The sequence below is a fragment of the Mya arenaria genome, chromosome 11 (genome assembly GCF_026914265.1).
Source record: "Mya arenaria isolate MELC-2E11 chromosome 11, ASM2691426v1".
NCBI lineage: Eukaryota > Metazoa > Mollusca > Bivalvia > Myida > Myidae > Mya > Mya arenaria.
This window is the reverse complement of record NC_069132.1, coordinates 63,584,260-63,690,711: the sequence shown is the minus strand read 5'-3', so window position 1 is coordinate 63,690,711 and position 106,452 is coordinate 63,584,260. Positions and strand designations below refer to the sequence as shown.

General features: G+C 35.4%; 3 protein-coding genes and 1 long non-coding RNA gene across 4 annotated transcripts; 2 read left to right on the top strand and 2 right to left on the bottom strand.

The window, feature by feature from the left end:
• Nucleotides 1-648: 648 nt before the first annotated feature.
• Nucleotides 649-23,203, bottom strand: LOC128209470 (endoplasmic reticulum membrane-associated RNA degradation protein-like). Its single transcript, XM_052913513.1, has 19 exons — nucleotides 22,978-23,203; nucleotides 22,620-22,825; nucleotides 22,070-22,224; nucleotides 21,379-21,480; nucleotides 21,034-21,126; nucleotides 20,682-20,779; nucleotides 20,203-20,324; nucleotides 7,930-8,044; nucleotides 7,004-7,106; nucleotides 6,726-6,755; nucleotides 6,074-6,142; nucleotides 5,748-5,915; nucleotides 5,101-5,181; nucleotides 4,789-4,859; nucleotides 4,018-4,128; nucleotides 3,762-3,849; nucleotides 3,105-3,277; nucleotides 2,515-2,631; nucleotides 649-1,567 (listed from the first exon to the last, which is right to left on the bottom strand). Exons 2-19 carry the CDS (start codon nucleotides 22,774-22,776, stop codon nucleotides 1,429-1,431), a joined length of 1,992 nt encoding a protein of 663 aa, XP_052769473.1. The 5' UTR covers nucleotides 22,777-22,825; nucleotides 22,978-23,203; the 3' UTR covers nucleotides 649-1,428.
• A 3,116-nt stretch (nucleotides 23,204-26,319) lies between these two features.
• Nucleotides 26,320-87,616, top strand: LOC128208682 (kinesin-like protein KIF16B). Its single transcript, XM_052912230.1, has 25 exons — nucleotides 26,320-26,441; nucleotides 28,257-28,326; nucleotides 30,930-31,043; nucleotides 37,719-37,835; nucleotides 41,195-41,227; nucleotides 53,492-53,672; nucleotides 54,251-54,320; nucleotides 54,799-54,871; nucleotides 55,968-56,035; nucleotides 60,679-60,785; nucleotides 66,282-66,488; nucleotides 66,800-66,897; nucleotides 67,383-67,460; nucleotides 69,776-69,850; nucleotides 71,011-71,070; nucleotides 72,800-72,934; nucleotides 74,250-74,301; nucleotides 74,562-74,699; nucleotides 75,087-75,169; nucleotides 75,452-75,591; nucleotides 79,006-79,059; nucleotides 84,262-84,482; nucleotides 85,475-85,720; nucleotides 86,324-86,556; nucleotides 87,575-87,616. Exons 1-25 carry the CDS (start codon nucleotides 26,395-26,397, stop codon nucleotides 87,614-87,616), a joined length of 2,742 nt encoding a protein of 913 aa, XP_052768190.1. The 5' UTR covers nucleotides 26,320-26,394.
• Nucleotides 74,610-75,480, top strand: LOC128209352 (uncharacterized). The gene is made up of 3 exons (XR_008256978.1): nucleotides 74,610-74,699; nucleotides 75,087-75,169; nucleotides 75,452-75,480. It is a non-coding gene; the product is annotated as an uncharacterized LOC128209352 (long non-coding RNA).
• A 2,056-nt stretch (nucleotides 87,617-89,672) lies between the features above and the next one.
• Nucleotides 89,673-91,210, bottom strand: LOC128209351 (uncharacterized). The gene is made up of 2 exons (XM_052913360.1): nucleotides 91,083-91,210; nucleotides 89,673-90,873 (listed from the first exon to the last, which is right to left on the bottom strand). The coding sequence occupies exons 1-2, from the start codon at nucleotides 91,088-91,090 to the stop codon at nucleotides 90,153-90,155; spliced, it is 729 nt and encodes a 242-aa protein (XP_052769320.1). The 5' UTR covers nucleotides 91,091-91,210; the 3' UTR covers nucleotides 89,673-90,152.
• Nucleotides 91,211-106,452: the final 15,242 nt, after the last annotated feature.

The window sequence follows — 106,452 nt, the reverse complement described above, 5'->3', positions numbered from 1 at the left end:
GTTATGTTTTGGTTATAGTTTGTAATAAGTTGTTTTTAAGAAGTTCATACATGTTATACTGTTTGCTGGGTAATAGCTGGATGGATACTTAGCCAGATTTGTATTTTTAAATTGTATGATCGGGGCTCGTGTATTGTATTGTATTATTTTATATTGCACCATCAATTTTTTTGTGTACATGTCTGTCTGATGTTTATTATTTTATGTAACTTTTCCATATACAGGATAATAATACAGTATTCTGATTAGCGTTGGGTATTATCAAACCCCCTGCTACAAATTGGCTTCCCGACAAAGATTTCGAGACTGTCGTTTATCCCAGACCCGTTAAGTGGGAATGCCCTAGGCCGTCAACCGTAACACGCAGCCAGCCGTCCTCCAGACTCCGTGCGGCACTCCACCACTATTGTAGCGGTATATACCCCTATCAAATTGCCTACCCGGCCCTAACTTTACAGTAAGCTGAAGAGCATCATCTGAGCATCTATCGCTAAATTGAAAACAATATTCCCCGTCATCCCCTTTTCTTATTTCTTTTTAATAAAATGAAATAAGAAAAGGGGATGACGGGGAATATTGTTTTCATATATGCTTTTTATATATTTTAACACTCGAGTTGTTTGATATGCATTCGGAACTCCTCTGCCTTTTTAGTGAAAACAACCTCTGATGTATATGGACGGTGTACATTCTTAGAAATCGGTATGTTTAAGTCCGCTGCAAGTAGATCGCGTAGTAATTTAATTCAGCAGATAAACTTTTAATGACTTAACTCTCGGGAATCTAAATCATGTTTGCAATAATACACTTCACTGGCAATTAAACAAGCTATAACACTACATTAAATTCATGAAATAATTAAAATAAATACGAACTACTTCTACTGATGTACTGGCATACAGCCGAGGTTGTTGTCGATAAAAATGGCCGAGGAGTTCTTAATACTGGGAAACATTCGGCCGACTGAAAAAATTGTTCCGGCTGGGCTGAAAATAGAATTACTAAAACTTTATAGAGCAAAAGAATTATGATGTATTAATGTTGTTGTACCTACTAATTAGAGCTAAACAATGCAGTAAACTGTACATTATATGCAATTGCGCAAGCTACAAAAATGATTCTGTTTTCGGAAAAAAAAAGTGTTTTGATTTATTATTGGTGAGTGGGTATCGTTACTAAGAGTTATCAATATCCGTTATAAGGTCCCGTAGGCCGAAATAAGGTCATTGATATAGTCCTTTTAACAACAAACCCTCCTGGTGTAAGAGAAACGGTAGCATCATGGGTGTATATGTTACTCTCGGTGAAATAGTCCTTAATAACGACTTGTGCCATTAACCATGCTATGAAAATCATTCTAAAGATGTTTTAACATAGCTTTACCAGTAATTTTAAGACACATATTTGCATAATGCACAAACATATCAATCAATGAAAGGTTTTAAAATTAGATTCTACAAAAGGTGTCAAGTGTGAAACTAACTCCTCCCCTTCTGTCCATTTGTTCTTATCATGGTGCGTAAGTGTTCGTAAATTCTCACATAACTTCAGCACAGACTTCCAGAATCTGAAAGGAAATGAAATTTTAAATCTTAACAAAAAGTTCCATATCATCTTAACAAAGGTTTATCTTTATTCATTACCAATTAACGGTACCCTGTACGCCATATTCAGGGTTTCTAACACTTGTCAATTGTCAATCCTGAAAAATAGCCGGGTCTGTTTGATGAATATAAGAGATGAATGCCCAAAGCAGGTTAAGGGTGAGAAGACCCCTTTTGAAATAGTTTCAAAAGTCATTAATATTCATTTTAAGGAAATTCGTATATTTTTTTGCAAAAGTCTGAACAAAAATTATTCTTACAATTGTACAAGAGTCTGATGTAAAAAGCTCTAAATCCTGATTTCAGAATTAATCCTGAACATAAGAACCCCTTTGTATACGATTTTGACTTTGATTAAGTGAAAATGCCAGTAATACCGCAACATATGGAATTGCAAATCTTTAAATACATGAATGAACAATACACCTGTTATAAATAGAGCATGGTTGATGAACTAATTGTATATTGACTTTCATTCCACTAAGAAAACAGTCTAGATATATAAAGTTAGTTGCAAAGTAACTGTCCATGTGGAGATATATGACAAAGCAAACAATGGGGGATCTAGGAACAAGCCCAGCAACAAAACCCTAAATATAACGATCCTGTTTAGAGGCACAAGTTTAAATCCTGATAGACAATAAATGAGAGACACACACTACATACATCTTAATAATTGTTTGAACAGTCAACAAGTTCACTGGGGTTTTAACAAGTTAATTCTCAACTTAATACTTGTCAACAAAAATCACTTTATATCTTTATAAGATCGCTTTCAATGCTTGTGTTCCAGGTAACATGGCCAACGAGCATGTTCTGGTATTTATGGTCATGACAGATATTGTAGGCAAGTGACAGGAACGATACATTGTTATACTATTTTTCATGATGGATACCCCTACATTCTTACTTGATTAATTTGCTGTTTAATTGAGGTCCTTCCCTCGCCTTTATTCCATCAAGTTGATATAGTTGCCAACAACACATGTATACACATGTACATGGCCCCACCAGCAATGATGGTACACTGGAATAGAAATGCATTTAAACCTTATGTTAATTCACAATTTGTCATTTATTGTATTAATGGGGATTGAAGATGACACCATTATAAATCGTGGCTTCGTTTTTACCTAGATTATATACCAATCATAAATCTGCGAGAAACACATATCGTAAACATGCTTCATTGTCAGTATTCAAGCTAGTGTAATATTTGGATTCTTGATATCTGTGAGAATTTGATATCACTCGGTTAGCATCAGCAAATCAATATGCACATTGCTAGTATTATTTAAGATTTATGTTTGCAACTGAAGGAGTAAAATATTGCTGATTGGCTGGCTCAATCAGTTGTGCTCCATGCTAGTGTTCCAGCAATCGTGGGTTCAAACCCCTGTTGTAAAAATGTTTTCTCACAGTTTAAATTTGTGTACTATGATACTAACTTGAGTGGCAACGACAGCTCTCAGACATAAAAAACTTATCTAATTGAGCTACCTTGCTAGGAACTTCTTGAAGTTCTCTCTCTGCCGTGACCTGAGCTGTTTTAGCGTCATCTGCTGTTGCCTGTTTGTTGCAAACTGTTGCATCTGAGTGATGACTTGCAAACACTCATCTACTATATGGTCCAGCAGTGTTAGCACCTCATTTTCAATATCACAGTTGGAACCCTGTCAAGGAATATAATAATTATGCCACTCATAAATATAACGGCAATACGTATCCCAAAATATACTTGTTTGTATTCCATCATATAAACGTTGTATCGTAAAAAGTTTCATTGCACGAAGTTTAAATGGCGTCATAAAATAAAATAATGAAAATCAAAATGTAGTGCAACATTCAAGAACATATCTTCTAAATAAGTTTAACCAGAAAGGTTTTAAAAATAACGTGTTTGTACTTTGTTTAGATTCGGGAGTTTGACTTTTGTGTATTCTTAAAAGTTCTGAATACAATTACAGTTGGAATAACCCTTTTCTACATTAATAATATTTTCCTGAGTTAGCACCTTGTCGAAGAAATGATTCAATTTGCATGTTTATTATATGCACTTACCACATTTTAGTCCATGTGGACACAGGTTCTTAAACAAATCCTAAGACATTTGTCAAATGTAAATTTTCAAACCAGAAATACACATATATAACTTACCTTCGAGTTTCTGTACAGGGTATGTATCTTTTGTTGCAAAATTTCATCAACTGTTGATTTCAAATGATGGAGGTCACAATATTGAAAACTGAAAAAAATATGTGATAGCCATTGTATTTTTTGTATCTATAAATCGATTTTAACGTAAAATTACTACTCACCCTGAAAACTGAACTGAAAGACGTAAAATTATCATAGTATTGAAAGAAGTGAAATATCTTTAAATTAAAGACATGATAGTCAAAAAGTTCCCTACCATTTTGAGCCCAGATATGCCCAATGTCCATCAAAAACAGCAACGATGTCCTTTAGCTTTGCTTCAAGTGAAGATACTTCATCTGTAGACTGGAAAGGATCGTCTGGCTTTCTGAAAATTGCCAAATTAATTATTATATGATAAAAATGAACGAAAGGACAGACGCACGCACACAAATGGACGCCTTGAGAGTGATATTTAAATATTCGCTCCGTCAGGGGCATTGGACCATAATAATGTCTTTTTTAAATATTTGTTTTCATCTTTGTGTAAAGCACTTCTGTTTGAAGATGGTAAATGCAACTATCTGGGCAACATTTCAATTGCAGTCGAAATAACATAGAATTGTTTCTTGGTAGATTTTATCAGAATAAATACCAGCCTTTGATGAAACAAAGGCAAGATATTAGCATGGTTAAGGAACAAATCAAAAACAAGTTCTCAGCATAGTTAAGTTACCTGTCAGCTAGACCTTAGCATAAATAAGGAAACCAGTCAGCTACTATACCTCGGCTTCATCAAGTAACCAGTCAGCTACTAGACCTCAGCACAATTCAATTTTCAGTCAGCTACAGTCAGCTACTTCACCTTAGCATATTTAAGTAACCAACCAGAAACAAAACCTTAGCATAATTAATTAACCAGTAAGCTAAAATACCTCAGCATGATTAAGTAACCAGCCAGCTACCTTCTATGGGTAAGTAACATATCACATTATTTAAAAATTAGTTTCATGTTCTAATATAATAATAGCATAATAAATATACAAACCTTTCACTAAGGTCAGGCTGCAGTAAAATCATGGAATCTGTCTCAGATGCTTTCTTAAAGAAGGTAGATATCTAAAAAGAAGATTATTTACAGCCCATAGTGAAATAATGAAATATTTAAAGCAATTTAAAACAGTTTCATTTGGTATTATTATTATTGTTTGTTTTATCAATTTTTATTACTTTACTATTGAAACATACACATAATATTTATACATGTCTTCAATTTATGCAAACTGCTTCTATGTTAAAATTACAATGTATTATCAATGCATGCCTTTCTTATATGAATGAAGATTAAAAACAAACACACCTCCTTCTTTAACAGGCTTATTCTATGAAACTGGACACTGTATGACTTAATATCCTCATGAAGTATGGTTACACCTTTGTTCTGAAAACAAAACATTGTGTTATAAATACAATATTCTAACATGCACTACACATTGAGCCCTTAATTGTAAAATTCATGTTGTTGTGTGATTATGAACAATTCTATTTTGCAGCAAGATTTACAATAGGACTTGACATGTATTATTTTATGTAATAATAATAGTTTGAGGTTCGGTTTGTATCACTACAGGTCAGCTAGATACATGTTATTTTCATGAGAACTTTGAAACAAAAACTTCACCTCCTGTCAGGACTGTTACCATTCATTAGTAAATTTTTGACAATTAAAGGGTAATAACTCTTAGAGTGCCTACAATGATCTGATTGGTAATCAAACTCAGTCGAGATATTCTATGCCAATAATTAGTATTGCTGCTTAGATTGTATTATTATTAAAGTTGAAGAAGAAAAGTTTAGGTAAGAGATTGTAATGAATGTTTGACTCCGTGGATGATGCTGCAGGTAACAATGACAACATAAGCACTCTGAGTCTGCCTGCTACGCAGGGTACATTAAGACAATAAAGGGAAAACAACAAACTTAACTTAATAACAGATTGTTACTCACATGAATATGTTTCCCATCCTTTACAAACATGGCTGACAGTGCCACACAGATAGTTGCCAGGTTACGTGTGAGTTGCCATGGAAACCTTTCCCAGCATGCTTCACCGTGACTCAAACGGTCCCTCACCCTAGGGCCGCCCGGGTAGGTCAGGTGGTCAAGGATTATTTCCTGTTTGGAGAAAAGAAGAAAAAAATCATCACATGCACATCAAGTAAGGGAAAGTGTGTTTTTTTATATTTTGTAACTTAAACTAGAGGATGATCAGCCAACCTAAATCCACAAAGCTTAAAACAAGTTTCCGAACACTGCAATCATGTGTTTCTTACCAATATCTCTTCTCCTATAACCATCCTCAGTCGGTTTTCAGACCCATCAGGGAGAAAAGGATCTAACATCTAAACAAAATAAGAAAAAGAAACATAAAATTTATTCATTAATTTTTGTTCAAACGTAGACAGATTATTGTAATAAACTATGTTAAAGTTAACAACATTGTTAACGTAATCGTTTTTAACTTCCAAAGTTTTACTGCTCTTAAGGTTTAATGTAAACACTTGTGATCTGCTGTATTTTTAAACAATATTTATAACAACTTTTTCATTTTCAGCTGTAGTTGTTTGTATTCAATGATATGAGAACGTCATTTAATATTTCACTTTTTTCAAGTGACCAATGATGTCATAAATATGGTTGTTAACTTTAACAAAATTCTAAACAATCGGCCCAATGTTATAACACTTGCCAGAATCACACAGTGCCTCAATAGGGCGCATATGCACATGCTTAGAAATAATTATAATACGGAAGTTGTTCACAAGTATGAATATTAAGAGGAACTAGTAAATTTAAAGTATGACTGTATGCACATGTAGGAGTTACTGCCTTCTTCCAAATGCAGTTTACAAATTACCAGTACACGGTTTCGAGTTACAATACAAGTAAGTACTCACAATACGTTCAGATGTTATTCTCTATTACCTCATCAAATGTAGTGTATAATGTCGTTGCCTGGAAAAAGATGAATAGTTTAAAAAAAATGTATGTTAAATATATAAAAGAATTGGTCATATGTTTCAAACAGTCTGCATGCAACAATAACTACAACAAGTTTTAATGCATCCAGGCAATCATGCCTATAACCTCTTAATAAATTGAAATTTATTTCAACAATAAACAAGATAATAATGGGAAAAGAATCTACTTAACTTTACCATATATTTAGGCCTACCAATAAATGCAACTAAGTTTGTTAATACCTCAGCAGTCAAAATTCTGTTCTCGCAGTTGTTGGCAGTAGCAAACACAAGCCGTAGACCTTGCTCTAGGTAGTAGAGTAGAAGAGCGGTACATTCACCATACCTAAGATGAACATGACGTTAATCATTAACTTAAGTATTGATCAAAGTCAATAATACTTATAGATAAAGAACCAACATACAATAATGGTATTAAATTATTTTAGCCATTTTAAGGATTCTTCATTCATACAGTTTTATCTTATAAGTATCTATCATGTGTTTGGTACAGATAGAAAAATTGGTAACGAGGCTTGCAGAGTTACCGGCCACGCAGCGTGCATGAGGGTCGGATTTGTCGATACGGACCGGAAAAACATGATTGATATTTTTTCTTGCATACCTAAATTTATCAATTTGTGGAATAAATGACGTAGAAAACAAACTTTTGTACAATTACACCAAAAAGCGCGTGCGACGTTGTTCACTTACGTCATAGAGCGCAGTAATTTTAAATAACTAAAATAGCGTTTTTTACGATTATTTATTTTCAATTTTAATAAAAAGTCTTGCTAACATATATATTTGAATGCGCTTTATTGAAATGGCATAATATACTTTTCATAAATCATACAATACAAGAAAAAAGAAGTGAGGTATGTAAGATGGGTTTTTCCAGCACTGGTCACATGACCGTAACATACGTCCGGTATGCAAGAATAAACCTTCCATATCCCATTCCAGTCAAAATTGCTTGATTATTGGTTTAAAATACAAATAAAAAAGTATATCATTACTTTAACTCAAACAATACCAGGTATACATTGCACAGTACATATTGATGTTATTTTGGAAGAGTAACTATTGACTTGATAATTATTATGAAGAAGGTTCAGCACCAAGCGCTCATAATAAAATACAAGGAGATCAATTCCCATTCCTTTTACCTTTCTTGCGTATATAAACTGGTGATATTTGTCCAAAACATTCTTGTGTCCCAGGATGAAAATTTGGTGTCTTTTACAGCCTCAATGAGGTCCTTGCTAGACAAAATATCAACCTCTGAAATACACCATTAACATGTCTCAAATACAAAGGAGTTATTGTCTTTGTATATTATTAGTCAAAACCAGAACGATTTTAAAACAAGTAATTACAGCATTATAGCATTCACGCCTATTTGCACGATGTAACGCGTGTGATCTAGTGTTGTAGGGAAAACCAGAGTATCCGGTGGAATCCCACTTGACCAGTGAATATAAACCTTGAAACTCTTGGTGAAAAACAAGTGTTCTAACCACTGCACGTACTTGAGAATTGGACAAGAGAAGTATTAAATTACTGAAATTCATTTAAAGCTGCACACTTACTCACTAAAAATATTTTCAACAATAAAAACAATTGCTAGTATTTCACAGTAAATCTTTTAGCACTCACTAATCATTTAATATATTGCATTTTCATCTAAAGAATCTACGGTTACAATCTTGTTATCAGTAATTAATAATTTCCAAAAATGCATTATTTAGTAAGTACTTTCAGGTTTACTCAAAATCTTTGTTTGTTATACATGTGTAAGTATTGATTTTGAATAAGAGTGTCACTTTAAAAGAAATAGCTTGATACAGAATGGCAGATAATAAAACAATAATTAAAACTAAAAACTCATTTACATCCAAAATCCATTCGGAAGGGTGTAATGGCAGACAGGTCAAATCATAATCACTAAATCATAACAGCTGCCATCACATCACGAGTACCCCTCCACTTGACCTACATGTACAACTGAGACAGTTTTATGTTACAAAGTCCCCTAAACTTGCTATGCATGTAAACCCAAGATGAGTTTTGAGTTACAAAGTCCACTGAACTTGCTATGCATGTAAACCCAAGATGAGTTTTGAGTTACAAAGTCCACTGAACTTGCTCTACATGTATACCCAAGATGAGTTTTATGTTATAAATACCCCTCAACCCGACTTACATGTATAGCCAAGATGAGTTTTGAGTTACAAAGTCCACTAAACTTGCTATGCATGTAAGCCCAAGATGAGTTTTGAGTTACAAAGTCCCCTAAACTTGCTCTACATGTATACCCAAGATGAGTTTTGAGTTACAAAGTCCCCTAAACTTGCTATGCATGTAAGCCCAAGATGAGTTTTGAGTTACAAAGTCCACTAAACTTGCTGTACATGTATACCCAAGATGAGTTTTGAGTTACAAAGTCCACTAAACTTGCTATGCATGTATACCCAAGATGAGTTTTGAGTTACAAAGTCCACTAAACTTGCTATGCATGTAAGCCCAAGAAGAGTTTTGAGTTACAAAGTCCAATAAACTTGCTATGCATGTAAGCCCAAGATGAGTTTTGAGTTACAAAGTCCCCTAAACTTGCTATGCATGTAAGCCCAAGAAGAGTTTTGAGTTACAAAGTCCCCTAAACTTGCTCTACATGTATACCCAAGATGAGTTTTGAGTTACAAAGTCCCCTAAACTTGCTATGCATGTAAGCCCAAGATGAGTTTTGAGTTACAAAGTCACCTAAACTTGCTATGCATGTAAGCCCAAGAAGAGTTTTAAGTTACAAAGTCCCCTAAACTTGCTCTACATGTATACCCAAGATGAGTTTTGAGTTACAAAGTCCCCTAAACTTGCTATGCATGTAAGCCCAAGATGAGTTTTGAGTTACAAAGTCCCCTAAACTTGCTATGCATGTAAGCCCAAGAAGAGTTTTGAGTTACAAAGTCCACTAAACTTGCTCTACATGTATACCCAAGATGAGTTTTGAGTTACAAAGTCCCCTAAACTTGCTATGCATGTAAGCCCAAGATGAGTTTTGAGTTACAAAGTCCCCTAAACTTGCTCTACATGTATACCCAAGATGAGTTTTGAGTTACAAAGTCCACTAAACTTGCTATGCATGTAAGCCCAAGATGAGTTTTGAGTTACAAAGTCCCCTAAACTTGCTATGCATGTAAGCCCAAGATGAGTTTTGAGTTACAAAGTCCCCTAAACTTGCTATGCATGTAAGCCCAAGAAGAGTTTTGAGTTACAAAGTCCCCTAAACTTGCTCTACATGTATACCCAAGATGAGTTTTGAGTTAAAAAGTCCCCTAAACTTGCTATGCATGTAAGCCCAAGATGAGTTTTGAGTTACAAAGTCCACTAAACTTGCTATGCATGTATACCCAAGATGAGTTTTGAGTTACAAAGTCCCCTAAACTTGCTATGCATGTAAGCCCAAGAAGAGTTTTGAGTTACAAAGTCCACTAAACTTGCTATGCATGTAAGCCCAAGATGAGTTTTGAGTTACAAAGTCCACTGAACTTGCTCTACATGTAAGCCCAAGATGAGTTTTGAGTTACAAAGTCCACTGAACTTGCTATGCATGTAAGCCCAAGATGAGTTTTGAGTTACAAAGTCCACTAAACTTGCTATGCATGTAAGCCCAAGATGAGTTTTGAGTTACAAAGTCCACTAAACTTGCTATGCATGTAAGCCCAAGATGAGTTTTGAGTTACAAAGTCCCCTAAACTTGCTATGCATGTATACCCAAGATGAGTTTTGAGTTACAAAGTCCACTAAACTTGCTATGCATGTAAGCCCAAGATGAGTTTTGAGTTACAAAGTCCACTAAACTTGCTATGCATGTAAGCCCAAGATGAGTTTTGAGTTACAAAGTCCACTAAACTTGCTATGCATGTAAGCCCAAGATGAGTTTTGAGTTACAAAGTCCCCTAAACTTGCTATGCATGTAAGCCCAAGATGAGTTTTGAGTTACAAAGTCCACTAAACTTGCTATGCATGTAAGCCCAAGATGAGTTTTGAGTTACAAAGTCCACTGAACTTGCTCTACATGTATACCCAAGATGAGTTTTGAGTTACAAAGTCCCCTAAACTTGCTCTACATGTAGACCCAAGAAGAGTTTTGAGTTACAAAGTCCCCTAAACTTGCTCTACATGTATACCCAAGATGAGTTTTGAGTTACAAAGTCCCCTAAACTTGCTATGCATGTAAGCCCAAGATGAGTTTTGAGTTACAAAGTCCCCTAAACTTGCTCTACATGTATACCCAAGATGAGTTTTGAGTTACAAAGTCCACTAAACTTGCTATGCATGTATACCCAAGATGAGTTTTGAGTTACAAAGTCCACTAAACTTGCTATGCATGTAAGCCCAAGAAGAGTTTTGAGTTACAAAGTCCCCTAAACTTGCTCTACATGTATACCCAAGATGAGTTTTGAGTTACAAAGTCCACTAAACTTGCTATGCATGTAAGCCCAAGATGAGTTTTGAGTTACAAAGTCCCCTAAACTTGCTCTACATGTATACCCAAGATGAGTTTTGAGTTACAAAGTCCACTAAACTTGCTATGCATGTATACCCAAGATGAGTTTTGAGTTACAAAGTCCACTAAACTTGCTATGCATGTAAGCCCAAGATGAGTTTTGAGTTACAAAGTCCCCTAAACTTGCTATGCATGTAAGCCCAAGAAGAGTTTTGAGTTACAAAGTCCCCTGAACTTGCTATGCATGTATACCCAAGATGAGTTTTGAGTTACAAAGTCCCCTAAACTTGCTATGCATGTAAGCCCAAGAAGAGTTTTGAGTTACAAAGTCCCCTAAACTTGCTATGCATGTAAGCCCAAGATGAGTTTTGAGTTACAAAGTCCACTAAACTTGCTATGCATGTAAGCCCAAGATGAGTTTTGAGTTACAAAGTCCACTGAACTTGCTCTACATGTATACCCAAGATGAGTTTTGAGTTACAAAGTCCCCTAAACTTGCTCTACATGTATACCCAAGATGAGTTTTGAGTTACAAAGTCCCCTAAACTTGCTATGCATGTAAACCCAAGATGAGTTTTGAGTTACAAAGTCCACTGAACTTGCTATGCATGTAAACCCAAGATGAGTTTTGAGTTACAAGGTCCACTGAACTTGCTCTACATGTATACGCAAGATGAGTTTTGAGTTACAAAGTCCACTGAACTTGCTCTACATGTATACCCAAGATGAGTTTTGAGTTACGAAGTCAACTAACCTTGCTATGCATGTAAACCCAAGATGAGTTTTGAGTTACAAAGTCCACTGAACTTGCTATGCATGTAAACCCAAGATGAGTTTTGAGCTACAAAGTCCACTAAACCTGCTATGCATGTAAGCCCAAGATGAGTTTTGAGTTACAAAGTCCACTGAACTTGCTCTACATGTATACCCAAGATGAGTTTTGAGTTACAAAGTCCCCTAAACTTGCTATGCATGTAAGCCCAAGATGAGTTTTGAGTTACAAAGTCCCCTAAACTTGCTATGCATGTAAGCCCAAGAAGAGTTTTGAGTTACAAAGTCCCCTAAACTTGCTCTACATGTATACCCAAGATGAGTTTTGAGTTAAAAAGTCCCCTAAACTTGCTATGCATGTATACCCAAGAAGAGTTTTGAGTTACAAAGTCCCCTAAACTTGCTATGCATGTAAGCCCAAGATGAGTTTTGAGTTACAAAGTCCACTGAACTTGCTATGCATGTATACCCAAGAAGAGTTTTGAGTTACAAAGTCCCCTAAACTTGCTCTACATGTATACCCAAGATGAGTTTTGAGTTACAAAGTCCACTGAACTTGCTATACATGTAAGCCCAAGAAGAGTTTTGAGTTACAAAGTCCCCTAAACTTGCTCTACATGTATACCCAAGATGAGTTTTGAGTTACAAAGTCCCCTAAACTTGCTATGCATGTATACCCAAGATGAATTTTGAGTTACAAAGTCCCCTAAACTTGCTATGCATGTAAGCCCAAGAAGAGTTTTGAGTTACAAAGTCCACTAAACTTGCTATGCATGTAAGCCCAATATGAGTTTTGAGTTACAAAGTCCCCTAAACTTGCTATGCATGTAAGCCCAAGATGAGTTTTGAGTTACAAAGTCCACTGAACTTGCTATACATGTAAGCCCAAGAAGAGTTTTGAGTTACAAAGTCCCCTAAACTTGCTCTACATGTATACCCAAGATGAGTTTTGAGTTACAAAGTCCCCTAAACTTGCTATGCATGTATACCCAAGATGAGTTTTGAGTTACAAAGTCCCCTAAACTTGCTATGCATGTAAGCCCAAGAAGAGTTTTGAGTTACAAAGTCCACTAAACTTGCTATGCATGTAAGCCCAATATGAGTTTTGAGTTACAAAGTCCCCTAAACTTGCTATGCATGTAAGCCCAAGATGAGTTTTGAGTTACAAAGTCCCCTAAACTTGCTATGCATGTAAGCCCAAGATGAGTTTTGAGTTACAAAGTCCACTAAACTTCCTCTACATGTATACCCAAGATGAATTTTGAGTTACAAAGTCCCCTAAACTTGCTATGCATGTAAGCCCAAGATGAGTTTTGAGTTACAAAGTCCACTAAACTTGCTATGCATGTAAGCCCAAGATGAGTTTTGAGTTACAAAGTCCACTAAACTTGCTATGCATGTATACCCAAGATGAGTTTTGAGTTACAAAGTCCCCTAAACTTGCTATGCATGTAAGCCCAAGAAGAGTTTTGAGTTACAAAGTCCACTAAACTTGCTATGCATGTAAGCCCAAGATGAGTTTTGAGTTACAAAGTCCACTGAACTTGCTCTACATGTAAGCCCAAGATGAGTTTTGAGTTACAAAGTCCACTGAACTTGCTATGCATGTAAGCCCAAGATGAGTTTTGAGTTACAAAGTCCACTAAACTTGCTATGCATGTAAGCCCAAGATGAGTTTTGAGTTACAAAGTCCACTAAACTTGCTATGCATGTAAGCCCAAGATGAGTTTTGAGTTACAAAGTCCCCTAAACTTGCTATGCATGTATACCCAAGATGAGTTTTGAGTTACAAAGTCCACTAAACTTGCTATGCATGTAAGCCCAAGATGAGTTTTGAGTTACAAAGTCCACTAAACTTGCTATGCATGTAAGCCCAAGATGAGTTTTGAGTTACAAAGTCCACTAAACTTGCTATGCATGTAAGCCCAAGATGAGTTTTGAGTTACAAAGTCCCCTAAACTTGCTATGCATGTAAGCCCAAGATGAGTTTTGAGTTACAAAGTCCACTAAACTTGCTATGCATGTAAGCCCAAGATGAGTTTTGAGTTACAAAGTCCACTGAACTTGCTCTACATGTATACCCAAGATGAGTTTTGAGTTACAAAGTCCCCTAAACTTGCTCTACATGTAAGCCCAAGATGAGTTTTGAGTTACAAAGTCCCCTAAACTTGCTCTACATGTATACCCAAGATGAGTTTTGAGTTACAAAGTCCCCTAAACTTGCTATGCATGTAAGCCCAAGATGAGTTTTGAGTTACAAAGTCCCCTAAACTTGCTCTACATGTATACCCAAGATGAGTTTTGAGTTACAAAGTCCACTAAACTTGCTATGCATGTATACCCAAGATGAGTTTTGAGTTACAAAGTCCACTAAACTTGCTATGCATGTAAGCCCAAGAAGAGTTTTGAGTTACAAAGTCCCCTAAACTTGCTCTACATGTATACCCAAGATGAGTTTTGAGTTACAAAGTCCACTAAACTTGCTATGCATGTAAGCCCAAGATGAGTTTTGAGTTACAAAGTCCCCTAAACTTGCTCTACATGTATACCCAAGATGAGTTTTGAGTTACAAAGTCCCCTAAACTTGCTATGCATGTAAGCCCAAGAAGAGTTTTGAGTTACAAAGTCCCCTAAACTTGCTATGCATGTAAGCCCAAGATGAGTTTTGAGTTACAAAGTCCACTAAACTTGCTATGCATGTAAGCCCAAGAAGAGTTTTGAGTTACAAAGTCCCCTAAACTTGCTCTACATGTATACCCAAGATGAGTTTTGAGTTACAAAGTCCACTAAACTTGCTATGCATGTAAGCCCAAGATGAGTTTTGAGTTACAAAGTCCCCTAAACTTGCTCTACATGTATACCCAAGATGAGTTTTGAGTTACAAAGTCCCCTAAACTTGCTATGCATGTAAGCCCAAGAAGAGTTTTGAGTTACAAAGTCCCCTAAACTTGCTATGCATGTAAGCCCAAGATGAGTTTTGAGTTACAAAGTCCCCTAAACTTGCTATGCATGTAAGCCCAAGATGAGTTTTATGTTACAAAGTCCCCTAATCTTGCTATGCATGTAAGCCCAAGATGAGTTTTATGTTACAAAGTCCCCTAAACTTGCTCTACATGTATACCCAAGATGAGTTTTGAGTTACAAAGTCCACTGAACTTGCTATACATGTAAGCCCAAGATGAGTTTTGAGTTACAAAGTCCCCTAAACTTGCTATGCATGTAAGCCCAAGAAGAGTTTTGAGTTACAAAGTCCCCTGAACTTGCTATGCATGTATACCCAAGATGAGTTTTGAGTTACAAAGTCCCCTGAACTTGCTATGCATGTAAGCCCAAGATGAGTTTTGAGTTACAAAGTCCCCTAAACTTGCTATGCATGTAAGCCCAAGATGAGTTTTATGTTACAAAGTCCCCTAAACTTGCTATGCATGTAAGCCCAAGATGAGTTTTATGTTACAAAGTCCCCTAAACTTGCTATGCATGTAAGCCCAAGATGAGTTTTATGTTACAAAGTCCCCTAAACTTGCTCTACATGTATACCCAAGATGAGTTTTGAGTTACAAAGTCCCCTAAACTTGCTCTACATGTATACCCAAGATGAGTTTTGAGTTACAAAGTCCCCTAAACTTGCTATGCATGTAAGCCCAAGATGAGTTTTGAGTTACAAAGTCCACTAAACTTGCTCTACATGTATACCCAAGATGAGTTTTGAGTTACAAAGTCCACTAAACTTGCTATGCATGTATACCCAAGATGAGTTTTGAGTTACAAAGTCCACTAAACTTGCTATGCATGTAAGCCCAAGAAGAGTTTTGAGTTACAAAGTCCCCTAAACTTGCTCTACATGTATACCCAAGATGAGTTTTGAGTTACAAAGTCCACTAAACTTGCTATGCATGTAAGCCCAAGATGAGTTTTGAGTTACAAAGTCCCCTAAACTTGCTCTACATGTATACCCAAGATGAGTTTTGAGTTACAAAGTCCCCTAAACTTGCTATGCATGTAAGCCCAAGAAGAGTTTTGAGTTACAAAGTCCCCTAAACTTGCTATGCATGTAAGCCCAAGATGAGTTTTGAGTTACAAAGTCCCCTAAACTTGCTATGCATGTAAGCCCAAGATGAGTTTTATGTTACAAAGTCCCCTAATCTTGCTATGCATGTAAGCCCAAGATGAGTTTTATGTTACAAAGTCCCCTAAACTTGCTCTACATGTATACCCAAGATGAGTTTTGAGTTACAAAGTCCACTGAACTTGCTATACATGTAAGCCCAAGATGAGTTTTGAGTTACAAAGTCCCCTAAACTTGCTAGGCATGTAAGCCCAAGAAGAGTTTTGAGTTACAAAGTCCCCTGAACTTGCTATGCATGTATACCCAAGATGAGTTTTGAGTTACAAAGTCCCCTGAACTTGCTATGCATGTAAGCCCAAGATGAGTTTTGAGTTACAAAGTCCCCTAAACTTGCTATGCATGTAAGCCCAAGATGAGTTTTATGTTACAAAGTCCCCTAAACTTGCTATGCATGTAAGCCCAAGATGAGTTTTATGTTACAAAGTCCCCTAAACTTGCTATGCATGTAAGCCCAAGATGAGTTTTATGTTACAAAGTCCCCTAAACTTGCTCTACATGTATACCCAAGATGAGTTTTGAGTTACAAAGTCCCCTAAACTTGCTCTACATGTATACCCAAGATGAGTTTTGAGTTACAAAGTACCCTAAACTTGCTATGCATGTAAGCCCAAGATGAGTTTTGAGTTACAAAGTCCACTAAACTTGCTCTACATGTATACCCAAGATGAGTTTTGAGTTACAAAGTCCACTAAACTTGCTATGCATGTATACCCAAGATGAGTTTTGAGTTACAAAGTCCACTAAACTTGCTATGCATGTAAGCCCAAGAAGAGTTTTGAGTTACAAAGTCCCCTAAACTTGCTCTACATGTATACCCAAGATGAGTTTTGAGTTACAAAGTCCACTAAACTTGCTATGCATGTAAGCCCAAGATGAGTTTTGAGTTACAAAGTCCCCTAAACTTGCTCTACATGTATACCCAAGATGAGTTTTGAGTTACAAAGTCCCCTAAACTTGCTATGCATGTAAGCCCAAGAAGAGTTTTGAGTTACAAAGTCCCCTAAACTTGCTATGCATGTAAGCCCAAGATGAGTTTTGAGTTACAAAGTCCACTAAACTTGCTATGCATGTAAGCCCAAGATGAGTTTTGAGTTACAAAGTCCCCTAAACTTGCTCTACATGTATACCCAAGATGAGTTTTGAGTTACAAAGTCCACTAAACTTGCTATACATGTAAGCCCAAGATGAGTTTTGAGTTACAAAGTCCCCTAAACTTGCTCTACATGTATACCCAAGATGAGTTTTGAGTTACAAAGTCCCCTAAACTTGCTATGCATGTAAGCCCAAGAAGAGTTTTGAGTTACAAAGTCCCCTAAACTTGCTATGCATGTAAGCCCAAGATGAGTTTTGAGTTACAAAGTCCCCTAAACTTGATATGCATGTAAGCCCAAGATGAGTTTTATGTTACAAAGTCCCCTAAACTTGCTATGCATGTAAGCCCAAGATGAGTTTTATGTTACAAAGTCCCCTAAACTTGCTCTACATGTATACCCAAGATGAGTTTTGAGTTACAAAGTCCACTGAACTTGCTATACATGTAAGCCCAAGATGAGTTTTGAGTTACAAAGTCCCCTAAACTTGCTATGCATGTAAGCCCAAGAAGAGTTTTGAGTTACAAAGTCCCCTGAACTTGCTATGCATGTATACCCAAGATGAGTTTTGAGTTACAAAGTCCCCTGAACTTGCTATGCATGTAAGCCCAAGATGAGTTTTGAGTTACAAAGTCCCCTAAACTTGCTATGCATGTAAGCCCAAGATGAGTTTTATGTTACAAAGTCCCCTAAACTTGCTATGCATGTAAGCCCAAGATGAGTTTTATGTTACAAAGTCCCCTAAACTTGCTCTACATGTATACCCAAGATGAGTTTTGAGTTACAAAGTCCACTGAACTTGCTATACATGTAAGCCCAAGATGAGTTTTGAGTTACAAAGTCCCCTAAACTTGCTATGCATGTAAGCCCAAGATGAGTTTTGAGTTACAAAGTCCACTAAACTTGCTATGCATGTAAGCCCAAGATGAGTTTTGAGTTACAAAGTCCACTGAACTTGCTCTACAAGTATACCCAAGATGAGTTTTGAGTTACAAAGTCCCCTAAACTTGCTCTACATGTATACCCAAGATGAGTTTTGAGTTACAAAGTCCCCTAAACTTGCTATGCATGTAAACCCAAGATGAGTTTTGAGTTACAAAGTCCACTGAACTTGCTATGCATGTAAACCCAAGATGAGTTTTGAGTTACAAAGTCCACTGAACTTGCTCTACATGTATACCCAAGATGAGTTTTGAGTTACAAAGTCCCCTAAACTTGCTCTACATGTATACCCAAGATGAGTTTTGAGTTACAAAGTCCCCTAAACTTGCTATGCATGTAAGCCCAAGATGAGTTTTGAGTTACAAAGTCCACTAAACTTGCTATGCATGTAAACCCAAGATGAGTTTTGAGTTACAAAGTCCACTGAACTTGCTATGCATGTAAACCCAAGATGAGTTTTGAGTTACAAAGTCCACTAAACTTGCTATGCATGTAAGCCCAAGATGAGTTTTGAGTTACAAAGTCCACTGAACTTGCTCTACATGTATACCCAAGATGAGTTTTGAGTTACAAAGTCCACTGAACTTGCTATACATGTATACCCAAGATGAGTTTTATGTTATAAATACCCCTCAACCCGACTTACATGTATAGCCAAGAAGAGTTTTGAGTTACAAAGTCCCCTAAACTTGCTATGCATGTAAGCCCAAGATGAGTTTTGAGTTACAAAGTCCACTGAACTTGCTCTACATGTATACCCAAGATGAGTTTTGAGTTACAAAGTCCACTGAACTTGCTATGCATGTAAACCCAAGATGAGTTTTGAGTTACAAAGTCCACTGAACTTGCTATGCATGTAAGCCCAAGATGAGTTTTGAGTTACAAAGTCCACTGAACTTGCTCTACATGTATACCCAAGATGAGTTTTATGTTATAAATACCCCTCAACCCGACTTACATGTATAGCCAAGAAGAGTTTTGAGTTACAAAGTCCCCTAAACTTGCTATGCATGTAAGCCCAAGATGAGTTTTATGTTATAAATACCCCTCAACCCGACTTACATGTATAGCCAAGAAGAGTTTTGAGTTACAAAGTCCACTAAACTTGCTATGCATGTAAGCCCAAGATGAGTTTTGAGTTACAAAGTCCACTGAACTTGCTCTACATGTATACCCAAGATGAGTTTTATGATTTTAAGACCCCTCAACTTGATTTACATGTATACCCAAGATGAGTTTTATGATTTTAAGACCTCTCAACCTGATTTACATGTATACCAAAAATGATTTTTGTGTTTCAAAGCCCTCTCAAGTTGCTCTACATGTTTACCCATGGTGAGATTTGTGTTATAAAGACCCCTTAATTTACTTAACATTTATGATGAATTTTATGTTTTTAAGACCCCTCACCTTGAGTTACATGTATACCGATGATGAGGTTTTGTTATAAAGAACCCTCAACTTGTTATATATTTATACTGAAGAAAGGTTTATGTTATAAAGACCTGTCAGCTTGATTTACATGTGTACGCAAAATGAGTTCTGTGTTACAAAATCCCCTCAACTTACTCAACATGCAAACCTACGATGAGTTTTTTGTTACAAAATCCCCTCAACTTGCTCTACATGTATACCCGAGATGAGTTTTGTGTTACAAAGTAACCCCAACTTGCACTACATGATTCCTGAGTTGTTGTTTTTTACTAATTCCGCTATATGAGCTGTTTACATGTATACCCAAGATGAGCTCTGTGTAACAAAGTCCACACAACATGGTTTTCATGTATGTCTGAGTTGAGTTTTAGGTCACATACTTCCCTATGCTCTCTTTATATGTATACCTGAGATAAGTTTTGAGTTGAAAAGTCCCCTCAACTTGCTCTACATGTTTATCCAAGATGTTTATTTGTGTTACAAAATCCTCTAAACTCGCATTACAAGTGTATGCCCAAAATGAATTTTGTGCTACAATTAAAAAATGTCCCTTAAACTTGTTAGATACCTGTAATAAGTTTGGTGCGAGGACAGACCATAGGTTCCCGGTGTAACATAAGCACTGGGACCAGCCTCTCTTCCAACACTCGACCTATGCTGGGTACCAGTAGTATCAGGAACCAAATACACCTGGAGGCATACAAGTGTGTTGAAGCATTTGAGTTTTCTTTCTTTTCATTTATCTTGTACAATAATTCAATTCATACGCATAATACACTTATCTTTATTAGAGGGCAGACAAGCTTAAATGACAACTTATAATGTCTCTATTCGTATAATATTTCACAATGAAAGCACCCACATTAATCTTTTTTATACTAACCTTTTACTGCTGGAACTCACATGGTAAAATAGTATGACCGGTTAATATAGCGAAAGAGCACTTGGTCTATTATGTGACCAAACTGCAATAGATTACCAAAATAACTGTATTCATCATGGTAAAATTGAGAGAACTTTATATTCAGATGTTACATTTTCACAAACCTTGCTGGTATTTCTCCCGGAAAGGGAAAACCATGCCATGCAACATTTCGGAGGTTAAGAGAGGTTGGAGGACCCATTACCAGCCGGAGTATGCACATCTGGAAATAAGAACACATTTACTTACAGTTAATCTAGGCGCATTGCCTACTCAAAACTTTGAACACTTAGATTATGTAAAAACACCATTTGTTTATTGGCTACTCGAAACTTTGAATATTTGGGTTACGTTAAAACAACAATGCGTTTATTGGCAATTCCCAGGAGGTTTGACAATAGGTTATATTACTATGTGGTGACATTTAATGGTATTTCTTATAGTATGATTTGTAATTGATTAAGTAAAAAAAATTACCACGTGTTCTCCAAGAATTTCCTTAAGCTGCTCTGTTACAAGCAGATCTTTCAGCATGGACGGACACGGGGCTGGCCCTTTCAACATATACACCTGAAAGTAAACATATGAACAAATAGTCAAAATATACTTTGGACATCAAACAATAAACATGATGATTATGGATACAAAATGAATTATAATGCAGCATTTTTTTCCCGTTTAAAGTTAACAACTATGCTTTTAATCACTTTGTAACTTTAACAAAGCCTTGAATAAACAGCCCATTGTTTAGTACATCTCATCTTATAATTGTATTGTTAAATAATACTCAGAACGAAAATTAAGTTAACTAATCAGTCTTACATCCCCGAGAGCTCTCTCAAGAACAGCTGAGGAGACCAGCAGGGCAGTGACTTCATCCACAGGGTTGTGAGTAAACATGTCGCGCCATATTTCCGCCAGTACCTGACATGGCATTGTTTAATACAGATTTTGATTCGATAGGATAAAAATACATTTTAAAATCATACAATTCTGATAAGTATAAATTGTTTTTGGTTTTTGCAACATCTTAAATGATACAATTCATCCAGATATGATTATAACCTGGTACCATAAATTAAACCTTTATATTTTCTCCCTCAAAAATAACTTCTTTTTATGAGTTGAACATAATGGTGATGCACTTTGAATTTTAAGTACCAGGGATCTGCTAAAATAAATAAGAAGATCTAAATTGTAAATTGAAATGATCTTTGTGTTACCTTTTGGTTAATTTTTCATGGTAGAAGTATGTAATGAACTTCGACCCATAGTATGTCGTTTGTATATGTTTATAGTATGCATGACACATGGACTATGTGTGTTATAGTATAGGCTTTTATATGCCAATTATGCCACAAGAGATTGAACATGAACATAATTAAAATAAGTTTAGGAAATCATGAATAATATACTGTTGCCATCTGTGACATTTATACGAATTTAAGGAAATTAAAGTTCAGATCTAGACTACATGTAAGACCCTTAAATGAAACTGGCTCAGCGATCTTACCTGTTGTTTTCCAGTCCAGGATACATATGGAAGGTAAGTATCAAGGAAGTTCTGCAGGCCAATATTTCCCACAAGATTTTCTACTGATGTAAGAATTGGAGCTAAACTGGTCACACAGGCTGGAAAGTATACACTTGGCTCATCCTCTGCGTTACCTGTGTGTACAATTCAGTGTATTAGTTTGTTACACAATGAAATATTGCAAAAGTTTACAACGTTTAAAATGCTTTAATGATTTTTCACCTTAAATGGTTCAAGAAGATTACTTATACTGATTATAGCCTACAGCAGCCATTTGTAAAAAGAAAATGGTTGAGTTTTTGGTTTGGTCAAAGTCATCCAAAATATGTATTAATTGGTCAATTTTTAACCAATCATATCATGTTTAAGAGCTTTAATATAACCTGTGGACAACTTCTCAAAGTTTTATAAGATTCCCTTCTGGTACATAAAAAGTACACTTAGTTTCTTTAGCCCATTCAAACCGATTATGCTTCAAGTCTTATTTCCAATGTTTTTAATAATTGAATTTAGAATAACTATTTTTTACCTGAAAGCATACTACAGATATACTTGAAGTCTAGAAATCCTTCAATCAGTGCATTATCATCGCATTCTTCAGTGACAGCTAACTGTGTGATCAGATTGATAACATAACTGGACAAGCAGGTCTCCACAACCGGCAATGTCAGAGAGATTCCATCCATGAGATGTCCTTCAACATCCAATCTGAGTAAAGTACTCCATCTTCAGTGCCTGCATGAGTGTAATTAGGATATGATTTTAATCAGACTGTTCATCTTATATTCTAAATAAATAATAAACATAGTATCATACCTTTTAACCATAGTTAATATTCCATAAGCCATTTGTAGCTAAAGAACTTCAGCGAACACGTTATATATTACCTTTTTGGACGTGTTCAAATTGAATCAATGTGTTGTAAACATAAAAAAATATCATTATTAAAGTTATGGAAGCCACAACTCAGACTTTTGTATTTTTACATAGCGACAAGTGAATAACTACATAAATAGGATTTGAAATAAACATCCTTGCCAAATTACAAACATTCCATAAAAATAAAGGAACAATATAATAAAACAAATATTGAATATGTTCCACTTAAAGAGTGGTTTGTTTACTAATATCAATGTCAGTTTTGTAATTACGGGAGGTAACTACTCGTAGTACGATTAGAGTCCACTATTTTTTATTGGTGACGTAGTAACATCCCCTTGACATTACAGCTAAATAAATGACATTTATTATTTTGTCTGAAAACAAGGGTAGAGGGAGGGAGAGGAGGGGGGAATTAAAAAGTAAGAAATAATAAAAAGTATGTTCAGTGATCAACACCAGTGTGTAAAGACGTGGGTCAGGGGTCAGTCTTGCTGTTACCTTTGGTTGAACATACAATGTTTTTTTTATTAGTATCAATGTTGGAAAGATTTAAAATAAAAGCATGCGCTTGCGTTAATGTATATACTGGCTGTTATAAAGGCTAATTAAAATCGAAAATGTCGAACTAAAATGGATGTGATGTAGAGCTTCAACTCTTTTCTTCTGACGGTATTTAATTTTTATAAATACATGCAAATCAACGAAAATGGCTCTTGCTGTTTTAATTAATTTTGCTGATTCTACGATTACAAACCGTGAAGCAGTCTGGCCAGAAGTGATGAACCAATTTAGATGATTCTACTGGTCTCTCCGTCTGGTTTAACTTGGGACGTGCAACCCCTTCTACATGTGACAGAAATAGGCTCTATTTAAATTGGGAAAGGTGTTTTATGGGTCCTCTTATTTTACCATTTTGGCATGAACAGTTCACTTGAAAAAAAAAACTGAAGGGTGTAGGTGTCCCAAACTCCCATTTGCCCCACTCCCCCTGAACCAGATAGTGAATTCAAAGTTTAAAACGTTGTATGTCCTAAACTGGAGAAATTGTGGCCACGTAGCTATTAATTCCTATTTTTGATTTGTATGACGGCGCATCCCAGCCTTAGCGTACCGAATACTTCTTCATACCTACCTTAATGTGAAACAAATAATTTTAAACGAGCTTGTTTTATTATAAGTAGTAACGGATTAAATTTAAACGTGTGTGTGCAGGGGGGGGGGGGGGGGGGTACGCACCCGGTATTTCAATGTTATTATCGCACGGAGAAAAAATGCCGAGAAAAACAGTCAATATCCTCTGCTGGACTTAACCCCAAAACATATATAATTCGTTTCTTGGCAATGTGATGTATATCAAATAGAGCGCCCTGAAGCTGGGCCCCCTCTAACACCAATTCATAGAACATTCCCGAATAATGGCAATCTTGAGTGTATGCGTACCGCTTACTCACGTACGTCATTCGTTCCGAGACGGAGTACTCCTTAAAATGCCATTGAATACCGTGTAACCGCGTACTTCCATCGTTCCGAGACGGAGTACCCCTTAAAAGGCCATTGAATACCGTGTAACCGCGTACTTCCATCGTCCCGGGACGGAGTACCCCTTAAAAGGCCATTGAAAACTGTGTACCCGCGTACTTCCATCGTCCCGGGACGGAGTACCCCTTAAAAGGCCATTGAATACCGTGTACCCGCGTACTTCCATCGTCCCGGGACGGAGTACCCCTTAAAAGGCCATTGAATACCGTGTACCCGCGTACTTCCATCGTCCCGGGACGGAGTAAGTTCCTAAAAAGGCCATTGAATACCGTGTACCCGCGTACTTCCATCGTCCCGGGACGGAGTGCCCCTTAAAAGGCCATTGAATACCGTGTACTCGCGTACTTCCATCGTCCCGAGACGTTCCCGAGTACTTCCATCGTCCCGAGACGGAGTACCCCTTAAAAGGACATTGAATACCGTGTTCCCGCGTACTTCCACCGTCCCGGGACGGAGTACCCCTTAAAAGGCCATTGAATACCGTGTACCCGCGTACTTCCATCGTCCCGGGACGGAGTACCCCTTAAAAGGACATTGAATACCGTGTTCCCGCGTACTTCCGTCGTCCCGGGACGGAGTACTCATTAAAAGGCCATTGAATACCGTGTTCCCGCGTGCTTCCATCGTCCCGGGACGGAGTACCCCTTAAAAGGCCATTGAATACCGTGTACCCGCGTACTTCCATCGTCCCGGGACGGAGTACTCCTTAAAGAGTCATTGATTACCGTGTTCCCGCGTACTTCCATCGTCCCGGGACGGTGTACCTCTTTAAGGCCATTGAATACCGTGTACCCGCGTACTTCCATCGTCCCGGGACGGAGTACCCCTTAAAAGGCCATTGAATACCGTGTTCCCGCGTACTTCGATCGTCCCGGGACGGAGTACCCCTTAAAAGGCCATTGAATACCGCGTACTTATGGCGAAGAGTAACAGCCTCATCCCGGACATATGGTTAATATGGCCGTGGCCTTATGCATAACATTCCGGACATTAAAGGGACTAGACACCTGATGGTCCAAAAGTCGTCTAATACATTCCCATCCGTATTTCCCCGTTTAAAAAGCGCAAAACGGTTCCCCAGTTTAAATTATATATGTTCATGTGTTCAGATAAATATAATGACGCTATTTTAAAACTTACTTTGATTTACGTGGTAGACAACCGTAGTAAATTTCGAAATGGAAAATGCGCAAAAACGTCGAAAGATGAATGTGTTGTAAACGATGTGATACATCAGTGAGTAAAATTGAATGCGTTGAAAACAACAATGTCGATTTTATGTAAGTTTTTGACAATTTTCAATTTCTCTTGCAAACGTATCATCTGGTGTCTAGTCCCTTTAAACTTATAGTTTGGGTTTGAACAATGGCTTTTCTTATTAAATTATTATTTTTACCAGCAATAATTATTGTTCGGCGGAATAATTCGTTGAAATATTATTTATTCTGGACATCCTTAACATGAAATGCACGTGGTGATTTGCTTTTCCCGCCATTTACAAAGCACAGTCCAAAACACATGTAGGAATAATAATGGGTTATACCACCTAAGGGTTAATTCATAAATTACATATCGGAGTTTTAACTCCGTTAAGTTTTCGTTCATTAATCGCAAAAACGATATAATTTTATTGGAAATATAATTTCTTAGCTGTTTATTGCTTTATGTTGGCATTTGTTTATCACATTTCTGTATCGGATAACCCTATAAAATAAATGTGTTTATCCCAGCCGCGCGTGCAGCCTAAATACTACACCGTACTATAGCGTATATTGACAGTTGTGTGTTGTGAATCAGAGTGTAAACTTAGGCATACTTGAATGATGGATATTTTAGTGTATTCGCAAGGATTTTAGCTACAAAATGTATGATACTGGATAGCAATGTCAAATATTCGTGTTGCAGTCAGAGTTCGACCACTAAGTAACAAGTAAGTTTAAAGTTAAATACTGGGTTTATTCAGCAAGTCTCAAAAACAGCATGCTAAATCTGTATAAGATATTTACATCAAAGTATACATGTACATGGCTGAATAAATATACATGTTTGTTGTGATTCTTTATGAGATAAATAAACACAAGTACTTAGCTCATTTGCAGAAAAAGTACAGTTCTGTAAGTACATGTATGTACGTACTTGGCTCCATTTATTACAAAATATTCTGTTTACATGCCTATGTATTTTACAGTGTGTGCAAATCATTTAAAGATGCTGGTTGCATGCTTTGAGTTTATACTAAATTTTAACTATTTTTTAACATTATTATTATTATTATCATTATTATTATAGAACAATATTTAAAAAAAAATGTGTGTTAAAAGGTATGATATTTTTAAAATTAAGTAATTTAGCCTTAAATTATTATTTTTGAAATATAGAAGAGATATATATTTGTATGAAATTATCAAATTCATTCGCTTAAGATGTTTTTTAATTATAAATTTGACTGTTTCAAGTTCATTGATTGTTTTATTAATAGATCCGTTAGAAATTTAATAGTTTGTACATGTGTGCTATGTTTCAACGCTTCAAACAATTCAAATATTTAAATGGACAGGATTGTCAATATCGCTTTTCAATTAGTCATTTTGCTATTCTTTGGACTCTGTAATTTAAACGCCGTAATTGTGAAAAGAACTGTCTCTGATATTCTAGTACAGTTGTATTGGCTGGTCATAGTGAGAATTCAAATATTGAAAGTCAAGTTATACCACTGAAATATTAAATGTCAAGTATTAAGTATAGCTTAAAAATTGAGTCAAATAATAATTATAAGTGAAATATTGAAATCTTGCCGTTAAAGCTGCACTCTGACTGATATACCGTTTTTACAACTTATTTTTTGTCTTGGAAAGTGCATTTATTGCGTAATTAAATATCTGCAAACCAATGACAAAAGATTGCTGACAAAAGATCAGATCGCAGATTTTCATATTTCCGTTCGAAAATTAATGTTTTATGGTTTAAAACGTTACTAACGATTTAAGAAAATGCATAAAACATCAATTTCTGAACTAAAATATAAAAATCTGCTATCTAATATTTTGTCAGCAGTCTTATATAACTGGTTTTCATAGATTTTCGCAAAAATTGGCTTGTTCCAAGACAAAAAATAAAAAAGTTGTCAAAACATGAATCTGTGAGAGTGCAGCTTTTAATTAGGGACCATTCTTAATTATAGTCGTTTGTTTATGTTTTTATATTTTATTCATTTTTAGTACTGCATTCCGGTAAAGCAGATAAAGGGGTTAAGTTGACAGTCAGCACACTATAAGACTCATTTCTGGGGCATATCCAGGATTTGACATTAGTGGGGGCTGCATAACTTAGGGTCGTAACCATTTGACATCCTTTTGACATGCTCGTCTCCTCCATGAGAACTAAAGTTTATTTGAATTTATTTGGTTTACAAAGCTGGCAGCGGGGGGGGGGGGGGGGGGGGGGTGATGGTTACTCCCTGAAGAAAATGAAGAAAATTTGATCAATTTTTAGTCCAAAGTGATGCATTTGGATCATATTTAATATATATTTCTTCTCCTAAGTATTGATTTCATGCATGTATTGAATTAAAAGGTTAACTTGGATGATTTTTGGGGGCGGGGATGCTCCCCCAGCCCTAACCTCAGCTAGCGCATCTTAAGTCTCAAAACTCATTATTGCTCACAATCTAGTTCGAAACAATTGTTTGTAATCAGATGTGCGCAACTTATAATATAATTATATTTCTTCATTTGTTTTGTTTCAGAGAACAAGAGGATGGCAGCCAAGAAATAGTTCAGGTCAAGGAAAATGTAGTCCGGATCGAAAATATTAAGGTATTTTAATAATTTCATGAGAAAAAAACTGGTGTCAACTTTGCATAACTTCTTTAACGCCATTTGAAAGTGTTTTTCTAATGATTTCATGCTTTACAAACTCTGGTAATAGACCTATATAGGATCGGGGTAAATATTGAATTAAAAACTTGAGATAGCTCAGAATGATAAAATTGAGCTATGCCTTAAGTGGGAGGTCAGTTTTATACAGATGAAGTACCATAAAATAGTTTATCATGTGAAAATGTTTGTTTTAAGGAGGATTTGTTATTTGATAAAATGGCCTTAAACCATCTTTTTAAGCATTAAAAGGTACCTGCGGATTTTCATGTTTGTTTTGTTTTCACATATTGGGCAATATGTCAAAAGTATATGACAAAATTAATATGGGGCGGGAAGAACATGGATGTGCTTTAAATTTCCCACGTAATAGAGTCAATAAATATTTGTGCATATACATCACATGCCTTGATTAAACTTGAAAATTACAGTTTGGTTTATAAAAACCTCTTTTGGTGTTTGGTGTTCTTGTTTATTGACACTGACAGAAACCCCAGTTTTTGGTTATCAGTATTAAAGAGTCTTTTACAGAGTACTCGAAACTGATAAATCACCTGTGTATATATATAATATATATATTAGGATTGAAACTTTTTTTTTGGGTAAGCTGAGTATTCATGGGTCTTTTATGGAGTACTCAGAACTGATAAATCACTTGTTTATTGACATTGAAACGCCCTATTTGGTATGCAGTAACTAAGGGTCCTTTACAGAGTACTCGATAAGACCCGGCTGCTGGTCAAAATGGGCGGCTCAAATTGCGATTTGGCTGGTTAATATTTTGTGAATTATTTATAATTAGATTAAGTAGTAGCGTTACGGTTATTTTACCATTTGAGACAGTTCAACCTAAACTTATTGAGAACTCTAAGAAAAAGGAGTATTTAGGTACTCAAGGCGGTTACACCCTCGATAGCTTGTCCATGAAGGAGTATTTAGTACTGAAGGCGGTAAACATCTCGATAGCTTGTCCATGACTTAATTAGCCCACAATAGCTTGTCAATGAAGGAGTAGATGGTATTCAAGGCAGTTACAACCTTGATAGCTTAAATTGTCCATGACTTAGCCCCTGATAGATTGTCCATGACTAAAATAGCCCTCGATAGCTTGTCCATAAAATAGTAATTGGTACTCAAGGCAGTTACAACCTCGATATTTTGTCCATGACTTAGCCCTCTATAGATTGTCCATGACTAAAATAGCCCACGATAGCTTGTCCATGAAGGAGTATTTGTTACGGAAGGCGGTTACACCCTCGATAACTTGTCCATGACTTAGCCCTCGATAGATTGTCCATGACTAAAATAGCCCACGATAGCTTGTTCATGAAGGAGTATTTGGTACTCAAGGCGGTTACACCCGCGATAGCTAATGTCCAAGACTTATCCCTAAATAGATTGTCCATGACTAAAATAGCCCTCGATAGCTAGTCCATGAAGGAGTATTTGGTACTCAAGGCAGTTACACCCTCGATAGCTTGTCCATGAAGGAGTATTTGGTACTCAAGGCGGTTACACCCTCGATAGCTTGTCCATGACTTAATTAGCCCTCGATAGATTGTCCATGAAGGAGTGTTTGGTACTCAATGGGGTTACACCCTCAATAGCTTGTCCTTGTCACTTAGCCCTCGATAGATTGTCCATGACTAAAATAGCCCTCGATAGCTTGTCCATGAAGGAGTGTTTGGTACTCAATGGGGTTACACCCTTAATAGCTTGTCCTTGTCACTTAGCCCTCGATAGATTGTCCATGACTAAAATAGCCCTTGATAGCTTGTCCACGAAGGAGTATTTGAAACTCATAGATATAGCTGTAATTTCTAAATGTGAGTACATTGCAAGTGGTTAAAATACTTTTAAAAGGAACTACATGTGAGTGACAGTCTGAGAAGGTTTTTGAAATATTACTTCAAACCCAAGTGATTGGAATTAAAAACTCGAAAAATAATAGGTGGCATTTGGCCCACGCCTTTTTTTCAAAGGGTATTCTTTACAAATTGTGACCTCATAATTAAGGAAACTTGACACCTTTAGAGAATATTGAATTAAATGTTTAAATGGCCTTACCTTTTAAAGTACAGATATGATAAATCAATTTGTTTACAAACTATTTAAGTCACTTGACAAATAAACCATGCCTCCGTAAATGATCTGTGAAATTTGACCCATTATCATAATCCATGTAGTCACCAACTATTGGGCGAAATCCCAAATTTCAGGCATCATCTTTACCCTTTGAATTTACAAATAAAAAAAAAATGTCCCTTAAATGCTCCATCTGCGGAAAATTTTGCCATTCAGATTTTTCTGCAATTGATATATATATAGCAGACAATGTGAAAAGTACACAACTTCTCAAAATAATTTTTCGAAAGTGTAACAATTGTTTTCAATTCGAAGTAAATATTTAATATGGTAGATATTTCATCCCAATGATACTCCGTAAGTGAATGTAATTCCTAGTATTTTTTTATATCCGTTTTGGTAGGGGTTGGGTTGGGTAGGGTTTCATTCGCTTATGAAATATTTTTTCCTCTTTTCAGGTCCGTGGAGTTCCAGAGTTTGGTGATACAGCTCGTGCACGTGCCCGCGACTTCACATTCGACCATGTGTACGACAGTGTACAAGGCAACGCTCCATGCGCATCGCAGGCTCAGGTGAGTGTTACAAGTAAGAGTAGCATAAAAACCTACGCAAGGAACTGTAGCAATAAGGGTTGCGAAATGGGCTATACAAACTTCTATAAGCATAGATCTATTGAATGAATTTATTGTGGTAAATTTTAATGCAGTCTAGCCTTGTATATCGCAGTTGAAAACAACAACATTTGTCGTAAAAACCTAATTTTGGTGACACAATGAGTCATTTTCTTAAAACAAACGTTTTTATGGTTCCATTGAAGAAAATCTAAGGTTTTTAAATGAGAATGATCTTTAAACATTGAATTTTGTGTGACTTTCTTTCGTGAAGCAAATTCAGAAAACCATTTCGAATGACCTCCATCCTGATCACGGTTCAACCCCGATCCCAGCCATTCCATATCCCACAAGAACAATTTAGTATAACCGTGAAACAGGGTTAAACATTGAAAACTATCATCAAGACATTTTTTAATGTTTATGAAGCAAATATGTGACATTTCATACAGAAATTCCCCCCATCCCCACCCCTGCCACAGTTCACATACATTAAGAAACTATACATAAAATTTGAAATGTCAGGCCATTTAAATGTATTTTATTAGTTTTAATCTGATTAATTTATTTATTTAGATTATTATTAAGACATTTATCCAGATATCATTGATGCTATTAATATCTGGTGTGAGAAACCTGCTATGGGTTGCACTTCAAAGACTGTTGAGGTGTCTTATTCCATTGAATTCTTTATTCTTAGATTATCTTCTTATTAAAAATCTTATTGGGAAAGTATAATAATATTGTATTTCATAATGATCACACATTTTCAAGCAGTTTCCAATACATCTACTGCCTTGAAACTCTCAGTTTAATATTGATAGCAGGTTTTTGAAATCAAAACAATAAATCTAACTTGGAGGTTAAAATTGAACTTAAGGTTGAAATTTTATTAGAGCGACAGAAATATTGCTCTTTTTTAGGTTAGTGGAACAGATCCATATGACATGTTCAATATATTAGTTTTCAGTCAAAAAAATTATAGACTTATAATACTGATATAATTTTTTTTTTTAAACTGACATTAAAAATTGAAAGAAATCTTTGAACCATATTTGATTGCAGAGGATATTTTTTCCACATAATTTTTAATCTCAAAGAGAGATTTTCACAAAAATTGGACCTGGCGCCCTCCCCCCCTCGCCCCCCCCCACCCAAGCTCGTTCATGATTACTATAAGTAATAACATATATAACATACACCTACAATGCACCATTTCGGACTAGATATTGTTCCTGAACCCCCAACCCCCCTGAGAATTAACACTTTAAATGTTCATTCTCACTGATATAACATTTTACAACTTTTTTTACTATTTTGTCTTGGAAAGATCAAATTTTTGCGTAAATATCTGCAAACCAATGGTTCAAGACTGCTGACAAAAAATCAGATTGTAGATTTTCATATTTCTGTTCGAAAATTAAGATTTTAGGCCTAAACCGTTAATTACCTGTCAATTAGACAACTTACGTAATATCTGAACAAGTTCTATGTGAAAATCCCCGTCAACCTTTGATAGAAGCATTAAATGGAACAGAAAAAGAATGTAAAACAGCTGCACTTAAAAACTATTTCTAGACTAGTAGACTATCCTAAGATTGGCTGTTGATGTTTTAAAGCTGGTTACTTATTGGTTCTTAACCAACCATAGTTTTGAACTCTTAAAAAAAGACAAATTTATTGATTTTTTTATATCATATACCCCATTTATATGGCCAACATTTGCCCCGGGGGCAACCATACCCACAAGGGCAAATCTTTCAGTGGTCATTTGTTTGTATATGCACATGTTGACCTTGGGGCACCCACACCCTCAAGGGCAAATCTGTCAGTGAGTATTTGTGTATATGCACATGTTGCCCCTGGGGCAACCTTACCAACCAGGGCAAATCTGCCAGTTGATATTTGTCTGTATGTGTGCAAGGGCAACCATACCCAACAGGGCAAATCTGCTAGTTGGTATTTTCTGTGTATGTGCACATGTTGCCCCTGGGACAACCATACCCTCAAGAGTTAATCTGCCAATGGGTATATGTGTGTATGTGCACCTTTTTGCCCCTGGGGCAACCATACCTACAAGGGCAAATCAGCCAGTGGGTATTTGCCCCTGGGGTACATCTTCTCATATAAATGGGGTAATATGAATGTTTTATCTTACAAATAGACTTCTTCCACTTGAAATACTTAAGAAACATGGTTATTTTTTCCGTCAAACATAAAGATTACTCATAAAACTTCCTGGGAGTTGATTTTATAACAAGGAGATTAACTTTATTCTTTCCTTATAAACGAAAACCTTATTTTATCTTTTTTTTCCAAAGTGCTCAGACATTAAGTGGTGATACAAATGGACTATTAGCACTAGGCTTCTAATGTTTATACACACAGGAACATTTTAGTTCCCTTTCAAAGGGCATGCATATATATGTACTGAACAGGATTATTTTATTCTGATCTTGTATAATGAAATTAATCAAGATGAAAAAAATCATATCATTTTTTGGAAACAAGAACATAATTATACTCACAATTGAGGCTAGAGTTTACCCCCTCCCCTCCCTCAAAAAAATAAATAAATAATATAAATGAAATAAAAATATATATATAATTAAAATAGTCCCAAATCATTGTCTGCAGGGCTATAAGAAAAAAACCCAGAAATAATGCCAGTTTTTTTCAGTTGTTATTTTAAAATGTCAATTGGATGGCTTAGTGCTTATAATTAGTGTTAAAGCGTTCTTCAAGTTATATATTAAAGTTGGATTACTTTGTTATATGTTTTTTTTTTATTAACCCCAATTTTATACTCAATTTTTTAAAGTTTTAATATATATATATAAACAACAAGAAAATGTGAAGAGTTGAATCATTGAAAACTGAGATTCTGGACCATGGCTTATCTGAGTGGTATTTAAGTTATGTTCCAATATAAGAAAATCAAATACTTAAAAAGGCTTCAAGCCTTTCTCTTTGACATTGCCTTTAAATTCCTGCAGTTTCAGTGTTCGCCGTCTGATAAGCTTTTATATTGAAATCTTATCCAAAGTCAAACAAATAAAACAAATATTAAAGATTTGATAATAAAACCACCATTTCATTTTTTATTCATTTTTACCGATGATATGGCATTTTGGTACGAACCTGTTCAAAATTATATCTTATATCGGAAACTGATGTGAGCTGTGCAAATAAAACCACCCTTACAAACAAGTGTACTACCTGTAAAACGCTTTTCAATTGATTAAACAACTTGTGATGGAATTTATGTTTGATTGACATTTGATGAATGCCCTTTCCAGTATAATCGATGCTGCAGTGACCATAGAGTTTCAAGCAAAAACTCTCATTTCACTACCCCCACAAACCATCCCGGCCAACCATTTATTGTTATTGTTCTTGAAGTGAAACTGGTCCTTTCCCTCATTCCCCCCTCCTCACCTCTGGCTCTGAATCACTTGGAGTTTTTAAAGGGCAGTTTAGTCAACTGCTGTTAATATGCTACTAGGTTGAGAAAAACAATATAGTGTTTATTTAAATACCGGTTGAAAGTGATCATTAAGTTAATGAGGCATTTCCGGGCTGATAAGCACTAAATTGTTTTATGATTGACCTGTCAATACTTTTTTCATAATCGGAAAACCACAATGAGGCGGAAATGTCACTCATGTACAAATATAAGGGTCAATTAAGGTAAACTATAATGGTATTTTCAGCTAGTCAGTTTTATTGGAGAACATGTTGAGATTATTGTCAATTATAGCCTTCGTGTCGTTTTCCACTTCATTGTGCTAAAGCTTTAAGGTCATAATTTGACAAACACTGTTCAAGATATTTAAACTATAATGGCACACATATTGCCAGAGACAATACACACGTATAGAAAGGCCCATAACTCTTGTTTGTATAGTTGTTTAGTTACGGCCCTTATTTAACTTTAAGAAACAACACGGTTCGAGCATTGTCATACACTTAACGGGGCAGAATAAGACTGGTATTGTGTTTTCCTATTAGCGCTTCATAAGGTCTACAGAAAATTGCAAGTTTAAAATGTCTTTTTCCACATGTTTTAAATATCGTTTATAACTACAACAATTACATATTTGAAAGGGTTTTACATGTTTTTATTATCATATATATGGTGATTTTAATTTACCACACCCAAAACCAAAGATACTTACTCGTCAATAATTGAGGTCTTAATTTTAAACTTGACGTCATTAAAATATCTGGTCTCATTCTCAATCAATAAATATTTTCATGTGATTGAAAATTGATTGTATTACATAATGGAACATGACAATCCTAGTATGATTCATAATTCTCAGTTGGAACAGAAATGTATTATTAAGGCCATCAATAAAAAAATGTTGGTTTGCGGTGCTCCTACCCACAATTTTTGGGGTGGGTAGGTAGGGAGGGATTTTTTTTTCTTTTTTACAGACGACAAAGGCAAATCTATATGACCCTAAGTCTGATGTAAGGGGCATGCATATTTTAGATAACAGCACTGAGAATTCAACCAGAGAACCATTGCAGGGTTTGCAGATTGGCAGTACAACACGGTTGTAGTCTGTAGAGCATCAAAGGACCAAACGCGAAATTGGCCCAAAGAAACGAAATGAGACAACAACAAAAAAATAATAAAAAAATAAAAATGTAAAAACAAAACAAACAAAAAACGGCAGCGGTAGCGATAAAAAAGATTGGGTCGGGGTTAATTTCGATGAGTCGGTCGGAGCACAGCAAACCAACAATTTTTTAATGATGGCCTAAACAGTTTAATATTCTATTCAGTATAGTCATTACAAAGCCTTTAAAATGAGACTTCTGTAATTTTTAGATATTCTTTTTTGAAATTTTATTCTTTTCCATGTGAAGGTTTTCATGATATACTGTGTTTAGAGATCACGCTTACCAGTTGTAATTTAATTGATCAGTGGTGATTATTGATGAATTATTAACCAATTTGTTGTCAGTTGAATGTAGCTTTTGTTCTGAAGGGATACCTATTTGTATATCATTGTTCTACACTTAAAGCCCCAGTCACATTGACCTCCCGTACTGTTAAGGATCATCCCCAACTTAAATTTGGCCAATCCTAAGGGTCAGTTTAGTGTGTAAGATCCGCATTGGATCTGGGCTTGTCTGACACTGGTCCTGGATGGTCTGGGACACCGCCCTGGTAATATTAAAATTACAAGTAAATGCTATTCAGACGTCAGGGACTGTCCAGGAGGAGTTTTCAATTTGGGGTAGTCCAGGACAGTCCATGTAGCAACCCTGTTGGAACAGGGTGGGTCCGTAGTGACAAAGTGTTGATCCTTGGCGATCTGGCATGTCATGTTGGACAAGGATCCTGGAGCACCCCGGACCATACACAGTTAATAATGGGCAAAAGACAGATGAACACGGATGGATGCTGTGGTGGTACAGCAGTGTTGGCTCCATGTTGCTCCATGTTGCTCCAACGATTATTCATCCGTTGACTGGTGCCTAAAAATGTTGGGTCTGTGACTATGTTTTGCAACTGTTAGACTTAAATTCACCTATGATCATCCCAGATTGAGATATCTTTTGATCCAGGATGTGAGTGTAGCTTAAAATTAAGGCTTTACTTGAAATTCTTTTTGTAGAGATCGGAATTATTTTGTATGGAAATAAGCCTATTTTATGAAATAAAACAGTGTCATGCACAATTACTTCAGCAATAATAATGTATATAATTGTTTGCCCTTACATTTTGCAAATTTTGTCGTTTTAATCTGCATTGAATGGATACTGTCCTCGGTAAATATATTTTTAGTAAAAAAAAATATGAAAAAGAGACTTGTCCACATATTTTATACTGACGATAATTAATTTTATTTTCAAACATTGATAAAATTGATGAAGTTGACTTGCTATAATTGCTGAACAAAAACCCAAACTGTAACTGTCAGATACTTATTTAAACAGAATTTTGTAATTTTAAGCCTAAAATCATTCCATTTTCAAATGCATTACTATAGAACGACACGGTACGCCTCTCGGCAGAATAGAGCATTTCATCTTTAAGTTACATTTTACTATAAATGTAAACGGCGCAGCTTTTATTTGGACATGTGATGACGTTTTATCATTGTTACAACTATTTTGTTCACATTTGACAAAATTAATTTTTATTCACTGTCTTAGCCTATGGTAGGCATGACTGAGTCCTGTAAAGGACGGGTAAACAAAAGTGCCAAAATGGATTGTATCACGCTAATGTGTAAAAAAACAATAACATTTAATCAACTCTACTAGTTGATTTAGAGGGGGGCTCACCAGGCGCGCAACCCCTCTAAAATAGTCCAAGTTTACTTTTTATGTCAATATCGGAGAAAAAAAAAGTAATACGCTCATTATCATTTCCGACTACAAATTGTTCAAATTTTCTTGATGGAGTAATCCCAAATCCCTATGCAAACAGTTTATACCATATACTTTCGGTTCTGAGAGAGGGGCGCATGTCAAAATGTTGCGCCCCTAAGTTATGCCCCCTCTAACATCAATTCCTGAATCCGCCCATGTACTCATATAAAATTCCAAAAGTATTGTTTAATTTCTCTTTAAAATATTCAACCCTCAGCAACGTGTGATTACAAACTATTTCAGGTCTTCAATGATCTTGGTGCAGAGGTTCTCCACAATGCGTTCGGCGGGTTTAACGCCTGCGTGTTCGCGTACGGGCAGACGGGCTCTGGCAAGACACACACAATGATGGGATATCCGGTAAGTCAGCTTACAGCATAAATAACAGAATGTTTTGTTTAGGTATAATAATGTCAGCTTACAATATAACTGGAAAAAAAAAAATCATGGAATTGCAAAAAAGTAAAACATCGATTATCCAAACCAACTTGTGGCCCAGTCTTTAGAGTCGGTATAATGTATCTCATAGTACTAATAAAGTGACTTTTACTTGCGAAATAAATTACACATTATAATCTGGGAAACCATTATGCTCTTATTTTAAAACGGGCTGAGAGACAGCAACAAAGTTAATTCATTTTATCGTGAAAAATGATATATTATCGGCCTCATACTAGCTCCTGTTGACAATTTTGGCTCCTTTTGTGGAAATAATGTATTTGCCGTTTCTAGTCCCTTTAATTACGTTCTGTTGGAAAATAATCTGTTTTCAAGGTTACGTAATATCAGAAATTTACCAGCAACATGCCAAAATTTTCTTAAAATGTGCTTTTGTGTGTCAGCCCGGGTTCAAAAAATGAGCAATTATCTCCAATACCTGCAGAAAACAATATGTGCCATGTAAAATTCACATGGAACCAATTATTGGCTCAGAGTAACTCAGTTTACACTGATTGGAGTTTTTAATGGAGGAACTGGCATGAGTGATTTTGACAACAAACATGCAGAATGGAGCATAATATTGTTAAAGGTACAAGAGCGTGAGATATAATCCCCCAACCCCCCTCAATTTAAGGATTTCGATACCCAAAGCGTTTGTGAATGGAAGATTTGGTTTATTCTTCAAGAATCAAACTTTATAACATTCTTTGATCTTTGCTGTATAATTTTCAAAGCATTCATGCTCATTTCTAGGCAAAATTGAAATTCTAAATTTTAATCAAAATGCCAATCAGAAAGACCCTGGCCCCCAACAACAACAACAACAACAACATCAATAACAAGAAAACGTTACTTTTGAGCAATTGAAATTAAATGACTTTAACAAACATTCTAGACAGCAATAGCCACATTCACAGCCATTGACCTTTAGTAACACTTCTAAGCGTAAACTCCCAAATTTCGATGAATTTTTTACCTGTAGCTGGAGTATCATCATTCTCTTGTTAGTGCTTCCACTGCTTTAAGTATTTTTGTTGCTCCTCGGAGCATCTGGCTACTCACAAATAACTCCGCAGCTGTTCCTGTTCATACTCTCTGAGTAAAAAGGGTATTAATGTCCAGACTCTTATTATGTTCAGTGCTCAGTTCATACTCTCTGTGTAAAAAGGGTATTAATGTCCAGACTCTTATTATGTTCAGTGCTCAGTTCATACTCTCTGTGTAAAAAGGGTATTAATGTCCAGACTCTTATTATGTTCAGTGCTCAGTTCATACTCTCTGTGTAAAAAGGGTATTAATGTCCAGACTCTTATTATGTTCAGTGCTCAGTTCATACTCTCTGTGTAAAGGGTATTAATGTCCAGACTCTTATTATGTTCAGTGCTCAGTTCATACTCTCTGTGTAAAAAGGGTATTAATGTCCAGACTCTTATTATGTTCAGTGCTCAAAATATGTGCCTGTTTTGCTTAATTGCAGAAGAACAATTATTACATGTTACAGTTAATTTTATGGAGTATAAAACCTCAGGAGGGGGAGGGGGGTTTCCCCCAGAATATCACTGGGCTCTGAAACCCTTTATCCATGCAACATTATTTGATCAGCTAATGGAAAGTGTTTTAGAGGATAATTTGTTTGTTTCAGTGTAAGATCGTTATGTATTTCACCGAGTGAGCACCAAATGATAATATTTCACGAGTGGCCGAAATATTGACTTTTGGAGTTCACGAGATTAAATATATTACAATCTTTCATTGAAACAGACAATTCTTTTATTAAATGCCTAAAATTTGAGTAAAAAGTCATTTAATTACACTTGTAAGTATAACATGCCAATTGTTTTCCCTGGGCGTGCTGATGTTTGATTTTGAACTATTAAGTTACTGGTCAAAAGTTCATGAACTAATAAATTATCACAATAACAGTTCATGAACTTTAATACTTGGTTCATGAACTTCATAAAAATTCTTTCACAGTTCATAAACTTATTTAAAAATTTTGGAAAAGTTTCATGAACATTTTTCGCAGGAGAATAAGGCTAAAATTTCAAAACAGTGAAAAAAATCAATTTGATATTTTCACTGTAACAAAATTTCATTTCACTGATAAATCTCTATAAACCACTGGAATACAATTTATAGTAAATTGGTATACATTTAGAACAGTCGTTAATTTTGGAAGTTACAATTTTTAAAAAATATTGGCATTATAATGTAATTTTATAATCTTGTTAAAATGATATACAAACTAATTATATTTCGGTTTTTAAGTTATTCTATGGGGTCTTTAATATGCATTGAAACGATGAAAAAAACAGCGAAACTTTTTGCAAAGGTTTTGATATATTTGCATATTTACGCGAATTAATAACCATATTTTGGCAAGCATGTTTGCCTTAAGCACTTAACATTCATTGACTATGTTTTAAGAATGTCGGAAAAGGATGTTAATTAGTTGTAATATAAGTGTATATCAAAAACATCAGTGTGAAAAGTCAAGATTTTATAATATAAATCTGCAGGAGACGTTGTAATTCATTCCCAGGGTGTATTAAGCTTGCGCAAATACAAACACTCATATTTGGCTGAATCGAACCCTTTCATATTGGACTTAAAACAGTTATGTAAGGTTTAATTTCATCTTCTGAATGGCGATTTAATCATGCGGTGTCTGTTTGCAATAATCGATTGTCAGTTATACAAATCACCAAGTCTATTTTTGCGTAAAAGTAATTAGACGTTTTTCCTTATAATTTTCTGTAGTTAATACAGGAAGTTATTTATTTTGCAAATTAAATGAAGTCATGATTGCTTTTATAATAATCAATCGAGTCAAGGGTTCTTTTAATGACAATTATTCAATTTACAGATTGGAGCATTAATTTTGTCGTAAGCAAAATATTAATTTAATCAACACTTTTCTTAATAGTGAGTGTTACATTTCTGGTCTTACGAACAATAAAGAAGGCACTGACACTGCCCAGGCCAGATGCAGACCTGTTGTCTTAGTGGACCCTATAGAATGCTCACTTTTAATCTAATCCTTTAGCAGAACATGTCTATTTACTCACACACTGAACATTAAATTACCAACTTAATATAAAACCAATTAATGACATAATCCAGGAACCTTAATTTCTAAACAATTAAATTATCTTCCATCTTGTAATTACAGACACAAATTTTAAGCTTAAAACAATAAATTAGTTAATAAATTGATATTAGTTTGATATTTTACATTGATCTTTTATTACATTTGTGTATTTTTCTTCTGATTTCAGGGTGACGTAGGGCTCATTCCAAGAATTTGTGAGGTTTGTATTTTACAATTCTACCATCGAACATAACATGGGTAGTGTATACTTTAATATCCATGTAGTCACGCGGGTGCATGCCCTCAAAGATTTGATGAAAAAATTGTCTGCAGTATACCACTGGAATAACAGTGGTATGCCAGTGGTAAACCAATGGTATTTCAGTGGTATACCAACGGCAAATTTTGGTGAAATAAAAGTTTACCGCTGGTATTTCAGTGGAATTCCAGTGTATTTATAATTACCACTTGAATACAGTGGTATTCCACTAGTATTCCAATGACATTTTTACTGGGGTTATAATATTGCCTGTCTCTTAGGCCTGGATATTCTACTGTCTCTTAGGCCTGGATATTCTACTGGTATTCCACTGACATTTTTACTGGGGTTATAATATTGCCTCTCTCTTAGGCCTGGATATTCTACTGGTATTCCACTGACATTTTTACTGGGGTTATAATATTGCCTCTCTCTTAGGCCTGGATATTCTACTGGTATTCCAATGACATTTTTACTGGGGTTATAATAATGCCTGTCTCTTAGGCCTGGATATTCTACTGGTATTCCACTGACATTTTTACTGGGGTTATAATATTGCCTCTCTCTTAGGCCTGGATATTCTACTGGTATTCCACTGACATTTTTACTGGGGTTATAATATTGCCTCTCTCTTAGGCCTGGATATTCTACTGGTATTCCAATAACATTTTTACTGGGGTTATAATATTGCCTCTCTCTTAGGCCTGGATATTCTACTGGTATTCCAATGACAATTTTACTGGGGTTATAATATTGCCTGTCTCTTAGGCCTGGATATTCTACTGTCTCTTAGGCCTGGATATTCTACTGGTATTCCACTGACATTTTTACTGGGGTTATAATATTGCCTCTCTCTTAGGCCTGGATATTCCACTGGTATTCCACTGACATTTTTACTGGGGTTATAATAATGCCTGTCTCTAAGGCCTGGATATTCTACTGGTATTCCAATGACATTTTTACTGGGGTTATAATAATGCCTGTCTCTTAGGCCTGGATATTCTACTGGTATTCCACTGACATTTTTACTGGGGTTATAATATTGCCTGTCTCTTAGGCCTGGATATTCTACTGGTATTCCACTGACATTTTTACTGGGGTTATAATATTGCCTCTCTCTTAGGCCTGGATATTCTACTGGTATTCCACTGACATTTTTACTGGGGTTATAATATTGCCTGTCTCTTAGGCCTGGATATTCTACTGGTATTCCAATGACATTTTTACTGGGGTTATAATATTGCCTGTCTCTTAGGCCTGGATATTCTACTGGTATTCCACTGACATTTTTACTGGGGTTATAATAATGCCTGTCTCTTAGGCCTGGATATTCTACTGGTATTCCAATGACATTTTTACTGGGGTTATAATATTGCCTGTCTCTTAGGCCTGGATATTCTACTGGTATTCCACTGACATTTTTACTGGGGTTATAATATTGCCTGTCTCTTAGTCCTGGATATTCTACTGGTATTCCAATGACATTTTTACTGGGGTTATAATATTGCCTGTCTCTTAGGCCTGGATATTCTACTGGTATTCGATCCACTGACATTTTTACTGGGGTTATGATAATGCCTGTCTCTTAGTCCTGGATATTCCACTAGTATTCCAATGACATTTTTACTGGGGTTATAATATTGCCTGTCTCTTAGGCCTGGATATTCTACTGGTATTCGATCCACTGACATTTTTACTGGGGTTATAATAATGCCTGTCTCTTAGTCCTGGATATTCCACTAGTATTCCAATGACATTTTTACTGGGGTTATAATATTGCCTGTCTCTTAGGCCTGGATATTCTACTGGTATTCCACTGACATTTTTACTGGGGTTATAATAATGCCTGTCTCTTAGGCCTGGATATTCTACTGGTATTCCAATGACATTTTTACTGGGGTTATAATATTGCCTGTCTCTTAGGCCTGGATATTCTACTGGTATTCCACTGACATTTTTACTGGGGTTATAATAATGCCTGTCTCTTAGTCCTGGATATTCTACTGGTATTCCAATGACATTTTTACTGGGGTTATAATATTGCCTGTCTCTTAGGCCTGGATATTCTACTGGTATTCGATCCACTGACATTTTTACTGGGGTTATGATAATGCCTGTCTCTTAGTCCTGGATATTCCACTAGTATTCCAATGACATTTTTACTGGGGTTATAATATTGCCTGTCTCTTAGGCCTGGATATTCTACTGGTATTCGATCCACTGACATTTTTACTGGGGTTATAATAATGCCTGTCTCTTAGTCCTGGATATTCCACTAGTATTCCAATGACATTTTTACTGGGGTTATAATATTGCCTGTCTCTTAGGCCTGGATATTCTACTGTCTCTTAGGCCTGGATATTCTACTGGTATTCCACTGACATTTTTACTGGGGTTATAATATTGCCTCTCCCTTAGGCCTGGATATTCTACTGGTATTCCACTGACATTTTTACTGGGGTTATAATATTGCCTCTCTCTTAGGCCTGGATATTCTACTGGTATTCCAATGACATTTTTACTGGGGTTATAATATTGCCTGTCTCTTAGGCCTGGATATTCTACTGGTATTCCACTGACATTTTTACTGGGGTTATAATAATGCCTGTCTCTTAGGCCTGGATATTCTACTGGTATTCCAATGACATTTTTACTGGGGTTATAATAATGCCTGTCTCTTAGGCCTGGATATTCTACTGGTATTCCACTGACATTTTTACTGGGGTTATAATATTGCCTGTCTCTTAGGCCTGGATATTCTACTGGTATTCCACTGACATTTTTACTGGGGTTATAATATTGCCTGTCTCTTAGGCCTGGATATTCTACTGGTATTCCACTGACATTTTTACTGGGGTTATAATATTGCCTGTCTCTTAGGCCTGGATATTCTACTGGTATTCCAATGACATTTTTACTGGGGTTATAATATTGCCTGTCTCTTAGGCCTGGATATTCTACTGGTATTCCACTGACATTTTTACTGGGGTTATAATATTGCCTGTCTCTTAGGCCTGGATATTCTACTGGTATTCCACTGACATTTTTACTGGGGTTATAATATTGCCTGTCTCTTAGGCCTGGATATTCCACTGGTATTCCAATGACATTTTTACTGGGGTTATAATATTGCCTGTCTCTTAGGCCTGGATATTCTACTGGTATTCCACTGACATTTTTACTGGGGTTATAATATTGCCTGTCTCTTAGGCCTGGATATTCTACTGGTATTCCAATGACATTTTTACTGGGGTTATAATATTGCCTGTCTCTTAGGCCTGGATATTCCACTGGTATTCCAATGACATTTTTACTGGGGTTATAATATTGCCTGTCTCTTAGGCCTGGATATTCTACTGGTATTCCACTGACATTTTTACTGGGGTTATAATAATGCCTGTCTCTTAGGCCTGGATATTCTACTGGTATTCCAATGACATTTTTACTGGGGTTATAATATTGCCTGTCTCTTAGGCCTGGATATTCTACTGGTATTCCACTGACATTTTTACTGGGGTTATAATATTGCCTGTCTCTTAGGCCTGGATATTCTACTGGTATTCGATCCACTGACATTTTTACTGGGGTTATAATATTGCCTGTCTCTTAGGCCTGGATATTCTACTGGTATTCCACTGACATTTTTACTGGAGTTATAATAATGCCTGTCTCTTAGGCCTGGATATTCCACTGGTATTCCACTGACATTTTTACTGGGGTTATAATATTGCCTGTCTCTTAGGCCTGGATATTCTACTGGTATTCCAATGACATTTTTACTGGGGTTATAATATTGCCTGTCTCTTAGGCCTGGATATTCTACTGGTATTCCACTGACATTTTTACTGGGGTTATAATATTGCCTGTCTCTTAGGCCTGGATATTCTACTGGTATTCCACTGACATTTTTACTGGGGTTATAATAATGCCTGTCTCTTAGGCCTGGATATTCTACTGGTATTCCAATGACATTTTTACTGTTGTTATAATATTGCCTGTCTCTTAGGCCTGGATATTCTACTGTTTTTCCACTGACATTTTTACTGGGGTTATAATATTGCCTGTCTCTTAGGCCTGGATATTCTACTGGTATTCCACTGACATTTTTACTGGGGTTATAATATTGCCTGTCTCTTAGGCCTGGATATTTCACTGGTATTCCACTGACATTTTTACTGGGGTTATAATATTGCCTGTCTCTTAGGCCTGGATATTCTACTGGTATTCCAATGACATTTTTACTGCGGTTATAATATTGCCTGTCTCTTAGGCCTGGATATTCTACTGGTATTCCAATGACATTTTTACTGTTGTTATAATATTGCCTGTCTTTTAGGGCTGGATATTCTACTGTTTTTCCACTGACATTTTTACTGGGGTTATAATATTGCCTGTCTCTTAGGCCTGGATATTCTACTGGTATTCCACTGACATTTTTACTGGGGTTATAATATTGCCTGTCTCTTAGGCCTGGATATTCCACTGGTATTCCAATGACATTTTTACTGGGGTTATAATAATGCCTGTCTCTTAGGCCTGGATATTCCACTGTTTTTCCACTGACATTTTTACTGGGGTTATAATATTGCCTCTCTCTTAGGCTTGGTTTTTCAGATATGATACTTTTAAAGAAATTGCTGGTTCTTTTAATATTTTATTGAAAAGAATATGTATTATATATCAGAGACTTAACCCTCCGTTTTCATTAAAAGGAGAATACAAATGACCTGTGCTAATACCATTCCTGTCAATAAGATGCGCTTTGAAAAGTCTTAAGTAATATATTTTGTAATAAATTACACACATAACCATTGATTGAAGCTTTTATATCTTACCAAGGGCTTGAACATTTCTATGTTGGCGTTGGCGAAGGTCAAGTACCTTTGATTAATTTTACGTAGAAGGTATAGCAAAAATCCTAAATATATAAACTTACAATTACCATTTGTCGAGAAAAAAGATAGATTGAGCCTAAAAAACATTTAGATTTGTTTCTGGAAACAGCCTGCAAACAATTGGGCCGGTAGGGGGATAGGGATTTTTATTATGAGGTGGGATGGAAAACTGATTTTTTTTTTCGCATTTCACATCAACATTTACGGCTGGCTTATCTACAGTTACTCAGTATTACACTTTGGACTCTTTTGCAGAGCCATTATTTTTTAAATAAACAAAAAATCATTTTTATATGTTAATTTATTTATTCACAGCGATAAAGTAAGTTCAGTCTGGTAATCTGAAACAAACATTTTTTTAGGCCTTGTAGAAAAAAATGCCGTCCTAGAGTTTTATGTTTTGGAAAAGTGGTTTGAAAAGGCGTATTTATATTTTTCTTGTACAATTTTTATCAAAATTTACAAGTTACCAAACAAATCAAAATTGGATGACCTTTGATCTAAATTTATCAAATGAATAAGTTGAATTTGATTATAGCATTTCAACCATTCAAAGTTGGCTATCAGGGCAATATTTGTATACAAAGTTTTCTCGATTAGCAGCGTTGGTATAATTTTGAACTAGTGCCCTATGAAGCATATTCAATGAGATTGATTTAACTCATTTTATCACCAAACTGCAAAGTGGGAATATTAGACAAATATGGAAACAATACAGCTGTCAAGCGAAATGTTTCAAGATTAGAGCAATAATTTTCACCTAAGGGGGTCCCTTGGTTTTAAAATTCGGTGAGGGTTGCAAGTCAGGACGTTTAAATGTTTAAACAATGGTCAGTTTGAATTACGTCTGTAAATAAAACCTGGTAAAATTTTGACTGATTTAGGTCTCATGTTTTCAATAATTTAGTATTAGGGTTCATTTGATTAAAATCAACCCAAATTACAGGCTTCATAATGTATAAAATTACTCTGATTATGCATTTTCCTATATTTTTAAGCTGGAAGTCTGTTAAATCATTTAAAAAAAAACTTTAGTGTAGCTATTTTTTATCTATTATTAACATGAATGTTTTTATTTATGAAGTTTATAAATCTTACCACAGCTGTATTTATACAAAGTTGCTTAAAGCGCAAACAAATCTTTGAAGTTTTTTTTACTTTAATGTTTGAATAATTTTCAATCTGTCTTTGATTTCTGAAAATTTGAGCTCTGTAAACTACAAAAATATATAGATGTTGTAAATACCTTTGATTTGTGGAGAACTTTAACTTAAATCTAAATATTTGTTTAAATTATTTACAAACATTCAAGAGTGGTAATACACTGTGGGGTTGAAAGGAGATTTTTGTTCCATACCTTATATGTGTTTAATGGAGGTCAAAATATATTCTCTTTTTTAAAAAAACACATTAATACTTGGAAGTTTTCAATCATGTTGTCAAAAATGCGTCTTGAACATTTTTGAATGTATTTATTAAATCTACAACACTTTAAGTGAATATGTTATTCTTGCAAAAAATGTTTATATACAAACATAATAGTAATGAAATGAATATTAGGTCCATTCCAAAGTTCTCACCAACAACAATTTATACTTCTTGTACTCGTTACCTAATTCTACTGGAGGTAATACGGAGTTATTCCCCCTGAATATGATTATAGTTCTTGCATTTATACTTTAGGTCGTAAGTTTAAAATAATGCTTCAGAAAATCTTCATTAAGGGGTTTGGAGCAGTTAATGAAGCCATCAATTGCCCATTCTTAGTCATAAAGATTTTACACAATGATCGATGTTCTAACTGGCTTTGAAACGATCAAGCCCATTCTTAGTCATTATGATTTTACACTATGATGTTCTAACTTGCTTAGAAGTGATCAAGCCCATTGTTAGTCATTATGATTTTACACTATGATGTTCTAACTTGCTTAGAAGCGATCAAGCCCATTCTTAGTCATTATGATTTTACACTATGATGTTCTAACTTGCTCAGAAGTGACCAAGCCCATTCCTATATTTATTATGATTTTACACTATGATGTTCTAACTTGCTCAGAAGTGACCAATCCCATTCTTAGTCATTATGATTTTACACTATGATGTTCTAACTTGCTTAGAAGTGACCAAGCCCATTCTTAGTCATTATGATTTTACACTATGATGTTCTAACTTGCTTAGAAGTGATCAAGCCCATTGTTAGTCATTATGATTTTACACTATGATGTTCTAACTTGCTTAGAAGTGATCAAGCCCATTCTTAGTCATTATGATTTTACACTATGATGTTCTAACTTGCTTAGAAGCGATCAAGCCCATTCTTAGTCATTATGATTTTACACTATGATGTTCTAACTTGCTTAGAAGCGATCAAGCCCATTCTTAGTCATTATGATTTTACACTATGATGTTCTTACTTGCTCAGAAGTGACCAATCCCATTCTTAGTCATTATGATTTTACACTATGATGTTCTAACTTGCTTAGAAGTGACCAAGCCCATTCTTAGTCATTATGATTTTACACTATGATGTTCTAACTTGCTTAGAAGTGATCAAGCCCATTGTTAGTCATTATGATTTTACACTATGATGTTCTAACTTGCTTAGAAGCGATCAAGCCAATTCTTAGTCATTATGATTTTACACTATGATGTTCTAACTTGCTTAGAAGTGACCAATCCCATTCCTATAGTCATTATGATTTTACACTATGATGTTCTAACTTGCTTAGAAGCGATCAAGCCCATTCTTAGTCATTATGATTTTACACTATGATGTTCTAACTTGCTTAGAAGCGATCAAGCCCATTCTTAGTCATTATGATTTTACATTATGATGTTCTAACTTGCTTAGAAGTGACCTATCCCATTCCTATAGTCATTATGATTTTACACTATGATGTTCTAACTTGCTTAGAAGCGATCAAGCCCATTCTTAGTCATTATGATTTTACACTATGATGTTCTAACTTGCTTAGAAGCGATCAAGCCCATTTTTAGTCATTATGATTTTACACTATGATGTTCTAACTTGCTTAGAAGCGATCAAGCCCATTCTTAGTCATTATGATTTTACACTATGATGTTCTAACTTGCTTAGAAGTGACCAAGCCCATTCCTATAGTCATTATGATTTTACACTATGATGTTCTAACTTGCTTAGAAGCGATCAAGCCCATTCTTAGTCATTATGATTTTACACTATGATGTTCTAACTTGCTTAGAAGCGATCAAGCCCATTCTTAGTCATTATGATTTTACACTATGATGTTCTAACTTGCTTAGAAGTGACCAAGCCCATTCTTAGTCATTATGATTTTACACTATGATGTTCTAACTTGCTTAGAAGCGATCAAGCCCATTCTTAGTCATTATGATTTTACACTATGATGTTCTAACTTGCCTAGAAGTGACCAAGCCCATTCCTATAGTCATTATGATTTTACACTATGATGTTCTAACTTGCTTAGAAGCGATCAAGCCCATTCTTAGTCTGTATGATTTTACACTATGATGTTCTAACTTGCTTAGAAGCGATCAAGCCCATTCTTAGTCATTTTGATTTTACACTATGATGTTCTGACTTTCTTAGAAGCGATCAAGCCCATTCTTAGTCATTATGATTTTACACTATGATGTTCTAACTTGCTTAGAAGTGATCAAGCCCATTCTTAGTCATTATGATTTTACACTATGATGTTCTAACTTGCTTAGAAGTGACCAAGCCCATTCTTAGTCATTATGATTTTACACTATGATGTTCTAACTTGCTTAGAAGCGATCAAGCCCATTCTTAGTCATTATGATTTTACACTATGATGTTCTAACTTGCTTAGAAGCGATCAAGCCCATTCTTAGTCATTATGATTTACACTATGATGTTCTAACTTGCTCAGAAGTGACCAAGCCCATTCCTATAGTCATTATGATTTTACACTATGATGTTCTAACTTGCTTAGAAGTGACCAAGCCCATTGTTAGTCATTATGATTTTACACTATGATGTTCTAACTTGCTCAGAAGTGACCAAGCGCATTCCTATAGTCATTATGATTTTACACTATGATGTTCTAACTTGCTTAGAAGCGATCAAGCCCATTCTTAGTCATTATGATTTTACACTATGATGTTCTAACTTGCTTAGAAGCGATCAAGCCCATTCTTAGTCATTATGATTTTACACTATGATGTTCTAACTTGCTTAGAAGTGACCAATCCCATTCCTATAGTCATTATGATTTTACACTATGATATTCTAACTTGCTTAGAAGCGATCAAGCCCATTCTTAGTCATTATGATTTTACATTATGATGTTCTAACTTGCTTAGAAGTGACCAAGCCCATTCCTATAGTCATTATGATTTTACACTATGATGTTCTAACTGGCTTAGAAGCGATCAAGCCCATTCTTAGTCATTATGATTTTACACTATGATGTTCTAACTTGCTTAGAAGCGATCAAGCCCATTCTTAGTCATTATGATTTTACACTATGATGTTCTAACTTGCTTAGAAGCGATCAAGCCCATTCTTAGTCATTATGATTTTACACTATGATGTTCTAACTTGCTTAGAAGTGATCAAGCCCATTCTTAGTCATTATGATTTTACACTATGATGTTCTAACTTGCTTAGAAGCGATCAAGCCCATTCTTAGTCATTATGATTTTACACTATGATGTTCTAACTTGCCTAGAAGCGATCAAGCCCATTCTTAGTCATTATGATTTTACACTATGATGTTCTAACTTGCTTAGAAGTGACCAAGCCCATTCTTAGTCATTATGATTTTACACTATGATGTTCTAACTTGCTTAGAAGCGATCAAGCCCATTCTTAGTCAATATGATTTTACACTATGATGTTCTAACTTGCTTAGAAGTGACCAAGCCCATTCTTAGTCATTATGATTTTACACTATGATGTTCTAACTTGCTTAGAAGCGATCAAGCCCATTCTTAGTCATTATGATTTTACACTATGATGTTCTAACTTGCTTAGAAGCGATCAAGCCCATTCTTAGTCATTATGATTTTACACTATGATGTTCTAACTTGCTTAGAAGTGACCAAGCCCATTCTTAGTCATTATGATTTTACACTATGATGTTCTAACTTGCTTAGAAGTGACCAAGCCCATTCCTATAGTCATTATGATTTTACACTATGATGTTCTTACTTGCTTAGAAGTGATCAAGCCCATTGTTAGTCATTATGATTTTACACTATGATGTTCTAACTTGCTTAGAAGCGATCAAGCCCATTCTTAGTCATTATGATTTTACACTATGATGTTCTAACTTGCTTAGAAGTGACCAAGCCCATTCTTAGTCATTATGATTTTACACTATGATGTTCTAACTTGCTTAGAAGCGATCAAGCCCATTCTTAGTCATTATGATTTTACACTATGATGTTCTAACTTGCTTAGAAGCGATCAAGCCCATTCTTAGTCATTATGATTTTACACTATGATGTTCTAACTTGCTTAGAAGTGACCAAGCCCATTCTTAGTCATTATGATTTTACACTATGATGTTCTAACTGGCTTAGATTAGTACATGTTTTCAGCGGGTGGGGAGCCAAACTAAATTATGATGTCATGTCTGTAAAGTTGTAAAACGGCAATGATTGAGCATGGTACTTATTTGGGGCCAATAGGCAAGCCCATTGGCTGTAGATATTTAAAATAATATTTAATTTGATGGACTTGGAATAATTGATTCAGTTTTGTTTTTGTTTGTACTTAATATAAAAATTACGGCTTTACCCAATTTTCTTATTATTTTCTCCCACATCTTATACTTGCTAGCCTATTATCTATGGTCACATTTTGTGTTTGGCTGTCAGTGAAATTAGTCAGCAATTTTTAGTCAATATTAAAGTTCTAATCTGTGATAGGCCCTAAGGTCACCAAATCTTGTTAAAATTTGGTCAAAAGTCACCTCAACACTCCGTAAGAGCTTAATTAAGCCCGGGTCTTAACTGTCGCGAAAGACCCACCTATTTGTCACAACTTACCGATTATGTTCTAAATCGTATCAGTTCGAGACGGTATTAAAAGAGAAAATTGATTTGACTTGTTTGTTTACCAAACCTTCCTACGCTAAATCACTCTTGCTCTCGCGTATTCAATTTTTCACAGATATCTAATTGGCGATTACTATTTCAATAAATCTTTCAATACATAGTTTTTATCTGCCATTTTCGTTATTTAGCACCTTTCAATTTATTCGGGCTAAATTTGGATCAGTTTCCTACCTACAGCAATTGCCTTATAGTGAAATTCCAGTTTTTACTTATCGTTAACCAAGTTTAGATCTGTTTTCTATCTACAGCAATATTTTGCCTAAGGGTGAAATGAACAGAACTATATTCTGGTCAAATTGAAGCAATTAACCTGATCTGTATCGAACAAATTACATTATTTATTAAAAGGAATTTTGCCATCTTATTTCTAGCTTCAATTTTAAAGTAACACTCTTATTTCAAAATAAATACATACACATGTATAACAATCATTAATTTTGACTGATAAACCTTTAACTATACTAACTAAATAATGCATTTATGGAAAATATTTCTTACTTATAACAAGATTATAACCGTGTTTAATAGCAGAAAGCGCAAACATATTAAATGATTGGTGAATGCTAAAAGATTTACTTTGATTTACTATAGTCTCATAAGGTAGAAATACTGTGTTTTATGCTCATTTCTTTCAAATTAAACTCACTTTCCTTCATAAGAACCATTGTTGTCGACATTCATTCATCCTTATTGGAATATTAAAACAATATTATTAATTGTGGTAAATCTTATTTGGGAGTAAGAGTGCATCTTTAAGCTAATTGCATATTATTAATGGTCTTATATATATTTTCCAAAATTTGCTGAAAAAGTTTTGAACTAAATAAATAATGAGTCAATTGATCAGCACTTTGTTAAAATTAACAGCGTTGTTAATGGGATCTTTGTTAACTTTGAAATGTTAACTTGTAGATGATGTGATCATATGTTCATACAAAGCAAGTACAGCTGAAACAATTGAGTCAAATCTTGTTTAGAATACTGCAGATCACACGTGTATCCATGAAACTCCAAAAGCATTAAATATCGCACGGTTAACAATTATGATGTTAACAACGTCATTAATATTAACAAAGCTCTGAACAATTGGTTCAATGTTTAAAACACATTCATATTGTTCACTAATGGTTCTTAAGATAAGTGTGGATGACATTTGAAATATTTACATAAAGCAGTGGTTTATAAAAATAAAATAAAACTTATAATGATTTTCAAAAACTTTTAATTATTTTGTGTGTTCCAGGGTTTATTTGAGCATATCCAAGACAGCGGAGATGACCATGTCACTAGTCGTATCGACATCAGCTACTTTGAGATTTACAACGAGCGTGTACGGGACCTTCTCCAGCCCGATCTGCTACGACAGAATGAAAACTACTCGCTTAAAGTCAGGGAACATCCGAAGGAAGGACCATATGTCAAAGGTTGTATTTTGAGAAAAAACTCTCCAACAAACACACCATAGAATTCGCTTTTTTCTCGAGGAAAAGAGGAATAGTTGTGGCAAAATTATTTCAAAATCTTTGCAGACTAATGTTTCTTTTCATTTTTGCCTTAAAATTGTATTTGTTGCAAACAAATCTTTCCTAAAATAAATACTTGAAATGTAATAAGAATTCTGTAATGGTGAGAGTGGTCTAGTGGTTTTGGTGGCCAACACTCACCCAAGAGGTTGTGGGTTCCCAACCATTAACACCAGCACTCGTCCCTCGTTCCTACCTAGGAAACAGACTTGAGCGTGAATCTATAAGCTGTCAGCTATTGTCACAATCAAGTTTAATGAAATTAGTTCAAACTATTACCTAAGTTATCTGTTATTCAATTTTAAGAAACTCCTTAACCTGTTTCATAAATTAAGGCTTACCATGTATAATTTTTGCTTGGTTTCTGATATAAACAAGTATTAAAATGAATTTTAATGCTATAGAGTATGAAAACCTGTCATGGAATTAAGTTTCTTATTTGTGTAAATTAATTTATAAATCTTGTTTTGCCTTTTCAGGGTTGTCATGGCATCGTGTGAAGAACAACGAAGAAATCCAGGCATTACTGGAGAAGGGAAATGAACACAGGTGACGAAAAGTTTGCGATAATTGTGCGCTTTATAAATCTGTGAAAATGAGTCCAGTGGAAATATTCACTGTAACAACAAACATCGAAATTTAACCAATTGTTCTGAATAACAATATGATGAATTGAGTTAGAGAAATGTTTGAAAGATATTTAAAAATAGCTTTGACTGTTTATGAGGCAGCATACCTTTTAAACACTGGAAAAGTCACTCAGCCCTCCACTGTGGACTCATTTTTGCCGACAATGTCACTTAAAGGGACTAGACACCAGATGAAACCATGAAAATGATCCAAGCATTTAATGAAGTTGATAAAAGAATCACAAATTCATGTTAAATTTTACATTTAGTGGTTAACCTGAGTGCCTTATTTCTGTTTCTTTCAAATGAATCATTTTAATTCAATCACATACCAAATATGATTTTGGATGAAACAAAACTTTGATTTTATAAACCGTTATTTATTTTTTCACCTTCAGAGTCACAGCAGAGACGTACATGCATGACCAGAGTTCCCGAAGCCACGCGATTGTTACCATCAACTTTACACAGGTTCTTTATGATTTCAATTACAAGGAATATCACCATTTGTAGCTCTTTAATCCTGCCAAGGATGTGAAGATATCCTTATTGCTTTGGTGTCATTACCATCTTTAGCACTTCAAAAAAAAATCTCGTATATTTGCCGCTGCATAAAACTTCAAATTGATCATTTGTTCATCGGATTTGCCGCACCGCACCTATTAACTGATAAAAAAAACAAAAAAACAATTTGCGCTCGGTCATATTTAATTTGGTTGCATTGATTTTATATTACTTCTGTATTTACCCTATTTTCTGAATTTCTTTTACCAAAATTTTAACCTGGAAATTCGACTTTGTATTTTTATTGAAAGTATTTTCATGCTATACATTCTTCTTGAGCAAACTGTCCTTGTGTATAGACAAAATCTGGTTCGAGTAACTGCAAAATAGCTAACATTTGTTTTCAACATTTTTTTTGTCGAGAATATTTAGCAGGACGCACCGTTGTTATTCTTTTATGGTATTAATTTGCAGTTTATTTTCAGTTTTTCGTAATGTAAAACACATGTTTTATAGCTAAATTATTGTCATAGACAATGGATTATAGTGATATTCAGTATGCAACATCATTCTCACAGCATTGAAGGAAATACTTATGTATAAGTGTTTTAAGTAATTTTTTTGTTTTGTACTGAGAGCAAAACTTATCTTCAAACACCCAGACACACAGTAACAACCATTTTACATGATTTTGTGAGTATCTTTTTAACTCTTAAATGCATGCTCTTCCTAATCGACTGTAATTTACTTATTCAATTTTATTCAAATTTCAATACAACTTCATATTACTGTACAGCATATCGGAAATTTTATCACCCTTAGCTTAATAATTGTTCCCTCAACGGTCAAGGTTACGCTAATCTTACAGATTAATTGATTTTTAGTCTGACAAAGTCTGATAGGGGCATTTGCCATGATCCTGTGACAGCTTATGCTTATAGCAAAGAAAGGGTTCTGGGGGAAGGTATCATAGTTGCGAAATAAAAATGACTTAGATAAATGAAATATATTAATTTAAATTATAAAATGTTGTATCGTTAAAATGGTAAGTTGTTCATTTCAGGCTCGCCTGGAGGAAAACCGTCCCAGTGAGATTGTCAGCAAAATCAACCTTGTCGATCTGGCTGGAAGGTACCCGAGTTTTCACGTCTAAACAATATAGTGTCTGTTCTTCAAAATGAATGTAGGTGTAGATTCATGTGGATATCAAACTCAACCCTTCCTCTGCAGGTTGACTTTTCACTGTCCTAGCTATAAAAGATAGCTAATGGCTGAGTGCATCTGGTGGGAATCAAACTCACAACCCTTCCTCTGCAGGTTGACTTTCCACTGTCCTAGCTATAAAAGAAAGCTAATCAGGTGGGAATCAAACTCTGCACAACCCTTCCTCTGCAGGTTGACTTTCCACTGTCCTAGCTATAAAAGATAGCTAATGTCTGAGTGCATCTGGTGGGAATCAAACTCACAACCCTTCCTCTGCAGGTTGACTTTCCACTGTCCTAGCTATAAAAGATAGCTAATGTTTGAGTGCATCTGGTGGGAATCAAACTCACAACCCTTCCTCAGCAGGTTGACATTCCGCTGTCCTAGCTATAAAAGATAGCTAATGGCTGAGTGCATCTGGTGGGAATCAAACTCACAACCCTTCCTCTGCAGGTTGACTTCACTGTCCTAGCTATAAAAGATAGCTAATGTTTGAGTGCATCTGGTGGGAATCAAACTCAGAACCCTTCCTCAGCAGGTTGACTTCACTGTCCTAGCTATAAAAGATAGCTAATGTTTGAGTGCATCTGGTGGGAATCAAACTCACAACCCTTCCTCTGCAGGTTGACTTCACTGTCCTAGCTATAAAAGATAGCTAATGTTTGAGTGCATCTGATGGGAATAAAACTCAGAACCCTTCCTCAGCAGGTTGACATTCCGCTGTCCTACCTATAAAAGATGGCTTTGTATCGAGACAGTTTAAGTGCTGCTTTATGCCTTTAGAAGGCAGTAAATTGCACCAAAAATCACTGTATACACTACATGCAGTACTATTTTTTAATGAATTTATGGCCTACATTTTATTAACTATAAGGGAAAATATTTGTACTAAGCATTTTATCTCAGTTTTGCATTATTAAAAGTTGAAGTTTGCAGACTGAGTTTTAAATCTGACCTGAATTTTATCAATATGGTACACGGGTATATATATATTAAAAGATAAGAAAGTATTTTAAGTGCTTGAAAGAAAACATAAATTTTAAATTTAAAGTTAGGCTAAATAACTCTTTGACATGACAGCCATGTTTTCAATAAAATAGATTTTATGTAGATGATATATTTTATGTAATATGGTCTTAGGAGTTAACTTATTGGGGCTCTTGAAAATGCAAATACTTAAATATTTGTTTTACCATCTGCGAATCCTACATTGAATATGGATTAGAGTCAAGTCCTGAATGATGCATGATAGTTATATTTTACATGTTAAAAGATAGCTAAATATTCAAGTGAAAAAAGTATTTGAGTACTCGAAAATATCTTCCATTCGGTGATTTTTTTGTTCAGCGATTTTGTGGGCCGAAGTCTTCTTAAACATTTGAATAAGACGTTTCATGCTTATTTTCCTAAGCTGTGTGTTAGAAAACAATTTTTTTGAAAGGCACAACTCAAAAATGTAAACACTCTTTAAATGAAAAAGTTGAATCAAAAATGCTGATACTGAATTAGTCTCAAGAAGTTGGAGCTTTTTCTTTCAATACTTGGCCTTATTTATTTTGATAGGGTATACTCACCCCAATAAATGATGTCAATATTTGTGAAATCAGGTTATTGAACTAAGTTCAAACATGTGTTTTCTACTTTTTTGAAATCTAATATTCTGATGCTTTTAAGAATTAAATACTATATTTTTCTCAGTGTGAGGGGAATTTATTTTATATTCCATTTGAGGACTGCATGGGGGTTGGGGGTTAGTATTGTATCCCAGTTAAGGACTGGGGATGGGGTTGGGGGTTAATATTGTATCCCAGTTGAGGACTGGGGATGGGGTTGGGGTTAGTATTGTATCCCAGTTGGGGACTGGGGATGGGGTTGGGGGTTAGTATTGTATCCCAGTTGAGGACTGGGGATGGGGTTGGGGTTAGTATTGTTTCCCAGTTGGGGACTGGGGATGGGGTTGGGGTAAGTGTATCCATGTCATATCCCAGTTGAGGAGTGGGGATGGGGGTAATTATTGTACCCCAGTTGAGGACTGGGGGTTGTGGGTTAGTATTGTATCCCAGTTGAGGACTGGGGGTGGGGGGTTAGTGTATCAGTGTTGTATCCCAGATGAGGACTGGGGATGGGGTGGGGGTTAGTGTATGAGTGTTGTATCCCAGTTGAGGACTGGGGATGGGGCTGGGGGTTAGTGTATGAGTGTTGTATCCCAGTTGAGGACTGTGGATGGGGCTGGGGTAAGTGTATGAGTGTTGTATTCAAGTTGAGGAATGGGGATGGGGCTGGGGGTTAGTGTATGAGTGTTGTATCCCAGTTGAGGACTGGGGATGGGGCTGGGGTAAGTGTATGAGTGTTGTATTCAAGTTGAGGAATGGGGATGGGGCTGGGGGTAAGTGTATGAGTGTTGTATTCAAGTTGAGGAATGGGGATGGGGCTGGGGGTTAGTGTATGAGTGTTGTATTCAAGTTGAGGACTGGAGATGGGGCTGGGGGTTTGTGTATGAGTGTTGTATCCCAGTTGAGGACTGGGGATGGGGCTGGGGGTTAGTGTATGAGTGTTGTATTCAAGTTGAGGACTGGAGATGGGGCTGGGGGTTTGTGTATGAGTGTTGTATCCCAGTTGAGGACTGGGGATGGGGCTGGGGGTTAGTGTATGAGTGTTGTATCCCAGTTGAGGACTGGAGATGGGGCTGGGGGTTAGTGTATGAGTGTTGTATTCAAGTTGAGGACTGGAGATGGGGCTGGGGGTTAGTGTATGAGTGTTGTATCCCAGATGAGGACTGGGGATGCGGCTGGGGGTTAGTGTATGAGTGTTGTATCCCAGTTGAGGACTGGAGATGGGGCTGGGGGTTAGTGTATGAGTGTTGTATCCCAGATGAGGACTGGGGATGGGGCTGGGGGTTAGTGTATGAGTGTTGTATCCCAGTTGAGGACTGGGGATGCGGCTGGGGGTTAGTGTATCAGTGTTGTATCCCAGATGAGAATTGGGGATGGGGCTGGGGGTAAGTGTATGAGTGTTGTATCCCAGTTGAGGACTGGGGATGGGGCTGGGGGTTAGTGTATGAGTGTTGTATCCCAGTTGAGGACTGGGGATGGGGCTGGGGGTAAGTGTATGAGTGTTGTATCCCAGTTGAGGACTGGGGATTGGGCTGGGGGTAAGTGTATGAGTGTTGTTTCCCAGTTGAGGACAGTGGATGGGGCTGGGGTAAGTGTATGAGTGTTGTATTCAAGTTGAGGACTGGGGATGGGGCTGGGGGTTAGTGTATGAGTGTTGTATCCCAATTGAGGAAGGGGACTGGGGGTTTGTGTATGAGTGCTGTATCCCATTTTAGGACTGGTGATGAGGGTGGGGGTTAGTGTATGAGTGTTGTATCCCAGTTGAGGAATGTGACTGGTTGTTTGTGTATCAGTGTTGAACCCAGTTGAGGAGTGGGAATGGGGATGGGGGGTGGGGGTAAGATTATCAGTGTTCTATACCAGTTGAGGAATGGGGATGGGGTTGGGGGAGGGGGTAGGATTTTCAGTGTTGTATACCAGTTGAGGACTGGGAATGGGATGGGGGAGGGGGTAAGTTTATCAGTGTTGTATCCAGTTGAGGAATGGGAATGGGGTGGGGGAGGGGGTAAGTTTATAAGTGTTTCATACCAGTTGAGGAATGGGAATGGGGATGGGGGAGGGGGTAAGATTGTCAGTGTTGTATACCAGTTGAGGAATGGGATTGGGGATGGGGGAGGGGGTAAGTTTATCATTGTTGTATCCAGTTGAGGAATGGGGATGGGGTTGGGGCTAGTGTACTTTGTATAGCAATGGCAACAGTGCATCTGTTACCTGTTTTTAACCTCCTTCAAAAACATCATTTATTACTTTGTGGTTGGGGGAGGAGGGTATAGGGAGATAGTCATGTGACTTACCACTTGCTTTCATAACCCATAAGCCCATTTACTTTATTGACTTGTTTTAAAACACTTTGAGTTGTCAAAATTTTCACATTATTTAAAGTACCTTCTCTGATTTTCAACAATGCAACTTCATCCAAGTTTCTGCTCTCTGATATGCCTGTCATTGCCACAGATTAGGATCAAGGGTGAAATATTAAATAGCATGGTGTGGCTTGGTAACACAGAAACAGATAAATACAATCTACTTAGCTACAAAAGTGAAATTGGCAGCATATTTAAAATGGCCAGCACTTGTCAAAGAAATGTTGCGATATCTCTGTACCCTTTAACACCTGTGTAAGTAGGGGTTCTAGGTAACAAAGGGCCAGTTTGGTATGTGGTAAAGGTACACGAATGCTTAAATATGAATGTGAAATTGCTTTGATTGAGTTTTTGTTCAAACATTTGCATTTCAATTACTTAAGATATTTAACCCATATTAGAAAGAAAAAATGTTGGTTTTATTTTTTGAAAGCATGTCGTCTTTTCACAATGTATGCGAATTAAACGTCATTGTGACAGGTGGAATATCTTTAATGTAAAAAGTATATTTAAAGGGACATATATTGAAGCATTTTCTCAAAATTTCATGCAAAAGACAAACCTAGTTGTTATATTGTAATGGTGTATTTTTCAGTGAGCGTGCAGATCCAAGCTCAAAACCCGACTTCAGGAAGCGACTCACAGAAGGGGCCAACATCAACAAGTCACTTGTCACTCTCGGATATGTCATCAAAACTCTAGGTTAGTAATTTATAAGAGGGGGTATTCTTACTTCAAGTACTACTTACAATGCTCTTGAGTTCTGAATATGACTGGCAATCATTAAGAAAGAATAGTTCATGAAATAATGAGAGTTAACAGAAGGGAGAAGAAGATGGTGTTCTAAGCTTTTAATGTCAACTTTTGAAATACAGAGATAAGTCAAGATATCAGTTGCTCTGTCCGTTAAGAGCTGTTAGTTGGTTGTTTAGCCTTTCTGTCAGTTGCTCTGCAAATTCAGCTGCCATTTGTTCTGTCAGGTTGAGTTGTCAGTTGTTCTGTCATTGAGTTGTCAGTTGTTCTGTCATTGAGCCCTCTGTTCTTTTGTCATTAAGATGGGTGTTGTCTGTCATTGAGCTGTCAGTTGTTTTGTCATTGAGTTGTCAGAAGTTCTGTCACTGAGTTGTCAGAAGTTCTGTCATTGAGCCATCTGTTCTTTTGTCATTAAGATGGGTGTTACTCTGTCATAGAGATGGCAGTTTTCTGTCATTGAGGTGTCAGCTGTCAGTAGTTCTGTCATTGAGCTGTCAGTTGTTTTCTCATTGAGTTTTTATATGTTCTGTCTGTCCTTAGGTCTGGTAGTTTGTAGACATTGGCCTGTTTGCACAGCAACAGAGAGATTGGCTTGTCACTTAAGACGGTAAAACTTCAGGAGTAGGGTGCCCTATGATGAACAGTAGATGATGGTTAAGATAAACTGTGATGCTGAGCTGAGTCTTAACAAAATTTGTTCACAGATTAAAACCCGAAATGTTTCTCTCCACCTTGATGTTCATGAAAACTTATTTATTATTCACCTATTTATAACAAAAATCCATTTAGTGGGCATATTTTGTCTAACAAACATCTCTCAGACTCGATATTTGTTCAATATATGTTTTTAAGAGCCCAAGTTATTTCGTAATATTGAATAGATTATTAACTAAAAATGATAATTAGTGTCTGATCTCTAAGTTTAGTAGAATCTGGTAGGTCAGAATGATATACAAAAGCTGAAGAAATAATCACCTCCTTGGAGACATTTGGAGCCCATTCCCTCCATAAATAATTATCGTTCAGAAGGCTATACAAAAATGATTAATGTTCTAATTAATTCTTCATTAACATACTCTTTTTATATGGTATGAAATAAGTATATATATAAAAAAGTTAGGACAATATGTATTTTTATACCATAGGAGGTTTTTCATGAAGCTAATAAAGGCTAGCAGTCTGTAAAAAAGTGGGCTGGATTCTTTTAAAGGCTCAATGGAAAAATGAGCTTTAGAAACCTAGAGATATATTATAAACCATGAAATGTCTTCATAACTTGTAATAAATGATAATAATTCCATTCCAAACTGCTAATATCATGCCTGGGTGTAAAGGGCTTATGAATGGATATTGAGTACCCCGTATATTTTAACACAATATCGGAATGAGAAGTGACATCAAACATGATAAATCACTTTCTTTATTGCCTGTTATATATTTATCTGATAGCGAATATGAAAAATGAAATCTTGTTGAAACTTTGTATTGACAAAAAGCATACAGTTATTTCTTTGTAAAATGTTAAGCAGGCGTTTATTTATGAGAGAGTTGTATATATATATACATTTTTAATGGTAGTGAATAACCTTATTTTGTATAATTGTCACTCCGAGTATTGTTTTGTTAAAGAATGAATTTGTATGAGGGCTTTTAAGCATATATATAAGGGCTTGAAATAAGCATTATAAGTTTGATCATTAAGGGAATGACTCAAGTGAAACTTTTATACAGATCCTGTTGTTATTGTTATTATTATCAGGTTCTTGTGATTAAGTAGAAAGTATTAGCATTTAAAAAAAGACTGAATTTCTTCACTTCCGCTTTTTAGGCTTAAGAATTAGTATTTGAAATATAAATATTTTTAGAATAGATCAAAAGTATATACCTTAAAGCTAATAACCATTTTCATAAGGAAATAATTGGCGCAGAAGTTTTATTTTCATTCGAGTTCATTTTTGGAGTAGGAGGGTAGGGGTGGGGGATGGGATATAGGAGGAGAGGGCGTACATGTAATTGGGGTGGGGTTGGGTGGAGGAAGTTTGGAGAGGGATTGTCTTTGTCTTTTGGAACCTGTTGATTTAAAAGTCCCTGATATATATATCAGCTCATCTGATATGTGAAGAAATGAAGTTGAGGTATTGTCATACTCTTGGTGTTGTTGAATTCTTCAGAATAGTGCATTTTTTTTAACCTTGGCTGTAACTTAAAGCTGCACTCTCACATGCTGACAGTTTTAACCTTGGCTGTAACTTAAAGCTGAACTCTCACATGCTCACAGTTTTAACCTTGGCTGTAACTTAAAGCTGCACTCTCACATGCTCACAGTTTTAACCTTGGCTGTAACTTAAAGCTGAACTCTCACATGCTGACAGTTTTAACCTTGGCTGTAACTTAAAGCTGCACTCTCACATGCTCACAGTTTTAACCTTGGCTGTAACTTAAAGCTGCACTCTCACATGCTCACAGTTTTAACCTTTTTTATTTTTTGGTCTCAGAATCAGCTCATTTTGGCATCAGTGCCTTCAATTTATTCCTATAAGATAACTCACAACTCAACAGATCTGCTAACATTTCATTTTTCTTAAAGTGTTTTTACCATAAAACATCAGTTTTCAAAATTAGATATGAAAAACTATGATCTGCTCTTTTGTCAGCAGTCTTATATCACTGGTTTCCAGACATTTACACAAAATATCTATTCCATTTCAAATTGTCATTCCAAGAAAAAGTTGTCAAAACAACCAGTCTATGAGACTCAGTTTTAAATTAAATTCAGTATTCATTTTGCCCAAAAATACTGACATGTGAATCAAGGTCTGTAACTCTAATTTGAATGATTTTTTATGTATGCCCTTTTATTGAAAACACAACAATTAAATGCAAAAACTTAACCTTGACCATGACTTAGAAACTGTTGAAGATATTCAAGTGAAACTTGGTACATATGTTGCTGGAGAAAATTCTACACAATATTTTGTACCTTTTTAAAAAAAATACCACTCACACAATAAAATGCAAAACCTTAACATAATTGACCTTAACTTAGAAACTGTTCAAGACATTCAAACGGAACCTGGCACATATGTTGCAAGAGAAAATAGTGCACATGTAAAGCAAGTCCCATAACTCTGGTTTTAATAACTTGCTTGTAATGCCCCTTTCACAAAAAATATCAAGCAAACTGGCAAGTTAAAGTGTTCATTTAATGGCTTTCTTGTTGTAGTTGAACAATAATTTAACATGGTGAAAAATCATGCAGAGGATAAAAGTCAATGTACTGTTAAAAGCCCCTCGATATATAGCGTACTAATAAAAGCAATTTAATGCGGTAATGTACAATATTGGGTGAGAAACAGTCCAATTATTTCTCATTGTATCAACTTTTTAAGTGAACACTTCATGTTTGCTAAATTTCACTTACAAATTGATAAGCAATTGGCATACATTCCTGTCCCTATATAGATCCAAGCCCACAAACCCATGTACTTTGTCAATATTGGCACAGATTTATGTAACTTTTTAAACAAAACGTTGTAATAAACTCAAGGGGATAGATCCGGCATGTATAAAAAGGTCATGGTTTAACAACAGGGAGTTGGAACGAGGACCTGTAGGGGGCATAAGTAAAACATTTATGAAAGGGAGTAAAAGATGTTAAATATAACATTACAGTTATCCCACAGAAATGGAGAAAAAAATCTTTTAGTCTTAATATGACCACTTTGTATTTAACTAATGCTTTAAAGCTGCACTCTCACAGATTGATAGTTTTCACTTTTTTTGTACATTTTGTCTCAGAATCAGCTGTTTTTGTTACCAATGCCTTCAATTTATTTATATAAGATATCTCACAATAGAAGAGATCTCAATCGTTTGGGAAAAGTGCTGAAATTCCATTTCCACCAAATTTCCGTTCACAGAAATTGATAAAAATTGGAATGACTTCATATTTTCAGTCCATGTCTGTAACCTTTTAGTGTTAAAATCCTTAATGAAAATATGTAGGATTTACTGGTAGTCAAAATATCTACAGATTTTCAAGGATATATTTACAATGCTAAAATGTCTAACATACTTTGCAGTTCACATACATTTCGACATAAGTCAAAATCTCTTGAAGTATTTATTCCATTGTCACTGAGACAGGAAAACTGCCAGAATATTTCACTTGTTTACTTTTGAAAGATTTTAAACAGACAGTGAATGGGCTTTATTTTACAACACTGTCATTTTCACATGGGTTTAATGGTTTGTGTCATATTCAAAGTGTTCAACTCCCAAGTGTGGGGTCCCATCAAAGAACAATAAATGGACGGTATTTTAAAAATGTACGAATAAAAATATTTGGAAATAAAAGTAAATAAAGGTGTTTTCTCATTTATGATGTCTTAAAGTGACAACAGTCACATTATAAGAGGTCAGAGACCCTCCTTTTAATGGTTGTATCCGGTGTTCACTGGTTTTTATCATAATCCCTGAGTAACAATGATGTTATATATTCTGAGAATTGATAAAGATATTTTACAAAGAAAAATTGACTTAACAAGTTAAAATTCCGATTAAATCTGTAAAAGTACCATAATATTGAAGTGAATTTTCTGATCTTTAAAAGCTGCACTCTCACAGATTGAACGTTTTGACAACTTTTTTAATTTCGATCATGGAACGAGCCAATTTTTGCGAAAAATCCATGGAAACCCGTTATATAAGACTGCTGACAAAAAAATTAGATCGCAAACTTTTATATTTAAGTTCAAAAATAGTGTTTTGTGCCTTTTTCTTAAACCATTTAAGCCATAAAACATTGATTTTCAAACGGAAATATGAAAATCTGCGATCACATCTTTTACCAGCAATCTTATATCACTAGTTTGTAGATATGAACACAAACATTTGCTCTTTCCAAGACAAAAAATAAAAAAGTTGTAAAAACGGTAAATCTGTGAGAGTTAAGCTTTAAAGTATTATGCTGTATGTTTGTTGACAACATGGCCAAATGGTATCCAGCATATTTGATGACCTTTGACAGACATCGGTATTATCATTGTTTTGTCCCATCTGTGAATGACTAATGGTCACTCAGTGTTAAGTTGCTTTTAGAATTGTTCAATCAGCTTTCATAAAAGTTCAGATCAGCAAGTCAGTACACCCAAACTGTAACATTATTTTGAATTTGGAATAATTTTGCCATTAAGTAGAACAAACTGTCCTGTTCTGGAGAATTTCAAGTGATTTTTCCCACAATTATACAGACCAAAGACCTCATTTGCTAACCTTAGGGTCAAGGCCACATTTTAAGATCAAAAGTCATATAATTGTGCATACATTCTAAAATCTATGCCTGAAACAATGTCATTGAAAGTTAATTTTGTACTGTGCCAAACTTTATCAAACTTACACAAAGCTAGATTATTTTATTTCTACTACCAGTACTCTCTATTCCAGCTGAGCGATCACTCCTGTCTTGGGAAACAGATGACATGGGCTCACTCCAGAGTTTTTCTGGCAGTGGGGGAGGGGAGTCCCAGGCTAGCTCCACCCCCGCAGGACCAAATAAACAACGCATGCCTTACATTCCATATAGAGACTCTGTCCTTACTTGGTTGCTTAAAGACAGCCTCGGGGGAAACGCTAAAACCATCATGATTGCCAGTAAGTGAGCTGTCTGTTTTTCATTACTGGTATATTAAAGGATATTTAGGGTAAGATGATATTCCTGGTAATAAAGTTGACACATTAACTTATTTAGTCTGAAACTTGTTTAACATTCTCTTAAAAAACACTTATTCTTAAATTTTATATATTGTTCCAGATCAAGATTGTTTAAAAGAACACATATACAATTATTTTGATGTTGGTAAAAATTATGATTTTATAGCCAGTTTCTAAATATCAAAAGGGAGGCAACCCATATAAGCTATAACTTGTATAGCCAGAAATTACCTCCCTTTCCTACTTTTTAGCCATTACTCCTGCCAGCCAGTATTACAGTGAAAGTATTAGCACACTTCGATACGCCCAGCGTGCCAAAAACATCATCAACAAACCACACATAAACGAGGTAATAATGATGATAATGTTTTTTATATATCTATCTATATATATATAAACTATTCGTGAGATAACATTTTAAAGTCTGGTTACACATGCTTTTTTATTTAAGATGAATCCTGTTGATATTTGTTTTAAAAATTTTGTTGGTAAAGAGCTTAGGAAATGTAGAGGATAAAAGAAACACTTTACTTAGCTTCTGTTTTAAATGTTACATGATATCCAACAATAAACAAATATTGACTCGACTTGATATAAGACAATATAATACGTTCTTTTAACAACAAATTTGGCTCTGAAATGATTATAACTTTTTCATAGCTCTTTTCTCATTAATGAATGTCTCAGCATTTACGGCATAGGTATTGTAGAACAACATTACTGTTGGCTATAACTCAGAAACAGTCTAAAATATCCATGTAGTTGTACTTATACTGACAGTGACTGTACAAATCAATCAATATTTCAATTCTTTTTAATAATTTTCTGTCCCAGGACAGCAATGTAGCGCTGATTCGAGAACTCAGGAAGGAAATTGGAAGACTCCATGGAATGTTGGCATCAGCTCAGAAGGTTAGTTTGTTTCAATGGTCACATATTTTTTGGAAAAAAAAAAGATCATGTTAATGTTGGTGTCCGTATAGTTGATCGTTGTGAACGTGCACAAAACTTTAACTTTGTAGGATATTTAATTGAAACTTGGTACATAGGTTGCCAGAAAATACAATACAGCAACAAAACAATGACAGACTGCATGCATTGTCACACATTTTTCATTCGTTGCTTGCTAATTGCAAGCTTAAAAGATGCATGAATCTATTAAGCTTTCACTTTGGAGCTTTTTGCATTTGTTGCTTGCTTATTGCAAGCTTGTAAGATGCATGAAAGACCATGCAATGAATCTGTTAAGCTTTCACACCTTGAAACAAGCATCACCATTTATGATTTTGTTCGTTATTCTTTTGTAAGTGAGAGCAGCTCAGTTTTATCCTCTGATTGTGTAAATATTTATAAGAGATACTTGAGTGTATTTGTTGATAAACCTTAATTAATGACAGAATTTTAACAGTGAATAATCATTATTAAAATAATCTAAAAGGGTCAGTATGATTTTCCTTTCTTAAAAAAAGAAGGCAGCATTTTAAGAAACTGAGGGGACTAAAACATATAATTATGAAATTTTTGTGCATAGTCTTAGGAAATATTTCATGCACAAAATAATATTAAACCTTTCAGCCAAGCAACTTTCAGCATGATGAAATAGGGGACATATTTTTGTATGTCCCAAGTTTATCAGAGGACCAAAACACAGAAAAGGTATTCCTGCGTAACCTGGGTGTATTATCAGATATTTGGAAACAACCACTTTGTAGCAATGTAGAACATAATATCATGTAGCCCTCACCCAGTAACTGTTTTTTGTGTGTTTGTTATAATGTATTATTTATATTATTTTTAGCTTGTCTAATTTCGATGACAACAAAATTGAGTTATTGACTAGCCTTTGTATTGTCACTAGGGTGTGCTAAAACTTTAACCTTGGCCTTTACTCGTAAACTGCTCAAGATGTTCATATAAGACTTGGTTCACAGCTTACCAGTGGCAATATGCACATCTGTGGCCAGACCCATAACTCTGGATTTATAAAGTGTTGAGTTATGCCCTTTGTTTGACAGTTATGCCCTTTGTTTGACTAAAATCAACAACAGACTACTGCTGGCTTTCACTCTGCACTCCTCTTAATTTTAAAAATCAAATGTATTGGTCATGTCACCATTGTTGTCATTTTTTACAACAACATTTTATTAGTTTATTCAATATTATTAACTTAAACCATTAAATTTTCACTTGAAACATTTCTATCAGTGCTCACACACACATGTAAGAAATTCCCTAGCTCTGACTTAAATAAGTGTCAACAATAAAAAAGTTCTAATAATTTACAAAAAACTTAGAAATGGAACAAATTGTTCACACAGTGGTTTAGCACAAGCCCGCCAGCCCTGCACTGGTAAAATGTCTTCCGGGCTTACTCAAATTCTGAATGTTATATAGCAGGGCTTGTTTAAAAATATGATTCCATGCAATAGTATAAGAATTCGGGCTTGTTCATCCAAAAGTCTAATTTCGATGACTGTTCACATTTTTGTATCAAGGCCCATAACTCTGACTTAAATGATTGTTGTTGGAGGTTATGCCTCTTGTCTGACTGTGATGAGTAGACAAGTGTTATATCAGATGAGATGCTACTGTTTACAAAAGTTATTGTACAATTGAAGAAAAAATGTATCTTTTTTCCAGTTAACCTTTTATTTTAGAAGAATGCTGTGAATATGCACAATTGTAGAGGTTTTCTTGTTAAAGTTTGTAGATGCAATTAGTATGCACTGTTTATCACTGATCTATTTATGTGCACTTGATTCTAAATGAGAATTATAATTCTGTTTGCACTCAATACTTATTGTCAATTATTCAAACAAAATATGATTGAAATGTGCCATTTTTCCTGCTTTAAAGGTCATTTAGTTTCATCCTTTGTGCGAAAACAATATTTCTATCTTTCAATTTTAGTTATGTAAAAATTGCGATAAAAATATTGCTGTTTCACATAATTCAGCAAAATTTCATCAATACATTACCAGAAAGTGTCATTGACAAGATTTGATTCAATTCTTGAAGGCAATGAAATACCCAAGCTTTCTTAAGTCGTCAATATTGGTTGATCAGCATTGTAATTCATAAACTGTGATACTCACTTACATGTAGCTTCAACAACAGCAGCAACAGTCAAAACCAAAACATTTGACCAATTATATTGTTGCAACTTGTTGTATAAAAATACTGACTGAAATTTCAAATTGATCAGTTTGTTATTGTATCTGTTGCAGGCCGGGACAATAGTCAGTCTTCCAGAAGCAGACAATGCTGATATAGCGGAGAAGCTCCATGAAAATGAGGAAATGGTGAGTGGCGTCTTTTACAATTGAATTACTTTGATGTAATCTAGTCAGATGGTAATACATTTGTCAGATTAGTAATTATTATATTGTATATACCTAAGAAAGCACAACAAGTTATTCATATATGATCTTATCTTAGGCTTTATTTGTACAAGACTTAGTGCTATACTAAAAGCTAGAATTAAAAAAAAATGTTCTGCAATTTTGAATTGGGAATGTTTTTGTCAAATTGCGATTCTGAAATATCCCAGGATCATTTGATCAAGGATTCCATGTTTGATTGTGTTATACAGGAGAGATTTTCAGAAGTGCAGTTAAAGTGTTTCAAATCTCTTCTAAGCACAAAATAGCTCCTAGGTTTTTTTTATGAAACCGCCTAGGTCAGTGATATAGTGTTAAAAGGTAGAACTTTACAGATTGATACCAATGCTGATATTGATTGCATCTTATCATTGACAATATAAGAATGGTATATGCAGTGGTATACTAAACTTTAATAATGCTTAAATGCTCTTTGAAAACTTAATTGAATTATGGGAACTTAATTGAATCATGGTAACTTCATTGAGCCGTGGGAACTAAATTGAATCATAGAAACTTAATTGATTCATGGAAACATGATTGAATCATGGAAACTTTATTGAATCATGGAAACTTTATTGAATTATGGAAACTTAATTGAATCATGGTAACTTCATTGAGCCATGGGAACTAAATTGAATCATAGAAACTTAATTGATTCATGGAAACATGATTGAATCATGGAAACTTTATTGAATTATGGAAACTTAATTGAATCATGGTTACTTCATTGAGCCATGGGAACTAAATTGAATCATAGAAACTTAATTGATTCATGGAAACATGATTGAATCATGGAAACTTTATTGAATTATGGAAACTTCATTGAGCCATGGGAACTAAATTGAATCATAGAAACTTAATTGATTCATGGAAACATGATTAAATCATGGAAACTTTATTGAATTATGGAAACTTAATTGAATCATGGAAATTTAATTGAATCTTAGAGTAAATCCATATACCATTTATCTAAATTGCAAGAACTAATATTTATTTATCGGTGCTTAGTTTTTTTACCAGTTTGTAATTTAATAACCCCATTTAGTGTGTATATCATATATCGCTTCTGGTTACTGTAGGCGGCGCAGCTAATCCAATCCTGGATGGGTAAATGGTCCTCTACACATGATATCATGAAGGTCAGTAAATTTGCACCAACTGGAAGCTAAAATATCCATTTGCTTTATATTCCACTTATTATGGTAGAAAATAAATACATGTAGCTGGACAGTAGATGACATCTGAAGTACGTTTGGTAATCAGTAGTTTTTGTGAAGCCTTTACTTTGTCAGATGTCGTCTGCTTTGCCGTTTGTGTCAGTGTCGGCTTTACATCAACTGAATGACTTTTTGTAGAGTCTTCAAACTTGGTATGCACATTGGTCATGGTCAGTGCATGGAGTGCATGATTCCTTTTAATCATGGGGCAAGGATGTCAAAGGTCACGGTGACCTTGACTAGAAAAATGAATGGTGAACTTCACTGGTGGCACGTCTGATTCCAAGAATTCTAGTAAACATTAATTCTTAGATATTGAGCACTGTACCTGTATTATTTGTTAATATTTATGCCCCCACAAAGTGGCGGCATATAGGGTTGCCCTTGTCCATACGTACGTCTGTCTGTCTGTACGTACGTACGTCCCGAAGATTGTTTCCGATCTAATTCTTGAAAACCATTTGTCCAATCCTCACCAAACTTTAAACACATGTTTGTGACCATAATATCTTGATCAAGTTCCTTAGCCATGGAAATCGCTTTTGTCATTTAGGAGTTACGGCCCTTTATTTGCAAAAAAAGACTTGAAAAATACGTCCCGAAGATTGTTTCCGATCTAATTCTTGAAAACTGTTTGTCCAATCCTCACCAAACTTTAAACACATGTTTGTGACCATAATATCTTGATCAAGTTCGATAGTCATGGAAATCGCTTTAGTCATTTAGGAGCTACGGCCCTTTTTTGCCAAAAATACTTCAAAAATATATGTTTCCAATCTAATTCTTGAAAAGTATGTGTCCAATCCTCACCAAACTTTACATACATGATTGTGACCATAATATCTTGATCAAGTTCGATAGCCATGGAAATCGCTTTAATCATTTAGGAGTTAGGGCCCTTTATTTCCCAACAATACTTAAAAAATATCTTATCCGATCTAATTTTCCAGCAGATATTAAGTTGTTGGATCCATACCCCATATTTTTATCTCGATGTAAATGAGATGTGGATCCAACAATTTTTTTCCTGCCTGAATGGCGCCATATAACCTATACAGTCTTGCGATGCCGTAAAACCCAACTCAACTCAACTTATCCTATATGTGCAGATTATCCTGAATAATCATTATGGCTTATTTTCTGTGACAAAAAATCGAAGTGGGGGCATCCGTGTCCTATGGACACATTTCTAGTTTTGCTAGCTATGCTCATGTTTTAAAGTTTTGAGGTCATTGAGTAGACAATGACTTAGATCTTAAAGGGACTAGACACCAGATGGTCCCAAAATCACCAAATTCAGTAATTCAAGATGTTGACATTCTTCTTCTTTTCTTGCAATGGTGTCGTCTGGTGTCTAGTCCCTTAAATGCTTCAATCAAGATAAATTCATTAATGTTTAAAAGGCTTATTATCATTTGGGCCTTGTGCCTGTAAACATTTTTTTTCGACCAGTGGGCTTGTCCCTGTAGTTGTTATTGTATTTAAAAATACAGGTAAGATGATAAAGATATTCTTTAAAACATACTGAGCATCAAGAACATGCCAACCTTTTTTTCTCCATCAAAAATGTATATCCCCTAAAATCTTATATCTTCACGTTGACAAACATGAACTTGTCTGTTGCTTACTGTAAAACTCTTCCCTCCTGAAGGAGTCTGACTTGAGCATCAGAGGACTACGCAATCGGTCGAGCTCGATGGGGGTGATGATCGACTCTCAACTCCCATACCTAGTCGGCATGGACGATGATGTTCTCAGCACTGGCATTGTTATCTTTCATCTCAAAGTATGTGAAATAGCCGGTATTTAGACTCCCATGTTTTTTAGAAAAAAAGCACAAGGGATTGTATAATCATTGTTTTACAACCGATCAGCTGAAATATATTTGGGTCACAAATCAATTGTATTAATAATCTTCTAGGACCTATTTCTTGAACAGTCCTAAAAGTCTTATAACTGAGGATCCGAAAATTCGGTACTATATTTTTGTTATAAATGGTATAAATAGTGTAATATTTTCCAGTCAAAGAGACTTTCAAAGAATGTTATGTTTAGGATTATCATGATAAACTGTTTATTGTTTTGTAAAATTTGCTGAATAAAATAAACATCTTAGGCATAAGATTTTCCAAGAAATTTGGACAATCATGTTCATGGTATTGTTGTTACATGTATCTTTATGAAATTTATCATTACATATGCCACAAAAAATGATCTGCCACCCCGGCGAAATAATGACCATGGTCGACCATGGTCCCCACGGTTTTTGACAGTTTTTGACGGTCAACCATGTTTTATCATGGTTAACCATCAAGTACCGTGGGAAAATCATTGCCTGGACCAAGAAATCTCATGAATCTGATTTGATAGATGAGAATATTGTCTGTCTACCAGCAGATTTTGATAGAAGTAAAGTACCTAGCTGTTTCTATATCGGGCAAAATTATGGAGAGATTCAGACAATTTGATTTGATTATTGTGTGTCTGCTCTTGTAGGGATGAAATCAACTTGCAATATGTCTATAAACTCTGTGGAATTGATTTTCTTTGAAAACGTTGCCTCATACAGAGTTTTTTATACAAATATAGCTATGAGTAGCTGAGTTTTACAATTATTATAATTGCATATATAACTTGACAACCTTCAACTGGTCTTAAATTTTGGTTGTAAGAATGTCAATTGGTATAAGTCTGAACAAACATGATTATTATTACTGCTGCCTTTTCGATTCGGGAGGACGTACGTATATGACTCCAATGCATGTTTTCAGAACCTGAAGATAATTACAATGAAAACTCATCCAGTCCATTACGAAATTTAAAACTTTAATCTTAACCATAACTCAAGAACTGTTATAGATATTCACATTTAACTTGGTACAAATGTTGCTAGAGACAAAACACACACACACCTAGGTGAGCTGATAACTCTAAATTAAATAATTGTTGGGTTATGCCCCTTGTTAGTCTGATAAAAACAGAGTTAATTCAGGGGGGCTCTTGTTCTCGTTCCATAATCTTAATAAAAAAAACACTGCAAAGAAAAGGATTTGGTTTAACGGTTATTTAATTCAGTTTAGCCAGTATGCAAATCTTTTCAGGAGGGAGAGACGTTGGTAGGTCGAGGGGATGCCGACGCAGAGAGGGACATAGGTCGGTGGTTTGGTTATTATATAAGGCAATCTTTATTTAAAGGATGGATATTAAGTGTTGAGTGTGTTAAGTGCTTAAAACCATATTGATTGTTCTGTGTTGTTGACATGATAGAACAGCCAAAATTCTTTGACTTTCTGCTAATAATACTTGATTGTGAATGTAATATAACTATATATGCAGGTTCTGACATATTACGATGGATAGGAATTCTTTGTTGTATTGTATAAAAGAGTTTAAACCCCACTGTTTAATTCCAGTTTTGGAGGGCCCTGGTATAGAGACTGAGCACTGTGTGATAGAGAATGCAACAGGGGAGGTAATACTGAGGCCCGGCCAGGGGGCCCTGTGTTCTGTCAATGGTCAGGAATGTACACAACCAACAAAACTCTCTCAGGGTAAGAAACACGCATAAGTTGGAAAGTAATTTCTAGCTTGTTGAGTAGAGAACAATTTGTTGTAAAATAAGTAATTTTCTTAGCATTTATCTTCAATGTTAAGTTGCAATCACCTCAATATTTTTTAAAAGATTACATACTACTTTACTTTAGCTTATTCTTTTGAACTATTGTAATAAAAATCACAAATCTTCACTTTATGTGATGTGAATTAAATCATGTTAATTTTCAATATTAGAATTAAAACCAACATATTTTCCCGACTATTAGGCAATCCGCTTACTAGATGACACCCTAGATCCCATGAGATCTGGTGTTTTTTTTAGACTCGTTTATAAGACGGGTATATAGTTTGAGCAAGATCACTGAATTTTACCCTGTTTCCAGGAGATTATGTGATACTTGGGGGAAATCAGGTCTTCCGTTTCAACAATCCTGCTGAGGCTGCCAAACTCAGGGAAAACAGACAAGTATGCAATTCTGCGCAAAACTATATATGGAAATTTTATTTCTTCTATTGTATTGTAAAAGAACAGTAAGAACAGCAAATATCTTTTTCCTCTTGTAACAACGCTCAGAGTCCTAATGTGTGTATGGATTGAGGCATTAAAAGAAGAGAAAACCTCTCATTCTTATATGCCTTTAGGTGAAATATCATGTTATATTTGCTGGTGTTATTTTCACTGTAGTGAAAGCAACTCAACTTCACTAATGTTTTACAAACAAGTAAAGTTGATTTGTATCTATTTCAGAGTCAAGGCAGCCTCAATACGCTTGGTGTTGGATACTCCTCCTACAGCGGGCTCTCTCGGGCGAGCAGCTACAGCTCCATTGGCGGAGATGACTCAAACTATCTAAGCCCGCAGTCTCAACTGGCACGGTCCTACCCAAAGTAATTATTCATACTAAAACAAATTGTGTAATTAAATAGTTTACAGTGGTCTGTATAAATTAGTTGTTTGAATGCAAGATAATTTCATTTCTACCTTAAAAGATTATAATACATTCTCAGGATTCATTCAAATAAGAAAACAGAAAGCAAAATAAGATCTGATAACTTTAAGAATTTTCTTGCATTTTAAAACTCATATATGATGCAGTTAATTAAAAAGAACTCTGCTAGATTAGAATATGCAGTCACTCAGTATCCATGTAAAAATTTACAGTGTGTTTTTTGTCTGTTAGCTAATGATTAACTCCCGCCAGTGTTTCACATTTAGGCTACACACATGTTAAAGGAAATATTGGTTTTCAGTCGGCGGCGCTATTCAGATGTTGTAATGTAAGACTTCATAGTTTTCAGTATATTTCCTTAGAATATGAAAGGAACAAAAAAACAATATTTTGTATTACAATTTTTTTGTCATTAATATGGATGCCTGTTTAGAGCATAATATTAATATTATAATATTTTTCACTCTGTATGAGTGTTTTGGGAATAATGACATTATATTTAATCATTTCCAAATGACTAAAATATTATACCCCCTTCCCCCCACCACAAAAAAAATAAAATAAAAAAAATGTTAAGGTGGTGACTTATAATAGTTTCAGTTGGGTAATCAGATCCCAATATTATTCATATTTGGCCTGAAAATAACATTTTTGTTCCTTTTATATTCATACAACCAGACTATTGCATGATGTCTTTATAGACCACAGGAATGCTCTCAAACCTATGTTTCTGTGTATCCAAGTTTTTCCCATGATATGTAAATCTTACCATTATTTTGTATCATATTCCAAAACTCTTTCCAAACATTAAATCATATCAATTATTTGTGTAGTAGTGAATTTATTGTTGAAGTATTTGTTAATTTAAAAAAATAAAATTATGGGATTTTTCTAAAAGAAATATCAATGAAGTAGAAACAGCCATTACTATTAATTTCATACCTGTTAAATTTCCGCCTTAGATATTGTAAAATTTAAGCATTTAATATGAAAACTCTGCAAATGGTTAGTAGTTGACCCGATATGGGATATACAGGGCTCAGGAAACCATATTTGAGTTTGAGCTGAAATGACCATGTTATGCTATCAAAAGAAGAAATTTGAAATTTAGGCTTCTTAGTAAATTATTAATGATGCATGGTCTTTATCCATGAGCTATTCTATTGTTCATTTTGAGTACATGAATGCTATCTTGGAAGTGAATGACCCTGTACTCTTGTTGTTTAACCTCAGTTATGCTGCCCAAGATTTGTGGTAAGTATTTACCCCACCCACTTTTTCTAACATGGGAGGCTTTCTTTGTACTCTGTAGATAATTTTGCTTTTATTAATATTTGGTGAAAGGTTTCTAAGCTGGGGCTGTATTGGATATAAAGTGTTGTTTGGTTTTGTATGCATCTCTTATAATATTTAGTGGAGTGTAACTTGTTTAATATTCTGTAGAACTATTCTTTTTTACTGAATATTTGCCATAATATTTATTATTGGTTATATCATTTACATGTGCATTTTTGAGAAGGTATATTATGATGGAACAGTTTTTCTATTTACTGTAAATATTGTACAGGAGCTCAATGCAGTTAAGGATTATCTAAATTATGTTTAGAATAGAAAAAGTTTTTGACAGGATATAACAATAAAGTACTATATCACGCTTCTAACATGAATGCTGCAATGCTATTGGTCCAGGACTGGTTATGCGGTGACCCCATATTTTTCCATATTGGGTTACCAAATTTATATTGAACCAAAATGGCGCCTATTTTCACATTCCAATGAATATTGTGATGAATAAATGAAACATTTAAACAAGTAAACAAGTTGTCAACGTGATATATATGTCAAGGGGTTAGTATGCGACCGGATATATGGTATATGGTCAGAGCAGGGAACCCTATATGGTTTCCTTTGCCCCGTATATCCCATATCGGGTCACCTACTAACTGAACCTTATAATATTAATTGCATCGAATCATTTTATAATTATATTTATCTGTTTATTATTATATATTATTATAGTTTCTGAAAATTGACTCCTGCATTGCATCGCTTACTCTGTCAGTCAAAAGATGCATGAGTAAAAAATAAACGGACATACCATGTGTGCTATCTCTGTTCGACAAAACATCGGATTCCATGAGTAACAGACATACCAATACATGCTCTTATTCTATTAGACAAAACTTGCTTGATTAATGTAATTAACACTAACTCTTTCAGTAATGTTTCAATATTTAAATTTATTTGATATATTTGTCTCCCTTACCATATATTTCTTAAGTCAACGTTATTATGTAGTTTGCATTTCATACATAGATGTGCATAAATATTGTTTATTTAATTAAGAGTAAAGCTTAATGCATGCTGATAGTGCAACTTTAAAAAGTAGTTCTGGCTTAATAGATCAACATATTGTACAGTGTAATAATTATTCAACATCATTTTGATTGAAAAAAATACACCAAAAATAGCTTAATTTTTATTGAAAATCCCCAAGAAGATTTTAATAATTTCTTGTTTGAAATGGTGCATTTTGAGTTTTTTTTATAACTATTTTTCTCAAATAATGACATTTAAAATAAAATTGGAAATCATTTGGTTCACCCCTTCATCCGCTAGTACATGTTATAACCCCAATCCTAATTATTTCTAATAATTTTTAACACTCTTTCTCTCTCCTTTTCTTTCTGTTTCTCTCTCTGTGCCTCTCCCCTGACTATTTTTCTCTCTCTCTCTCTCTCTCTCTCTCTCTCTCTCTCTCTCTCTCTCTCCTCTGTCTATTTCTCTCTCTCACTCTCTGTCTCTCCCTCTTTCCCCGCTCACTCTCTCCCCTGTCTCTCTCTCTCTCTCTCTCCCCAGCTCACCCTCTCCCCTGTCCCTCTCTTTCTCACTCACTCTCTCCCCTGTCTTTCTCTTTCTTGCTGAAAAACTTAACTTTATCTTTCTATCATTGAAAAATTGCAATATTGTACCGTCAAAAAGCATATGTTTTTAATTTAGGTTTAAAAAATATCCGTTTTTCTATGACATCACATCATGAAATTTGTTACTAACATACACATATGAACTGATAGAATACAAGAGTAGTCTGGTGGTTAAACATTTGTCTGCTTCTCACCAAAGACATCATGGGTATGAGTCCCACCAGCGGTACGTTTATATGGCAGCTGTCAAAAGGGACATCAGTACTGGTTTCTGTCCAGGAAACTGACCATATCAGCGTATAGCTATCTTAATAATCGAGCTTAAGAGTACAAGTACAATGTATAAGGAAATTGGTGAGCTAACATGAATTTGAATGAGATGTTTGTGTCCAGGTTTTATGTTAAGTTATTTTACTTTATGACTTCAGCCGAGACCTTGAACGACGTTACCAGAGTGAACAAGAGAGGATTGGACAAGCAAGGTACAGTAACTCCTGAACTATCATTGAATTGTCTACACTGTTTGTGGAAAATGTGTGGAAAGTTGATGTTTTTTCTCTGAAGTGTCATTACATCATAAGTGCTCATTTAAAAAGTTAAGGTGTTGTTGTACTAGCATTAATTTTATGTTGTTGTTGTTGTTGTTCTGGTTATTGTGGTTGTCATCATCTTTGTTGTTGTTGCCGCCATCATCATTGTGGTCATTGTTGTTGTTATGGTGTTTCTTGTGGGTTTTTTTGTTGTTGTTGTCATCATAGTTGTTCTTGTTCAGGAACTTTTAAAACATAGTACGCCTGGTTATATTCCTGATTAAATTGTTTGGTGACTGTATTGTTTATTCGTTTTAAAAAAAAATCCCAGTTTTTGAGTAAATGTTTTATTCATTCATTCCAATTTCCAATAACTTATAATAGTGTAAAAAAATCTAAGTGCATGTTTCATTGATAAATTAGGCAGTTGGCACCGGGTTCTTATAGTCTTGCAGTATTATCAATTCATATTGTTCTATTGATGGCAGACAATATTTCTGCCAAGTTAAGTGCAAAATCGGCAGTCTAACAGACTTCTACTATAAGCAGTGTTCACAGCTCAGAGATTATTCCTGATAGTGCCTTGTTCAGTTATCATACATAATGGGGGAACTATGTCATTTGTATTTGTTCATAATTTTGTAGATGGATTTGTTTTGAATCTTCCATGTAGCCTGTAGGGTCAGGAATCATATATCCACCAGCCCATTTATTGGTATTAAAGTGGATATTTAAGGTGTTTAAAGATAGGATGTTTGAGCTAAGGCCAATATTGTCTAGTGTTTACATGTAGATAACAGATTTTATTCATATTTGGACATTTTGGGGCAAAAAAGCAGGATTTATAACGATATTTTACACCACACTCTGAATATTTAAGGTATTAACTTTCAAGTTTTAGTGCTTTTTAGTTGTAATTGTATATGCTCCTGTATTTAAGGATGATATATAAATGTATATATATATATATATATATATATATATATATATATATATGTCCCTCGTCCCTTTGTGAGTGTTCGTTTTGCTTTTTTTCGGTGACAGATAATAATAGAATAGATGGCTTGATCCTTAATGGAATAACTCAAAGAAGATAATGTAATATATTTACAACATTTGATGCGATTTGCTCTTTTAAAATACACATACTCTTTCAAAAAGTGGATAGGCAAGAGTATGTGTCACATTCAGTGATAGTTATAGCATTAAAAGCCTATTACCATTGTCCTCAATATAATCATGATTTCTTCAGAACTGTTCTAGTGCAAAATGAATAACTATCATTTACTTTAATAGTGGTCAAAATTATATTTTGTCAAATGGGATGGCACTGTATTTCTCAAATATGCTGTATTATATAATTTATTTTGTATTGGCAGAAAGCTGTTAATAATTTTAATTAGTAGATTTAAACAGAGGCTGGACCAGTAGATGAAACATAATTTTGACCACTATGCAGGTTTAAGGGTTATACGGAGGGTTGTAAGCAGCATTTAGCAAAATAATAATGGTACATGACATTCATCGCAAATAACAACATATTTTGGTAAATTTACACTAATAAACTTTAACCAACTTCATTTTGTTATGCACATGTCAATTGTAACCACAGCCCCCCAGGTCCGGGGGTATACAGGGGATAGACGGGGAAATGGGCTGTTTTTGCAGTGGTTTTGTCTTTGTGCCAAAATAGCTGGGAATGGTCCTTACCTGCGGTGCGGGGGCATATGGTGGGGATTATACCCAGCAGTTCATCCCTGCAGGGTGGTTTTTTTACCTGGGCTTGGCTGGACAAAAAATCAAAGACCCTGCTATTCCCCAGACCAGGGGGGGAGGGGTGGCTGGTTACAATTGACTGGTGCATTATCAATTCAGTAAGTGTGATTCCTATACTCAAATGTTCTGAACTAAAACTGGAGTGGATAGTGCAGAACTGAAATGCTAATTGAATCAGTTTTATTTAATATATATTGATATCATATCTCTTTTAAAATTATCTTAAAATTACTCAAATGTTCTGAGCTGATAACCGTGAGGGTTGGTATTGCAGAAATGCAAATTGAATAATAAATTATGTGTTTATTTACTATATTGATCATATTTCTTTTGAAAATGTCTTAAGCATTAGATAACTTTCTCAATTTTGTTTAAAACACCTGGGTAAACTTTTGAAACAGAAATTAAAGTTTTATGCCCATTACTGAGTACAGAATGAATTAAGCTAACATCTCAAATATGGGTGAGACAAGGTTAGAAATTGACAAAAGATGTAATTGTTCTAAGTAAATATTTACACTCAAGCTGATAAGCCAAAAACTACAAAGCTGACAATAATGTTGGGACACTGTCACTGGTGTAGCTCCATTAGGCACTTACAATACACCAGGGCCAGCACATAATTGAATGATATTTATGAAAAAGGAATGCATTTTTTAGGGTTTTTTAGTGTATTTTTAACCAAGATATTGTAGAAAGCATCCCGCATTTAAAAATTTCATGTTGGAGCAAGACACTGAACGCCCCCCCCCCCCCTTCCCTCCCACTAGCCAGCCAACCCTTTACGTCAATTCTGGTCAAGCTACAACCCTGCTTGTATATCAGTCTATGGTACATGGGATATTTCTTTATTGATTTTGATTTAAAACATTATTGTTCATCTTTTGTCTTTTTTTAATTCAGTTAGATTTTTATTTGAAATGAGAAAAGAGAATGTATACAATTAGCTCTTCTTGTTTATGCAAACAGGATTCTATAATTGGCTCTTTGACAGAACGACTGTTATAACATTGTAAAAGATTGAAAGGTATCTGTTATTTCAAATTTATCAAACGCCTGTGAAAAGTTTTGTGATTGGTGTCGAAATAAAACCTTAATGAAACAGATTTTGATAAGATTAGAAATCCTATTGATGTGAAATACTTGCATGTGGACTAAAAAGTGATTTCCTGAAGTATTGTGACTTGATTTGACATGAATTTAGCTTATTTTATCAAGCAAGTCAATAATTGTTTACTTAGTGTCACCATCGGCTTTGTTGTTGTTGTTGTTGCGGCTGTACATTGCTGCAACAGCTTTTACTGAAAAATTGACAATGAGAAAAGTGTTTAGCATCTATATACATTGCAGTTATTTAAAAAGTCAATATAAAAATGTCATTTGTTGATATTTTTTATTGGATAAATATTCTATACAAGATGTCTTTTGCAACGTGTATTGTGATTCTATGTAATTGGACTGTCAATCTTGTTGGAAATAATAGAAAAAGCTTTCAGTACAGAGAGGCTATCATACCTTTAAAGAGTAAAGTATTGCCAGGAAAAACCAATCTTGGACATCGATTAAACCAGAGATCCAGGCATATTTTTCTGGTGTCTTAACGATCACTTGCTGTGGAAGGACCTATTTATCAGTAAAAATATATTTTTGTGGATGTTTTCTAAGCTGAATTCCAAATTGGAGGATACATTGGACGAATTCAATTCTTGTGTTAGTGTATTGGCTTGTTCCAGGAGCATAGACAAATTATGTATTTCATAATGAAAAAGAAATTATTGGCGTTCAAATGAAGCCAAGCTAGCATAAACATAAGCATGTCGCATAAATCAAAGATAGATGGTCACATGAAGACAAGCAAGACTGTCTCATAAATAAAAAGCAAAACTTTCACATAAATATAGGCAACGCTCCCTCACAGTCGCTTAAATTAAAGCAAGTCTATAGCATAAATATAAGCAAGGCTGTCACATCAATATAAGCAAGACTGTCACATGAATACAAACAAGACTGTCACATGAATATATGCAAGACTGTCACATGAATATAAGCAAGGCTGTCACATGAATATATGCAAGACTGTCACATGAATATAAGCAAGGCTGTCACATAAATAAAAGCAAGACTGGCACATGAATGAAAACAAGACTGTCACATAAATAAAAGCAAGACTGGCACATGAATGAAAGCAAGACTGTCACATGAATATAAGCAAGGCTGTCACATGACTATAAGTAAGACTGTCACATGAATATAAGCAAGACTGTCACATGAATAAAAACAAGACTGTCACATAAATAAAAGCAAGACTGGCACATGAATGAAAGCAAGGCTGTCACATGAATAAAAGCAAAACTGGCACATGAATGAAAACAAGACTGTCACATAAATAAAAGCAAAACTGGCACATGAATATAAGCAAGGCTGTCACATGAATATAAGCAAGGCTGTCACATAAATAAAAGCAAGACTGTCACATAAATAAAACAAGACTGTCACATAAATAAAAGCAAGACTGGCACATGAATGAAAGCAAGACTGTCACATAAATAAAAGCAAGACTGGCACATGAATGAAAACAAGACTGTCACATAAATAAAAGCAAAACTGGCACATGAATATAAGCAAGGCTGTCACATGAATATAAGCAAGGCTGTCACATAAATAAAAGCAAGACTGGCACATGAATGAAAACAAGACTGTCACATAAATAAAAGCAAGACTGGCACATGAATGAAAGCAAGACTGTCACATGACTATAAGTAAGACTGTCACATGAATATAAGCAAGACTGTCACATGAATAAAAACAAGACTGTCACATGAATAAAAACAAGACTGTCACATGAATATATGCAAGACTGTCACATGAATGAAAACAAGACTGTCACATGAATGAAAACAAGACTGTCACATAAATAAAAGCAAGACTGTCACATGAATAAATGTCAGACTGTGGCTTAAACATTAAACCATAAATATAAGCAATTAATATCATAGCATAAATCTAAGAAATTTTGACTCACAGTCGCATGAATATAAGCAAGACACTAGTATTGCATAAATATTATAGCATAAAAATAAGTAATTTTGACTCACAGTCGCATGAATATAAGCAAGACTTCACATGAATATAAGCAAGACTTCACATGAATATAAGCAAGACTTCACATGAATATAAGCAAGACTTCACATGAATATAAGCAAGACTTCACGTGAATATAAGCAAGACATTAGCATAAGTTGTTCTTTTTTCATGGATAAATCTATTTTAATCACTGAAAATCAAATAATAATCTCTTTTTTTTTATAACTATCGGAATATATATTAATTATTGTAAAAATGTCATTTGTTTTAAGTAAATATTAATTTCAATTTCAGGACGGAACTTGAACAACTTAAAAGTGAGCACGAGCGTGCAGAAGAGGCTCGTCAACTTCGGGAAGAGGAAATGTACGCAGCGCATGAGCAGCATCGTGCGGATATCGAGGACCAGAAACATCAGCTTTTACGACTTGTGGAGGAAAATGAGCGTGCACGTGAAAAAGCAAAGGAAGAGTTGCAGCTCGCACGGGAAAGTCTTGCAAAGGAGAGGGAGGCTTGTAAGTTAAAAATGTACTTGCATTATACATGTCATTTAGACCACTACCAGTTGATCAATTGTTTGATGGATGTGCCACACATAAAATTCGGTAAACGCTTTATTTATTAATTTCCCAATGTTCATTGGCTGCATGTTTACGTCTGAATCTCCCCTATTTTCATAGTTTCTTTACCTAGAATTTAATCCTGTGAAGTCTACTTCGAGGTTTTTTCATGATATACATTCCTAATCAGCAAACTTTTAGAGAATATATTTCCTTGTGTCCGGACAAAATCTGATCCGGCAACCGTAAACTATCTAATTTTGCTTATTGTGATAGTAGGCTGGACTTAAGATGGGCATAAATACAATAACTGTTCTTTTTGGTATTTAAATATATGCGTGTTACTCAGTTACTCACCTCGAATGCCGTCTTTACAATATATGTGTAATTAAGTTGCAGTGGCAATGAAACTTGATTGTGAAGCACTGGATCTGATTGCCATATTGAGAGCGATATTTATGTAATACAATCAAAACCTTTCATTTATAATTGAGAACCTTTTTTATATATGTTTGGTTAGAAATATATATTTTTTTATTATTTTTTTGCTTTGTGCTTTCGCCACTGATTTGCTGAAAATTAAAAAAAATGTTTTTGCTTGCTCACTCCTTATTTTTCTGGAAAAAAAGTAAAACAAATGATTAACTTGTTGTGGCCTCAATTTTGAAGATGAGATGTTTTGAATTTCATTACAAGGAAACCGAAACAAGCAGAAATACCCCTGTAGTAATTTTCAGATTTAAGAGAAACTTAAATCATCTTAAAAATCCCATGACCTGTAAAACATGTAATAAAGTAGACGTTGTCAGTATATTGTCGATCACAGAAGACTCAAATTTCCCATATGCTATTTAATAGTGTCGTAACAATAATAGTAATAGAACCTATTTCTGTTTTTGTACAGTCCAAATGCAATCTGTTTCTGAATGTTTGGCTCTGTCTTTCAGTTCAGAAACATTTAGATGGGGAGCGTCAGAAACTTCGTGAACAGCAAAAACTAGAACAACAACAACAACAACAGGGGTCCCAGGGGTCGATATCAATACAAACAGATCCCTTGTGCACAACGACGACCTGTGTGGGGTCAGATGATGGGCTAAGCAGTGGACACAAGGAAATGGGGGTGGGGCCTAACCCGGGGGTAGATGAAGAAGATGGGCTGATTTTGGCCAAAGATGTGACAGTATTCAGAGGTAATGTCTTCTATAATTTAAAGTGTATTTTTTATATTAGTCAAATTAATACTAGCAATATGAATGCCTATATGCAAGCCATCAAATCCAATATTGCAGAAATAAGTTCATGTCCTAGGTAAAAGTAACCAACTTTTCCTATTATTTAAAGCTGCACTCTCACAGCTGAACTGTGTTTTGACAACTTTTTTTTATTTTTTGTCTTGGAATGAGCAAACTTTTGCGTAAAAATCAGGAAAACAGTTTTTTAAACAACTGAGATCTGTTCTGTTTTGAGTTATCTTTTATGATTGAATTGAAGGCATTGATGCTTAATTAACAACTTAAAACATGTCAAAACTGTCAATTTGTGAGAGTGCAGCTTTAAACTCAAGAAAAATGTTTTTGACACTCCTCTGTATACACATACATCTCTGTATACACATACATATAATATGCTGCCAATTATTATTGCTTGATCCTATTTACTGCAATAATAATGTAAAAAGAATGGATAACACGTGATTAATTACAATATAACCTTTAAATCTAATACAATTTCTGATCTCGTTAATTAATTATAATACATGTATTTAGTTTGTTTCCATGTTATTTATTCTGCAGAGGGCAGAAAGATGTCAACTAAAGAACAGCTTGCTGAACTTGATCAGGAGGAATTTTCCCGCAGGATGTCGTATCGTGAGACGGAGGAAAGTCTCGCATTTCAACAGGAGGACATAGAAGACAGCTATGGTCAGACGCAGCAGCAAATCCAGGCTAGAATCAGGAAGATACAGGAAATGGAGGAAGAATACAAAGAACTTGACAAAGCACATCTGCAGGATATAACTACTCAGGTAAAATAGTTCCATAAGTAGGATAATGTATGTAGATATTTCCAGGTGTGCTGGTACTTTCTCGCATAGGTCAGGGAGTATGTGATTTATTGGGGCAAGTTGACTAAGTGGTTTGATCACTTGACTTGTAAGAAGGGGTTAAAGGTTCTAGACCTGGACTGACTGTTCCCTTTTCTGACCTGGTACTATGACAGCACTGCATGTTTGGCAATATCATAACATGCTCTCAGTGTTAAATTGTTCACTATTAGCACTAGTACTGGTGTCATGAAATTTAAGGGCAAACTTCCAGTTTGCAGAGAGAATGTAAACATACCGACTTGCACACTGGTCAGAGAGAATGTAAGGGGATAATCCAGACCTGTAAGTAGGGGGCCCCCGGTTTGGTCCCCAGACTGGCTGCTTTCTTTTCTGAGCCTGTGACAACGGTAATTGAAAGAAGTTTTCCCATAAGTATTCAAGTAGTGAAGTATTGCCTGGCATATATTTTGTGGTGTGCCACCATTTTGTCATAGAGTTGTGTGCCCTTGAATTCTTTTTTACCCTTGTCTATTTTGGCTACTCTCACAGTTTTAGACATAGAACGATGATTCTTGGTGCACATTTTGCATTAATGAATATTTTTCTTTAATTCATGGATGATAGCATTTTCGTTGACCCAATTCACTACGTATTATAGTTATTGGCCCTTGATAATCAGTTTAAAATGCTATATTGAAAATTTGAGATTAACCTTGTGAAAAATAAGAATTTGTTTTTCCGAAATCAAATTGTAAAATGTTATTTTTTTCATTATTTGCCTGTGTGAATGTATGTTTATGTGTGTGTGGACTGTTTGTGGTGTTTGTATGTTTGGGTATGGTATCTTTGTGATGTTTGTTTGTGCATGGTCTGTATGTAGCATTTGTGTGTGATTCATTTGTAGTGTTTGTAAGATTGTGTATGGTCTGTTTCTGGGGTTTGTATGTTTGTGTGTGGTATGTTTATGGGGTTTGTATGTTTGTGTGTGGGATTACAGGAACTGTCCACTGTCTTGATGCCACTGGACCAGTACTGTTAGATTGTCTGTATGTCATCTATTTATTGTGCATTTGGTGAATCTCATACTTCTTATTTTTGGAATTTTCGAGTAGTAAAAATAGTACCCGGGTACTCAAGACAGTTGATGTAGTACTCAGGTACTCATTGCCATTGACTACAGATCTTGTCCCTGTTGTTTTCATCATCACTCAGACACATTGCAGGTTGTTATATTTTATGTGCAGTTTTTGTGAAATGTAAATTTTGTATTCAATAGTTTAAGGATGTAAAAGTTAATATATGGTTTTGAAAGCCTTTGTTGTGTGTGAGATATTTTCCTGTCTGCATATCTATGAATGTAGGAAAATAATGTAAGTGGCTTTGTAGTGTGAATGCATTGAATACTGTAATGTAACATGAGAATACTGATTAGCTGGATTTTTCATAAAAAAATTATGTGTTATAGAATGGCGAAAACCGGGCCGGCGTTAACAATTTTGTGTTAAAGTTTTCATTTTATGTAATAAAATCAAGAGTTTTTATCCAATGGTAATCAAACTTCATACAATGGTAGAACATAATGAGAGGAAGTGCAGTGTACAATAACCATAACTCTATTCTTTCTTATTACTGAGTTATTGCCCCTTGTTACTTTTTTGTCCGGACTATAACTTGAAAAGTACTGGATGGAATTCATTGGAAATTCATACAATGGTAAAGCACAGTGAGAGGAAGTGCAGTATTCAAGAACCATAACTCTACCTAAACTAATTACTGAGTTATTTGTTTTTTTTGCTGTCAATTTTTTTTCCAGACATTAACTTGCAAACTACTAGATGGAATTTATTAAAACTTCATACAATGGTAAAGCACAATGAGAGGAATTGAAGTGCACAAGAACCATAACTCTATTTCAGCTTATTATAGAGTTACTACCCTTTGTTACTTTTTCTTGTCCAGAGCATAACCTGAAAACTATTAGATGGGATTTAATAAAACTTCATACAGTGATAGATCATAATGAGAGGAAGTGAAGTGCACAAGAACCATAACTCTAGTTCAGCTTATTACAGAGTTACTGCTCTTTGTTACTTTTTCTTGTCCGCAGCATAACTTAAAAACTATTGGATGGGATTTAATAAAGCTTCATACAGTGATAGATCATAATAAGAGGGAGTGCAGTGTAAAGGAACTGCAATTCTATTTCAGCTTATTACATAGTTAGTGCCCTTTGTTACTTTTTCTTGTCCAGAGCATAACTTGAAAACTATTAGATGGAATTTAATAAAACTTCATACAGTGATAGATCTTAATGAGAGGGAGTGCAGTGTACAGGAACCATAACTCTAGTTCAGCTTATTACAGAGTTACTGCTCTTTGTTACTTTTTCTTGTCCACAGCATAACTTAAAAACTATTGGATGGAATTTAATAAAACTTCATACAGTGATAGATCATAATGAGAGGAAGTGTAATGTACAGGAACCGCAATTCTTTTTCAGCCAATTACAGAGTTATTTCCCTTTTTTCCTTTTTTTTGTCCGGAGCATAACTTGAAAACTATTGGATGGAATTTAATAAAACTTCATACAGTGATAGATCATAATGAGATGGAGTGCAGTGTATAGTAATTGCAATTCTATTTCAGCTAATTACAGAGTTACTGCCTTAGGAGAAAGAATTCCACTGCCATAAAAAATCATTAATTTTGGTCAAATCTTTATGAAACTTGCTCAGAATATTTGTTTACTTGTTGTCTTAAACATTTGTGAATATGGGTCACCTCAGATCAAAAACTAAAAATACTAGGTCACTATCTCAAATCCTCGGTTTGCAAAATTTCATCGTCAAATAAAAATCGGTCTTAAATGCGGCGTTGCCACGTTGGCGTCTTGTTTTAATTTGAAGTTGCGCTAGAATTGGTAACACTATATAAACTATATGAACTCCTCACTCTATGGATGAAGATGGATTTAGAATTTTAACCCCATCTGCCTTCATGCATAAAGACCTACCCACAAGGAAGATAATTATTTCCAAGTCAGCATTCCTTTCCTTGGATTTAAGCAAACAATATTCAGCAAAGTTTTGTATCTTTCAATTTTTATTCTTCTTTCTTACATAAAATAAAAAACATAATTATATACACACTAAGATTTCCATATACATAATAAAAAACACATAATTATATACAAACTTCGATGTATATGTATGTGTGTGGTTAAAAGGAATATGAGACATCAAATTGAAAATAAGCATTTAAAGTATTTTAATACACTTAAAACTGATGTAGTATCCTCACTACTTCCCAGATGGAGACATTGACTCTGTCATGAATTCAAAATGATCTGTTGTAGCACATCCCAACCAGGTCCTGTCTGTTCTGAAGTTCACATCAGTGACCCATCATGTTTAGGCTGTTTCAATGTGGATATCAGCTTTGTAAGAACTGATGAAGTATCCTAGCTACATGCCAGATGGGATCTGTCATAAATTCAAAATGATCTGTTGTAGCACATACAAGCCAGGTCCCATCTGTTCGGAAGCTCAGATCAAAAACCTCAATCAATGTTTATATCAACTTTGTAAAAACTGATGAAGTATCCTGGCTGCATGCCAGATGGATACATTGTATGTATCGTAGATTTCCATTGATCTGTTGTAGCACATCCATGCCAGGTCCAGCCTGTTCTGAAGTTCATAACAGTGGCCTAGCATGTTGTGGGCTGTGTCAATGTGGCCGAAGTCCGTCCCCACTGTGTACTCATGTAGGTTATGTAGGGCTGCTTGTGCTCTCTGGGGTTGGTGTAGTTCCCAGTTGGTGAGATGCTGTAAGTAATAAAGGAATGGGACACAGTCAGTGACTACATGGTTCATCCACCTTTCATGTTCTGGTCTGTCTTCACCTTCTATACTTCTCAGCATTTCAAATGCAAGATGTTGTGGAATACAGTTCATTTCTTCCTTTGTGAAGGTTATACACATCATTGTGTATTTCTTCAGCATCTCTGTGTTTGAGTTGAATATCAACTTGTTTCCAAACTCAGTGCTTGATTTCAGGCATTTCCTTCCATCATGTCCACAGCACTGCCACACTTCTGGTCCCAGCAGCCCTTCACAGTAAGTCAGTACTTCTGCAGCTTCCTCATACTGCCTGCTGCAGTACAACATGGAGGCAAACTTCAACCTACTGGACATAAGGTCAGAGTCAAATGACAGCTGGTACCAGTTGAAGATATCCTGTGTAATTGGTTGTCCCAGATAGATGCACCTTGAAGCCAGCATGGAAGCAAGGGTGCTGCATAGGAATGGGATAATCAGAGAAACTACTTCCTGTTCAAGGTCACTTGAAGAATCAGACATACTATGTAGAATAAACAAGTGGATTTTAATGTCATCAACTGACTTATCAGTTATCAACACAGATAAATAAAATGTAAGAAGACATTCTTCAATTAACAGTAGTTCGTCTAGAACAACCCTGCAGATCTGGGTTCTTGTACTTACATTCTCATATGATATATTTTCAAGACCTGAGCTCTGTAGCAATCTCAAACCAATATTGTCCATACGAGTATAAAACAAACACTGCAGTTTTGTGTTGATGAGATGTGAAATGATGCTGCACAGTTTTGGAAGCTCCCACAAGTTCAACTTTCCCACAAACAGATTGACTCCAGAGATTGTAAAGTGAGGACAGTGTTTCTGTTTAACCCATCGTTTTAGTGTTTTCAAAAGTAGACACACACAATTCACAATATTGTCTTCCCTCCATATCTCAGCTGGATTGTTTTCGATTGTAAACATCATTGCAGTTTTAATATGAAAAGTGCTAAATCTGTCCCCAAACTCAGGCTTGAATAAAGTTTTTCTAATTATTTTGACCAGTGTGTATGTTTTTACTTGAATAGGACTAAAATCAAACATTAGAAATCGTTCCATCAATGAAGTTGAAATCCTCCACTGCCATTTTGAATAAGGGTAACTGGTTAACTTTGAAGGAACCATGAATGCTTTAGATCTACACATTGATTGTTTAGAAGGGCACTCAGTGTAGCCCTGTGGCACTAGGAAGACTCCAACCTCCCTGGCCCTGGCTAGTGTGTCAGGTCTTGGCCAGTGTCCAGGGCGTGGTCTGTGGAACATGAACTGGCATTCTTCAGGCAGCTGGCTACAATGATATGCATTGACATTGTCAAACATTTCAGAAAAAGACATTGATGGGCCATGTAGGATTAGTTCACCAGACTCACTTAAACTATGTATAATATCCTGATACTGAACCCTTGTATTAGCCAATAAAACTCGACCCTCTCTATCTAGCACATCATCAGGACCTTCTGCGTGAACTTCTGGTAGTGGGCAGTCATCTCTCAGTCTCTGTAAGTAGCAGTGTTGAGGAGGAGTGAGCTCATTCTTTAACACCAGCAGATTTGGCTTTCCATACTGCCAGGTTGCCAAGTTAAGAGCCACATGTTCTCTGTTATAACAAAGCAAGTTGTCAGTATCAGATTCCATCCCAGGTGTTGTGGTGCCTTCACTCTGACTGCCAAATATGTATGAAGTTATATCTATATCACTTAACGAGCCACCAACATTGAACATAGTCTCAATCCTCAAATATGTTCTTCTCCTCCTTCTTATAACCCATCTGTTGACCCCTATATCACCCATCACCCGGGACAGCCGCAGTGAAAACAGGCTCTCACTCTCCCTATCATTATCCATAGTTAAGCCATTTAAAATGAGCTTTATAAAAATCAAGTTGTTTGTGGTTACAACTTATTTAATTTGTATATTGTAATTATATCACTTCTAGTGAATGAATTTTTACTTTCGTATTCCAAGCGTTGATTTAACTTCCTTTCTGATTCAAAGTTATGAGCTGCTTGTGTTGAAATTCAAGATTGTCGAAAGATAAATGTTAGATGAGATCATATTTCAAATCTGCTATTCAAATTATTTAACGTTTAGAGGTATTATACTCCTCTGGTTTACAATGGGAATTCCCCCAATGAATTTTATGTATATATATATATATATATACATATTTGAACATTGTTTGTTATAAACTTGGCTTAATTCCAGGCCCTAGTCTCATGAAAAATACTTTTGTAGTTTAAGTAACTTATCAACTCATTTTACCCATTTACACCTCTAGAATTCCTTTAATTCTTGTTTACTCTGTTAGAATTATATTCTCATATAGATAATATTAAAATAGAATTTTGGTGTTAGAGCAGGAAATGTACTTTTAGATTACCAAAAAAGAAATAGTGCAACAACTTCACTTCTGACTGCATATTAAATGACCTGATAAAGATACTCAATACTATTAGGCACTATTTGCTTTGAATATAATAACCAGACTGTTGACACACCACCCCCTGCCCCCCATAAAAAAAAAATCTATAAAAAGGTATACCGGTTGTCTGGTTAACACAGTGGTAGTGCACTCACCAAGGCGACACAGTTTCGATTCCCGGCTTCTAGGTTTCTCTGATTTCCCCCACAACACAAGACAACACTTTCGCACAATATTGTGACAACGATGTTGCAATAGCTTGTTTCACAATGGTTGTAAAAATAAATATGTTTAGACTAATACATAATGTTTTGGTCTCAAAACGTGGGTCTTACACTATAACAAGTGTAATTTACAAGAGTAAAGGTTCCTGCAGATAAACAGTGGCAACTTTTAGGTTAATGGGAATGGATCTTTGCATCAAATTTTGACTTTTAATTGTTTACATGAGCAACAGATGGTCGATTTTGACATCTCTTTGATGTTATGAAAGGGAATGGAAGTTACCATGCCTTATTATGGCCCTCAAGTATGTCCCCTTGTATTGAAGATGTGGTATGACAAACACTATGTGTTACATTTTTTTACTGACTTGGCGTTTTAGACCGAAACTAATAAACGATTTCGGAATGAAATACTATTAAGCCAAAAATAAAATTTTATTAGCCCATTTTCGTATGAGGGATGTGCTATATGTAGTTTTTACTGAGCGATAATTTATTTTTTTCATTTGGAAAGTTTGGAAGCATTAGATTTATGATATTCTACATAACTTTTATACGGGGGGTTAAATCACTGGGACAATGCAATATCTTGTCATATGTAACTTCTTTAGCATCATATTTTTTGTAAGTGTGTCAGTCAAATCCAAATTCAATTCAAAAAGCATTTATTTTTCATATCACAGCAAGAGAAAAAGGTTAGAGGTTCTGATGGTTTTAGATGACATTGCGCTGTTGGGTGCATGCATGTATTAGTTTGTGTTTTGTCCTTGTATAGTGTCCACATAAAATGTCATAAAAGTCATTATGAATAATGAGGGTATAATTTATTAATGCAAAATCTTAATTTTGTCAGAACTCGTTTTTTATCAGATTTATTATGAAAGAAGAGATGAAAGACACTGTTGTGTATATGTTGATAAAGAGCTTCAATAAGATTAATCCAATTTTCAATAATCCCTGGCAATGCACTACCAGCATACTAACACTGATTTTGTTTAATAACTATAAAAGGACGGATTTTTTTTACAGCAGACATAGATATGACTTCAATCTACAGAACAAAGAATCTATTCTTTTTTGCCATAGGTTTAAGATATTACTTCCTACTCCATTCCAGTCGGAGCATGTCCTTGACCTTCACCACACAGAGGTTCAACTAGAGGTTTACATCCAGGAGAATGAGGAACTGATATCTGTACAGACTGACGTGCTCCATCCCCTCCGCTCCTCGACGAGCGAGATGACCCCCTCGACCCCAACATTCATCACCCGGTCCTGAGGCTCGCTCCACAGAAGACTTCCTGATATTACTTGTTCAGGCGGGATTCTTGTTTTTTTGTCAAGTAATAAAACTGCACCCACTACCAGTATGCACAATATTCAGGTAAGGTACTCATTTGTTTTATCTTTTAATAATTACTACAACCACTACCAGTACACATAATCTATCGGTGGGGTACTGGTTTGATTTAACTTGTTATTATTACTACGCCCACTACCAGTATACATGATATATAGGTTGGGTACATGTTTGTTCTACACCTAGGGATAAAGGTATGGCTTCAATGTCTCGAGACTCGTGGGTAAGAGCACTCCGACAAATACTCAGAAGCAGACGATTAAAATACAAATGTTATACTTGACAATCAAAATAAAAATAAAATAAAAAAAAAACAATAAATTAAAAAAAAACATGGAACATGGTAAAACATAGCAATAAAGGCAACTTTAACGTTAAATTTGTGCATTTATTGAATGCAATGAATGATTTTAGGTAAAAATTATTTATGTCGAAACTTTAAAATAAATCATTACTAAATAACATCGTTAATTTGTTATATCAAAAGTCTATAACTCAAAATTATGGGAACAAAACGTGTATTTATTTCCGTAACGAAAGTCAATAAAAGTTGATGTTTATATCAATTATTACAACTCGCTGGATTTTGCTCTTTTTCTTCCTTTCTCCATTAAGAATCAGATGTCCATACAAGTTAAATGATTTATAAGTATTGATATAACTACCTTAATGTTTGTCACAATGCATTAATATCAGTTTCGGTTTCAGTGTTTTATGCAATACCAGGAAATACATGCTTTTGGCCAAAATTAACATCAAATAAATGAAATGTAAAAAATGTTCTTACAAGCAACAATGAAATTCAATTAGAAATAAAAACAGTCATTATCACAAGTTTATACTTTTTATGTATACATATAAACTTTTGTGACCTTTAGTTATATGATATCACAGACTTATAAACGTCTGGGTCGGGATGATATTAGATCTTTCATCTAAGTTTTTAAAGATGTAACCCAAAACAATTGAGTTGTGTTTTCCCCTCAAAGTATGTCCAACCAAACTTAAAAGCGAAAGGGAGATAAATTTCTAAATAAAAATAAATTGCGTGATATCGTAAATATTATAGACTAATACTGATTACTCATTGTTATTTTGCCTATTTAAAAGCTTACAAAAAATAAACTATTATTTTGTATTGTCAAAACATTTGGAAGGTTGAAAAAGTCTACTTGTTGATAAAGGGTACTTTGTTATCAAACAATTACAATGAAATGCATAAATTGAGAGACATAATGGAAAAATGTCATTATTTCGGATTTCCTTAATTATGTCTCCCCCTCTCTGGGGGAGACATATTGTTTTTGCCCTGTCCGGTAGTCCGTCAGTCCGTCCGTACGTCACACTTCGTTTCCGATCGATAACTGGAAAACCGCATGACCTAGGATCACCAAACTTGGTAGGGAGGTTGGTCGTGAGGTGTAGAGGATCCTTATTGTTTTTGGGGTCACTAGGTCAAAGGTCAAGGTCGCGGCGACCCCCAATATAAAAAACATTTCTGCTCAAAATCTTGAGAACGGTTTGACCTAGGTTCACCAAACTTGGTAGGGAGGTTGGTCGTGAGGTGTAGAGGATCCCTATTGTTTTTGGGGTCACTAGGTCAAAGGTCAAGGTCGCGGCGACCCCCAATATAAAAAACATTTCTGCTCAAAATCTTGAGAACGGTTTGACCTAGGTTCGCCAAACTTGGTAGGGAGGTTGGTCATGAGGTGTAGAAGATCCCTATTGTTTTTGGGGTCACGAGGTCAAAGGTCAAGGTCGCGGCGACCCCCAATGTAAAAAACATTTCCGCTCAATATCTTGAGAATGGTTTGACCTAGGTTCACCAAACTTGGTAGGGAGGTTGATCATGAGGTTTAGAAAACTCCTATATTTTGGGGGGTCACAAGGTCAAAGGTCAACGTCGCTGTGACCTCTAATGTAAAAAAATATTTCCGTGCAATATCAGGAGAATGCTTTGATCTAGGTTCACCAAACTTTGAAGTGAGGTTGGTCATGATGTCTAGTTGATTTTGCGATCAGTTGGTCAAAGGTCAAGGTCACTGACCTTGAGGTGAAGAACCGGTTTCTGCTCAATAACTCAAGAACGTTTACACCCAGGAACTTCATACTTGGTATGCCAGTTAGTCATGACTAGTTGATGGCCCCTATTGATTTTGGGATCAGAAGGTCAAAGATGAAGGTCACAATACTGTGAGGTAAAAAATGGTTTCCGCTCAATAACTAAAGAATGCTTCCACCCAGGAACTTAATACCTGGTATGCCAGTTGATCATGACTAGTAGATGACCCGTATTGATTTTCAGGTCAGTAGGTCAAAGGTGAAGGTGACCTTGAGGTAAAATAACAGTTTCCGCTGATTTACTAAACACAACTTCGGCCCAGGAACTTCATACTTGGTTTGCTAGTTGGTCTTGATTATAAGATGACCACTATTGATTTTGAGGTCAGTAGGTCAAGGTCAATTTCTTTGTCACCAGTACGTACGTCACACTTCTTTTGGCTCAATAACTTATGAAACCTTGGACCCAGAAACTTCATACTTGGACCCAGGAACTTCATACTTTGTATGCAGGTTGGTCATGACCAGTAGATGACCCCTATGTTTGTTCGTCTCCAGTCCAAAAGTACAAATTTCATGTCCATCATTGATTATTTCTCACCTACGACCACACAATGGGGGAGACATGCGCTTTTTCAAAAAAGCAATCTCTAGTTGTTTTAACTATTTCTCAATTATGGGAAACATATCAGTATAGAAAAAAGCATAGTATACTACTGTTGATACCTGTGGATTTTTGAAGGTCATGGCGGATAGTAACGGACAACTGATAAGCTCCTCCTAATGCAGAAGCTGATTGGTCAGTCGTGTATCGACTAGTTGGTTTATCTGAAAAGCTGCGTCATGTTAATTAATCTATACCCACTACCAATATGCATGAATTCCAGGTGGGGTACTCGATTGTTTTGTCTTGTAATAATTACTAAACCCACTACCAGTATGCACAATATTCAGGTGAGGTACTTGTTTTTAGCTAACCTGAGCACGAAGTGCTCAAGGTGAGCTATTGTGATCGCCCTGTGTCCGTCACGTCGTCCGTCGTCAACAATTTGACTGTTAACACTATAGAGGTCACAATTTGAGCACTATCTTAATGAAACTTGGTCATAATGTTACCCTCAATAAAATCGTGGATGAGTTCGATATTGGGTTATCTAAAAACTAGATCACCCGGTCAAATTAAAGGAAAAGCTTGTTAACACTATAGAGGTCACATTTATGATTGTATCTTCAGGAATCTTGGTCAGAATGTTAATATTAATACTCCCTATGTCAAGTTCGATTCTGGGTCATGTGCAGTCAAAAACTTAGTCACCAGGTCAAATTGAAGGAAAAGCTTGTTAGCACTCTAGAGGTCACATTCATGACTGTATGTTCATGAAACTTAGTCAAAATGTTTATATATTTAGCTCTATGCCAAGTTCGAATCTGGGTCATGTGCAGTCAAAAACTAGGTCACCAGGTCAAATTAAAGGAAAAGTTTGTTTACACTCTAGAGGTCACATTTATAATGGTTTCTTCATAAAAGTTGGTCAGAATGTTTACATTATTTATCTTTAAGTCAAGTTTAAAACTGGGTCATGTGTGGTCAAAAACTGGGTCATAAGGTCAAATCATAGGAAAAGCTTGTTAGCACTCTAGAGGTTACATTTATGACTGTATCATCGGAAATTTTGGTCAGAATGTTTATATTGATTACCTCTAGGCCAAGTTTGAATCTGGGTCATGTGCAGTCAAAAACTAGGTCACCAGGTCAAATTAAAGGAAAAGTTTGTTTACACTCTAGAGGTCACATTTATAATGGTTTCTTCATAAAAGTTGGTCAGAATGTTTACATTATTTATCTTTAAGTCAAGTTTAAAACTGGGTCATGTGTGGTCAAAAACTGGGTCATAAGGTCAAATCATAGGAAAAGCTTGTTAGCACTCTAGAGGTCACATTTATGACTGTATCATCGGAAATTTCGGTCAGAATGTTTATATTGATTACCTCTAGGCCAAGTTTGAATCTGGGTCATGTGCAGTCAAAAACTAGGTCAAATTAAAGGAAAAGTTTGTTTACACTCTAGAGGTCACATTTATAACTGTATCTTAATGACATTTAGTCAGAATGTTTACATTATTTATCTTTAAGTCAAGTTTAAAACTGGGTCATGTGTGGTCAAAAACTGGGTCATAAGGTCAAATCATAGGAAAAGCTTGTTAGCACTCTAGAGGTTACATTTATGACTGTATCATCGGAAATTTTGGTCAGAATGTTTATATTGATTACCTCTAGGCCAAGTTTGAATCTGGGTCATGTGCAGTCAAAAACTAGGTCACCAGGTCAAATTAAAGGAAAAGTTTGTTTACACTCTAGAGGTCACATTTATAATGGTTTCTTCATAAAAGTTGGTCAGAATGTTTACATAATTTATCTTTAAGTCAAGTTTAAAACTGGGTCATGTGTGGTCAAAAACTGGGTCATAAGGTCAAATCATAGGAAAAGCTTGTTAGCACTCTAGAGGTTACATTTATGACTGTATCATCGGAAATTTTGGTCAGAATGTTTATATTGATTACCTCTAGGCCAAGTTTGAATCTGGGTCATGTGCAGTCAAAAACTAGGTCACCAGGTCAAATTAAAGGAAAAGTTTGTTTACACTCTAGAGGTCACATTTATAATGGTTTCTTCATAAAAGTTGGTCAGAATGTTTACATTATTTATCTTTAAGTCAAGTTTAAAACTGGGTCATGTGTGGTCAAAAACTGGGTCATAAGGTCAAATCATAGGAAAAGCTTGTTAGCACTCTAGAGGTCCCATTTATGACTGTATCATCGGAAATTTCGGTCAGAATGTTTATATTGATTACCTCTAGGCCAAGTTTGAATCTGGGTCATGTGCAGTCAAAAACTAGGTCACCAGGTCAAATTTAAGAAATAGCTTGTTCACACTCTAGAGGTCACATTTATAACTGTATCTTAATGACATTTAGTCAGAATGTTTATATTAGTTATCTCTAAGTCAAGTTTAAATCTAGGTCAAAAACTAGGTCATTAGGTCAAATCATAGGAAACGCTTGTTAACACTCTAGAGGTCACATTTATAATGGTTTCTTCATAAAAGTTGGTCAGAATGTTTACATTATTTATCTTTAAGTCAAGTTTAAAACTGGGTCATGTGTGGTCAAAAACTGGGTCATGAGGTCAAATCATAGGAAAAGCTTGTTAGCACTCTAGAGGTCACATTTATGACTGTATCATCGGAAATTTTGGTCAGAATGTTTATATTGATTACCTCTAGGCCAAGTTTGAATCTGGGTCATGTGCAGTCAAAAACTAGGTCACCAGGTCAAATTTAAGAAATAGCTTGTTAACACTCTAGAGGTCACATTTATAACTGTATCTTAATGACATTTAGTCAGAATGTTTATATTAGTTATCTCTAAGTCAAGTTTAAATCTAGGTCAATTGTGGTCAAAAACTAGGTCATTAGGTCAAATCATAGGAAAAGCTTGTTAGCACTCTATAGGTGACATTTATGACTGTATGTTTATGAAACTTAGTCAGAATGTTTATATTGATTAGCTCTAGGCCAAGTTCGAATCTAGATCATATGCGGTCAAAAGCTAGGTCAACAGGTCAAAATTAAGGAAAAGCTTGTAAACACTAAAGGTCACATTTATAAATGTTTCTTTATGAAAGTTGGCCAGAATGTTTATATTAGTAATTTCTAAGTCAAGTTTAAATCTGGGTCATGTGCGGTCAAAATCTAGGTCATGAGTATTTAACACTCTAGAGGCCACATTTATGACCATATGTTCATGGAACTTGATCAGAATGTTATTGTTGATGATCTTTATTGGAGCAGGTGAGCGATTCAGGGCCTACACCCACTACCAGTATGTACGTAATTCAGGTGGGGTACTCGAATGTTCTGTCTGGTAATAATTACTACAACCTCGACCAGAATGGTTGATATTAAGGTGAGTTTATTTGTTCTGTCTTGTAATACTTATCCCACCCACTACCAGTATGCACAATATTCAGGTTGGGTACTCGTTTGTTTTGTAATGTTATAATCACTCCACCCACTACCAGTATACACGATATTAAGGTTGGATACTATTTTGTTTTGTAAAGTAATAATTACTCCACCCACAACCAGAATGCACGATATTCAGGTGGGATACTCGTTTGTTTTGCCTTGTTATAATTATCTACCCACTACCAGTATGTATGATATTTAAGTGGGGTAACCGTTTGTTTTGTATTGTAATAATTAATCCACACATCACCAGTATGCATCATATTCAGATGTGGTACTTTGTTTTGTCTTGAAATAATTACTCCACCCACTACCAGTATGCTCGATATTCTGGTGGGGTACTTAGGTGTTCTGTCTTGTTATAATTACTACACACTCTACTATTTTGCATGATATTAAGTTGAGTTTGTTGTTTGAATTGTCTTGTAATAATAACTACACTCACTACCTGTTTGTACGATAATCAGGAGGGGTACTCGTTTGTTTAATGCTGTAATAATTACAACACCCACTACCAGTATGCATGATATTCAGGTGGGGTACTCGTTTGTTTTGTCTTGTATCAATAACTCCCCCACTACCAGTATGCACGGTATTCAAGTGGGGAACTTATTCGTTCTGTCTAGTAATACTTACTTTTCCCACTACCAGTATGCACAATATGCAGGTGGGTACTTGTTTGTTCTTTCTTGTAGTCATTACCTCATCCACTACCAGTATGCATGATATTCATGTGGGGTTCTTGTTTGTTCTTTCTTGTAGTCGTTACCTTACCCACTACCAGTATACATGACATTCAGGTGGGGTTCTTGATTATTCTGTCTTGTAGTCGTTACCTTACCCACTACCAGTATACATGACATTCAGGTGGGTTTCTTGATTATTCTGTCTTCTAGTCATTACCTCATCCACTACCAGTATACATGATATTCAGGTGGGGTTCTTGATTATTCTGTCTTGTAGTCATTACCTCATCCACTACCAGTATGCATGGTGTTAAGTTGGGGTACTTGTGGGTACTTGTGGTATTTGAGTTTGACTTGTCTGTATTCAAGAGAATAATCTAAATGCATGATCAGATATTCATTTTTCAATTTTACATATTTTTGTGATTTTTAAATTGTGAACGCTTCATTGTGTAACTCAACTCATTAAGCCTGTATTTAGTGTTGAAACTCAAAAATTCCGTTAAATTTTACTGTGAGTCATGTTTTGTGCATGAACTAAGTAAAATACATATAATAAAGGAAGTAATAACCAACAATCATACTATAAAGGCCGCTATAGCCTAAGATTAAGTTAAATGTACCTAAAGCTAAGGAAATTGGGGCTACATTGTTATTATATTCATTGGCCATTTTTAATGTCAAGGGAGTTAATGCATGTTGAAAGTTTGCTTGAATTGTATGAAGAGTACAGTCCCTTTAAACGAAAAACAATTATTGTTAAAATTCCTAATAAGAAAAAGGTGAAATTGTGACGAATGAATTTAAAGTATTTTAAGATTCTTAAATGTTTTTCTTAACTATAAGGGTTAAGATTAAGTCAGAGGAACACATGGTCAATTTAGTGAAATGGAGAAATTGGGCTTATCCCATTAAATAATTAGCTACAATAATGAGTGATCAGGCATACTTTTCATTATTTTTTACATTTCTTGTGTATTCCTTTAAATAATATGTTCAATGGTGTACTGTTTAGGTATTATTATGCCCCCCTTCGAAGAAGAGGGGTATATTGCTTTGCACATGTCGGTCGGTCGGTCCGTCGGTAGACCAAAGCTTGTCCGAGTGATAACTCAACAATTCCTAGATGTATGGTCATCAAATTTAATATGGAAGTTGGGCCTCACCAGTAGATGACCCCAATTATTTTTAGGGGTCATCAGGCTAAAGGTCAAGGTCACCGTGACCTTGAATGGTTTAAGGTTGTCCATGTGATAACTCGACAATGCCTGCACCCATGGCCCTCGAACTTGACTTTGAGGTTAGGCCTGACCAGTAGATGGCCCCTATTGATTTAAGGGGTCATTGGCCCGAAGGTCAAGGTCACCGTGACCTTGAATGATAAAAGATTTTCCGAGTGATAACTCAACCATGCCTGCACCCATGGCCCTCAAACTTGACTTGGATGTTGGGCCTGCCCAGTAGATGACCTCTATTGATTTTATGGGTCAAATGTCAAGCTTGCATTGACCTTGAAAGCAAACTTGACAATTCCTGGACCTATGGTCATCAAAATTGACATGAAGGTTAGGCCTGACCAGTAGATGACCACTTTTCACTTTGGGGGTCATCAGGCCAAGGCCAAGGTCACAGATACCTTTAACACAAAAAGTTAACAAATTGTCTCCCAGTGATATCTCAACAATGCCTAAACCTATAATCATCAAACTTGACATGGAAGTTGGGCCTGACCAGTAGATGACCCTTATTGATTTAAGGAGTCATCGGGTCATAGGTCATGGTCACAGTGACCTTGAATGGTAAAAGGTTGTCCGTGTGATAACTCGACAATGCCTGCACCCATGGCTCTCAAACTTGACTTGGAGGTTGGGCCTGACCAGTAGATGACCCCTATTGTTTTTGGGGGTCATCAGGCCATGGCCCTCAAATTTGACATTTAGATTTTTGGTGACCAGCTGATGCATCCTATGGATTTTGAGGTCATAGCGTCAAAGGTCATGGTCATAACACACTCTATCCTCACACTTTGAATGGTCATAATCTTAAAACTGCCTCAACGGCATCCAATGTCAGTGACAAATCAGCTGTCATTTCGGTCCATGCATATTTCATTCAATTGTCCATATAATCCTGACAACATGGCGCCCAGGGTGGGCATACTGTTTGATAAACATCTCTTGTTATTATATTTGCTTGCCTTATGTAGAATCAATGTTTACTAAATTATTTCTTTAGTACTGATATAATGGAATGAAAGTTAAAGGGACGATTCATCTTGGGACCTTTCAGGTGAAACTGTATACACATGTACATTCAATTTCAATTATTTCGATATTAAGCAAAATGGTTGATTCCACATTCTACAAGGTTGAGAAAACGTTGATAACGTTTAATACAGTCTTTAATACATTTTATGCACTCAAAATGACCATGTGTTATCTCATTTTCTTCAATTATTTAATCTGTTTAAAAAAACTGATTGGTGAAGTGAATAATTTAATGCGTTTGCAACTTTTAAATGCAATATGTTTGTGTTTTCAGTTGTCTGTGCACTTCGAAATAGTTGGAATAAACCTACACAGCCAATGTACACATAACTTCAGACAGTTGAAGATCCAGACGACGAACGTTAGAACGACTCCATGTATAATAAAACCCAACCTTGTCTAGTGTTGAACCCGACTACCATTACTTATATATAGTACCGTGAATGCTAATCATTTTCCCTTAAATTGAAAGTACGTGAAATGACAAACTCCATCGAGTGGTTTCTTCTTTATATTGTAGTTTTAATGTAATCACCCTGTTTGGTGAAGTATGCTTTCAATATAAATTATCTTTAATTCTGGACGTGAAACAATTAACATTTGGATTATAGCGGAAATCCAGCTTTTACATGATGGCAGAAAACTGCTTGTCATGTAAAATCACTGCATTGGAAATAATAAAATAACTATGCCTTTCATTATGGTACATATATTAATCATTTTCACTAAATATTCTGGTACTAAATAACACTTTTAAGGCAGACTGCTCCATGCTGCTCTTTATACAGCCACTGTAGTTTCAAGAAAAACACTTCTTACAATGTAGAAAGAGTTCTGGGTTCAAATCCCAGCAGTGGCCATCGAGATATGCATTTTGGAGCTTATAAATTGTTGTCAGTTCTTTTCAAAACCAGAAAAGTATCCAAAAGTCATTGTAACAATTGAACATCTAATTTTGAAAATATAGAGGCCATATGCCATTATTCTTTCATTCACTGTTGTTAATCCATTTTTGTCGAGCCCGCGTGCCATGATAAGACATATCTGTCTCAATGGCGAGTCTATCTATGCGTCCGTGCGCTGGTACGTCAGTGCGTAAGCGTCCGTACAGATTGTACCTTTTCCGGGATGTATCTTGACCATCCATTATAGTATTAACAAAACAACTTACCATGAAGGTTCAGAATGATGAGGTAGCATGTCACACACAAGACCAAGGTCAGTACCTCAAATGTCAGGGTCAACCTAAGAGGTCAAAGGCTGAAAATCTCCTTATGTGGGCTTTATCTGGATGATGTATTAAACGTTTTTCAAATAACTTATCATGAAGGCTCACAATAAGTACGCTGACGTACACAAGACCCAGCTAGTCTGTACATCAAGGTGAAGATCCCCTTGAGAGGTCACAAATTAAAATTGTCCTTGTCCAAATGAATTTTGATCACGTATGATACGATTTTCAAAACACTTACTGAAGGTTAACCCTGACAAGGTGGAATGTCGCTCGCAAGACCTTTGTAAGTGCACGAAAGGTCATGGTCGCGCTTAGATGTCAAATGTTAAAATGATCCTTGTCGGGTCTGTTTTTGACATGCATTGTAGGATTTAAAACAAAAAAGCCATGAAGGTTCCCAATGATGGGATGGCTTGTTGCGCAAAACCCCAGATCTCTACCTTACAGATCAAGGTCACGCTTAAAGGTTAAAGGTTGAAAAGATTCTTGTCCGGGCTGATTGTTGACTATGCATTATTAAATAAAGAAAAACATTTGCAATGAAGGTCCACCATGATTAGGTGGCGTGTCGCGCACAAGACCCATGTCTTTATAAAATGGGCACTCCAAGTGGTGGAAATATGTCTGTAACAAAGGCTCTTTCACTAGACTTGACAAGTCGCCTGTTGGCGTCTAGTTTAAATAAATATAATTGCTCATTTGAGTTAAACACGTTTCAATATTATATTGGAATATATTATCGTACAAAACTTTTTCAGTTGAATTGAATCTTATGGTATGGTTCATATATGTTAGTTAATATACAAGATTGAGTTTTAAGTTATGCTCAAATTAAGGCAGTTTTAAGAGTTTTTTTCTTGATTGTTTCTATGCTTATAATGGCCAGTGTGCATTAATTGTAGCCAAATGCACACAGATATCTACTTACACACAATGCTTGGAGAGATTATCATTAGTTTTACATGTAACAAATACAATAGCTATGCCTAGAAATAATATCAAACCAAATGTCTGTGAAATTACAAGCGGTTTGTTGTAGATTTGTTGAATTTTAATGTGTGTATATAAATAACATGAACTTCAGCACATATTTCAATACATTTTAAATATTCAGTCTTAAATATAAATGTATGCTTCTTTTATGGTCAAAACTTGAAAAATATTTTATAGCAATGAATTCACTTGAATGAAAGCTCAAATGTTGTGGGTAGAACTTAAAACGCAAATTTAATGACACTGCAATGGTTTGTTAATATTTCGACAAGATCCTTTTCAAGTGGGGCAGAGGGAGCGATTTTCATTTTACCTAAACTAATGCCTTCATGTCTGTTTTTGTATAAAAGAACGAACGTTTATGAATGAGCTTCGTGCGTACTCAGGGCTGATAGGCGACTTAATTGGCTAAAAATGCAGGTAATAATCTTAATGAGGATAATACACAGGAACGAAAACTATTCGTCAAATATAAGGGCATTCAGAGTTTAAAATACAGGTTACCAAATTGCATTTAGGCCACACCAAATTGATATTTCGTTGGGCAATACTAAAAGGCTGACCAAATGGCTGCCCATATAGATATAGAGGGAAAAGGCTGACCAGGCAAGAAAAGGCTGACCAGGAAAATAAAATAGAATTGAAAAGATGTTTTTAATAAAAAATAAAAAAACTTTTATGTTTTAATAAGTATATATTCATTAAGAGTATTGTATTTTTA

Excerpts from the sequence above, each read along its gene's own strand:
- LOC128209470 (XM_052913513.1), bottom strand. The coding sequence starts at position 22,776 with ATGGATGGAATCTCTCTGACATTGCCGGTTGTGGAGACCTGCTTGTCC. Across the intron at positions 21,481-22,069 it reads CCTGGACTGGAAAACAACAG|GTACTGGCGGAAATATGGCG; the intron begins GTAAGATCGCTG and ends ATGCCATGTCAG. Across the intron at positions 4,860-5,100 it reads TAAGCCTGTTAAAGAAGGAG|ATATCTACCTTCTTTAAGAA; the intron begins GTGTGTTTGTTT and ends TCTTCTTTTTAG.
- LOC128208682 (XM_052912230.1), top strand. The coding sequence starts at position 26,395 with ATGTCAAATATTCGTGTTGCAGTCAGAGTTCGACCACTAAGTAACAA. Across the intron at positions 69,851-71,010 it reads TCCATGAAAATGAGGAAATG|GCGGCGCAGCTAATCCAATC; the intron begins GTGAGTGGCGTC and ends TGGTTACTGTAG. Across the intron at positions 84,483-85,474 it reads TGCAAAGGAGAGGGAGGCTT|TTCAGAAACATTTAGATGGG; the intron begins GTAAGTTAAAAA and ends TCTGTCTTTCAG.